The sequence below is a fragment of the Rhinolophus hipposideros genome (genome assembly GCF_964194185.1).
Source record: "Rhinolophus hipposideros genome assembly, chromosome: 11".
Taxonomy (NCBI): Eukaryota; Metazoa; Chordata; class Mammalia; order Chiroptera; family Rhinolophidae; genus Rhinolophus; species Rhinolophus hipposideros.
Genome location: NC_138057.1, coordinates 9154991 through 9268000, shown reverse-complemented (window position 1 = coordinate 9268000; position 113010 = coordinate 9154991). Strand labels below are relative to the sequence as shown.

Here is a 113010-nt window from a genome sequence, read left to right as displayed (position 1 = left end):
AGAGAAGAAAAAGAAGAGAGAAGTAAAAGAAGAGGATTTCCAAACCCTAGAAAGACTGAAACTCAGAATGAAATTTTTTGTGCATAAATGTAAAGCTCTATCTTGAGACTAAATACATGTATTCATGTTAAATGTTATTAAAAAGTACTATGTACATATACAGAGGGTGCCAAAAAAATGTATACACATTTTAAGAAAGGAAAACTATTAAAATTGTAATACCGTGTTTCCCTGAAAATAAAACCTAGCCAGACAGTCAGCTCTAATGTGTCTTTTGAGACAAAAATTAATATAAGACCTGGTATTATATTATATTATACCAGGTATTATATTTATTATACTTTATATTATATTAGATTAGATTAGACCCGGTATTATATTATATTTATTATATTATATTATATTATATTATATTATACCTGGTCTTATATTAAAATAAACCAGGTCTTACATTAATTTTTGCTCCAAAAGACGCATTACAGTTGATGGTCCGGCTAGGTCTTATTTTCGGGGAAACATAGTACTCAATATAACAAAAGATGAATACAAGTCACGTTTGGCTTCTGCAATTACGAGTTGCTCAAAGTGGTTACTATCAGTATCCAGACACTTCTGATTACGGGGAAATACTGCTTGAGCAACATTGATCCAAGTGTTCACTTGTATACATTTTTTTGGCATCTCTGGTATAATGCAAGTACAGAGTAAAAGAGAGATGGTTTTATAGTACCCTTTAAAAATACCTTAGTTTTTGGTTACCAATAATTTTGAAATGATTAACAACATGATTTGGGCACCCCCAAAATTTGCAATGATGGAGTTAAAGGGTTGGATAAAGGAGATAGTTCATTTCTACTTTGCGGCGTCATGCCTGGAATATTGGGTTCAGGCCTGGAGGCACATTTTAAGAAGGATGCTGGTATGAGTGTCCAGAGAAGGATAAGTGTTAACCAGGAATGCTGTGACTTTGGTGAAGGGATGTGCTTATTGCTATGGGGCAGAAAGTGTAATCCAAAAAGACTGTAGGGTGGATTTATACAGAGAATTCCTGCTTTGCTTGAGAAGGTTGTTGTCTTCAAATAGGCCCAGCAGGTAGGCCTAGTGGGCCTCATACAAAGCCCCATGGCCACACTCAGTACACATAGGTCTGGCTGCAAACGTCAGGAGACTTCCTGGATGAGGGCTCTTGAAAAGGGCTCTTAAAGATCAGAAGCTTCTGGAATTTCTTGTACAGCCTGATTTCACAGACAGTGCTAGTCCCAGGCAAGTAATTATGGAGCCTCTACGGCTGCTAGAAAATTGGGAAGCCTGGGGGTCATGGCAGGTGTTTTTGCTGGTCGCTGCAGTGCTCCCACACACTGGCTTCTCTTCTGTTTGGTCTCTGAGAGCAATAGCTGCCTGGGCACCTACAGGATGGTGAGACAGCTGCAGCTGTGGACACAGAGTTTGACTTTAGCTTTGGACCACATCCAAGCGTGTGTTCTATAAGCTTGGGTACTTCACACCTGCTCAGTGGAAGTTTACCAAAGACCGGAGTACACCAACGGTACTTTTTTTTTAAAGATTTTTTTTTTTATTATTGGGGAAGGGGAACAAGACTTTACTGGGGAACAGTGTGTACTTCCAGGCCTTTTTTCCAAGTCAAGTTGTTGTCCTTTCAATCAATCTTAGTTGTGGAGGGTGCCATTCAGCTTCAAGTTGTTGTCCTTTCAGTCTTAGTTGTGGAGGGCACAGCTCAGCTCCAGGTCCAGTTGCCGTTGCTAGTTGCAGGGGGTGCAGCTCACCATCCATTGCGGGACTCGAGGAATCGAACCAGCAACCTTGTGGTTGAGAGCCCACTGGTCCATGTGGGAATCGAACTGGCAGCCTTCAGAGTTAGGAGCACGGAGCTCCAATCGCCTGAGCCACGGGGCCGGCTCCATGAATACAATTTTTAAACCTTGTCTCTACTACTTCTATCAGTTGCTGAGAGTGAGTGTTGAAGTCCCCAACAATAACTGTGGATTTGCTTATCTCTCTTTTCAGCTCTGTGGGTGTCTGTTGTTAGTATGTACAAATTTAATTAGGATCATTATGCCTTCCTGGCAACTTGATCAAATTGACCATTTTATCATTATGTAATACCCCTTTTTGCCTCCAGTAATTATATTTGCTCTGACGTCTACTTTACCTGATATTAATATAGCCCCTCCTGCTTTTATTTAAATTAATGTTTACATAAATTTAGGTCTACCTTTTCCATCTTTTTACTTTCAACTTACCTATGTCCTTGTATTTGAAGTGAGTTTCTTATAAACAGCATATTGTTGGATCACATTTGTTTTTAATTCATTCTACCAATCTCTGCATTTTAATTAGTGTATTAAGACTATTTACATTTAAGGTAATTCTATTTACATATAAGGTAATATGTTAGGGCTGAAGTCTGTCATTTTTTTATTTGCTTTCTGTTTGTTTCCTATGTTTCTTGCTTCTATCTCTTTTCTAACCTCCCTGTGGGTTATTTGAACATTTATTAGGATTCTACCTTGATTTTATTTAGGGTATTTTGAGTATGCAGCTTTGTATGATTTTCTTAGTGATTGCTCTACATATTCCAATTCATATATATATGTATATATATATGTAACTTGTCACAATCTATAAATATTAATGTTTAACCATTTCTAGTGAAGTAGAAATCTTACTTCCATTTAGGCCCCTTTACCGTCCCTGCTTTTCAAATATAATTGTATTTCCTCCTCATATTTTCAACACTACATGAGGTGGTGTTATAACTTTTGCTTCAACAATCAAATATGATTTAAGAAACTCATGAAAGTTTCGATAGTTTTTTATATTTATCAATTCTGGTGTTCTTTCTTTTTTGAAGTTCTAAGCTTTTTTGTTAGAGAACCTCCTTTCGTCATTTTTTTAAGAATAGGTTTGCTTGCATAAAATTCTTTTAGTTTTTCTTTCTCTGATAGTGTCATGAATTTCCCTTCATTATTGAAGAATGTTTTCACTGGGTATAGAATTCTGGGTTGAGAGATTTTTTCTTTCAGTACTTGAAAAATCATGTTTTCACTTTCTTCTGTCCTCAGGGTTTCAGATAAGAAATATACTGTTATACAAATTGGTATTCCCTTTAATTATTGTGTTGTTTTTCTCTAGATGTTTTCAAGATTTTTTTTCTTGGTATTTAATTTTCAGAAATTTAATTATGATGTGTTTTGGTATGGATTTCTCTGTAATTTCCCTGTTCGTAGATCAGTCAGCTTTTTGAATCAGTAGATTTAGGTTTTTCCCCAAATTTGAGAAGCTGCAGACAATATTTTTTCAAATACAAGTATGGAATCCCAGCCCTCCAACACTGCCCTCTCTCTGTTTTTTGTGTATAGGGTTCAAAAATATGGTGCCTTTGCTTTCTGAAATGTCCTGCCTTTACTCTCCTCCTTCACTTTTGTCTAGACCTTCTCTTTCCATCCTCTCTGTATTCCCTATCCTGCTTGATTTTTATTCCACTACACGCACTTTCTCTTCAGTGTGGGGCCCTATCCTAAAAAAGAACCTCAGCACGTCAATTAAGAGTTCATGGAAGCTAGACTGCTCTATCCCCTTCAGTCCATCATAACACAGGCCTTTTGTCTTTGTGTGGTACTGGAGACAACAAACATCCTTTTATAGCTGCTCTTCTCAAATTGTCCCATATCGTTGCTTTCCTTGCTTCCTCCTGCACAGATGCTACCAGCATGCATGTGGTTTGTCTCCACACCTCATATTTTGAGATTTGTGAGAATATCTTGGGTTTTTTTGTTGTTGTTGTTGTTTTTTGTAAATTTGTCACTGATGTTTGATGTTTAGTTTTGATATCCAGTTGCTTTTTTTTTTAATGTGGCAATTCAGAGAGACCAAACAACTTTGCAGCCTCTGTTGCCATCTTCTCAAAATTCTCTCTCTGTCTCCATTCTTCATCTCCTATTGTCCATTCTTCTCATAACAGCCAGTGTGGTATTCTCTCTGCATTGTTCTTCATGGATGAATTGGCATCACATGTGTTCATAGGTTATCCAAACAGAAGAAAGATTTCTCATTTTGAGTCAATGACTACTTTAAGCTATCTCTCCTACAAGTTCAGTGATGATAATTGCAATAAAGGAAATCTTCAGCTAGTCTTTTGGGACCAACAGTGTGCAAGAATGAGATATTCCTTTAAAATTTAAAATTTCTATAATGGTATTGACATTTCACAATTAGACATAATAAAAAATAAATATTCATGCAGTTAGAACAAACATATAAAACTCTTGCCACATGACTGAGACCAAGAAATTGATTTTTTCCTACTGATGTTTTTGTAACTTTTTTTCAATCAGAGGCTGGTTCCATAGTTTATAAGGAATAGATATTATAATAAGTATTGAAAATCAGTTTTTAAAATGAAATAGAAATGTGTTTCTTAAGAAATTAATATAATCTCTGTGATCAAGAATCAAACATAATTCAAAATCCTTGATTAAAGGAAGCTCAACCTTTTTTTAGAAATACCCCATTTTTTTATTGGTGCTCAAGCTTAAAAGGAATTTATCATGTGAAATTTGCATAAGGAAATAATAAAAAACTTACTGGGCAAAGGCTACTAATATGGCTTTATTATGAATAATAATAGATGATATACCCAAATTTCAAATAACCATGACTGCTTCCCTCCAACAACTCAGCAAATAGTTTTTATTTTTAAAAACTCATATCTAGTCATCATTCTCATAACCTTTAAAATCCCTTTCTTCACAGAAACCTGTAGAATCTTAAAATACAAATGATTTATCTTCATGAATTTAGGCCCTTTTTTGTGAACCTATTTTTCAATCACCTCAATCTATATAGATATCAAATTATTCACTAATGAAATTCTGAACACTTTTAATATGAATATGATTTTTCATATTATATTTTATATCTCTGATGATATGTTGTCAATATAAGTGACAAATGCACACACATATTTTCAAAATAGTTCATTTTATATAACCCAGGCTTTTTTGTTTAAGTTAACAAGAAAGGTTTAAAAACTACGTGGAAATGCAAAAGATCTAAATAACCAAAATAATTCTATATAAAGTAAAATCAAATTTGGAGGACTTACATTATCTGATTTAAAGAATTACTATAAAACTATAGTAATCAAGATAGTGTGATACTGGCATAAGGATGGACATACAGATTGATGTAGCAGAGTAGCAGGTCCAGAAAGAGACCAAAACATTTATGATCTAGGCAATTGATTTTCTATACAGGTGCCAAGGTACTTCAATGGTGAAAGGATAGTCTTTCCCATAAATAGTGATGGAACAACTGGATATTTGTAGGGGCGGGGAAGCTCAACCCGTACTCCATACTTCATATCATGCATAAAATTTAAGACAAAGTGGATCACAGTCCTTAATTTAAAGTTAAAAACATAAAGTTCCAAAAGGTGAAATTTTTGTATGACTGTGAGATAGGCCACAATTTCTTAGATCACAAATAATATTAAGCAAGAAGAAAAACTGATAAATTAAACTTCATCATAATTAAACCTTCTGCTCTTTGAAAGAGACTCAAGAAAATAAAAAACTAATCATGTGATGAAATGTTCTATGTCTTGACTACCAATGTCAATATCCTGGTTATGATAATGTACTATAACTTTACAAGATACTACTATTGAGGGAAATTGGGTACATGGTATCTCTCTGTATATTTATTACAACTGTATGTTAATCTGCAATAGTCTCAAAATAAAAAAGTTTGAAAAGAGCACACCACAGACTGGGAAAAATACATACCGTGTTTCCCCAAGAATAAGACCTAGCTGGACAATCAGCTCTAATGCGTCTTTTGGAGCAAAAATTAATATAAGACCCAGTCTTATTTTACTGTAATATAATACCAGGTATACTATAATATAATATAATACCGGGTCTTACATTAATTTTTGCTCCAAATAACGCATTAGAGCTTATTGTCCAGCTAGGTCTTATTTTTGGGGAAACATGGTATTTGACAAAGAACTTGTATATGAAATATATTTTTAAATTTTAAAACTAAAAAATAAGACAAAAGTTCAATTAAAAAGAGACAGAAATTTGAACAGACCATTCATAAAAGAAATTCTGCATGCAAATAATGACAGAAAAATATGTTCAACATAATTATCCTAGAAATTCAAGGAAAACCACATCCAATAAACGGATATAATTAAATGACTGTCACTTTTCTGGTTCCCAACTAGATGTACTAAGCACATACCATTATGTCTGTCCTATTATTTCAAAAACACAAAACCTAGAAAAAAATGTATTAAGCAACTGACTCTGAAGGTAGAGGGAAGAAGACAGGTATAAGGACCATGAGACTCAAGGAAAACCCAGTGTTGATTTCCTGTAAGGTCTTGTTTATTTGTTTGTATTTGTTTTTGTTTTTTTGCCTCATATCTCACAGTCTGGGCACTGGAGAGACCTATAACCTAGAAACAAAAAGAAAAACTTCCAGAAAAGCTAACAAAAGGACTAGGAAAAATACAGGACAGAAACGTTTTGTATATGTGCTGCCAAAGCGAGCACGAGGACAGAAACATTTTGATCATCCCTGCCCAATCTAGGAAAACATTATTAAAAACACTCCCTCCTTATTTGTTACTAGTCTTGCAGCTGCAGAGATTGTGGACAGTGTCCTGTCTTCTATCCCCACCCTGCAGTAACAGGGAGGTACCCACTCATCAGCCATGGAGACTGTGTATGGAGTCCTGACATTCATTCCTGACAAGTATTAATGAGGTAGCACCATATTTACAGCCTTGGAGACTATGGGCAAAGACTTATTTTCCATCCCCTGCCTTCAATAATTAGGTAGAACCCAACCATCTCCAGCTGACCAGCTGTAGAGACTGGGGAAACAGTATTGTCTTCCATCCTTGACCTACAATAATAAGCTTGAGTCCCTTCCTCTCCACAATGATTTTAAAGTAGCTGTCATTTAAAAAGTGCTACAGGGGCCAGCCAGGTGGCTCAGGCGGTTAGAGCTCCATGCTACTAACTCCGAAGGCTGCCGGCTCGCTTCCCACATGGGCCAGTGGGCTCTCAACCACAAGGTTGAGAGTTCAATTCCTCGAGCTCGCAAGGGATGGTGGGCAGCACCCCCTGCAACTAAAGATTGAACGTGGCACCTTGAGCTGAGCTGTCGCTGAGCTCCCAGATGGCTCGGGTGGTTGGAACGTTGCGCCCCTTGCAACTAGCAATGGCAACTGGACCTGGAGCTGAGCTGCGCCCTCCACAACTAAGATTGAAATGACAGCAACTTGACTTGGAAAAAAGGCCTGGAAGTACACACTGTTCCCCAACAAAGTCCTGTTCCCCTTCCCCAATAAAATCTTTAAAAAATAAAGATGTAGCCTTACATATTGTTTTTTTTAAAAAAAAAGTGCTACAATAAGCAATTGTGAACAATCTTGAAACAAATGAGAAAGCAGAAATTATCAGCAAAGAAATAGAACATACAAGGACGAACAAGTGGAAATTTGTAAAAGTGAAAATAAAATAACGGAAATAAAAATTCACTGGATGGGCTCACTAGCTGAATGGAGAGCAGGGAAAAGAGAATTAGTGAACTCAAGTAAATATCAATAGAAATAATCCAATCTGAATGCCAGAAAGAAAAGAGTCTGAAGGATCTGTGGAAACAAAAACAAAAGGTCTAATATTTATGTCATCAAAGCCCCAGAAGGAGAGGATAAAGACTATGGGACTGAATAAATATTTGAAGAAATAACTGTGAACTTCCAGTTCTTACTTAGCAAAAGGTAAATACCTACAGGTTAAGAAGCTGAGCAAAGCTCTGACAAGATAAACCCAAATAAGTCCATACCAAGATATATCAGAATGAAATTTCAGAAAATTAAACACAAAAAACATCCTTGAAAACAGCAAGAGATTAATGAGACGGAACTTATAGTAGAATAACGATTCAAATGACAGAGCATTTCTCATCAAAAACCATGGAATCCAGAATGAATGGCACATTTTTAGAGTACTGAAAGAAAAGAACTGTCAACCCCAAATTTTATATCCAGAAAAAAATATATATATATATATATACTCTGAGAATGAAGACGAAATAATGATGAAGCAAAACTAAAAGAATTTGTCACCAGCAGACCTTCTCTAAAAGAATGGCTAAAGGAAATTCTTCAGACAGAAAGTAAATAATAACAGAAGAAAACTTGGGACATCATAAATGAAGAAAAACCAACAGATAGAGTAAATATGTAGTTATAATACAATGCGCTATTCTTCTTATCTTTGAGTTTTTAAATTATTTTTAATGTGTCAAAGCAAAAATGATAACATTGTCTAATATGATTTTCAACGTAAGAAGTAATATTTAAGACAACTATATTACAAAGTGGGTAAGTTAAGTGACCAGAAACCTCATAAAGCTTCTACATAATTTTTAAAGTAGTAAAATGTTGATACCAGTAGACAGCAATATGTTACAGAGACACTTAAGATGTAATGATATAGGTATGTTAGAAGTAGAACTACAAAAAAAATATATAATATGCAAATGCTAAGCCAAAAAATGACTATACAAGGTCTGACAATTAAGTCCACGAACACATCCTAGAAAAAGTGCTGCATACCTCATTGCTGAATATCACTACAGTCACCTTCGAAGTACTCCCTTTGGGAAGTTATGCACTGACACCAGCACCTAGTCCACCCTTCAAAACAATTTTGGAACTCTTCCTGGAGTGGCCATCAGAGCTGTCAGTATATTTATTACCCTTGATGTCCTGAATGTCATCAAATGTCTTCCTTTCAATATTTCCTTTATCTTCGAGTAAACAAAGAAGTCATTGGGGGCCAAATCAGGTGAGTAGAAAGGATGTTCCAATACCGTTATTTGTTTACTGGCTAAAAACTCCCTCACAGACAGTGCCATGTGGGCTGGTGCATTGTGGTGATGCAAGAGCCATGAATTGTTGGTGAAAGGTTCAGGTCATCTAACTTTTTCACAAAGCCTTTTCAGCATTTCCAAATAGTAAACTTGGTTAACTGTTTGTCCATATGGTACAAATTCGTAATGAATAATCCCTCTGATATCAAAAAAAGTTAGCAACATTGTTGCAATAAGTTCACAAATTTAATTGTCAGACCTCGTATTAATATCAGACAAATACAATTCAAAGCAAAGAAAATTACCAGGAACAAAAAGCACATTACATCATTATAAAACGGTAAATTCATGAAGACTACATAACAATTCTAAATATATATGCACTACACAGAGATTCAAAGTACATGAAGCAAAATCTCACAGAACTGAGAGGAGAAATAGACAAATTTACAATTATAGGTTGGGATTTTAATTTTCCTCCTCAGTAATTGATGGAAGAAGTAGACAGAAGGTAAGAAAAGATATAAAAGAATTGAACAACACCATCAATCAACAGGATCTAATTGAAATATATTGAACACTCCAACTAACAACAGCAGAATACATCTTTTCAAGTGTACCTGGTACCAAGATAAACTATGTCCTGATATATAAAACAAATGTAAAAAATATTTTAAAAATTAAAGTCATACAAAATATATTATCTAACCGTGGGGAAACTAAACATGAAAGCAATAACAGAGAGATAGCATCGCACTTAATGTTTAAAGTCTTAATGCTTTTCCCCTAAAATTAAAACTGAGGTACGTGTGTCCACTTTCCCTAAAACAATTTAGACAGTACTGGAAGTCCTGGCCATTTCAACAAATGAAAGCAAAGAAAAAAAAGGAAAAGAAATGGCATACAAATTAGAAAGGAAGAAATAAATCTATCCTTGTTTGCAGATTGCGTGATTGTCTACATAGATAATCCCAAAGAATCTACTAAAAAATTACTGAGCTTAGTAAGATCATAGAATACAATGTCAACACTCAAGTATCAATCATATTTTTATAAATTAGCAAAGAACGTTGCAAATTGAAATAAAAAAAAATACTATTCACAATTTCTCCAAAAAAGTTAAAACAAATCTAACTAAACGTATGTAGTACCTCTGTGTTGAAAACTACAAAATGCTAATTAAAAAATTAAAGAAGAACTAAATAAATGGAGAGACATGCCATGTTCATAGACTGGAAGACAATGTGTATAGCTCAGGTTCGTAGGGATTTGGAATAAGGTATGCCTTTACCTCATAACTGTCCTCCATTTAAAAAGCAGCTTCTGATTTGCTATTGGTCTCTATAGTGACTAACCTCCTGAACACATAGCAAGTGACTATGTGACCCAAAATATCTATCATGAACTGGTGTAATCTGTTTCACTGAATCAAAATATTTTGTGTACAGGCTATTCCTTTGTTAAGTGTAATGGTAAATACAAGATCAGACCAGAAGGCACAAGCAAACTGTGTAAGCAAGTGATTCACATTCACATGGTACTTACTCTTACTGCCTCAACAACACATGACCCTCAATGCACCTTAGAGCCCCATGGGGAGTCCACTATAAACATTTAACAAAGGAGGGAAAAGCACCCTCCTTGGGTGCAAGATATGGTGACATGCTTTGGAAGTGAATGGCTGCTGCATTACAACCCTACTCAAGGGTGGCCCTGAAAGGCTGTGGTGAAGAGAAAGCCTCCCGAGTGAGCAAAGTTTGTGGAGGTACATGTAATTGTCCACTTTGTGTGGAAGGATGTACTAAGTGTCATACTGATTCATGACCAGCTGCTCAATGAATTAAATGGAAGGGCTAGAAAAGAATATAACTGGAAAATTAACAAGGAGCTCTGGAGGAGACTGTGGAAACACTTTTAGGAATAATGCAGAGTGGGAGTATGGAAATCCTCACTAGGGGATGAGAGAGTGAGAAACAAGTGAGGTTTGGGTATGTATTTCTTTGGCTCTTTATACTGAGCCAGGAACTGACCATTATGTTTCTCTTCTTAAGGCCACAGCTCCCATTGGGCAATCTTTTCTGCCAGATTGCAGTAATACTCCCTGCCTGCAAGGCAGGTCTAGTGGTGATAATGACTCCCTATTGTCACCAATTACAGTGTCTCACTAACCACGCCCATGTTTTATTAGATCTCCTTAAATGTCCGATTGTTTTGTAACAATTGACCACAGTAACCCTGATCATAAACTACATAGAAGTGGGGATTTTTACCCCTTTTATTACTTGCTATTATTATTTTAGCATCTAGAATGATGACTGTATGACACAGCAAGTTTTCAATAAGTTTATTGAATGAATATATGTAAGGTCCACTTTCTCTCCATTAGAACATGGCTAGCAATTTCTTAAGCATCATTAATAATCAATTATCAAAACTGTTTGCTAACTGTTTGCTACTGTGTTGAATGGACATGAGGAAACAGCATAATCTGGTATAGTCTTTCTGAGGACTACTTGTTAGCATCTATCAACTATTTAACGTATACACATTTTTCCTGGACAAGTCTATCATTTTGGCATTTGTACCAAAGAAATAATAACATATATGCAAAAGATGTATAGACAATTATGTTTGCTATGTATTATTTATAATAGTGAAACTGAACATCAATCGCAAAGAGACTGATTTAATATGCCATACCCCTACAATGCAGCCAAGGAAAAGAATTATTTAGTTGTATATAGCCTGACCAGATAACTGCATCAGGAGATAACTTTAAGTGTAAAAAACAAGTTGTAAATAAGTAGTAACCATGCTTTTTGAAAAATGCACTGTTAGCTCTAGCTTAAAGTCGAGAATTAAATGTCAGGTATCATTTAATATTGGTTTTATTTGGAAGATGGGATGGAGAGTAAGAGACGTGTCCATTGTCCATCAGGCACGGCTATATTTTGATCATATTAAGCATGTATTTAAATTTTTTAAATAAACATTTTTTTTAATTTATTTATTTATTTATTTATTTATTTATTGGGGTGACAATTGTTAGTAAAATTACATAGATTTCAGGTGTACAATTCTGTATTACATCATCTATAAATCCCATTGTTTGTTCACCACCCAGAGTCAGTTCTCCTTCCATCACCATATATTTGATCCCCATTACTAAATAAACATTTAAATATATTTTCATTAAAAAATAAACAGGGGCGGCGGGATGGCTCAGTTAGTTAGACCCTGAACTCTTAACAACAGGTTTGCCGGTGACTAGACTTGGACCTGAGCTGTGTCCTCCACAACTAGATTGAAGGACAATGACTGATGTGTCCTGGAAAAACACACTGCCCCCAACAACAAAAAAATTTTCTTTTTAATAAAAATTTAAAAAAAGTAAACAGGAACAACTCAAGTGTTTAAAAAATGACAAGGCTTATTTAACAGTCTTGTTCAGCACAGAACTTAAAGGCAATAAAATATCAAGTTGCAAAGCTTATCACAAAATTAATATAGGTGGTTTTACCGTTTATTATACAGTCACATTTAGCTTTCGCATTATAAATTCAAGAATTTCTATATAGAAAGCTGCATCCAATGAAAAAGAAAGGTATTTGATTATTAACAAACCAATTACTTTTTTGCTCTTCCGAAGAAGAGCCCACATGCCACAGAATAGAGTCCATTTTTACAAAGATGGAAAATTCAGTCTGATTAAGGAGACATATCCATGATCATCGGGAACTGACCAACACAGAAGACTCCTTTCCCAGCTGGGGTAAACCCCGAGTCCTTTCATATTGGCTGGAAACGTGGCCAGGACGGGAGGTAAGGGGGTCGCCTCAAGACTTTGGACCAGGGGAGACGCGCCCGGAGCCGGTCGAGCGAGGCGGGAGGACGCCCCAGACTCCGCGGAGCGAGGCGGGAGGACGCCCCCAGACGCAGGAGGACGCCTCCAGATCCGGCCGAGCGAGGCGGGAGGACGCCCCCAGACGCAGGACTGCGGGGGATGCCCCCAAAGGCGGCGGACCGAGGGTGGAGGGCGCGCCACGCGAGCCCCAGCAGCGGGGCCGGAGAGCAGCCTGCAGACCTCGTCATCACCGGCTGAGCTCCGCCAGCCGTCCCCTCTGCGGGCCTTGGGCCACCGCGTCCACACCCGCAGCACCTGAGCGCAGCGCGCGCCAACGGCGGGGACCCAAGAGGCGCGGGGCGGGGAGGGGGAGGGGTGGAGATGAGCGTTCTCCAGGAAAACTGCCTCAGAGCAAAGCTTTACGCGTCTTTTCACATAGATTGCGCTAACATCTTGATTACTCTATTCCTTTTTTCCCCGTATCAGTAGGATTCAATTTTAAAATTCATTGTCATAGAAGAAATGATTGCTGCAAAACAATATTGGCATGCCCTCATGCCCTCAATTTAAGAGACCTTAGCCTTTTATCATATTTAAGAGACATGCTTAATATATGTAATTTAGTAAAAAAGATGTTCCCATAATATTATTCCCGTATGTCCCTGATTTGGTTTAAAAGAAAAATCAACAAGGTACTCACGTAAGGTTTAAGTAGTGCCTTCTCTGGGAAATGCGCCATTTGATAATCATTTTTTTATTTTGCATTGTATTTTCATACGTTATCTATTTTTGAAACTTGCTTTTTAAACTCTGTCACAGATATTTCCTTTTATAGTACTGTTGTGCTCCTTGTTCATGTGTCTTATTTATATCCCATGGCCTTATATTCCCAAGATATTTGTACCTTGGTTTTTCTGAGCAGCTTTGAGATTAAAAGGCACTTTGATGGAGAGAGAATTCCTATTTTTTCTTTGTATTACAAAAAACTGACAAACATAGAAAAGTAGAAAATGGTAAAATGAGCATCCATGTGTAGTCATGCCCTCAATTTAAGAGACCTTAGCCTTTTATCATATTTGCTTTGTCAGTTTTTGCCGAAATTGTGTAAAGTTAATTAACAAAGATAATTTCCAACAGAAAGAACCAGGGTAAGAGTCAAGTTTCTCCTTTGACAATGGAGTTGTTTTGAAACTTATGTTAAGTCATCATCTGTCAATCATATAAGCTAGTGCAGGGTACTATGCCCAGAATAAGTGACAAATGTTATTATATTTAGAAGACATTTTGTTCTTTTCATTAGATGGCTATGTAAACCTCACAACCATCCTGTGAGGTCCGTATCACCATCCGCATTAAAAATAACCGAATCTGGGGCTGCCAGATGGCTCCGTTGGTTACAGCGTGAGTTCTCAACAACAAGGTTGTCGATTCAATTCCCACATGAGATGGTGGGCTGTGCCCCCTGCAACTAAAGATTGAAAATGGAGACTGGACTTGGAGCCGAGGTGTGCCTTCCACAGCTAGATTGAAGGACAATGACTTGGAGATGATGGGCCCTGGAGAAACAAACTGTTCCCCAATATTCCCCAATAAAGTTTATAAAATAAATAAAAATAGCCAAAGCTCAGGTTAGTGTAGCTGTGTGGTCAGGTCACAAGCTACCTGTAAGGGAGTTCAGATTCAAGGGCAGGTATGCTTTACTTCCAATTTCAGGCTTTGTCTAAATATCACACCTACCTAGAACCAGCATCACAGCCTTCACAGCACTTAGCAGAGTAACCTGTTCGCAAACCCCCAGGGATACAATAGTAAGAGAATGTAGATGGAATCCTACCAAATGTTACATGTATTCTGGGATTTCTGTTATCTCCAGACACCTTGAGTCAGACAAGATCTAGTCCCCCATGGACTGGCAGGCTGTATTTTCAGTCTGAGATTATAGTTGTCACTTGAACAATGGTGGTTAGTGGTGCCAACCTCACATAGTCAAAAAATCTGTGTATAACTTTTGAGTCCCTCAAACTTAACTATAGTTGTACCTTGATATCCGTGGGGGATTGGTTCCAGGACCCCTGCAGATACCAAAATCTGTGGATAATCAAGACCCCTGTATAAAAATGATGTAGAACAATGCATACAGTCAGCCCTCTGCATCCACAGATTCCTAACCTGGAATTGAAAATACTGTTGTGATTCACAGTTAGGTGAATCTGGTGATGCAAAACGCAGGGATAGAAAGGGCTGACTGCATTTATTGAAAAAAAATCCATGTATAAAGGGACCCATGCAATTCAAACCCATGCTGTTCAAGGATCAACCGTGTAGTGAATTCCAAGAGGGTCAGCTTTGTGGCCTTAAAATTAGTTGCCAAGGCCTGGATCTTAGCTCCTGGGAAATTCATTTGAGAGCAAAGCAGCTCTTGTGACGTAGGAAGCAGGGACTTCCAGTAACGGGAATCTTATCTGGAAGAGAACCTTCCCTCACCCCCCGAACCTAAACCTCTCTTTGGAGCTCCAGAGCAGAGGCAGAAAAGCCCAGAAAGGAGCAAGTGTGCACAGCTAGAAGCAGTCCTTGATCCCCCTGCCCAGAAGGAGCCAAATTTGGTGGTGACACCACCACATTTAGAAGCCACCACACTGTGTGACAGTGGGGAGTTTGAGCCAGCCTTGAGAAGAGTGAGGTGAATTGGGGTGGCCCAAGGTCAGGCTGCCCAAGAAAAGCCACTTCACAGGACAGGTTGTGAGGGCAAGCTCTGTGCATAATGAGGCAGAGGGAGGAAATTCTGTCTCCACTCTCCCTAAACAGCCCCCATTCTTTACAGATGGTGTGCAGATCTTATGTGTCCATCATCACATGTTATCATGATCTCACAGGATCCCACACTGATGGTTCATGAAGGGTTTCCAAGGTCATCTACTTCTGATTCATTTAAAAACTTTAGAGAAATTGGACCTAAGAATGTCAGTGAATTGTCCAGGGCCAATGGTATGTTTAGAAAATATAAAAGTACATTAGAACCAAAAAATAAACCTTCAATAAATTCCATAGTAGAAACGTCACATTTCCATAAAACTAGAAATTGCAAATAATATGAACAAAACTAAAATCAGATCATTGAAAAACCTTTAAAAATCGGTTTAGATATTTGAGTAAAGTGTGGAGTAGAAATTTCTAAGCTCGTGTTTTCCCACAGAAATGTCAAGGAAGAAAAAACACAAAAACACACACACAAGGAGAAACTGTCTGAACTGTCTGAATCAACTTTTTCATAACTGTGGAAAACAATCAAAGGTTTTTAGCAATAAAGCAAACATCTGACCAAGAAAAAACCATCTTTGGACTAATAGGAAAGCCTTGTGACGTTTTTCTTATTTCTTCCCAAACCGCTCTGGGGCATAATGGGGAGGACTGAACCATCCTTGTGGCCCTGGAATAAACCCCACTTGATCATGATGTATAATCTTTTTAATGTAATGTTGTATTATATTTGCTAGTATTTTGTGTTTATTTAGGGTTTTTGCATTTGTATTCAAAAGAGATGTTGGTGTGTAGTACTTTTTTTGTGTTATCCTTACCACGTTTTGGTATCGATAATGTTGGCCTCTTCTTCAGCTTTTTTGAAGACTTTGAGAAGGAAAGATATTAAATCATCTTTGAATGTTTGGTAGAATTCACTAGTGATGCCATCTGGTCTTGGACTTTGCTTTTAGGGAGGTTTTTGATGATTATTTCAATTTTCTTGCTGTTTATTGGTCTGTGTAGATTGTATTCCAGTTCTTCATGATTCAATCTAGGAAGACTGAATCATGTTCCTAAGAACTTATCCATTTCTTCTAGGTTATTGAATTTGGTGGCATATAGTCCTTTATAGTATTCTTCTATGATCCTTTGTATTTTTTGTGGTATCCATCATAACCTCCTCTTTCATTTCTGATTTTATTTGTGTCTTTTCTCTTTCTTCCTTAGTGAGTCTAGCCAGAAGTTTGTCAGTTTTATTAATCTTGTCAAAAAACCAGCTCTTTGTTGAATTAATTTTTTTCTACTGTTTTTTGTTCTCTATTTCATTTAATTCTGTTCTAATTTTTATTATTTCCTTCCTTCTGCAGACTTTGGGTTTCATTTGTTCCTATTTTTCTAGTTTTTAAAAATGTAATATTAAGTTGTTTATTTAGGATTTTTCTTGTTTCTTGAGATAGGCCTGTAATAATGTAAACTTTCCTCTTATTACCGCTTTCACAGCATCCTAAAAGTTTTGATATATTGTATATTCATTCTCACTTGTTTCCATGTATTTTTTGATTTCTCCTTTTAGTTCTTCTTTGACCCACTCGTCTTTTAGTAATATGTTGCTCAATCTCCACATATTTGTAGTTTTTCCCTCTTTCATTTTGCAGTTGATCTCTAATTTCAAAGCATTGTGGTTAGAGAATACGATTGGTATGACTTCAATCTTCTCAAATTTGTTGAGGCTAGTTTTGTGCCCCAACATATGGTCTGTCCTGGAGAATGTTCCATGTGCATTAGAAAAGAATGTATAGTCTGGTGTTCTGTGATGAAAGGCTCTGTAAATGTCAATTATGTCCATTTGTTCTAATGTGTCATCTAGGACCAATATTTCCTTATTGGTTTTCTGTTTGGATGATCTACCCATAGCTGTCAATGGGACATTTAGGTTCCCTACTATAATTGTGTTTTGTGAGGTTCTCTCTTTAGTTCTGATAGTACCATGTTTCCCCGAAAATAAAACCTAGCCGGACAATCAGCTCTAATGCGTCTTTGGAGCAAAAATTAATATAAGACCTGGTCTTATTTTATTATAATACAAGACCTGGTCTTTAATATAATATAATATAATACCCAGTATGATATGATATAATATAATATAATATAATATAATATGATATGATATGATATGATATAATATAATATAATATAATACCAGGTCTTATATAATATCAGACCGGGTCTTATATTAATTTTTGCTCCAAAAGACACATTAGAGCTGATTGTCCAGTTAGGTCATATTTTCAGGGATACACGGTAGTTGCTTTATGTATTTTAGTGCTACCTGATTGGGAGCATATATATTGATAAGTGCTAGGTCTTCTTGATGTATTGTTGCCTTTATCATTATGAAATGTCCATCTTTGTCTCTTGTTACCTTTTTTATCTTGAAGTCTATTTTGTCAGATGTGAGTATGGCTACACCCCTTTTCCTCTGGATGCCATTTGTTTGGAGTATCGTTTTCCACCCTTTCACTTTGAGTCTATATTTCTCCTTGCAGCTGAGATGTGTCTCTTGTAGACAGCATATGGTTGGGTTTTTGTTGTTGTTGTTTTTCAATCTGCTACTCTGTGCCTTTTTATTGATGAGTTCAGTCCATTTACATTTAGAGTGATTATTGATATATGATGATTTCCTAGAGTCATTTTATCTTTTGTTTTTCTGGTAGCTCAGTATCTCCATTGTTTCTTTGCTCTTGTGTTTCTGTCTGTTATTTTAATTTGGTGGTATTCTATGATTTTTTTTCCCCTCTGTTTCCTCTTTGTTGTGTTATGTGTCTCAGTTGTGGATTTTTTTGAGTGGTTACCATTAACTTTGTGTAAAAGAAAGTTTCATGTATACAGTAGTCCTTTTTCTCTTGCATGTATCTTATCTCCATTCCCCTTTGCAAATTCAGACCTTTACCTCCTCCTCTTTTATGTTTTTTGTTGTCACAAATTATTTCTACTTATGCTGTGAGTTCATTTCTGAGTTGCAGTAGCTGTTGTCTTCTTCTCTTTTTCATGTTTCTACCTCCTTAACCTTTATGTTATATTTAAGTATATAGTACACTATTCTAAAGAAGTGTTGCAATTCCTTGCTGTTGTCTTTCTGTTAGTCGTCTTACTCATAATTTTTTGTATCCTTTTGACTTTTTGTTTCAGGTAGAAATACCCCCTTCAGTATTTCCTCTAATATAGGCCTTATGGCGAAAAATTCCCTCAGTTTCTGTATGTCTGGAAAGGTCTTTATTACTCCTTCATACCTTAATTGTCACTTTACCGGATATATTGCTCTTGGCTGGCAATTTGTTTCTTTCAGTAGTTTGAATATTCAATTCCACTCCGTCCTCGCTTGTAAAATTTCTGCTGAAAAATCGCATGATAATCTAATGGCTATCCTTTGTAGGTTACAATCTTGTTTTCCTTGGCTGCCTTGAGAAGGTTTTTTTTTTGTCATTAATTTTTGACAGTTTTAGTGTGCCTTGGAGAAGACCTTTTTGGGTTGAGATACTTGGGTGTTCTGTTTGCTTCTTGGATTCAAGGATCCAGTTCTTTCCATAGGTTTGGGAAGTTCTCATTGACTATTTGTTTGAATAGACTCTCTGTTCCATTTTCTCTCTCTTCTCCTTCTGGTTTACCTGTTATTTTTATATTGCTCTTTCTGATGGAGTCAAATAGTTCTTGTAGAGTTCTTTCATTTCTTTTAACACTCAAGTCTCCCTCTTATTCCATTGTGTCATTTCCAGACTTTAATCTTTGATATAACTAACTCCTCCATCTGGTCAGCTCTATTTCCTAAGCTTGCTAGTTCATTCTTCGTCTCTTTTATTGAGTTCGTCAGCTCCAGAATTTCTATCTGGTTCTTTTTAAAAATTTCAGTCTCTTTGGTAAAGTATTCATTTTGTTTGTGATTTTATTTGATTTAATTAACCTGCCTATATGAGTTTTCTTGCCTCTCATTGAGTTTTTCCAGAACTGCAATCTTGAATTCTCTATCATTTAAGTCACACATCTCTATGCCTTTAAATTTATTTTCTGGAGATTTTTCATTTTCTTTTTGAGCTGTCTTGTTTTATTCATGGTATTTGATGGAATCTCTCTGCCTAGTGGGAGTGAACTCTGCAGCAGGTTGATAAAAAGAGGTCTTTCTTTTGTTTTCCAGTAGGTGGTGCTGGTGTGTTTTATTTTCTCTTACAGCGCTGAGGCTTCTGGTATCTCTTCTGGGCGGTGAAAAATGCCTTGTATTCCTGGGGGAAGTGGGTGTCTCCTAGGTGACCAGGTCCCCTTGGTCTCAGGGCACCACCCCTGTGGGAGAATGTGGTGGGTGATGGGATTCTGAGCCCCTGAAATCCCAGTGATGCTCCTGCAGCCAGACTCAGTGCTGTGTTGCATGAGGTGTCTCAGGTTCCCCTGCTGGGATCAGCCGCAAAGGATGGGGGCCGGGTAGACAGCGAGAGGCCCCTGGTGTGTTTGTCGCTTTGTTCTCCTCCCAGTAAATGTGACTGCCAGACCTCAGCTGCCTTGCCTCTGTATCTCCACCCTTGTCACTGAGATTAACCACAGTGTGTTTGCTGCTCAGGAACTGTCCTCTCCAGTTCTCAGAGATGTAGGTATTCTGCCTTGTGAGCCAACACTCACTGCTACAGTTTTTTCTGGGGTCTTCTGCTGGCTTTGGGTAGATGCTTGGTGAGGTCTCCGGGTGGGGGTGGCCAGACTCCAAGGCTTTGTTTTCTGCCTGGCAATGATGGCTGCTGGGACACAGCTGTCACACTTCTCTATTTGGTCTCTACCTCGAGGTCTTTGTCCAGATTCTATTGATTGGTTCAGCCATATTATATGCTGATCACTCAGGCAGGAGTGCTGGGGGTCCACAGAGAGTGTACCTGCAGATTCAATCCTTCCCTCTCCCGGAATCAGCAGTGAACTCTGGGCTTTGTCCGTGCCACCTGTCTCTGCTCTTCTCCCTTCCTCTTCCCCTGTTTGCCCCAATTCTCCCACCTTCAGATGATTCCATGCACAGATCTCTCAGATGGTTTTGTGTGTTGCACAGGGAATCCTTTGCTGAAGTATAGCTATTCAAATTCTTGTAACTTCAAGCGGAGAAGTCAAGGGGACCCCTCACGCAGTCATGCTTCTGATGTTCATCCCTCATATTTTGAAATATTGTATTTTCCTTTTCACTTTAATTCAAAGTATTTTTTAATGTCCCTTGAAACATCCTCTTTATCCCATAGGTTATTTGAATTTTCAAATATTTACTAATTTCCTGATATCTTTCTGTTATTGACTTCTAGTTTAATTCCATTATAGCTGAATAATACATATATTGCATGATTTCTATTCTTTTAAATTATTAAGGTTTATTTTATGCCCCAAAATATGGTCTGTCTTCATTAATGTTCTATATGCACTTGAGAAGACTGTTCTGTATGCACTGTTGTTGATGGAGTGTTCTATGAATATCAATAAGCTTACATTAGTCGATAGTGCTGCTCAGATCATTTATATCCTGACTTATTTTCTACTTATTCTATCAATTATTGAGAGAGGAGAGCCAAATTCTGCAACTCTAATTGTGAATTTATCTATTTCCTCTTCAGATCTACTGGTTTGTGCCTCATGTATTTTGCGACTCTGCTATGTGCATACATGTTTGCGATATTTATGTTTTCTTGTAGATGTGACATTTTACCATTACATAATGTCCCTCTTTATTCCTGAATAATCTTTATTTTCCTCAAGTCTACTTTGTCTGAAATTAATATAATTAGTCCAATTCTCTTTTGGTTAGTGTTTACATGGCATACCTTCCTCCATCTCTTTCATCTATCTGAGTTTCTTACTTATGTCATATTTCTTCTGCCTGAGATCTCCCTTTAAGTATTAGTGTATGCACGTACCAGGCAGTTTTTCCTCATTTTCATCTTTTTGGAGGGTGAAGGGATTAAAGTTTTTTATTTCTTCTTTAGTTTTGAAGGATGTTTTTAATGAGCATAGATTTCAAGTTTGACGGATTTTTCTTTCAATACTTTAAAGATGTCACTCCACTGTCTTCTTGCTTAGTTTCTGATGAAAAGTCTATGATAATTCTAATATTTGTTAAGTGATGTGCTTTTTCTTCTGGCTGCCTTTAAGATATTTTCATTGTCTGGTTTTTCCCAGTTTGGATATGATATGCATAAGGGTATTGCTTGGGTTGGGGATTTTGTTGTTGTTGTTTTTTATTCTTTATGTTCTCTGAACTTCTTGGATCTGTGGTTTGGTGTAATAAATAATTTTGAAAAATTTTTAGCCATTTTTTTTCAAATATATCTTTTGCCCTCTTCTCTCATTCTTCTCCTTCTGGGATTTTAATTATATGTATATATTAGACCATTTGATCTTGCCTTCCAGTTCTTGAATGATCTGTTCTGCTTCCCCCGCCCCCAGCTGTTTCTACTTTTTGTGTTTTAGTTTCTATACTTTTTAATTCCCAATCTTCAAATTGACAGAAGTTTTAGCTTAGCTGTATGATGAGAATATTATAGTTATTTTTCATCTTTGTTACTGTGTTTTAAAAAACATTTCCAAATATTTTTATTTAATTTTTTTTGTAGCTTCATCACTCTGTTGAAATTACCCATTGCAGAGTTGCATGCTGTCTACATTTTCCATTAGAGTTTTAACATGTTAATCATAGTGATTTTAAATTAAATGTCCAATAGTTCCAACTTCTGTGTAATATCTGAGTCTACTTCTGATTATTTTGTCATTGGACTATGTTTTTTCTTTTTCTTTTTGTTTTCTTTGGCTTAAGCAACAAACATTTATTTCTCACAGTCTGGTGTTGGGAATTCTGAGATTAGGCGGCCAGCATGGTCAGATTCTGGTGATGACCCTCTTCCTGCTTTCCAGATAGCTACCTTCTTGCTGTGTCCTCATATGGTGGAGAGCAGAGATGAAGCAAGCTCTCTCATGTCGCTTTTTTTTTTTATTAAAGTTTATTGGGGTGACAATTGTTAGTAAAGTTACATAAATTTCAGGAGTACAATTCTGTATCGCATCCTCTATAAATCACATTGTATGTTCACCACCTAGAGTCAGTTCTCCTTCCATCACCATATATCTGATCCCTTTTACCCTCGTCTACCACCCCCCTTTCCCCTTACCCTCTGCTAACCACTAAACTATTGTCTGTGTCTATGAGTTTTTGTTTCTCTCTTGCTTGTCTTGTTCTTTTGTTGTTTCTTGTTTATATACCACATATTAGTGAAATCATATGGTTCTCTGCTTTTTCTGTCTGACTTATTTCGCTTAGCATCATACTCTCAAGATCCATCCATGTTGTCACAAATGTTCCTATATCATTTTTTTTTACCGCCGAATAGTATTCCATTGTGTATATATACCACAACTTCTTTATCCATTCATCTATCGAAGGACATTTCGGTTGTTTCCATGTCTTGGCCACCGTAAACAAAGCTGCAGTGAACATTGGAGCACACGTGTCTTTATGGATAAATGTTTTCAGATTTTTTTGGTAAATACCCAGGAGAGGGATTGCTGGGTCTTACGGTAATTCTAGTCATAATTTTTTGAGGAACCTCCACGCTGCCTTCCATAGTGGCTGCACCAGTCTGCATTCCCACCAACAGAGTATGAGGGTTCCTTTTTCTCCACAGCCTCTCCAACATGTTACTATGTGTCTTGTTGATGACAGCCATTCTAACTGGAATGAGGTAATATCTCATTGTGGTTTTCGTTTGTATTTTTCTGATGATTAGTAATGTTGAGCATTTTTTCATATGTCTATTGGCCATTTGTATGTCCTCTTTGAAGAAATGTCTCTTCAGGTCCTCTGCCAATTTTTCAATTGGGTTGCTTGTTTTTTTGTTGTTGAGCTTCATGAGTCCCTTGTATATTTTGGATATTAGCCCTTTATCAGAGGCACTGTTTACAAAAATCTTCTCCCATTCAGTTGGTTGTCTCTTTATTTTGTCGATGGTTTCTTTTGCTGTGCAGAGCTTTTAAGTTTGATATAGTCTCATTCATTTATTTTTAGCTTTTACTTCCATTGCCTTTGGAGTCAAATTCATAAAATGCTCTTTGAACCTAAGGTCCATAAGTTTAGTATTTATGTTTCCTTCTATGCAGTTTATTGTTTTAGGTCTTATGCTTAGGTCTTTGATCCATTTTGAATTAATTTTGGTACATGATAACAGATAGCAGTCCAGTTTCATTCTTTTGCACATGGCTTTCCAATTCTCCCAGCAACATTTATTGAAGAAGCTGTCTTTCATCCATTGTATGTTTTTAGCTTCTTTGTCAAAAATTATCTGTCCATATTTATGTGGTTTTATTTCTGGGTTCTCAATTCTATTCCATTGGTCTATGTGTCTGTTTTTCTGCCAATACCATGCTGTTTTTATTATTGTAGCCCTGTAGTACAAGCTAAAGTCAGGGAGTGCGATACTTCTAGTATTGTTCTTTTTTCTTAAGATTGCTTTGGCTATTCAGGGTCTTTTGTGGTTCCATACAAATCTGATTTTTTGTTTTATTTCTTTAAAAAATGCCATTGGGATTTTGATGAGGACTGCATTAAATTTGTATATTGCTTTGGGTAATATGGCCATTTTAACTATGTTGATTCTTCCAATCCATGAACATGGAATGTCTTTTCATTTCTTTGTGTTTTCTTCAACTTCTTTTAAAAATGTCTTATAGTTTCAGCATCTAAATCTTTCACATCCTTGGTTAAGTTTATTCCGGTATTTTACTCTTTTTTGTTGCAGTTGCAAAATGAATTGTTTTTATTTTATTTCTTTTTCTGAGATTTCATTGTTAGTGTATAGGAATGCAATGGACTTTTGTACGTTGATTTTGTAGCCGGCAACTTTACTGTGTTTGTTGATTGTTCCTAATAGCTTTTTGTTGGAGTCTTTAGGGTTTTCTACATATAGCATCATGTCATTTACAAAGAGTGACAATTTAACTTCTTCATTCCCAATTTGGATGCCTTTTATTTATTTCTCTTGCCTGATTGCTTTGGCAAGGACTTCCAACACTACACTGAAAAGCAGAGGTGATAGAGGACAGCCCTGTTGTGTTCCTGAACGTAGAGCAAAGGGTTTCAGTTTGTTGTTTTTTTGCCCTTGCCAAAATAAGATTTTATTTTGAAAGTCATCTAAAAGACACTGAGTAAGAAAGGAGACCTAAGATGCAATGGATGTAATCTTATTCATATTCTGTTCGACTCCCACCAATAGTCTCTGTCTTGCCAAAAATTTGCTTTCTTTGGTAATTCCTATTTTTAGCTTTCTTGGGAAGAGATCTTTTCCCATAAGCCATCTTCACTTTTTTTGTAGAGTAGAGCTTTATTTCCAGGAAACAGCGTGTTTGTTGGAGATGGGTATTTTTTAAAAAACATCAAGGTAGATCTAATATGTTCAACAAAGTGAGGGGGCTCCACCAGAGGTGAAGTGGAAATGTTCTCTAGTATTTCCTTATCATCTTGCTGCAACCAGAAATCCACATGTGGAAATGGCATCCAGGAATAAGGTCCTATACGAGTTGTCTGGCTTTGCATCGTAAATACTAATCATTGGTCCTCCTGTTAAAGCCCGTGCCGCACGCAGCTCCTCTTCTGGACCTCGATCTTGGAAGGAGGCTCTGTAAATCTATGCAGTTTTAATGTTGACAGCAATGCCATAAATTATTGGAAAGTGGTTTTCATTTTCTTCCCAGTCATTTAGTTCTGTCACACATAAGTCACTAAGTGAATGTCATCTTCTTGTCTGTCAAATTCACTAAGAAGTTGATGAGTAAGTTTCTGTGATAACTGCCTTTCGTCATTGAAGCCGCCCACAAGGTGCACTTCCAGCCTTCCACACTGAGCGTGGTCAGAAAAGGATTTTATGGCGCTAATGATCAAGGGGACTTCAGCTTTGCTGTCGGTGCCATCACAATGTGTCAAGCAGGTAGCCCCATTACCTGTGTGCCTCAGGACCACAATGTGACAAGTGGTGGCATCATCAGAACCCAGAATGGAGATGGAGCCATCCTTTGGGGAGGTCACTGCAAGCTCTTTTTGCTGAACATACAGAAGGCCCTGGGGTCCCACTTGTTGAACAGACTGACCTCTGAGAAGTCTGGCTCTTTCCTCCAGAAACGGGTGGGCTCCGACGAGGTCCCCAGCGGACTGTGGCAGCTGCACTCACAGCCCATCAATCAGCAGCCGCTGGGACAGGCCCGGGAAGGCTGCGGCCTCCCCAGCCCAGGGCGGCTCTCTGCCTCCGCCCTCGGGCTGCCCCGCCTCTTCCCGCCAGGGTTTCAGTTTTTCACCGTTAACTGTGAGATTAGCTGGGGATTTGTCATATATGGCCTTTATTATGTTAAGGTATTTTCCTTCTATACCTATTTTATGAAGTGTTTTAATCATAAATGGATGTTGTATCTTGTCAAATGCTTTTTCTGCATGGATTGATATAATCATATGATTTTTGTCCTTTATTTTGTTTATGTGATGTATCACATTGATCAATTTGCGTAAGTTGAACCATCCTTGTGCCCCTGGGATGAACCCCAGTCGGTCGTGATGAATAATCTTTTTAATGTATTGTTGCATTCAATTTGTTAAAATTTTGTTTAGGATTTTTGCATCTGTATTCATCAGAAATATTGGTCTGTAGTTTTCTTTTTTTGTGTTGTCCTTACCGGGTTTTGGTATCAGGGCAATGTTGGCCTCATAAAATGAGTTAGGGAGTACTGTCTCTTCTTCAATTTTTTGGAAGAGTTTAAGCAGGATTGGTATTAGATCCTGTTTGAAAGTTTGGTAGAATTCAGTAGTGAAGCCATCTGGTCCTGGACTTTTTCTTTTAGGAAGGTTTTGAATGACTGAGATTCAATTTACACAGAACATTCTCAAGGATAGATCATGTATTGGGACATAAAACTAGCCTCAGCAAATTTAAGAAGATTGAAATCATACCAAGCATATTCTCTTATCACAAGGCTTTGAAATTGGATATCAACTGCAAAAAGAAAGCAGGGATAACCACAAATATATGGAGATTAAACAACATACTTTTAAAGAACGACTGGGTCAAAGAAGAAATAAGAGGAGAGCTCAAAAGATACATAGAAACAAATGAGAATGAAAATACATCCTACCAAAATTTTTTGGATACAGCGAAAGCAGTTTTAAGAGGGAAATTTATATCGTTACAAGCCTATCCCAAGAAACAAGAACAATCCCAGATAAATAACCTCACATTATCCCTTAAAGAACTAGAAAAAGAAGGACAAATGAAACCCAAGCTCAGCAGAAGAAAGGAAATAATAAAAATCAGAGCAGAACTAAATGAAATAGAGAACAAAAAGACAATAGAAAAAATTAATGTGACAAAGAGCTGATTCTTTGAAAAGATTAACAAATTTGACAAGCCCTTGGCTAGACTCACTAAGATAAAAAGAGAAAAGACATTAATAAACAAAATCAGAAATGAAAGAGGGAAAGTTATCACAGATGCCACAGAGATACAAAGGATCATGCAAGAATACTATGAAGGACTATATGCCACCAAATTCAATAACCTAGAAGAAATGGACAAATTCTTAGAAACATAGAGCCTTCCAAGGCTGAACCATGAAGAATTGGAAAATCTAAATAAACCGATCACTAGTAAGGAAACGGACTGTTTTTTCTTGCCTTTTGTTATACCTTTTAATTTTTTGTTGAAAGCCAGACATGTTCTATAGGACAATGGATACTGAGGAAAATGTCCTTTAGTGTTAAACTAGTCAGGACTTGGGCCATGTTTGAAATAAGTTGTTACTATTGTAATCTGCATTGTGCTTTGTGGTTGCTATGGATCCACCCTCCCGTTGCCTGCTCAGAGACTTCAGATTCCCTATAGTGACTTTGTTTTTCTTTCCTCCCTTGGCTTTTGGTCTTCCTTTTTGTGATACTCTCCCGGAAAAAGTCTGTCAATTGCAGTGATCCATTGTTGTTATTACTGGTGTTCTTATGAGAATGGTGGTGGGGTGACAAAGGGGGCATTTTCTAATGTTCTGATTGGCTTTCGGCTTTTGGAATGGACAGTGAGCTTGTGTCTTGGAGGTATGGCCTTCACAAGTGTTCCTGTCCCTCCTCTAGTGGTAGAGTGTACAGTGCATTTCTTTTCCCAGCTGCAGGGAATATCAAATATCAATTAGTCTCATTTGTTAAAGATAAACTGAAGCATATTAAAATTTTTAAGTTTATTTAAGCAAAACGTGATTCAAATCAGGCAGCATCTAATCTAGCAGACAAAAAGGAGTTCTGAGGAGCTACACAAAATGACAGGCAGGAGGGAACCAGAACAAGGAAGTTATACAAGGTGAAAAACTTAGTTGATTATTACAAGGTTACTTTCCTTAGGGGATGGCAGGGGCCTATCAGGCAGATTACCTAACTAGTGCTAATCAGGCAATTTCTGATCCACTGGCTTATAAGACTTTATTTCTGTGAGAGCCAAAATTAAGTTATATCTATAATTAAGTTAAATCTCAGTTTGGTTACCTGGCGCTTAGAATAAGCAATTCCATTTTGGGCCTCTTACCTTATTTTTTAACACTTTGCTTAGTAGATTTGAACCCCGTGATCCAATAGATTAAGGCTTTTTTATTTTTTCTTAGGAGAGGTAGAGGGACTAAGTCTGGGCAATTCCCTTCCCCCAGCTGCTATTGTAATACATCTGTTTTCTTAGGCTGTAGGTCAGATGTGCTTCCTCTTGCTATTTAATTATTTTGTTCGATAAGGGGAATGATCTGGGTGGAGTTCACAGAGATTCTGTTCTCCTTCCCTAGATAGTGCATTGAGGATGCTTTCTCCTGATTCTTTTTTATCTTTCCTGTGAAATCCTGATGCAGTTCCTGGAGAGAAAGCCTGTAATGGAAACTTGAATGGTTGCAACCCCCGGAGCTTCAGACTCTCACACCAGCTCACACTCATCCACTAGCAATTTGTTGAATTTTCTTGTATAATCAGTCTACCAACTCCGATTTCTCAGTGGCTTTTGTTTCAGTTAAGCAAATATTTGTATGTGTAAGAACTTCCAAATCTCTAGAGAAATGTTTGTAAAAATTTATTTGAGCCAAACAGAGGATATTCCTGCAAGCAAGATCTCAACAGACTGAGAAAAATGCTTTTAGAATGACAGTTTGAAGTTTCTTTTATGCATTTGGATTATTGAGGGGAGGAAGGAAAATTGAATGAAGGTGGGGATTGGATTATAGGATAGTTAACAAGATTATATGCTCCCTTGGAGGTGGTTTTGCCTCTGAGAGAACTGAATAGAGGCATTTCAAAGATGTATGGCCAAGGCTTGCTTAAGGCAAATATAAACCTTTTACTAGTGACATTATATGCGAGGTCATGACTGCCCACCATGACCTGCCCAGTTAGGAATTTATGATTAGATCACCCTGTGAGGTTACTTTCCATAGATCCCCTTTTCATCCACATGTTTGAGTCCAATGTCTCCCTGAAGGTGCCTATCTCCAGATTTTAAAAGGGTGATTGTCCTTTGTTCTCAGTTCTATCACTTATTCATAAAAGGTTGTTAATTTACTGTCTGTCCAGCTTTATCTTGTAAGGGTAGAAAGGAAGTCTTTCCAGCTCTCTATATCCCTGACCTGGAATTAGAAGTATTTATCACTTTTTAATGTGTATCAATCCAGTGGGTGTGATGGCTTATTACTTTAATTAATATCGTTGATTAATAGTGATTAATATCCTTGATTAATAGTGATGATGATTGTGTTTTAATGAGCTTTATTGATAATTTGAATTAGCTCTTTTATGAATTTCCTAGTTACATAATTGCCAATTTTTTAACGGATCTTTTTTTTTACCTTTTATTTTCAATTTGGAGGAGCTCTTTTAATCTGTCATACATGTGAACTGTGAATTGAATACATTTTTTCAGTCTATCTGAGTTGTTTTAGTCCCTCAAAGGTATATCATTATTGTACAGCTAAATCTTTTTCCTTTTATATTTTTTGTCTTCATATGAAAGTTTCCATGATCTCAACATTGTATATAGGTTTTTATTTTTTATTTTCTTTCTCACTCACTAAAATGTAATCTTCATGTGGAAAGGGACTCCACCTATCTTGTTTATCATTGTATCACTAGTATCTACAAGGTGTCTAGTATACGGCAACAGCTTAATAAGTATTTTCAAATAAATAAAATTTTTATTTCTGTAAAGTCTATATATATGTACCATGATGGAATCAACTAAAATGATCTGAAGTAGAGAAAGGACATTTCACTTCACAATATGGCATATGACCTTTAACCTAACAGTGTAACAACCACCAGCCATTTAAGTATCTCAAAACATGAACCTCATGAATAGATCCAATAAGGTCCAGATTTTTTTTTTAATTGGGGAATATTGGGGAACAGTGTGTTTTTCCAGGACCTATCAGCTCCAACTCAAGTCGTTGTCCTTCAATCTAGTTGTGGAAGGCACAGCTCAGCTCAAAGTCCAGTCGCCATGTTTAATCTTTAGTTGCAGGGGGGCCCAGCCCACCATCCCATGCTGGAATTGAACCGGCAACCTTGTTGAGAGCTCACGCTCTAACCAACTCAGCCATCTGGCCGCCCCAAGGCCCAGATTTTTTTAATGATTTACTTACTGATAATTGGTCTACTAAAATTTTACATTAGACATCTATATATCACCTGAATATCACCCTAAAACTCTTGCTGTGCAAGTGGATGCCTCATCTGGTAATTCTTCACCTGACTAAATTGGTTCCCATTGGTCTAATAGATTCTTCCATGGATTTATTCCCTGTCTACACTAGATGGACCAATCATGAATACTTCTCCATAGGGGACGAATCAGAACTTTTTTCCTGGGATTTTTAAACATTGTATCATTGGAAAAAATGAGTGCCAGAAACAAAAATGACAGGAGTAAAGCTAGGGGATAACAATTGATATCTAGTTCTCCTTTTAGCCGAGCCAAATCTCTTATTTCTACAATATGAATTTTCTGTCCTTTTCCTGATTTTGTTAGTGAACAAATTCATCTTTTCCTCAAGCTAATTCAAGTTGAGTTTCTGACAGTAGAATTAAGATCCTGAAATATCACAGAAATAGACTAAAAATTTCATTCTCTCTCTCTCTCTCTCTCTCTCTCTCTCTCTCTCTCTCTCTCTCTCTTCTTCCCCCACCCCCACCCCAGGAGTCCTAGTTCTCAAATTCTGAGATTCAATTCTCTAACTCTCAGGTAGCTACCACATCATCTTTTATCCTCTGACTTGGTATGCATGCAAGTATTTGTACAAGATGGAGTGATTGTTTACATAGCAGTTTGGAAACCAAAATTATACAGTTATTTTGATGAACCAACAGCATTTCTTAGTATGACACCAGGACACACTGCTAAATTAAGTTACATGTTCATCACAAATTTTAGCTCAAACTCAATCTCTTCTGTCCCTAGTTGCTGAAATATGACTTCATTTGTGACACTTCCAACTCCTCAGCCATGTCAGTTTTGGAAAGAGTTCAAAGAATTTTTTTTAAAAAACTGGCCTTTGGACAAATGTTTTTGAGTCTGGGAAATTAATTCTTAGAAAGTTTTAGCATATTAAGTAAAAGCCTATATTATTTTTTTCTACATGTTTGAGAGTTTGAATATTTATCCAGAATTTAATTTTGTGTTTATTATTATGTGAAGTGTGTATCACCTCATTTAGTGCTCAGCAAAGAAGGACCTATACATAGATATTTTTTACCAAGCCAGGTATTTTTCTGATCTGAATCTTATTGAAGGGCCAAATTAAAAAAAAAAATTATAGATTGCTGTTTGTAACACACAAATACATACTTACATTTAAATTAGTGCCATAAGATTATAAATATCAAACCTGAGGTCTATTCACAGTAGGATCTCAGGTAAATCTTAAAATGTGGAACTCATACTTTAGGCAAGGAAAATTTTTCTTTCTTCAAATTTAAGTGAGTATGTTTCCTAACTTCCTTATTTTTAAGTAAACTATTTATTTTAGAACAAGCTTAGATTTACAGAAAAGTTGCAAAGATAATGCAGAGAATTTCCATATATCCTACACACAGTTTTTCCCATTTTTCATCTTATATTACTATGGTATAGTTGTCACAATAAATGAGTCAATATTGATACATTATTATTAAACTTATACTTTATTTGGATTTCCCTAGTTTTTACTTAATGTCCTTTTTCTGTTCCAGGATCTCACCAAGATACCACATACTCAATCATCATGCCTCCTTAGGTTCCTCCTGTCTGTGATAGTTTCATAGTTTCTCAGACTTTCATTGTTTATAATGACCTTGACAGTTTTGAGGAGTGCTAGTCAGGTGTTTTGGAAAAATGTCCTTTGACAGCAGTTTGACTGATATTTTTCTGATGATTAGGCTGGAGTTATAAGTTTGGGGGAGGAAGGCTACAGAAGTAAATTACCATTCCATCACATAGTATCAAGGATATGTGCTATCAACTTGACTTAATCATTATTGATGTTGACCTTGATCACCTGGCTGAGATAGTGTTTTTCAGGTTCCTCCATTGTAAAGTTATTTTTACCCCCTCTTTACATACTGGGCTCTTTAATAGGAAGTCATTGTGCCCACATTTAAGGAATGGAGAGTTATGCTCTGCCTGATTGAGTACCTAATTTGTTTCTGAAATGTGTTTTCATATTGAATACATAGAAATAAGGTGAGGAAAATAAAGATATTGAGTGATTTGTTGCAAAGCCCATCATGACATCTGACATTTAAAAATTATTTATCTATATACATACATGTATATTAAATGATTATGTATATAAATAAAAGCTGTATTAAAATAAAGTATACAATATGATTGTCTTTATTGAGGGTGAAGATTTTTAGATTATATGTCATGCTGTGGACTAAGAAATATCTTATTTTTGAAAATTAAATTCTATTATTTCTTCTTTTATTTTTCTTTTTTTTAAGATTTTTGTTGGGGAAGGGGAACAGGACTTTATTGGGGAACGGTGTGTACTTCCAAGACTTTTTTCCAAGTCAAGTTGTTGTCCTTTCGATCTTAGTTGTGGAGGGTGCCGTTCAGTTTCAAGTTGTTGTCCTTTCAGTCTTAGTTGTGGAGGGCGCAGCTCAGCTCCAGGTCCAGTTGCCAGTTGCTAGTTGCAGGGGGTGCAGCCCACCATCCCTTGCGGGACACGAGGAATCGAACTGGCAACCTTGTGGTTGAAAGCCCACTGGCCCATGTGGGAATCAAACCGCAGCCTTCAGAGATAGGAGCACGGAGCTCCAACCACCTGAGCCACCGAGCCGGCCCCCCTATGATTTCTTCTGAATACCAACTCTTCCCAGAAAATTGGGTTTGGAAGAAGAATCTAGGTGAAAGTTTGCTTTGACATGTCTTTGGGATGAGATGACTTTCTGTAAGATAGTTTGGACTCTGAATATGATTTTCTCTACCAATAAGCAAAAATAGACACAAAACAGGGTAACATGAAGAAAACATATTCAAAATATTCTCCAACAACTCATGCTTTTTTTTCACTGTACTTAAGGAAAGGCTATAGCATGAGTTCCTTAAGTAAAAGACCATGAAAAAGATCATAAGGAGTGAAATGGTTCTAATAGCTTTGATCTCATGAGAGGCTCTAGATGAAAAGTTATTGCTGTGAATATGTTTAGTATTTTTCCTGTGTCTGTAAAGGAAAATCACAATGTAACCTCTGGACCAACTCATGAGAATGAGAAAAATTAAGTCCTGAATTGTGATAACACTCATATTAATGAATGTCATTGTATTTTCTATGTGTAATATAGTTAAACACATTTTTACTGAAACATTTTTGGTGGTAACAACATATTTGCTAGTGTCAATGAATGGTACAAGCCTGACATAGATGAGATTATTGATGACCCAGAATGAAAGGAGAAATGCTATAGTATTCATGTACATTCTGTCTTTCAGACAAGTCCACCTGGATTTGCTGGGGCTGATGGTGAGGGCCTGGACCGTGCTTGGGAGACATGTTGTACAAAGTGAAAGTCTCTGAGATACTCTATAAAAATTCAAATACTTTACAACCAGTATAATTTAAAAGACTTTTAATACCAAAAGACTTTACTATCAAGAGAAAGACATTGCTGAAAATTGTCGTTATATTATTAGTAACAGACAAGTGAAAGAAAATCATTCCCTTGGGCTTCTTTTGTTGGGGACATACCAAAAAGATGCAAATAGGCACCAGAAGTAGCAAGTTGCCCCAAATCCCAATGCCACTATGAGAGAGGAAAAAAATTCCCATAGTCATATCAACGGAAAGCGTGGTGTTACAGGTTCTGAAAAAGGTACGAATATTGTACAGGTCAGCCTAAAAAGACTTCAAAATTAAAATATAAATTGAAAGCCTTTTTAGAAAGAACGTAAGGATGCAGCCTTTTGGTTTTACTATTTTTTCATTTCGCTATATATTTATAATCATTTCGCTATATATTTATAATCAACTGTAAGAGTTGTAACGTTTTGTGCAAAAATATGTAAATATCACAGAACAATTACAATTTTTCTTATTGATTATTAAGAATGTTTTGCAGTTTCAGCTTGCACAATAATTTTTACAATCCTGTACTTCCTTATAAAGCAAAAATTGCCTGTAATTATAGACTCACAAGAAGTTGCGAAAATAGTACAGAAGGTCCTAGTGAACACATCACCCAGCTTCCCTCAATGGTAACATCTTTCATAACATTATATCATCAAACCTTGAAATTGACACTGGTTAATACAGTTAACTAGACTACAGACTGTTAAGGAGCGAGTCCCCAAGAAATGACCACAGAGCCGAATTGGACAAATTAACAAGGCCTTTATTACAGATTCGAATCTGGGCTCAAGCCTCCACTGACATAGTAGTGAGCGAGAGCCCTGAGCACTGTTTTCCATCCCTATTTATTCTTTTCTGTTACTTGTCCTTTTTCTGATTTATGTGCCTTGGAGAAAAAAGGGGTGCTGGTTATTATTATTTTTTAAGGGGATGTTTTCAGGGGTAGGTTTCCTTAAGGGAATGTTCCCAGGGGTAAGGGGATGTTCTGCTTATCTTTGCTGCGGCAACAGGATCTGCTTATCTTTGCTGCAGCAACAGGATATCTAGTTTTGGGGTAAGCTTAACTGAGTACATGGTTTTAACGGAAGATATGTTCGGGTGGCCGAAAATTTCCCACGGCACTTTTGCTCTGACCTGCTTATCTTCCATTGTTAGGTAGCTTGCCTAAGCTGAATTGAGGCACGGGGTTGTGTTTTTTCTTTTCTTGACCTCCTTGTCACATTCCCTACTGGTCTTACCCGGGAATCAAATCATTGATTCTCGATCTTCTTCTGGGAAGTTAGCGTCATCTAGGGCTAAGTTTTGATAGTGAGTACCAACCATGAGGACCTTGACAGCTTGGACCCTAGAGTGAACTAGGTTGGCTAGAGATCGAAATATGTAGGGTCCGATAGTGACGATTAAGATGAGGAGAACTAGGGGCCCAGCGGCCGCACTAAGGAGAGTAGTGAGCCATGGGGACCGGGAAAATAGGTTCGCATACCAGTTTCCTTGTCTCGCTCGCTCTTCCTCTCTCTCCTTGAGTCTCCGTCTAAGCTGGCTAAGACTTTTTTTATGACCCCAGAATGGTTAGTATAGAAACAACAGGCTTCCCCCAGGGTGAGGCATAGTCCTTCTTGTTTAAGGAAAAGGAGGTCGAGGCCTCTTTTCTTCTGGAGAACAACCTCTGCAAGGGAGCTCAGAGAGCTTTCAAGTTTTGTAACCGTTCCCTCAAGGGTACTGAGGTCTAAGTCCACTTGTCTAGTTAACTCTCAGTAATCTTGGTCTTGTTTAACGAGGGAGGCAATACCGACCGCAGTGGAACCGGCGACGCCCAATCCGATCAAGAGTGGGATTAGGACTGGGGCCCTCTTGGCCCTATGGGGCTCTAACCCTAGATGTTCTCTACCCCCTTTACCAGAATAATAATAGATCTGAGGAAGAATACGGGTAAGGATACAGAGCTCTGGAGAGTTGTTGTTCATGATAGCAGGGAGGTAAGCACAAGGGGTGATACCCTCCGTGCAGGCTCACCAAGTCCCTTCGGGGGCGACGAGAAGGACGTTTTCCCCGTCGGTCTCTGTCTCTGGAAGGATGATGGTCTGAACACAGGAGGATGAATAAGGAGAATCCTCTATGCGAAAGTTGGCTGGGAAAAGGCATGTGCCTTTTCCTTGCAGGTCGTCAAGAGTTAGTTTTGGGTAGGCTCCCCACGGGCAGAAGTGTTCTAGGAGGGTCCCTGGAGAGGGGGTCTGACAGGTCCCCGGTGCGTCTGGAGCCCCCGTGGTGAGCGACCCTCCGGAATCTTAGGTGCTGGTCGGTCGTGGTCCAAGGGGCTAGGGTGACACAGCCCCAGGCAGCACAGTAGAAGTCGTTTTCTCCCCCACATTCGCTAGGCCCTATAGGCGGCTGGTCGATGTTGTAAGCCGGTTGTCGGGACGGTCCCTTAACCGCAGTCGGGGTGTTCAGGATCACCGTGAATGGGCCAGTCCATCTGGGTTTAAGCTGGCCTGGGTTGAGCTTTTTGACCCAGACTAATTTACCAGGTTTAATAACAGGAGTCCTCACTGGGCTGGAAGTCTCCGGGTGTTTCTCTCCACACACCACATTTTGAGCTGTGTTCCGTGCTACCTGGAGAGCCTGTAAAGACTTAAGAAGATTATGGTTTTTGATGGCCCCCAGCTGTTCTTCCCCAACCGGGGTAGGAGTGGAGGAGGATGCCCAAACATTATTTTATAAGGAGTAAAACCCTGGGTATACGGAGTACACCGGGCCCTCAGGAGGGCGAAAGGGAGAAGACTTACCCAATCACCGCCAGTTTCCAGCTTTAATTTTGTTAGGGTTTCCTTAAGAGTCCGATTTATCCTTTCTACCTGGCCAGAACTCTGTGGTCTATATATGCAGTGGAGTTTCCACTTAATTTTTAAGGTGGAAGCCAATAACTGGGTGACCTGGGCGGTGAACGCCGGGCCATTGTCAGATCCCAAGTATAGCGGTAGGCCAAACCGAGGGAGAATTTCAGAAACCAATTGTTTAACTACTACCTGGGCTGTCTCTTGTCTGGTTGCATAAGCCTCTGGCCATCCTGAGAAAGTATCTACCATGACGAGGAGGTACTTGTACCCTCCTTTGGCTGGTGGCAACTCAGTGAAGTCTAACTCCCAATGTTCACCTGGGGACCCTCCCCTAAACCGGAGCCCAGGTTCCTTGACGGGAGTAGGGTTGGAGTTCACTTGAACACAAGTCTGACATCTCCTTGCGATGTCCTGGGTCATCTTATAGAGTCCCTTTATGAAAAAATTTTTTCTCAAGAGTTCTGCGAGCTTGGTACCACCTAGATGCATACTTTTGTGGATCTGTTTGGCGATTTGTCTGCCCAAGCTTTGAGGAAGTAAGGTCCTTTTATCTGGGAGCTGGATCCATCCTTTTTCTGTTTCGGTTCCTCCCAGTTTATATCCTAATTTCCTTTCTTCTGGTGTGTAATACGGGCCCGGAGGGAGGGTGACCTCATGGAGGCTCAGGACTTGTAGGGGCCCTACTGGTCTTTTGGCGACTTCTCGGGCTGTCCGGTAGGCAAACCTGTTTTCCTGTGACACTATTGATTTGTCCTTTTGGTGCTGCCGGCAATGGATGACTGCTACTGCAGTAGGACCCCAGATGGAGGCCAGTAGGGTCAGGATTTCCTGGGAGTTTTTAATGTCCTTTCCTCCTGCCGTGAGGTGGGTCTAACAGGAGGACCTGGTATTGGGTCACTCTGGCATTTGACAGCCACCTCTCTGGTGGAGACCGCAGTAAGCCCTCAATACCATGAGGGGCAGTGACCTGGAGGTTCTGCTCAAACGTTAGTTTCAGAGGCTTTTTTTTACCAAGAAGGCAGTGGCAGCGATGGCCCGGAGGCACCCAGGCTAGCCAGCAGCTACGGGATCCAGTCACTTAGATAAGTAAGCCACGGGGCGTTTCCAGGGCCCCAAGGTCTGGGTCAAAACTCCTTTTGCGATCCCCTTAGACTCAGCCACAAATAGTTGGAAGGGCTTCTCCAGGTCAGGGAGAGCTAGGACGGGGGCACTCACCAGGGCTGTCTTGAGTGCGGTGAAGGCTTTTTCTTTGTTTTCTGTCCACTTGAGTTCTGTTTCCTTTCCCCCGGTTGCTGCGTACAGAGGCTTGGCGAACTCAGCAAACCCGGGGATCCAGAGTCTGTAATAGCCCACGGCCCCAAGGAATTCCCGTACTTGCCTCTTAGTCCGTGGCGTGGGGATTTGGAGAATCGCCTGGATCCGGCTCCGGGATAAAGTGCGCTTCCCCTCTTGGATAAGATAACCCAGATAGGTGAACTTCGTCCTGCAGAGCTGGGCCTTTTTGGCAGAGACACGATACCCCAACGAACCCAGGTTTTGGGGAAGGCCCCCCTGAGTAAGGGCTCGGGGCACTCGGAGATAATTAAAAAGGAGTGGGTATCCGTCTTTTCCCCGAGATTGGAGACCCAGGCTCGGGATCACGGATATGATTTGGACTTCCCAGTGGCCCCTCCGATGAGCACCCTTTCTTTCGAGAGGAGTCCTTCAGGTTTCAGCAAAACAGAGTGGGTTGTCCCAGTATCTACCAGAAAGTCAATGGGCTTTTACCCCCACATTCAGCATTACCCGGGGCTCCTGGGGGGTAGGGGAGCCCTGACCCTCCCAGTCTGTCTTTTTTACTAGGATGGGGGCGGCTGTGTCCCTCCCACTCTGGGGTCTCTTAGGGCACTCTCTCTTCCAATGGCCGATCTTTTTGCAGTATGTACACTGGTTCTTCCCCAATTGTTTCCGCTCTTTCCTTTGTTCCTGGCCAGACGTCTTGTCTCTCCCTTGTCCCTTTTTTCTATCTTTTTGTATTGCAAGTAGGACTTTAGCCATTTTTTTGGTTTAAGACCTGAGATGGGTCTTCTCTATTTTCAAAAACTTTCTGGGCCTCGGCCAGCAACTCAGACAGAGACTTCCCTTCGAAGCCCTCTAACTTCTGTAGTTTGCGTCTAATATCTGGGGCTGACTGGGCTACTAACTGGACTGCAAGGGCCGCCCGATTGGCTGGGGCGTCAGGGTCCATAGGCGTGTAAGTCCGGTAAGCTTCACATAGCCTCTCGAGGTATGCCGACGGGCTTTCAGTCGGCCCCTGCCTTACCCCGGTCACCCCAGATAGACTGGTGGGTCTCCGAGCCGCAGCTCGGACACCCCTGAAAAGGACACCCCTGAAAAGAACCTGGCGGCAATGGCTCAAAGCCCCTCCTCTAACCAATGAACTACAGCTTCAGTTACAACGGGTGCGGGAAAGACAGCCTCCACAGGATCAGGGTGAGCGGAAGGCTCCCGCGGGCACCAAGAACCCGCCTTTTCCCCTCGGTCCCAACTCCCTCCCCCTCCTCTTCGGCGAACAGAGCGCTCAGCAGCAGCCACAATCATCTCACGCGGGCTGGCGGGCGAAAAATACCGATTTAAGGAGAACAATAAGACCCTGGGGGTTCTGGGGAAAAAAAGGATTCTGATTTTTCCAATTGTATAAGTCAGAAGTGGTGAAGGGAACATAAGTCCGTAGCGGGACCCCTCCCGGACCAGTTTTTCCCACCTCCCGGAGGGGTAAAATAGGAACTGCCTGAGCCTCTCCAAAAAGTGCCCCCAAACGGGTGTGCGAGGAACTTAAAGAATTACGGGGGCTTAGAGGGCTCCCTTCCCCAGTGGAAGAACCAGGCGAACTCGATTCCCCAGCCGGGCCAGTCGAAATCTGGCTCCCTCGACCTGCGCCCCGGGGTTCCCGCTCCCCACTGAGGCCAGCCAGAGACGGGTAGAGCGGGCCGGGAGGAACCTGGACGGATCCCCCCCCTCCTAGCTCCCCCACAACTCCCCGGACAGGCGCCGCCGCTGCACGGGGGTGGCCGCCGATGGGGGACGGGATCCTCCCCTGGGGCTGAGAGAACCGGCGGGGCAGGAAGAGGCTGTTCAGTCCTGGGTCTCTCTGTCTGGCCCGGGGACTTAGCCAACAGAACTAATCGTTTTCGCTTTTTTTTTCCCGATTTCTGGGGAGGGCAATCACAGGCCTTCAGGTAACCTGGACTGTCAGTTACAATATCAATCCAGATATCTATGTAGGGAATTTGTTCGGGGTGGCCGGTCTTCCCATAAGTGATTCGCCGAATTTCGTAACAGAAATCTAGATCGAAGGTCCCCGTAGAAGGCCACCCGACCCCAAAAGTGGGCCACTCTAGTTCACAGAATTTCCGGAGAGAGAAGGCGTCCACGGGCACCCCGTAGCCGTCTGCCCTCCTCCTGAAATCCTGAAAGTTCTTAATAACACAGTCGAGGGGACTCAATCCCCCGGCTTGCGAATTTCCCTGACCCATGTTCGCTTGCGCGCCAAGACAATAGACACTCAGACAACACAGAACACAAAAACAGATCCAGAATCCCAAAGCTGTCCACAAACACGACAGTTGACAGGATTGAGATTGGAGACTGGGGTGGCTGGAGCCCCAATCTGCCCAAACCAGGACCTCGACGGTCGTCACCGTCTAGGCCGTGGACTGGAAGTTCCGCGGCGTCCCGCCTTCCAAACGTCCACCACTCAGGGTACGTACCAAACCAGAAACAAAACAAAACAGGAATGACAGAGGCCTGACTTACCCGGCGCCGCTAGCTAGTTGGTCCGGAGGGAGTCTCCGCTGGTCGTTGATTCAGGAATTTAGGTGGTTACAGGGGAGCCTCTGGGCTCCCTCCAACCTTGAGGAGGGGGCTCCAGGGCGTCCCGGTGGCGATCTCGCTGGGGCCTCCAAATGTTACGGAGCGAGTCCCCAAGAAATGACCACGGAGCCGAATTGGACAAATTAACAAGGCCTTTATTACAGATTCGAATCTGGGCTCAAGCCTCCACTGACATAGTAGTGAGCGAGAGCCCTGAGCACTGTTTTCCATCCCTATTTATTCTTTTCTGTTACTTGTCCTTTTTCTGATTTATGTGCCTTGGAGAAAAAAGGGGTGCTGGTTATTATTATTTTTTAAGGGGATGTTTTCAGGGGTAGGTTTCCTTAAGGGAATGTTCCCAGGGGTAAGGGGATGTTCTGCTTATCTTTGCTGCGGCAACAGGATCTGCTTATCTTTGCTGCAGCAACAGGATATCTAGTTTTGGGGTAAGCTTAACTGGGTACATGGTTTTAACGGAAGATATGTTCGGGTGGCCGAAAATTTCCCACGGCACTTTTGCTCTGACCTGCTTATCTTCCATTGTTAGGTAGCTTGCCTAAGCTGAATTGAGGCACGGGGTTGTGTTTTTTCTTTTCTTGACCTCCTTGTCACACAGACCTTACTAGTTTTTTCATGCATTCATTTTTGAAAAATGTTTTTGTGTATAGACTGTGACATTTTTATGACAACTATAATATGACCACCACCAAAATCAAGATGCAGAGTTGTTAATCATCACTAAAGAACTCTTGCTTGCTACTCCTTTTATAGTCACACTCTTCGCCATCCCTTCCCCCAACCTCTCGCAAACCACTGATCTCTTTTCCATCTTCATAATTTTGTCATTTGAGAAATCTTATAGTGTGTGACTCTTTGAGACCAGCTCTTTAAAAATCAGCATATGCTTTTAAGATACTTCCAAATTATGTGTATCAACAGTTTATTTTTTATAGCCTAGTATTATTCCATTGTATGAATGTGCTAGTTTGTTTAACCATTTGCGCGTTGAAGGATGGATTTCTAGAATTTTGCTGTAAATATTTTTATGGGAGTGTGTGTGTGTGTGTGTGTGTGTGTGAACATAAATTTTTATTTCTCTAGGATAAATACCCAGGGTTACTGAGTTGTATGGTGTATGTTTAATTTTTTAAGAAACTACCAGAGTAACTTTCCAGAGTAGCTGTGTCATTGTACATTCCCGCCAGCAATATAGGAGATCCATTTTCTCCACTAAAGTACCATCAGTACTGTTTTTTATTTTGTCCATTTTAATATATGTGTAATGATATATCTTTTTGAAATTTAAATCTATACTCAAGACAGTACATGTCAGACTGTTCTTTCCAGAATTTGCTTGTTTGTTTGAACAAATTTTACGTTGTATAGTAGTTTTACAAAAATGCTGATGTCATAAAGCACCATGGAAACATCATGTATGTCGTGTGAGTGCCTGACATTAAGCTTTAGACTGCTGAAGCATCCATTTCAAAAACTTCCATCTCAAATAAGCATATTGCCACCTGCATGACAGCTACTAGCAAAACAATTACATAAGAAACCAGGTCGCCCCTACCCATGAAGTTCCCTTTTTAGAAGGCCCTAGATAACTGACTGCCTGAGTGACTCCACTTTTGCTTTCCTGAACCATAATTCCCACTTTTGTGCTTTAAATTAGCAAACAAAATGTGAACCCGCAATACTTTAGGTACCCACCTGTGGTCCCCAATAAAGGCAAAGCCCAGAGTCTGCCCTCCCTCCTTCTTTATCTCTCTACCCAAGACCTAGCTGTGTGGTCCTGAGCATCCTGTGTACCCTGCAGGACATGTGAATAATAAATCTTGCTCTTCAAAGTTCCCTGATGGTTTTCTGTGAAGTGCATCTTAAAATCATAATAAGAACTATAAGGGCCAGTCCAGCCATAACATTGGCTCCAGTTGGGGAAATATCTGTGGGTGCTTGCCACAGTAGTATAAGCTCAGGTGAGTGCCTCAGGCATTTTTAATCTATAGCATCACTATCAGGAGGCTGCAAGCCACAGAACAGGGTATTACTTGAAGTACTTGATTTAGATTTCGGATTTATCACATAACCTAATTCTCTACTCCAGGATATTTGGATGTCATTAATAGTTGCTTTTTAAAATGTGATAAAATATCCATAACATAAAATTTACCATTTTAACCATTTTTTGTGTGTATGTACAGTTCACTGGTGTTAAGTACATGCATATTGTTGTGCAAACATCACCACCATCCATCTCCAGTATTTTTTCATCTTCCCAAACTGAAACTCCACATTTGTTCAACAATAATTCACCTCCTCTTCCCACACAAGCCCCTAGCAACCACTATTGTACTTTTCCATCTCTATGATTTGACTGATATTCTAGGTGCCTCATATAAGTAAGATCATACAAGTACAATATTTGTCCTTTTGTTTCTGGCTTATTTCACTTGGCATATGTCTTCAATGTACATCAATGTTGTAGCATGTATTAGAATCTCATGCTTTCTAAAGAGCTGAATAATATTCCACTGTATGTATATATCATATTTTGTTTACCAATTCATCCACTGATGAACATTTGGGTTGTTTCCACCTTTTGTCTATCGTGAATAATGCTGCTATTAACATTGATGTACAAATATCTATTCAACTCCCTGATTTCAATTATTTTGGGTATATACCTAGGAGTAGAATGGCTGGATTATATTCTAATATTTAATTTTTTTAAATTAGTTTCAGGTGCATACGACAAAGTAATACTTAGACATTTATCATTTATATCCGTCACACTATGTGGACCTCCCTCCCCCCACCCACTATCCCTCTGACATCGCACCGAGCCATTACATTTCCACTTTCTCTATTCCTAATGCTGTACTCTGCTTCTTGTAAGTATATACATACATATATATATATATATATGTATATATATGTATATATATATATAGAATTATAGTTGGCATTCATTATTGTTCAGCTTCAGGTGTACAGTGCAGTGATCAGGCATCTACATCATTCCTGAGGTGGTCTCCCAAATGGGACACGTGTCCATCGGATACCCTACAAAATCTTTACAACATTATTGATTATGTTCCCCAAATTAATTTTTAAAATCCCGTGGCCATCTTGTGGTTACCTACTGTTTTCTAATCCCCTCACTTCCTCCTTATCACTCCCCCCCACAGCCCATCTAGCAACCCTCAGTTTTTCCTCTTTGTCTCCAAAACTGTTTCTGATTAGTTCATTCACTTGTTCTTTTCTTTTTTTTTTTTTAAAAAAAGATTTTATTGGGGAAGGGGAACAGGACTTTATTGGGGAACAGTGTGTCCTTCCAGGATTTTTTTCCAAGTCAAGTTGTTGTCCTTTCAGTCTTAGTTGTGGAGGGCGCAGCTCAGCTCCAGGTCCAGTTGCCAGTTGCTAGTTGCAGGGGGCGCAGCCCACCATCCCTTACAGGGCTTGATGAGTTGAACCGGCAACCTTGTGGTTGAGAGCCCACTGGCCCATGTGGGAATCAAACCGGCAGCCTTCGGAGTTAGGAGCATGGAGCTCCAACCACCTGAGCCACTGGGCCGGCCCCACTTGTTCTTTTCTTTAGATTCCGTGTATAAGTGCAGTGGTAAGATTTCTTTCTTCTTTTTAATATTTAATTTTTGAGAAACTGCCATATTGTGTTTCATATGGCTTCACAATTTCATATTCCCACCAACAGTGCACAAGTTTTCCAATTTCTCCACATCTTCACCACCACTTTTCTGTTTTGTTTGTTTGTTTTTAATAATAGTCATCCTAATGGATGTGAAGTAGTATTTCCTTGTGCTTTTTATTTGTATTTCCTTAATGATTTGTGGTGTTAGGCATCTTTGCATGTATAATTGTACATTTGTATATCTTCTTTGGTGAAATGTCTATTTAAGCCTTTTGTTCATTTTTTAAATTTGGTTGTGTTGTTGTTGAGTTGTAGGAGATCTTTATATATTCTGGACATTAATCCCTTGTCAGAAATAAAATTTATAAATATTTTCTTCCATTCTGTGGGTTGCCTCTTCTGTGGATAGTGACTTTTGATGCACAATAGTTTTTGATTTTGATAAAGTCCAATTTACCTACTTTTTCTTTTGTTACCTATGCTTTTTGTGTCATGTGCATGAAATAATTGTGAAATCCAATATCATGAAGATATACCCCTATGCTTTCTTCTAAGAGTTTTATGGTTTTAGATCTTGTGTTTAGGGTAATTCTAGTATATTGTATGGTCAGTGACTAACTTTTTTTTTTTAACGTGGATATTATTGTGGTTTGAATTCATGTTTCCCTAATGGCTAGTTATGTTGAATATCTTTTCATGTTCTTATTGCCATCTGTATATCTTCTTTAATGAAGTGTCTGTTGAAATCTTCTGTCCATTTTTTAATTGGATTTTTTTGTTTTCTTACTGTTTAGTTTAGAGGGTTCTATTCAATTCTGAATATCAGTCCTTTGTTGATTATATGAATTGCTGATTATTTGAATAGGGCCAAATTTATCAATATGAATATATACACCATGAACTCAGGAGCAGCCATGCTTCATTTCATGCCAATGAAATATATTTTTCTCCAATGGGATCCTGACAAATATTTTTTAACTCTTTGGGTGTTTCTGATATGCAGTCATCTTTTGTAGTGTCATGAAGGGATCCGTGGTGGTGGCTCTTTGATCATGAAATCCATTGAAATGAAATAGATAGACACCTTAGTAAGATACTTCTTGATACATATGTGAAATTCTAGGTCTATCGGTAGAAAACTAATACAATCATCAAAACAAATCATCCTCTTTCCCAGTCCTTTATATATCCTATCCTTCGACAAAATTTCTTGTAACTTAATCACAAGATTATACCACAAGTCCTGCCCATATTCTGGTTGAAACTCCAAACTGAGTCTACAATGTATGGTGGCATCATTAGAAGTTATGAGTACTGCAATTACAGTCTCACTTAGATTGGTTCTGAAATGTATGGTAAAAAGAAATCTTCCCAGTGGGCAGAGTTTAAGAAGGTATATTTACTTGTTTACTTTGTGAATAGACATGAGTTTAGATCTATACTGATTTGTGTCCAATCGTTTAATGAATTAACCAGTAGTACCAGTAGTAACCATGAGAATAAGACTGGAAAACTGATGACAAACAGGTCTCTGGAGGAGACACATATGAATTGTATTCTAGGAATAAGTACTGAATGGGGTTTACAAATACTTAACAGAGGATGGAACATTAGAAGGAAGAAAGGGAGGCTTGGCTCTCTGTGCTAAGCCATGTAATGGCCATTACAATGTTTCTCTTCCTAAATTCTTCTAAGGGTGGTCTTTTCTGACAAGTTCTGGTAATACTCCCTATCCTTACTATAAACCTAGAGGTGATAATGTCTCCTTACCATTGTCAAGGGTGTAGGCTGTGAAAAAGAATAAAAAGTATTTATTTGAGCAAAGGATTGCAATCTGAGAGATGCGAATTCAGTTAGCAACTCATACTGCTGCTCTGGAGAAAACAAAGAAAAACAGGGTTTATAAAGGAAAAGACACAAAGTGTAACTCTTTCATGCAAATGAAGGATTGCTGGCTAGGGTAACAGGGATTGGTTAGTTCCAATATGAAAACACAGGAGACAAAAGCTACAAGGAAGTAAGTCAAGTCCATATACGTCCATGTAGCAGTTGTTCCAGGGTGCTTATGGCCCCAGGATGTCTATAACTGCAGGGTGTTTTGAGGTGAGTTTAGAAATAAGTATAGCAACTTAATAGCAGCTCTGAGAAGTGAGGGATAGGCCCCACTTCCTTAATAGCCTACTGACTGTTTTAAGTGACTCTCTTAGCAATGCTTATTTCATTTTATTGCCTCCATTATCACATTCCTAGTTACAGGATGCTTCACCAATCCTACCCATGTTTTAAAAGACCCATTTATTAGACTTCCTTCAAGTGTCCCATTTTTTCTTTTTTAACAATTGACACCTCTTTCCTTGAAGGGACCCTAATAAGTATCCACTACAACCTGGATGAAAAACTCCATGGGGGTTTAGGGACTTTAATCTTATTTGATGTCGCTTTCCCACCATCTAGAATGGTGTTTATTACACAGCAAGTTTTCAATAAATGTTTGTTGAATATGTTGCAGAATCCAAGACCGGAAAGAACCCAAGCAGAGAGTTAGGAGAGTTGGCTTTATTGCCGGTAGGCTTAGCAGGATGTTTCCCAAAAGACTGAGCCCCTAGCAAGGTTTTAAGCAGGGTTTTATGGGTTGGGGACTTCCTTGAGTTGGGGAAAAGGTAGGTTTCATCTGGTGATTGGCTCAAGGTGTGACTTGGAGGGGTGTGGGGACAGAGCCCCAGAGAGCAGTTTCCAGGCTCTCAGCCTCTCCATGCGGAAAGGTGCTGGCTCGGGTAGTAAATGGCCATCAACTGTGACTGAATGGCCATCAGCTGTGGCTAGATGGCCGTCAGCTATAACCAGTGAGCCATTGGCCACTAATATAACTGCCGTGGCTACGTTAGCAGAAAATAGGGGCTAGCAAGAAGATGGTGGCTGGCAAGCGCAGATTGAAGTTAGCACGGCTGATTGCAGCTAGTGAGGGGAGTCGAGGAGAGTCGGTCGGTTGGCAGAAAAGCGGACAGCAGGTCGCATGTCGTGTGACTCCAGCCTCCAGTGACACTATAGTGGTATGACTCCCCTACCTATGGCTCCATGGGTGTTCCTTTTTGGCCTCACCACATCCTGTGTTCTTGTGTGGGGAGCGGGAGCTGAGATCCCGCAGCCACCCTGCATGACAAATGGTGCAGCGAGCAGAGGCTCCTTCCTGCATGACAAGGGGGTTATGTGCAAGTCGGCTAGGGCTTAGGCTGGGGACTTCTCTCTTCGCTTGAGTCACCATTTTAGCTCAGTTCCATGTGGCAGGGAACCATTTTAAGGTCAGTTTCCCCATCAAATATACATGCAGTGACCACTTTCTCTCCATTTGTGATCTCTATGTTAAAGTTGTCAACGAAAAAAACATCCAGACTAAGAGAAAGCTTATAAGAGTTTGAGCCAAACTGATAATTGCTGGGAAGCAAAATCTCAACGGACTGAGAAAATGCTCCATAAAATGGCGGTTTGCAGCTTATTTTATACATAGAATCAAAGGAGGAGGGTTACATAAAATCCATTAATGGTAGATTAAGGGGGTAGAAGAAAGCTGTTGTCTGCCAAAATAATTCTCCAGATGATCCACCAAAAGAAAAAGCTTATTCAGAGAAAAAAAAGAAAGAAAACTGAACTGCCAAGAGAAGGCACACGCGCCTGCACACACACAGGGCAGTCCTCGGTGTCCAGGAAAAAGGAGGGTCGAGCCCAACACTGCTCCCTCCTATAGTGACCTCCCCCCCACCCCCCACTCCCAGGTTACCACAGAGTTCAACAGGAAGTCAAGACTAAAGAGTCAGCAAGGGGCCCAACTCCACCTGCTGTCCTCCCATCTCCATGGTTAAGCATCCCAAGGTGTCAACTTGCTTTCAACAAAGCAAAGTGGGGAAATCTCTGTGATTGGATAGAAGTGGATTGGAGAGACACGTACTTCTTTCACAAAGGTGGGAACAGGATAGTTAACAGTTCCTGTTAATATAGAGATGCTTAGTTAATAATATAGAGGTGATAATATATTATATATGTAATATAGAGATGATAGTTAATATAGAGATGCTAATCAAGGGACAAGAATAATAATGAAGAATTCTGTACTTTCCTGCTCTGGTCTGGAAAAAGGGATTACTGACATTCCAAGGATGTCATCTTAGGTGCAAAAAGACAATAGACAGGCTCACTTAAAGTGAAGATTGACTTTATGAAGGAAGCTTCAGGCTAAAGATGTGACGTCCTGCTATGGCCCACCTTAGCTATGGATTTTTTAATGCTCATGCCATCTTATGTGGTTATTTTCAGTCTCTTGTCAGGTACAACCTGTGGCTCCTTTTCAGTCCTCAAAGTGTACTATGATTGACTTAATATAGTTTGACCAGCCTCCACGCTGGGCGCCCGGGTCACCAGGATGGTGCTAAGGGATTGGTGGGTCCATTGGTTGTAAAGGAACAGAGTGGCGGTCCCAGGTTGAAATATTATAGAATTACAATTTTACAGCTATAACATTTAAATCCTAAATATTTCAGTCGTTATGCCTGTTTTTACAAAGTCAATTTTTCTAAAACACTCCAGCAGAATTTTTTCATACTTCACTTAAATAACGGTAATTTTCCTTAATATTGTCAACATCCAGTCCTCATTCAAATTTCCCCAATTTTCTTCAAATTACTTGCGGGGCGAAAAATGCTGTTGTTTCAGTCGGGAGCCACTAGAGGACCACCTTTGCATTTACCAGAAGAGTTCGAGTTTAAAGCTTAACCTCCTCTGGCTCTGAAAGAACCTGGGCAGGAGACTTTTTTTAAAAAACATTCTCGGGCTCTCAAAATGCAGGAAGGCCTTAAGTAACTTCAGAAGTGGACGCGGAGGTTTATGGGAACTGTAGTCTTCAGTCATTCTGGCTTACCGCCTGGCACTCTGGGAAGGGAATTCTGGGCTTTTTCTGCGCAAGTGCAGCTGGAGCTCTACCTCTTTATTCTACTCTAGACTCCTGGGAAGCTGTTTGGTAACCTTTATGTCTCCTTGGAAAGCAAAGGGCCCGCATTTGGGGTGAGAGCGCGGGGACCAGCTGAGAGGGGTGCGCTTGTGCCTAGGGTTGGAAGAGGGAAGGACCCCACGCCCCCAAGCGCCAGGTGTATGCCCATGGGCGGGCCCTCGGCCTCGGGGAGGCCGGGTGGGGTGTGGGGGTTACCCCGGCTCTTGAGCTCCCTGGTCGCAGGGCGGGCTGAACCCGGTCTGGAGCAGGTGTTCCGTGCGGGCCGGGGTGCAGGGACCTTGTGCCCGGCCCCGCCTGCCGCCGGACCGAAGCAAAGCCCGGGCGGAGGGGAAAGCGCGTTTTTAATATTGGCGGTGAGTCTGCGGTAAGAGCCCGAACTCGAGCCAAAACAACTTGGTATTTGTAAAGCCCAGTTCTGTCACCTGTAGGCAGGGGCGACAGAAGGAACCTGGGTAAGAGTCAGTTTTCTCACCTGAAAATTAGGATATTAATGACTGTTTTGTGGTTGTTTTGAAACATAGATCTAAGGCATCACTGGTTAAATATTCAGGCAATTGTCAGGTAGGGAAGCAGTGAATAAGTGACAACTGCTATTATATTTAGAAGACACTATGCTCTGTTCTTTCATTGGATGGCTGAATGTAGTAACCTCACAAACACTTTAACAAAAACCGAGGCTCAGGTTGGTGGAGTGATGTGCTCAAGTCATGAGCCCTGATTGAAGGGATGCTGTGCTTTACAGACATACCTTGGAGATACTGTGGGTTGCTTCCAGATCACAGCAATAAAGCAAGTGGTAATCTGTTCGCTGGTGGAGGCTCTTGCCTTCATTTTATAAAAAACAACACCTGTGGAGCACAATAAAACAAGGTACTTACAATCTCAGTCTTTGTTTATTTGTTTTTTTAATAATTGTCTTATTTTTCAATTAGTTGACATACAATGCAAAGGGTACCAAAAAAATGTATACATATTTTAAGAAAGGAAAACTTAAAATTATAATATCCAATATATACCAATAACAAAAGATGAATACAACTCACGTGACTTCTGCAATTACAAGAGGTACTCAAAGTGGTTACCATCAGCATCCAGACACTTCTGATTATACAAACTACTGCTTGAGCAACGTTGACCAAAGTGTCCACTTGTATACATGTTTTTTGGTGCTCCTGTATTATATATTAATTTCAGGTGTCTAACATAGAGATTATACATTTATATAACTTAGGAAGTGATCACCCTGACAAATCTAGTACCCATCTGACACTCTACATAGTAATTACAATTGATTATATTCCTTAATGCTGTACTTACATCCCCATGACTATTTTGTAACTACCAATTTGTACTTAATCCCTTCCCCTTTTTCACCCACTTCCCAACCCCCATTCCATTTTGGCAATCATCAAAATGTTCTCTGTATCTATAAGCCTGTTTCTGTTTTGTTTGTTTATTTTGTTCTTTAGATTCCAAATATAAGTGAAATCATATGGTTATTTGTCTTTGTCTGTCTTACTCCACAGAGCACAGTACCCTCTAGGTCCATCAATGTTGTTGCAGATGGCAAGATTTCATTCTTTTTTGTGGCTGAGTAATATTCCATTGTATGTATGTTCCACCTTTTTTTAATCCATTCATCCATTGATGGACACCCAGGATACTTTTGTATCTTGGCCACTGTAAATAATGCTGCAATGAATGTATGGATGCACACGTCCCTTTGAGGTAGTGTTTTGGGTTTCTTTAGATACCCAGAAAAGGGATTACTGTGCCCTTTTTTGTTTCTTGTTATAGCCTTTGTTTTAAAATCTAGTTTGTCTGATAAAAGTATTGTTACCCAGCTTTTTTTTTTATCTCCATTTTCATGAACTGTATTTTTTCATCCCTTTATTTTCAGTCTGTGTGTGTCTTTTTGATATGAAGTGAGTCTCTTGTAGGCAGCATATGTAAGTGTCTTGTTTTCTTACCAATTCAGCCACCGTATCTTTTGATTGGAGCATTTAATCCACTTACATTTAAAGTAATTGTTGATAGGTATGTAGTTACTGCCATTTTATTATTCATAATTTTGATCTTTTTTTCCTTCTCCTTAAGTCCATCTAACATTTCTTGAAATACTGGTTTGGTGTTGATGAACTCTTTTAGCTCTTTCTTGTCTGGGAGGCTCTTTATCTCTTTTTCGATTCTAAATGATAGCTTTGCTGGGTAGAGTAATCTTGGTTGTAGGTCCTTGCTTTTCATCACTGAAAATTTCCTGCCATTCCTTTCTTGCCTGTAAAATTTCTGTTGAGAAATCAGCTGACAGTCTTCTGAGAGCTGTCTTGTAGGTAACTAATTGCTTTTCTCTTGCTTCTTTTAAGATTCTTTGTCTTTAACCTTTGGCATTTTAATTATGACGTGTCTTGGTGTGGGCCTCTTTGGGTTCATCTTGCTTGGGACTCTACACTTCCTGAACTTGTATATATTTATTTCCTTTGCCAGCTAGGGAAGTTTTCAATCATTATTTCTTCAAAAAGGTTTTCAATTCCTTGCTGTCTCTCCTTTCCTTCTACTACCCCTATGATGCGAATGTTGGTATGCTTGATGTTGTCCCAGAGGCCCCTTAAACTATTCTCATTTTTTTGGATTCTTTTTTCTTTTTGCTGTTTTGATTGAGTGTTTTCTGCTACTTTATTTTCTGAATCGCTAATTTGATTCTCTGCTTTATGTAATTTGTTGTTCCCTTGTAATGTAGTCCTTATTGTATTTTTAATTTCTGAATGGCTCTTTTTTATGTTTTTTCTCTCCATTTTTATGTTTCCTATCTCTTTGTTAAAGTTCGCACTGAGTTCACCTACTCTTCTCCTAAGTTCATTGAGCACCCTTATAACCAGTGTTTGGAACTCTGTCTGGTAGATTGCTTGTCTCCATTTTGTTTAGTTCTTTTCCTGGACCTTTGTTCTGTTCTTTCATTTGGGGCATGTTTCTTTGTTTTCCCATTTTGGCTGCCTCCCTGTGTTTGTTTCTGTATTAGGTAGGCCTGCTATGTCTCCCAGTCTGACTAGTGTGGCTCTATGTAGTAGGTATCCTATGGGGCCCAGTGGTACAGTTTCCCTGATCACCTGAGCTGGGTGCTCCAGGTATGTTCCTTGTGTGGGTTATGTGTGCTCTCCTGTTGTAGTTGAGCCTTGTTTTCTGTTTTCTCATCAGTGGGAGGGATTGACCCGTAGGCTGATTAGTTGTGAGGACTGGCTGTGACTACAGTGGAGTTGTGGTGCAGGGGCTGACCCTACAGAGCAGGCTTCTCTTTAGCAGGGCTCTGCTGCCTGCCCACTCTGCCCTTTGGGTGTGTTGCCTGCAGAGGCTGGTGGATTCCAGCTTGGTCTGAAGCAAGTGCAGCCGGGAGTGCTGGCCATGGAGCCCCCTGTGAGGGCCCTCACTGCAGGCCAAGTTCAGCTGCAGCCTGTGCCCTTCCTGGGGCCACCTGGCATGAACCGCAAAGCAATCCACAGATGGTAGCCACCCATGCTGGGTTTGGAGTTGACTGAGAGAGACTAAGCCATGAACCAAGACTGACTGCTGCTAGTGCTGGGCTGGGACTGATCAGCAAGAAGTGTGGAGTATGCTGAGGCCAAATGCTGCTTGTTTGGGTTTTGTGAACCTCTGAGAGATTTCAGGACACTCTGCAGCATGTGCCAAGATGGGCCATTTGTATGGAAAAGCCACTGGAAGCCAATCGAGTGGATACGCAAGTTGGGTTGGGTGGGGGGGTCTCGGAATTACTAGGGCAGAATGAACAGTGTTAGCCATGTTGATGGAGACTCAGATATGATGGTTGTCTGCCCTGCAAGCAGGAAAGGGGAAGGACGCAATAGAGCAATAATGGACTCTGCCAGCACATCTGTTTGAGAGGAAGCTATCCCTCCATGCCTTGCCCTGAACCCAAACAATTCAGTTCCTCACCTTTCTAGTTGCTGCCTCAGCACTGGAGCTCAGAGTGAGTGAGTTCATCAGTGAGTAAGTATGTGTGCAGGCCCTTTAAGAGGAGCACTGGGGACTGCAGCTGCCCTTGTCTCACTGAGCCACAATCTGCTCTGGTTTTCACAGCCGGAGGTTGTGGGGACTTCCCTTCCACAGATGCTGCACTGGAACCCTGGATGTGGGGTTGGGACCCCTCACTCCTCTGGGGGGACTTCTGCAGCCAAGATATTCCTCTCAAGTTTTAACTGCCATGTGTGGGTGTGGGACCAGCTCGTTCTGCATCTGTCCTTCCTACAAGTCTCAAGGTGGCTTTTTCTCTATGTCCTTAGTTGTAGGACTTCTGTTCAGCTAGACTTCAGGCGATTCTCAGTGATGGTTATTCTGTAGTTTAATTGTAATCGATGTGGTCGTGAGAAGAGGCAAGCACAGTGTTTACCTACTCCACCATCTTGACCAGAAATTCTCAGGCTTTGTTTAGACATTACACTTGCCTAAAACCAACACTGCAGTCTTCATAGGCTCCTAGCAAGTGACCTGTCCTGAAAACCCAAAGATATAAGGGAAAACGAATATGGATGGAATCGTACCATGTGTCAAATGTATTTTGGGGTTTCTAGTGTCTCCAGATCCCGTGGGTCAGACAGAGGTTCCTGGCCCCTTCTGCACTGTCAGGCTGTCTTAAATCTGATAATGTATTTTAAGAGTCAGGGTTTTGCCTCTAAAATGAGTTTGTTTCTCAGGTCTGTGTCCCAGCTCCCTTGTAGAAAGCAGGACCTCTGTGAACAGGAGTCTAACCTGGAAGAGAGCAACTCTCTGATCTTAGACCTCTTTGCAGAGCTTCAGAGCAGAGACAGAAGAGCTCAGAAAGGAGCAGACCCCAGATTTGCAAGGTCAGAAGCAGCTCTCGATCCCCCTGCCCAGAATGAGTTAGTCCTGGTGATGATGCCACCTCCAGAAGCCACCACACTGTGTGACTGGTGGGGGCAGGGGTTGGGGACAGCCTTGAGTGAGGTGAGCTGAGGTAACCCAGGTGGGGGTCACTTAGGACAAGCCACTTCATTGGAGAGCTTGTGAGAGTAGGTCTGGGAGTAAAAGGGTAACCAGACAGAGGGAGAAAATTCTGTCTTCTCCCTAAACAGCCCCCGTTCTTTACAGATGCTGTACTACTGTTACATGTGTTCATCACATGTGACACTGCTGACATTATCTGGACTTCACAGGATCCCAGAATGATGCTACGTAAAGGGTTTTCCAAGATCATCAATTTCTGACTCTCTTGAAGACTTTAAAGACATTGAGCCTGAAAGGTTCATGACTTGTGCAGGGAAATCAAGTTTGTTTGTGACAGAGTCAAGAGGAAAACATTTTTCTTTCCCACAGGTAAGTCACCAAACGCATCTTATCAAAAGGGCCTTTTGAGAAATACATCAAAGCTGAAATAAACAATGAAAAATTCCTGTCCTAATGCATTCCATCTCTTTGACTAGGCTTTCTATGGATTGTTTATGCCAGGAGTAAATAATGTTACTGAGAAAAATAGATAAAATATGCATACTGAGTATTTTCCTGCTGAGTTAATCTTAATGAAAGAATACTGTCTTATCCTTTGGTGTAATTTAATTCAATTAATCCTCTATATTTATTTATTTTGTTAGTCAGAAGGACACATGCATTATTGTTACTCACTCAAGAAAAGTTTATGTTCACTCAATAAAAAGCTGCCAGTTTAAGCCCCATGGTCATTTTAGAGTCACACAAAAACAGATGGTGCTGCCTGGTGGTTATCCTTCTTATTCCTCACAGGGAGGCTGGTCCCCAACTAGAGTGTGACATTTGCAGAGGTGACTCTAGGAGTCAAAAGGCAGCCCAAATCTTGTGACCCCTGTCTTCTTTCTGTCCCCTCAGCTGAACCCCAGTTCTCTACACTCTCCCAAGAGCCACAGAAAATGAACATACCTCAGGTGAGCTGTTCATTCCCTCCCCACATTATGTTGTAATGGATTCATGAGGTGTCCAAGGGTCCATGCTTTACCTGGGAGAAGAGAAATAGAAATAGATCAAATCAGTCTTCAGGGAAAATATACACCATTTTACCACTAACTGATGTTTGCTGTCAGCTCTTGGTAGCTTTTGTCAGAGTAGCTAGGCTCCCTTCAGGTACCATTTTGCTAAAATTTCACATCGGTCATGAATGTGCATTGAATTATATTGAATACCTTTTGTGCATCTATTGAAATAAACCTATAGTTTATTTCCTTTGTAAATACTGTAAACAGTATGATGGGTTTTCTAATATTAACTTGAATTCCTCTATAGACCCTAGTTCTAATAGATGGTGAAGTTGCTTCTTACAGATTTTCCTAGGGCTTTTTGCTGATACTATATTTGGGATTTTTTTTTTCTGTATCCATAAGTTGCGTTGGACTACTTTTTTATTAAAATACAATTGACATATGACATCGTGTAAGTTTAAGGGGTATGATGTGTTGGGTTGATACAGATGTCTATTGCAGTATGATTATTACAGTAGCATTTGCTAACATCTTTATCGTGTCATATAATTATATTTTTGCCATGCTCAGGATATGTTTTTTCCTTTTTCTTTTTCTTTTTTTTTTTTGCCATAAAGACATTTGATTTTTATGTTGTCAAATTTAGCGGTTTTTTTTTTTTTTTTCTTTCATGATTCCTGGATTTTGTCATAGCTGGGCATTTTCCCACTCTAACATTGTAAAAAAAGTGTTCTGTATAGTCTTCTGGGATGTGATTGACTTTTTTTTTTTACATTTAGATCTTGAATATATATATATATATATATATATATATATATATATATATATATATATATATTTACACTTACTATTACAGTTTATTATAAAGAACACAAGTCCAACAACCAGATGAAGAGGGAACATAGGGTAAGCTCCGGAAGAACCCCAAGCACAAGAGCCTCTAGCCCAGTGGAGTCAAGGTGTACCCCCCTTCTAATTGGATGTGTTTAGCAACCCAGCTGCTCTCCAAACCCAACCCTAGTGTTTTTAATCAAGATATCACTAAAAAGGCATGGTTGACTACAACATTGCTCATTGGTGACTGAACTCAATCTCTAGCTACTTTCCATCCTCAGATGTCAGGGGTGGGGCTTAAAGTTCTAACTTTCTAACCTGGCCACCGACCCCCTTCCTGAGGCTCTTCATTGGCCTTCACCTTGAGTCATTTCATTATCATACAAAGATGCTCTTGTACTCATGAAATTCCAAGGATTTTAGAAGCTGTGTGCCAGGAACTGAGGACAAACACCAAATGTTTTTTATTTTAGCATAACAGGAATGAAGATTAGTCAAAAACTGTAGTGAGAGGTATTCTCTAACATCATACTGTCCCTTCGGAGGCCCTCACGAAGCCATCCACCCCTTTCACACTGGCAGAGCCCAATTCTATTTTCAACCCACCCACACAGTGAATATAACTCTTAAGATTAAAGGTGACTTAAAAAATTAAGATTTACTATTGCACAATCCAGGACAATGTGAAGCCGATAGTTTCCAAGTTGGTCTCAAAGGCTAGAAAATCCATCAAAAACATAACATAAGACCAATAATGCCATAAAAAAGGTAAAACTTTACAAGCTATCAACAGTTCTCAGACTGGGCCCTTTCTTTGGGCCAAAAGTGGGTCAGATCCATGCCATAACTAGTCAGAGAGAAGGGAATGGGAACCGCCACAAGCTCAGACTGATTTCCTTTAGAGAATAGGAGAGAACACAAACATCTGTCTTCTTTGAGCATCTTGTTGTCACTGATACATGCCATGAGGACTGCTAGGTGGTAGAGGGTAGATGACTTCTGCCACAGAACCTAGCACAATTTTGGCAAGGGTCCTGAGCCGACTGGAATATGAAGTGCAGCTCCTGCAAATTTCTCACATATCTGGAACTCTTGGCAGATGGCCCCTTGCAGAGGCTCTCTAGTCCTGTCACAATGAACAGAGACAGCACATTCCCTGAAGGTTTAAAGCCATTCTTTACCTTATCTGGAATTCTCATATTGAATGAGCTTAGATCTTTGGCTAAAGGCTTTTCCATATTTGCTGACTTTATAAAACTTATCTGGATTGTGAAAAATTTGGTGTTGATTCAGAGCAGACTGTTAACTGAAGCCTTTATTGAGTGTGGAGTTTAAGATGTTGAATGAGACTGTAGTTTTGGCTAAAGGATTTTCCACATTCACCACACTCAAAAGGCCTTTCCCCAGTGTGAACTCTCTCATGTAGAATGAGGCTGAAGCTTTGGCTAAAAGATTTCCCACATTTGCTGCACTCATAAGGCATTGCTCCTGTGTGAACTCTCCGGTGTTGAATGAGGCTGGAGATTTGTCTAAAAGATTTCCGACACTCACTGCACTCATAAGGCCTTTCTCCAGTGTGAACTCTTCAGTGCTGAATGAGTATGGAGCTTTGGCTAAAAGATTTCCCACATTCTCCACACTCATAAGGCCTTGCTCAACACCTTGAATTCTCTGGTGTTGAATGAGGCTGGAGCTTTGTCTAAAGAATTTCCCACATTTAGCACATTCATAGGCCTTGCCCTGGTGTGGATTCTCTGGTGACGAACAACTTTGGATTTGCATCTGAAAGCTTTCCCACATTCACTGCACTCAAAAGGTCTTTCTCTAGTGTGGATTGTCTTATGCTGAATAAATGTATGTAGCTGAAGGTTTTCCCACATTCATTGCACTCATACAGTCCTTCTCCAGTGTGGATTCTTTGGTGCTGAACAAGTGTACGTTTGCGGCAGTAAGCTTTCCCACATTCATGACACATGTAAGGACTTTTTCCACTGTGAATGGCCTCCTCACACTCAGTATACTGCTGTGTACATTCAGTGCAGTTTTGGGAGTGGCCTTGTGCTGGAGGAGACCCACACTGGCCAAGAAGGCCTTTCCAACCTCCCCACAGGTGAAAGGCTTCCCTGATGAATGGCTTCTGTAGCTCTTCACAAAGGAGGCCCTGTCCATGTCCTTGCTGTAGGGTTTCCTTCCACTGTGCTGGTTCTGATGTTGGTGAAGATTTGCACTGAAACATAATTGTTTCCCACATGCCACACAGGTGTTCAATTTCTGCCCAGTATGTGTTCCTTGATACTCAGTGAGATACAAAATATCTTCCATGATGGGAACACACACCTCACAGTGATGAGACTTCTGGACTGATGGATCTGGCTTTGGAGTCCTGATCTGTGGCACTCTTTCCAGAGAAACACGCTGTCCAGAAGGTGCCTTCTCATTTTCTATGCTACACAAATAACCCAGCGAGGATATAAGTGCAAAGTTCTCCAGCATCACATCACAGGTGCCTCTGAGTCTCATCAAGGAGCCCCCATTCCTCCTGAGAGAAGTACACAGCAACATCCTCAAAAGTCACACTGCCCTGAGCCGGTCCCCTCTGCGCGGCTGCCGCCGTCAGACTCTGTGGGGATAGCCAGGATGGAGCGGCGGCAGAGGAAGGGGCCCCGGTCCCTGTCCCCGCCCTTGCATGAATCATCCGGGGGGAGTCTCCGAGCCTCAGACCCATCTGCGGTGGGGGCGACAACTCCTTCGCTCTTTCCGGGTCCAGCACCTCCATCCCACCCAGCTCTCAGGAGCTGCAACACACTATACAGCCACCAAAGTAGCCGCCCCCCCTTGAATATATTTTAATTCTATCCTGCTCTGTGCTGTGAGGTTTAGATTTAACTCTCTTTTCCCAGATGGCAATCTAATTATCTCTGTGATATTTATGCCCAGCCTTTCTTCATTCATTTGAGATATCACCTGTATTGAGATAGGAAATGTACTCTGCTAATCACTCTTCCCACTACACACTTTGTTGTAGGGCTTGTTCATTTAAGCTTGAATGTCTTTCTGGGCTTTCATCAGTGTCCTGCTCCGTATGCCCACTTCTATGTTTGTATTTGTTTGTGGGCAACATTGCCCAGCTTTTGTTATCTAATAATGTCTTATCCTCTATCTTTCAGAATTTGTTCAAATTTGGGGGACTTCTGCTGGGAAACTTCTCTGTATTCCTCTTTCATCATACATTTATAGTAGGTTCTCTATTTTACCTGTGTTTTAGGAGGCAGAGCATGTGAATGTGCGTGCTCAGTCAGTTCCCTTGAACTAGAGGAATCGTGTATGCTTGTAATTTTCTTTTCTCTTAATTTCTAATACTCTAATCTTTCTGATTTCTCTTTCCACTCTTCAGAAATTCTTTCTCAGCCTTTATGGCCTATTCTTTTTCTACCTACCTCTTTAATTTTGCGATTCCCTTGAATTTTATACTTGGTTCTTTTCTCTTCTTGGTTTCTATATCCTTTCTGAGTCAGCTTTTTTTCTCTGATGACTTCGGTTGCCATCTTAATAACTAATTTCTCCTAAATCCTTATTTTCATTTTAGACCTCCCAATTTTCCTACACGACCTCTTGCAGTCTATGCTTCACAAAGTTTCCACACTAATTTCTCTCCATTCTATTTTCAATAGTAGTCATTGATTTCCATGTGCAAATGGTCCTTTATTGCAATATCAAGTGTCTGTCGAGATAGACAGTCATTCCTGCAGGAATCATTATTTGATCTATTCTTCTCTCTGCAAGGAAGTTCTTCATGTCTTCAGCGCAGTGAGTGCTGGCTGAATGCCACACCAGCAGACCTCTTTGGCCACCTCACAAAACAAGTGGCAGCATTAAGTCGACCCACTTCCTTATAACTGTTTGTGTGCACCAGGCTTTTTCGGTTTCAAGAACATAAACGCCTGAAACACGTTCAACCTTATCTTTCTTGCCCTTAATGATGATTAGAGGTGGGGCTTTCTTTCCATCCAGACGAATTGCCAAAATACAGGCACTTTTGTAACCAGTGGAGGGAATGTAGTAGATTGACAAGGCACCCCTCTGATAAATTGTCGTTTGAGATCCTTGGCCCATAAACACTGCAGTTTCATCTATAGCAATCATGTTGGAGAGTTGGTATTTAGAAAAGTCGATGCCATCAAGAAAGGACTTGAATGCAAGTGCACGTTTAATAACTTCAATATCTTCCAGATTGGACAGTGCTGTCGATCTTCTTAGAGACAGTTCATATCGCTGAAGGAAGCCATCCAGCCAGTGTTGTGATGCTTTGAATTCTTCTGGGGATATTTCTAAACTGGTGCCATTGCAAGGGCAAATGCTTGAATATCAGCCCTGTGTACAACCAAAGCCTTTGCTCTCCTGTCAGCAATCCATTCACAGATGATGTCTTCCAGCTCAGGAAATAATGGTTGCCAACCTGATCCACACTTGGGCTTCTTAGCATTTCCCTCGTCCACCTGTTGACTGAGGTTATTGTGCTCTGCTCGCCATTTTCTGACCATTCGGAGATGCTACTTCTCTTTGTAGAAAATCGTAAGATTCTTGCCCCGGGAGTCCTCCACGATTATTTTCTTGTACTCGATGGACTAGCTTTTTGCAATCATCTTGTCTGGGGGTCAAAATATTATTCCCTTTAAATCTACCATTAAATCAAGTGTTAATTGAAGACTTACAGATGGGAGTGGCAACAAAAATGATGACAGTTAAGAATGATGGTCCACACAAAAGCGACGAAAAATTGCTGGCACCAAAATTCAGAAAACATTTCTTTATTTCACATTAGTGCATTAAGTATGTCCGTTACACATGACGTATTGAATTATGAAGATTCATATTAGACACAACCACGTCCGTTCATTATCAAGTATGCACGTTATTCCTGCGTTGTGTCTGTACTCTAATTAGTCATTCGGCAATAAGTCTTGAGTTCATCTGTTTACATGGGCGTTTACCTCTTGTCCAAAGGTGCCCACTTGGGTATTTACAAATAATTATAATTTATCATTTATTTTAAGTATTAATGTCAATAATATTTGTATTTATATATTAATAGTATTATTTTAGAATTCAATACGTCTGCCGTGTGTTGCAACGGACGTACTAAATGCATCCGTCTGGCTGACAGTCTTAATTGGGGCTTATTTTGGGGGTAGGGCTTATATGATGAGCATCCTGAAAAATCATGCTGTGGCTTATTTTCTGGTTAGATCTCATTTTCGGGGAAATACGGTACAGAGCAATTGTTCCTAAGTAGGGTCAGTTTTGCTTCCCAGGAGACATTTGGCAGTGTTTGGAGATTTATTTGTTATTGAGCTATAATTTACATACAATATTATATTAGTTTGAGGTGTACAACATAGTGATTCAGTATTTTTGTACATTATAAAATGATAATCATGATACATCTAATTACCATCTGTCACTATAAAAGTTATCACGATGTTATTCCCTATGCAGTACCTTATTTCCATGACTTATTTATTTTATAACTGCAAGTTGGTATTTCTTAATTGCCTTCACCTATTTCACCCACTGCTCCCTCCCCTCTGGCAGCCAGCAGTTTGTTCTCTTTATCTATGAGTCTTTCTGTATTGTTCTGTTTGTTCATTTGTTTTGTTTTTTAGATTCTACATATAAGTGAAATCATACAGTATTTGTCTTTCTCTGTCTCACTTATTTCACTTAGTATATTATCCGCTAGGTCCATCCATGTTGCCACAGATGGCAAAATTCTTTTCTATGACTGAGTAATATTCCTGTGTGTGTGTGTGTGTGTGTGTGTTTATCCCACCTCTTTTTTATCCATTCATCTATCAGTGGACACCAAGGTTGCTTCCATATCTTGGCTATTGTAAACAATGCTGCAAGGAACGTAGAAGTACATATATCTTTTCAAATTAGTATTTTTTTTAATTCAGATAAATACCCAGCAGTGGTATTGCTGGGTCATGTGGTAGCTTTATTGTTAATTTTTTGAGGAAACTGGGGTGAAGATATTTTTGATTGTCACAACTGGGGATGCTACTGGCATCTAATCAGTAGAAGACAGGGATACTGATAAACATCCTAAAGTACACAGGACAGTGTTACTCCGAAATAGAGTTATCTGGTCTACAGTGTTAGTATTACCAAAATGAAGAAAATCTGTTCTAGAGCATTGCTCCTGAACCATGAATCTGGTGAGGTTTATGAGGTGTATCCCCTGGCTTATGAGGTGTGATAAAAAGATATGGTGAATATTTAAATAAAAATGTTTATTATAGTAAAAGACACATTGCCATTAATCCCCCTCAAAATACTCCCCTTCGCTTCAAACACGTTCATTCTTGCCACTTTCTGAAGCAGTTCTGGAAGTTCTCTTTTGTGAGTATCTTTAGTTGCTATCATGGCTGCCTCGATGTCCTGAATCGATTCAAAACGCTTACCTTTCATGGTCATTTTGACTTTGGGGAAGAGCCAGAAGTCCCATCGTGCCAGATCCCGTGAATCAGGTGGATGAGGACACACCGTAATGTTTTCATTTGACAGAAATTGCCATACCAGAAAGGATGTGTGACACTGAGTGTTATCATGATGGAAGATGAAACCCATTGCATGTTAATGAGTTGTTCGTGATCCATGATTTATAGCACACTTTAAAACACACCTTTTCTCAACCATAGCTCACTTCACCAAACTAGTTGAAACTTGTCACACACTGTTACTAAGGTTCGATGCTCTGCTTCCCTATTGAAGATCCCTGCCTTTCCATTGGATGGCACTCGGTAGCAGCATTAACCGTATTTTGTGATCAGAACGGAAAGGCTCTGTGTCACACATCATTTCCGGTACTGCAATTTTTGTCAAATAAAAACTTTATAGTACGTCCTCATCCACCTTATTCACCAGATCTGGCACCGTGCGACTTCTGGCTCTTCCCCAAAGTCAAAATGACTATGAAAGGTAAACATTTTGAATCGATTCAGGACATCGTGGCAGCCATGACAGCAACTAAAGATACAAAAGAACTTCCAGAAAGTGGCAAGAATGATGGGATAAGTGTGCTCAAAGCGAGGGGGAGTATTTTGAGGAGGATTAATGGCAATGTGTTTTTTACTGTAATACATTCTGTTTTCATTTAAAAATTCACCATATTGTTTGATCACACCTCATACATGTCTCTCTTCATTGGTTCCCCATTACCCCAGCAGAGAACTCCAGGCTGGGGTGTGTTTACTCTCCAGAGTGCTCAGCATAATCCAATGGTGTATGGGAAATATATACAGGAATTCTGTTGTATTAACTTTACCTAAGAATATAAGATACTAAGCTTTCTCATTATATTAAGTGACAATATTGTGTATAATTTAAAAATAAATATAGATAAATCACAGCATGGGAATAACTTTTTACTAATTGTGCACATATCCCCCAAATATAAGAAAGAGTTAGGGCCATAATAGTCATTTCCTATAGCAGTTTTTAAGAAACTCTGTCAACAGTAAATATATTCAGAGTTAGTTTCCAAAACTGTTTTCCATGTTCCTGATCCTGGGCCCTGAGATTGATTAGAAATATGCTGTTACAGGCCTCAGTGTCCTTCAAGGACGTGACTGTGGAGTTCACCCAGGAGGAGTGGCAGCACCTGGGCCCTGCTCAGCGGGCCCTCTACAGAGATGTGATGCTGGAGATCTACAGCCACCTCGTCTCCGTGGGTGAGCAGACCTGACCACCTCACTCCCTCTAGAATGCAATTCTGGTTTTCGTTTTTAAATATTAATCATTTTTGTTGAGGTGTGTTTAACAGAAGATAAAATTCAGCACTTTTCAGTGTATAAGTCAGTGAGTTTTACCATCATCAAAATCATGATTTGGAATATTTCCATCATTCCAGAAAGATACCTTATAGCCCTTTGCAGTGAGTCTCCTCCCTCCATCCCCACCTTTCAGGCTTCTTAGCAATCACTGATCTGCTTTCTACTGAAATGGTTCTGCCTTTTCTCGAATTTTATATTAAAGGGATCATAAAGTATATACTGTTTTCTGTCTGGCTTCTTTCATTTAGCATAATGCATTTTTGATACTTGTGCATGTGTGTGTGTATCACTAGTTTATTCTTTTTACCACAATTTGTTATCCTTTCACTTGATAGACACATGGTTTTTTTGTTTGTTTTTGTTTTTCCAGTTTGGGGCTATTATGAATAAAGCTGCTATGAATATTGCATATACAAGTCTTTGTGTTGTTATGTTTTCATTTCTCTTGTGTAAATACCTAAGAGTGGACTTGCTGGGTCTTCTGGTAACTTTATATGTAATTTTATAAGGAGCTGCCAAATGTTTAAAGTTGGCTGCACTGTTTCTCATGCCTATATGCAATGTCAGAGAGTTCTCATTGCTCTTTGATTACCAACATTTGTTTTGGTAAGTCTTGTTCTTTTTAACCATTGTAGTTGGTGTCTAGTTATATCTTATTGGGTTTTAATTTGCATTTCCCTGGTGACTAACAATGTTGAACCACTTTTCATGTGCTTTTTAACCATTCATAATCTCCATTGCTGAAGTGTCTGATGAAATCTTTAGCTCATTTTGTGTTCAGTTTAGTTTTTTTCCCCTTCTTCCGCCTCCCCCCACACTCTGGTTCAAGCCATTGTTTCTCAGTCTAGTTGTGTAGGACACAGCTCCCTGGCCCATGCTGGTATTATGAGCCTTGCACTCCCTCCCCGGCTGAGGCAGTCAGTTGCCAGTCAGCTCACAGCAGCTTACGGCTGCTCTTGCCGGATTCTGGCCACTCATGCTGGACACTGGCTGCTCATGGCAGCACATTACATCCCACGGCCCCTCACGCTGGCTGCTGGCCACTCATGCTGGCCACTGGCGGCTCGTGGCAGCATACGCCGAGCTCTGGCTGTTCATGGCAGGCCAGTCCAGGGAGAGCCGTTGTTCACAATCTTAGCTGTAGAAGGCGCAGCTCACTGGCCCATGTGGGAATCAAACGGGCTGCCTCAGTAGTAGGAGCACGGCGCTCCAACCACGTGAGCCACAGGGCTGGCCTAGTTTAGTTTTTGTTGTTTTGTTTGTTTGTTTTTGGTATTGTTGTGGAGTTGAAGGCATCCAGACCTTTAGCAAATAATGTTTTGGTGTTTTTCTTTTGTTTTTTTTGTTTTTGTTTTTTTAAAAATATTTTTTTGGGGAAGGGGAATATGACTTTATTGGGGAACAGTGTGTACTTCCAGGCCTTTTTTTTTTTTCCCCCAAGTCAAGTTGTTGTCCTTTCAATCTTAGTTGTGGAGGGTGCCGTTCAGCTTCAAGTTGTTGTCCTTTCAGTCTTAGTTGTGGAGGGCACAGCTCAGCTCCAGGTCCAGTTGCCATTGCTAGTTGCAGGGGGCGCAGCCCACCATCCCTTGTGGGAGTTGAACCGGCAACCTAGTGGTTGAGAGGATGTGCTCCAACTAACTGAGCCATCCGGGAGATCAGCGGCAGCTCAGCTCAAGGTGCCGTGCTCAATCTTAGTTGCAGGAGTCAGAGCCCACCATCCTTTGCGTGACTCGAGGAATTGAACTGGCAACCTTGTGGTTGAGAGCCCACTGGCCCATGTGGGAATCAAACCGGCAGCCTTCGGAGTTAGGAGCATGGAGCTCTAGCATGGAGCTCTAACCGCCTGAGCCACCAGGCTGGTGCCAAATAATGTTTTGCAAACCCTTTTTTCTCCATCTTTGGCTTGCCTTTTTAAGAAGAAAATGTTTTCACATTGTTTCTGGTTTTTACATGTACTTACGAAAAAACTTTTTATATGACATAATTATAGATTCACAGGAATTAGCACAATTATATTCTTCACAAGTTTCCCCCAATGGTTATATCGTACATGGGTATGATATAGTCTCAACACCATTTGTAAATAGATATTGGTATAATGTGTGTGAATAGCTCTATGCCATTTTATCAATGTGGAAATTCATGTAACCACCCCACAATAAAGGTACAGAACTATTGTATCACCACAAAGGTTTCTCTTGTACTACCGCTTTACAATCATACCCATACCCTCTCCCACACTATCCCTAATCTCTGCCAACTACTGATATGCCCTTCATCTGATAATTTTTCCATTTCAAGAACATTATGTAAATGGGATCATACAGTATTTAATGTGCTGAGTTTGACATCCATCCAAGTTATAGTGTATATCAATAGTTTATTTATTTTATTACTACATGGTATTTTATTTTGGGAGTGTGTCATAATTTGTTTAGTCATTCACCTATTGAAGGATATTTTGGTTGTTTCTAATTTTTGGCTACTTTAAGCTGCTATGAAATTCGTGTTCAGGTTTTTACTGTGAGCATAAATTAGTATTTCTGAGGTAAATGCCCAGGAGTGTGCTTGTGGTTGTTTGGTAAGTATATGTTTTTCATTTTTTTATTAAACTTTATTGGGGTGACAATGATCAACAAAATTACATAGGTTTCAAGTATACAATTCTATAATACATCTTCTACGTATTGCATTATGTGTTCACCACCCAGACTCAGTTCTCCTTCCATCACCATATGTTTGACCCTGTTTACCCTCTTCTAAAACTCCCCTCCCCCCTTACCTTCTGGTAACCACTGAACAGTTGTCTGTGTATGAGTTTTTGTTTCTTTATTTGCTTGTCTTGCTCCTTTGTTGCCTTCAGTTTTATATCCCACATATAAATGAAGTCATATGGTTCTCCACTTTTTCTGACTTATTTCATTTAGCATAATGATCTCAACATCCATACATGTTGTCACAAACGGCAGTATTTCATTTTTTCTTATTGCAGAGTAGTATCCTAGTGTGTATATATACCACATCATCTTTATCCAGTCATCTCTTGAAGGACACTTTGGTTGTTTCCATATCTTGGCCACCATAAATAATGCTGCAGTGAACATCGGAGCACATATATCTTTATGGATAAATGTTTTCATTTTACTTCCCTTGCCTTTGAGGTCAAATTCATAAAGTCCTCTATGAACCCAACATCATAAGTTTAGTACCTATGTTTTCTTGGGTAAATACCCAGGAGATGGATTGCTGGGTCATATGGTAATTCTATTCTTAATTTTTTGAGGAACCTCCATGCTGCCTAGCATAGCAGCTGCACCAATCTGTATTCCCACCAACAGTGTATGAGGGTTCCTTTTTCTCCACAGACTCTCCAACACTTGTTATTATTTGTCTTGTTGATGATAGCCATTCTGACTGGGGTGAGGTGATATCTTATTGTGGTTTTTATTTGTATTTTTCTGATGCTTAGTGATGTTGAGCATCTTTTCATGTATGTGTCTTATTGGGAGAAGTTTCTGTTCATGTCCTCTGCCCATTTTTTAATTGGATTGTTTGTCTTTTCGTTGAGTTGTATGAGTTCTTGATATATTTTAGATATTAGCCCCTTATCGGAGGCATTCTTTGCAAATATCTTCTCCCATTTGGTTGGTTGCCTCTTTGTTTTGTTGATGGTTTCTCTTGCTGTGCAGAAACTTTTTAGTTTGATATAGTCCCATTCATTTACTTTAGCTTTTACTTCCCTTGCCTCTGACGTCAAATTCATAAAATGCTCTTTGAACCCAAGGTCCGTAAGTATAGTACCTATGTTTTCTTCTATGCAGCTTATTGTTTCATGTTTTATGTTTAGGTATTTGATCCATTTTGAATTAATTTTGGTATGTGGTGACAGATAGCAGTCTAGTTTCATTGTTCTGCATGTGGCTTTCCAATTTTCCCAGCACCATTACACATATGTTTTTGGCTCCTTTGTCGAAAATTATCTGTCCCTATTTATGTGGGTTTATTTCTGGGTTTTCAGTTCTTTTCCATTGGTCTGTGTGTCTGTTTTTCTGCCAGTACCATGTTGTTTTGATTATTGTAGCCCTGTAGTACAAGCTAAAGTCAGGGCATGTGATACCTCCAGCATTATTCTTTTTTCTTAGGATTGCTTTGGCTATTCAGGATGTTTTGTGGTTCCATACAAATCTGATGATTCTTTTGTTCTATTTCTTTTAAAAATGCCATTGGGATTTTGATGGGGATTGCATTAAATCTGTATATTGCTTTGGGTTATATGGCCATTTTAACTATGTTGATTCTTCCAATCCATGAACACAGAACGTCTTTCCATTTCTTTGTGTCTTCTTCAATTTCTTTTAAAAATGTCTTATAGTTTTCAGTGTATAGTTCCTTCATACACTTTGTTAAATTTATTCCTAGGTATTTTCTTCTTTTTGTTGCAATTGCAAAAGGAATTGTTGTTTTTTTTCATTTCTTTTTCTGAAATTTCATTGTTTATATAGGAATGCAGTAGATTTTTTGTATGTTGATTTTGTAGCCAGCAACTTTATTGTATTTATTGTTTCTAACAGCTTTTTGGTAGAGTCTTGAGTGTTTTCTAAATAAAGAATCATGTCTGCCAAAAGTGATAATTTAACTTCTTCATTTCCAATTCGGATGCCTTTTAGTTCTTTCTCTTGCCCAATTGCTCTGGCTAGGATTTCCATTACTATGTTGAAAAGCAGTGGTGATAGGGGACAGTCTGGTGTTATTCCTGAACATAGAGTGAAGGACTTCAGTTTTTCACTGTTAATTATAACATTAGCTGAAGGTTTGTTATATATGGCCTTTATTATGTTAAGGTATTTTTCTTCTACACCCATTTTATTGAGTGTTTTAATCATAAATGGATGTTGTATCTGGTCAAATGCTTTTTCTGCATCTATTGATATAATCATATGATTTTGGTCCTTCATTTTTTTTCTTTTTATTTATTTATTTATTTATTTATTTATTTATTTATTTATTTAATATCTGTTAGGTTCCAGTTTATTTATTTATTTATTTATTTATTTATTAGTTTCAGGTGTACAAGACAAGGTAATACTTAGACGTTCATCATTTATATCCCTCACACTGTGAACCCCCCTCCCCCCGGTCCTTCATTTTTTTTTATGTGATGTATCACATTGATCAATTTGCGTTTGTTGAACCATCCTTCTGCCCCGGGGATGAACCCCACTTGATTGTGTTGTATAATCTTTTTAATGTATTGTTGTATTCGATTTGCTGGAATTTTATTTAGGGTTTTTTCATCTGTATTCATCAGAGATATTGGTCTATAATTTTCTTTTTTTGTGTTATCCTTACTGGGTTTTGGTATCAGGGTAGTATTGGCCTCATAAAATGAGTTAGGTAATATTGCTTCTTCTTCAATTTTTTGGAAAAGTTTGAGGAGGACAGCTGTTAGATCCTATTTGAATGTTTGGTAGAATTCACTATTGAAGCCATCTGGTCCTGGGCTTTTGCTTTTGGGAAGGTTTTGGATGACTCATTCAATTCATTACTGGTGATCGGTCTGTTTAGATTTTCCAGTTCTTCATGGTTCGGCCTTGGAAGGCTATATGTTTCTTAGAACTTGTCCACTTCTTCTAGGTTATTGAATTTAGAACATGTAGTCCTTCATAGTAGTCTTGCATGATCCTTTGTATTTCTGTGGTATCCATGGTAACCTCCTCTTTAATTTCTGATTTTATTTGTGCCTTTTTATCTTAGTGAATGTAGCCAAGGGATTGTCAGTATTATTAATCTTTTCGAAGAACCAGCTCTTGCATTAATTTTTTCCTACTGCCTTTTTATTCTTGATTTCTTTTAGCTCTTCTCTGATTTTTATTATTTCCTTCCTCCTGCTGACTTTGGGTTTCATTTTTTATTTTTTTCTAGTTCTTTAAGGTGTAATGTGAGGTTGTTTATCTGGGTTTTTTGTTTGTTTGTTTCTTGAGATAGGCCTGTAATGATTAAATTTCCCTCTTATTACTGCTTTCCTTGTAGCCCAATAATTTTGATAAGATGTATTCATTCTCATTCGTTTCTGTGTCTTTTGTTCTCTCCTCATTTCTTCTTTGACCCAGTACTTTAAAAACATGTTGTTTAATCTCCACGTATTTGTGGTTTTTCCTGCTTTCGTTTTGCACTTGATATCCAGTTTCAAAGCCTTGTGATCCGAGAATGTGCTTGGTATGATTTCAATCTTCTCAAATTTGCTAAGGCTAATTTTGTGTCCCAATATATGATCTATCCTTGAGAATATTCCATGTACACTAGAAAAGAATGTATAGTCTGATGTTCTAGTATGAAGGATTCTGTAAATGTCGATTATGACCATTTGGTCTAAAGTGTCATTTAAGGCTGATACTTCCTTATTTGTTTTCTGTTTGGATGATCTATCCATAACAGTCAATAATGTATTTAGGTCCCCTACTGTAATTGTCATTTCGTCAATTTCTCCCTTTAGTTCTATTAGTAGTTGCTTTGTATATTTTGGTGCTCCCTGAATGGGGGCATATATATTGATAAGCTTTATGTTTTCTTATTGTATGAAGTGTCTGTCTTTGTCTTGTTACTTTTTTTCTATCCTGAAGTCTCTTTCATCTGATATAAGTATAACTACACCTGCTTTTGTCTGTACACCATTTGCTTGGCGTATTGATTTCCAGTCTTTCAGTTTGAATCTATAGTTGTCCTTGTAGTTGAGATGCATCTCTTGGAGGCATCATATGGTTGGGTTTTGTTTTTTGATCCAGTCTGCTACTCTGTGCTTTTTTTATTGGTGAGTTCAGTCCATTTACATTTAGGGTGACTATTCATATATGAGGATTTCCTATATCCGTTTTGTCTTTTGTTTTCTGGTACCTCGGTGTCTCCACTGTTTCTTTTCCTTTTTGTTGTTCTCATTTTAGTGTGGTGATATTCTATGATTTTCCCCCCATTTCTACTTTTATTTTTTTGTATATCTCAATTCTGGATTTGTTTTTTTGAGTGTTTACATTAAGGTTATGTAAAACAAAGTTTCATATATACAGTAGTTCTTTTTCTTCGGCATGCTTCTTATCTCCATTCACCTTTGTAGGTTCAGATCTTTACTCTCTCTCCTTTTGTGTTTTTGTTGTCACAAGTTATCCCTACTTATGCTGTGAGTTGATTTCTGCATTGCAGTAGCGAGTTGTCTTTTTTCTTTTTTTGAAATATATTTTTTTTCTTCTTTACCCTTTATGTTATGTTTAAGTTTGTAATGCCCAATTTGGGTAGAGATTGCCATTTCCTGCTTCTCTCTGTTTGTAATGTTGTTTATGGTTTTATGTTCTTTTGGTTTTTGTGTCAGGTCGAATAACCTCTTTCAGTATTTCCTATAATGCAGGTCATGCATCAGAAAATTCCCTCAGCTTCTGTATGTCTGGAAAGGTCTTTATTCCTCCTTCATATCTATCTTTGCTGGATATATTATTGTTGGCTCATAATTTTTCTCTTTCAATAGTTTGAACATTTGATTCTACTCCCTCCTGGCTTGTAGTTTCTGCAGAAAAGTCTGATGATAGTGTAATTGGCTTTCCCTTCTAGGTTACTGTTTTTTTTTTTCCCCTTGCTGACTTGAGAATTCTTTCTTTCTCATTGATTTTTTGATAACTTCAATGCAATATGCCTTGAAGACCTGTTGGGCTTGAGGTAATTAGGTGTTCCTATTTGCGTCTTGGATTCAAGGATCCAGTTCTTTCCACAAGTTTGGGAAGTTCTCGTCAACTATTTGTTTGCATATACGTGCTATTCCCTTCTCCTTCTCTTCTCCTTCTGACATGCCTATTATTCTCATGTTGCTCTTTCTAATGGAATCTTGGAGAGTTCTTTGGTTTCTTTTAACACTCAAGTCTCCCTCTTCTTCCATCTGTGTCATTTCCAGATTTCTGTCTTTGATATCACTAATTCTTTCTTCTGTCTGGTCAGCTCTACTATCTAAGCTAGCCATTCATTTCTTTTATTGAGTTCTTCATCTCCAAAATTTTCATTTGGCTCTTCTTAAAAATTTCAGTCTCTTTGGTAAAATGTTCATTTTTGTTCTCTGATTGTGTTTCTGAGTTCATTAAACTGCTTATCTGTGTGTGTTTTTTGCATTTTGTTGATTTTTTTCTGAACTGCAATCTTGAATTTTCTGTTATTTAAGTTACATATTTCCATGTCTTTACATTCATTTTCTGGAGAGTTTTCATTTTCTTTCTGAGCCTTGGTTATTCTTGGCATGAAGAAATGAATTATTATTTCTCTTTCCTGGGCATCTACAGGAGTGGATTCTGCAGCAGGTTAATATGAAGAGGTCTTTCTTTTGCTTTCCAGTATGTGTTGCTGGAATGTTTTATTTCCTCTCCCACTGCAGCCTTTTATTTTCTCTCATACTGTAGCATTTTCTTTTGCACTCTTCTTGCTTCTCGGGATGGGGTTTCCGAAGGTGGGCTTTTTTTCTGTTGGCAGGTTGCCTGGGTCTCAGGGCACCACCTCCATGGGAAGATGTGGAGGGTGATAGAATTCTGAGCTTCTGAAAACCCAATGCTACCTTTGCAGCCCAATGCAGAGCCTTTGTGTCTCAGCAGCTCTTGTTGCCCCAAAGGGATCTGCCCAGAGAGGTGCGGGTGGGGTGGGCTGTGAGAGGATGCTGGTGTGTTTGTGGCTCTGAGCAGTGGTGACTACCAGCCTGCAGCTGTCTGGCCCCTACAGCTCTTTCCCTATGACCGGAATTAGTCACACGCTGTGCATCTGAACCTGTGGGAATGTCACTCCAGTTCTTAGGGCTGTAGATATTCTGTTCTTTAATCTGACACTGCCACCATTTTTTCTGGAGCCCACTTCTAACACTGGGAGGGTTGCGGTGGGAACGAGCTCTGGGATGGTTGGGGGAGTCATCCAGGCTCTGTGTCTGTTTTCTGTTTTCTGTCTAGCAGTGAGGGCTTAAACCACAGTTCTCACCTGAAGTCTTTGCCTCAAATGCTGGATGCAGCTATATTATAAGCTGATCTCTCAGGTAGGATTGTGGGCTACAGGGAGGGAGTCCGCAGCCTGGATTCTTCCCTCACCCAAGGCTGCAGCAAACTCCAGTCTGTGTCCCGTGGCCCTGTGTCCTGTATCTCTGCACTTACCTCTTCCCTCCTGTCCCCAGTCGCCTTATTTGCCCACCTTCTGGTGATGCGGTGCTTGGGTTTCAGGCATGCTTGTGTTTCTTAAGTCATCCTTTGTTGAATTATAGTTGTTCAGCTTGTTGTAACTTCCAGGGGAGATTTCAAGAGAAACTCCTCGCACCACAATTTCTGTGCTGTAATCTTGAGATGAATTTTTTTTAAATGCTGTGGTAGCAATACTTATATTAGACCAAACTAAAACAAAGGGTATTAAAAGGGACCAAGAAAGACTCAGCAATTCCACTCCTGGGTATTTATCTAAAGAAACCCTAAACACTAATTTGAAAAGACATATGCATTCCTGTGTTCATTGCAGGGTTGTTTACAAGCATATAGAAGCAACCTAAGTGTCCAGTGAGGGACAAATGGATAAAAAGGAGGTGATACACACACACACACACACACACACACACACACACACAGAAGAATATTATTCAGCCATAAAAAAGAGAATGAAATCTTGCCACCTGCAACAACATAGATGGACCTAAAGGGTATTATGCTAACTGAAATGTTAGATAGAGAAAGACAAATGCCATGTGATTTCACTCTTACATGGAATCTAAAAAACAAAATAAATGAACCAACAAAACAGAAAAGTCATAGATAACAGAGAACACAATTAGATGGGAGGGGGGGTTAGGGGAATGGGTTAAAAAGGGGAAGGAATTAAGATGTGTAAATTGCCAGTTATAAAAGCAGTCATGGGATGTAAGGTACAGTATGGGGAATATAGTCAATAATACTGTAATAAGTATGGTATCAAATGGTGTACTATACTTATCGGGGTGTTCACTTCATAAGTTATATAAATGTTATCACTATGTTGTACACCAGAAACTAATAAAATATTGTATGTCAACTATAATTATAAAAAAATAAACAAATAAATAAAGTAAAAGATCCAGAGTTTCATAATATAATCCTAGAATGTCCAGGATACAATTGAAAATAATAACAAAGTATTAGGTGATTATAGCATATGGCTAAGTTAATCACAGCAGGACAACAAGGACCACAGGGAGCACTCTAGTATAAGGTGCCTACACTACATGCAAGTTGGTATTATTATAATGTCATTGTAAGATGGACATAGATTACTTTAAAATGTATAGTATAAACACTAGGGAACCACTTGAAAATTTTTAAAAGAAGTATGAGTGATAAACCAAGAGAAGAAATAAAATGGATTTATATAAAATGCTCCTCAAAAGCAGAGAAGGCAAAAAAAAAATAATAATTGGTGGGGAAAAACAAAGAACAAGCCCAATGAACAGAAAAGTTACCAAATTCAATCCAGCTCTGTCAGTAAATCATTATAAGTATAAATGGTCTAAAAACATCATGTAAAAGACAGAGATTGTAGGGTTGGATGAAAAAGTAAGGCCCAACTCTATGATGTCTATAAGAAGTACACTATAGATAAAAAGACCCAGGTTAAAAGTAAAGAGGTAGAGAAAAATATGCCATTCTCATACTAATCAAAAGAAAACTGAAGTAATACTAATTTCAAAGTATACCTGAAAACATGGATGATTACCAAGGATAAAGGAAAATTACGTACTGACAAAGGGGTCAGTTCTCTAAGAAGACATAACAATTCTAAACATTTATGCATCTAACAACAGAGCATCAAAACACACGAGGCAAAAAACTGATAATACTGAACAGAGAAATATACCAATCCACTATTAGAGTTGGAGCTTTAAACTCTGGTCTGTCAATGTTGATAGATTAAGAAAATTAGTAAGGATGAAGGCATGAACAGTATTATCAGCCAACTTGTATCTACTGACATATATAGACTATTCCAACAGCAGGAGAGTACACATTCTTCTCGAGTATACATAAAACATTCATCAAAATAGAACATATCTTAGGCCATAAAGCTCACTTTAACAGATTCACAAGTGTAGAAATTAAAAATACATCCTCAGATAACAGCAGAAGTAGACAAGAAATCAAGTACAAACAGATACCTGGAGTACTCCCAAATAGTTGGAAATTAACCGACACACTCTACATAACGCATGGTTCAGATAAGTCAGAAGAGAAAAACTTTTGAAATGAAAATGTATTTGTGAGATACAGCTAAAGCAGTACTCAGGTTAGTTTATAGCATTAAGTACACATAATAGAAAAGAAGAACTAAAGTCAAAAACCTAAGTTTCCACCTTAGGAAAGTAGAAAAAGTGAAAACAAAACAAAACAACCTAAAGCAAGCAGCAAAATGAAATAAAAATTAGAGCAGAAATTACTGAAATTGAAAATAGAAAAACAATAGATAAAAATCAAAACAAGATAGATTCTTTGAAAAGATCAGTAAGTTGATTAACCTCTAGCCACGCTAACAGAGAAAAGAGGAAAGACACAAGTTACCAATATCAAATATGAAAGAGGGGTTTGTTTGTTTTAGTTCCTAACAATCAAGGAAATCTGTGTCAAAACATTAGCTGAATGTGAACTAAAGGAGCAGAGACTTCAGAAATCATACATCACAAGCAATTGACTTTGTAAAAATGTTTGGAAAAGTCTCAAAACAAAAAGACTACCATAGCCTTCAACAGTTTTTGAAAAACCATCAAACCCTGGTAAAGAGGAGAATCTGATTTATAGAATTACCACATTATAATAATCAAATGCCCAATTTTCAAAAAAAAGTCACAAGGCATACAAAGAAACAAGAAAACATGGCTCATTAAAGGAATAGAATACATTGACAGAAACTGTCTCGAAGGAAGCTCAGACATCAGACTTACTAGACAACACTTTAAAATAACTCTTATATATGATTGAAAAGCTAAGAAAAAACATTGAAGAAGTAAAAGATATCAGGAATATTATATATGAATAAAATTAGAATACTAACAAAGGGAAAGTAATAATAAAAAGAAACCAAACAAATCCTGCAGTTTAAAAATACAATTTCTGGAGTGAAAAGTCTACTGCAGGGCTTCAACAGCAGATATCAGCAGGCAGAAAAAAGAATCAGTGAACTTGGAGATAGGACAATTGAAATTACTGAATCTGAGGGAGCACAAAGAAAAATGGTTCAAGAAGACTTAGGAATTTGTAGAATACCATCAAAGGAACTATGAAAGCTTTATAGGAGTCCCAAAAGGAGAAGAGAAGAAAGAAGCAGAAAATTATTTCAAGAAATAATGGGTAAAAACTTTCCAAATTTGATGTAATACATGAATCTACAAATCCAACAAGCTCAACGAACTCCAAGTAGGATAAACCCCAAAAAGACCCAAACTGAAACAGATAATCTTTCATAAGACAGAGAACCATGAAAGCAATAAGACAAGTGACTCATCACATACAAAGAATCCTTGATACAGTTTTCACCTGATTTCTTCCCCAGACACTTTGGAGACGGGTAGGCAGTAGGATGATGCACATAAAGTGCATCAGAAACTGTAAAATGAAACTGTAAAGTAAGAATTCTATATCTATAAAACTGTCCTTTGAAGTGGAGGGAGAAATTCAGACATTCCCAGATAACCAAAATTGAGAGTTTATTACCACTGGAGCTGCCCTACAAAAAAATGTTAAAGGTTGAACATACAGATGGCAAACAGACATATGAAAAGATGTTCAACCTCACTAATCATTAGAGAAATGCAAATAAAACCACAATGAGATACCACCTCACCCCAGTCAAAATGGCTGTCATCAATAAATCAACAAACAACAAGTGCTGGCAAAGATGTGGAGCAAAAGAAACCCTTGTTCACTGTTGGTGGGATTGCAGATTGGTGCAGCCACTATGAAAACAGTATGGAGATATCTCAAAAATATTAAAATGGAACTACCTTATGACCCAGCAATTCCACTCCTAGTTGTTTGGAGAAATCCAAAACTCTTAATTCGAAAAAAATTGTGCACCCCTATGTTTATTGCAGCACTATACACAATAGCGAAGACATGGAAACAACTGAAATGCTCATCAGTAGACGACTGGATTAAGAAACTGTGGTACATTTATACAATGGAGTATTACACAGCCATAAAGAAGAATGAAATCTTACCATTTGCAACAATATGGATGGACTTAGAGAACATTATGCTAAGTGAAATAAGTCAGACAGAGAAAGACAAATACAATATGATCTCACTTATATGTGGTATCTAAAGAAAAGAATAAATGAATGAACTAATCAGAAACAGTCTCAGAGACAAGGAAGAAAAACAGAGGGTTGCTAAATGGGGGAGGTAAGGATAAGGGGGAAGGTGAGGGGATTAGAAAGCACAATCAGTAACCACAAGATTGCATGGGGATACAAAAGTCAATTTGGGGAATGTAATCAATAACGTTGTAAAGATTTTGTAGGGTATCCAATGGACACTTGTCTCATTAGGGAGACCAGCTCAGGGATGATGTAGATGCCTGATCACTACACTGTACACCTGAAGCTGAAGCTGAACAATAATGAATGTCAACTACAATTTTATATATACTTACAAGAAGTGGAGTACAGCATTAGGAATAGAGACAGCAGAAATGTAATGGCTGTATGCGATGTCAGAGGGGTAGTAAATAGGGGGAGGGGGTTATCACTGTGTGAGGGATGTAAATGATAAATGTCTAACTATTACATTGTTTTGTACACCTGAAACTAATTAAAAAAATAAAAAATATTTTAAAATGTTAAAGGTTGTAATGAAAGGATGCTGGATAGTAACTTGAAGCCATATGAAGATATAAAAATTTCCAGTAAAGGTAAATACATGGATAAGTATATAAGACAAGTATTATTTAATTTTGGTTTATAGCTCCACTTTTTATTCTACAAAATTTAATAGACAAATGCGTAAAAATAATTATAAATATATGTTATTGGGCTCGCAGTGTATTCAGATGTAATTTGTGACATCGATAGCAAAGATAGGGGATGGAGCTGTAGAGTTTACATGATTGAAGTTGTAAGTAAAATTTAGATTGTTATAATTTTATGATGTTATATGTAATTTCCATAAATACAAAGAAAATATCTATAGAATATACACAAAAAGAAATGAGAAGGGAATCAAAATGTATCAGTACAATATCATCACAAATGGTGCCAGTAATGGAGGAAATGAGGGCAAAGAAGCCGTAAAAATTAACAGCAGAAAATCAATAGCAAAATTGCCAAAATACATTATTCCTTGCTAGTAACTACTTTAAATGGATTAAATTCTGGCAAAAGGCAGAGATTAGCAGAATGCATTTTAAAAATACGATCTAACTCTGCTATACATGAGAGATTTATTTTAGATCTAAAGACACAAATATGTTGAAAATGAAAGCTGGGGAAAAGATATTCTGTGCAAACAGTAACCAAAAGACACTTGGGGTAGCTATACTAATATCAGACAAAATAGACTTTAGTCAGAAACTGTTACAAGAAGCCCCCAAAAAAGGACACTACATATTGATAAAAGGGTCAGTTCACCATGAAGACATAATTATAAACATATATGCACCAAACATCAGAGCCCCAAAACACATGAAGCAAACATTGACAGAGTTGAAGGGCGAAATAAGACAGTTCTACAATAATACATAGTTAGTCACCTCAGCACTTTCTTTTAATAATGGATTGAACAACCAGACAAAAGTAAAGGAAATAAAAGACTTGAGCAACACCATAAACCAACTGAACCTAACAGATAATTAGAAGACTCTGCCAAACGACAGCAGAATGCACAATTTTTCTCATGTGGCCATGGATCATTTTCCAGGATAGACCACAAAACAAGTCTTAAATAACATTTTAAAAGATGAAAGGAATATGTACTATGTTTTCCAGTCACAATTAATGAAACTAAGAAATCAATAACAGGGAAAATGAAATGTCACAAATATGTGGAAAACAAGCACCACACTCTTAACCAATGAGTCAAGAAATAGCAAGCAAAATTAGAAAATACCTTGAGAATGAAAATGGAAACACAACATACCAAAACTCATAGGGTGTGATGAAAGTAACAATAAGATAGAAATTTGTAGCTGTAAACACACACATTAAACAAGAAGAAAGATCTCAAATCAATAACCTAACTTTACACTTTAAGGAGCTAGGGAAAGAAGAACAAACTAAACTTAAACGTAGATGAAAGGAAATAACAGGGGTTAGAAAAGAGATAAATGAAATCAAGACTGGAAAAAAAAATCAATGAAACCTAAAGTTGCTTCTTTGAAAACAAAATTCAGAAACGTTAACTAGATTGAGTAAGAAAAAAAGAATACTCAAATCAATAAAATCAGAAATGAATGTGGGAACAGTACTACCAAATCTAGAGAAATAAAAATAATTATGACAATACTATGAGCAATAGTATACCAACAAATTGGACAACCTAGTGAAATGGACAAATTCCTAGAAACACATAATTATCCAAAACTAAATTATAAAGAAATGGGAAGTCTATGAATATTAATAAATCTATAAGTAGTTTCTAGTACCATTCTCCAATAAAAGGAATCACAGTTCCTTGGAGAAATGACTGATTCTAGGGCTAGAGCATGGAACATGCAAGATGAGTATGGAGGAACCTAAGGAAATCTTAAAAAAACGATGGAGGTATGTCAAACTTAAAGAGCTCACAATAGCCAAAGCTGCAACAATTTGAGCAGTAAAATAACATAGTATTGGTTTATAACTCAAAGTATAAAGTAGCCATGAGTCCAAATTGATATAAGTGATTGGATAAGTAAATAAATAAATGGGAGAAAACAAAAATCTTCAATACAGACGATTTCGTAATGATTTATGTAGTTACTCTACTTTCCAAGAGGTTGAGCATAATTCTCTGCCTCTCTAGTGGGATATGCCTAGTGACTTCCTTCTAAAAAATGCAATATTCCTGGGGGGTGGGTAGTAATTTTATAGTGGAGAACGCTGGCATACACCACCTCAGCCAGGTAATCCAGGTTGCGATCAGTGATAAGTCATGTTGAGGGCATTTTCCATTGATGAGATGGGATAAGAATGGCAGCCACTTTACCTCTGGTCTTTATTTCAATAAAAACCCAATTTTTATGAGAAAAGCATCAGACAAACCCAAACTGAAGGACCTTCTACAATGTCGTCTAAACTGTCAATGTTATAAACAAGGCAAGTCATTTACAGTCTAGCGGAGCGAAAGGAGACAAATAAATGTAATGTGGTATCCTGGATGGAATTTTGAACAGAAAAAAATAGATATAAAAAATTAAAACAGAAGAACAAAAAAAAAACAACAAAAACAAGCACATCTGAATAAAGTGTAGGTTTTATTTAAAAATAATGTATCAGTATTATTACTACAAATCTGCTAGTAATATAAGATGTTAAGTGTAGGGTTAATTGGGTGCAGGGTATACAGTAATTCTTTCTATCCATGCAACTTTTCTGTGAATTTAAAGCTATTCTAAAATAAAACATTTATTAAAAAAAAAATCCTCAGTGCAGGATCACAGCAGCATAATGGAGGGGACAGAGGGAAAAAACATTGAACTGTATGATAGAACAATCGAAATGCCTCAATCATTACAGACAAGAAAATATACTGAAAAAAATGAACAGAGTCTCAGGGGACTATGGATTTCCAACAAAATCTCTAACATTTGTGTCTTTGGAATCATAGAAGGAAAGGCTAAAAAAAATTAAAAGAAATGTCTGAAAATTTCCCACATTTGGCAAAAGACATAAACCTACAGATTTAAGAAGCTGGACAAACACCATGCAGAATAAACCTAAAGGAATTCAGGCGAAGAACTCCTTGACTTTCAAACTTCTGAAGACAAAGAAAAAAATCTTAAAGAGAAAAACGATACCTTAATTATAAAGGAAAAACAATTTGACTATATTTATGAAGTGAGTTTATTATGGACAGCATATAGTTGGGTCATTTTTAAAAACCATGTACCACTGTTTTATAGATGGGAAATGAGTCATGTTGGTTAACAATATTGGTCAAGTCTTCTATATTTCATTTTTCATCTACTTCTATCAAATTGAGAAAGTGCTGTTACTGTCCAGCTATAATTATAGATGTGGTTATTCTTTCAGTTTTATTAGGATTTGCTTTGCATATTTTGAAGTTGTTAAAAAATGGAAAAACATGTAGGATTGTTTTGTCATCTTGATGAATTATTCCCTTTATTATTGTGCAGTATTTCTTCTTTATCCCAGATAATATTCCTTTCTTTTAAATTTTACTTTGATATTAATGTAGCCACTCAGACTTTCTTTTTATTATGTTTACATGGTATCTTTTCTGTGTCTATATTATTTTTTGATTGGATTTCTTGTAGACATCATCATATACTTGAGTCTTGATTTTATATCCAATCTATTCACCTCTGCCTTTTTATTGCAGTGATTAGACCATTTTTGTTTAATGTTATTAATATAGTTGGGTTTAAATGTACTGGGTGGCTATTTGTCAACTATTTTCCCAATCTGTTTTTTCCTTTTTTTTCACTTTTGCTGCTTCCTTTAGATTAATTATTTTCAGTGAGTCCATTGCATCTACTTTTCTGTCTGTGGGTATGTGGTTGCTTTAGCATTTACAAGATACACCTTTAACTCATCACAGTCTACTTTAAAACAATAATTTTTACTACACATATATTATAAGAATCTTATAATAATTTTCCATTTTTACCTTCCATCTTTTGTGGTGTTGTCATCATATATTATAAATCTCACAATATACTGTTGTTGTTTTAAAAGATAATTTGGCCCTTTTTGTTTTTTAAGACTTCTGAAAATAAGAAAAGTGTTTTATTTTTATTCTCATGTTTCAAGGTTGTGGTACTCTTTATTTCTGCGTATAAATCCATTAATCCATTCCCACCTGATAGCATTTTTCTTCTGTCTAAAGAATTTCTTTTAACTTTGCCTGTAACACAAGTCAGTTGGTGATTAATTCTTTCAGCTTTGTCAGAAATGTCTTTTTTTTTTTTTTTGCTAAGTATGGACTTCTAGGTTGACTTTTTTCTTTCAGTACTTTAAAGTTGTCACTTCATTGTCTTCTGGCTCATATAATTTCTGACTAGAAGTAGCCATTCATTCTTATTCCTCTGTACATAATATATTTTTTTCTGTCTACTTAAGAGGTTCTCTTTATCAGTGGTTTTCAGCAATTTGATTAAAATGTACCCTGATGTGGTTTTCTTCATGCTTCTCCTTGGCATTCATTTAGTTTCTTGGATATGAGGGTTTATAAAATTCATCAAAATTTGAACATTTTGCTCATTATTTCTTTAAATGTTTTTTTTCTTCCTCCTTTTTTTCTTCTGAAATGCTAATTACACATGTATTAGATAACTTGATGTTATGCCACAGGTCACAGATAACTCTCCTTATTATTTTCCAGTCTTCATTCACTGTGGGTTTTTTCTATTATAGTTTTAACTTATCATAGTTTATGCCTTAAAGTCTCAATCTGTCTTATGCCATTTATCCCTTCTTATGTGGTATCTGTACTTATATTAATCCTATCCATTGTTTTCTTTTTTGTTTTTTGGTTGATTTGTTTTCTTATTTCAGGTGTTTTTCATATTTAGATTTTCAGTTTAGAACTTTTTTGTAAATTCCCTTTTTTTTCTTCATCATGTTCATGCTTCTCTTTCTCTTCTTGAACATATGGAGTATATGTGTTGTTTTAATGGCTTTGATTATTAATTTTATATGTGTCATTTCTTACTCTGTTGCTATTGATTGATTTTTTTCCTTGATAAGAGTCATGTATCCCTGCTTGTATTCATTCTCAGTAATTTTTTTAATTGGGCTCTAGATGTCATGAATTTTATATTAGTATGTGATAGTCTTGTCATACTATTTTAAATCTTTTGGGGCCTTTTCTGGAATGTAGTTAAGTTGTTTGGAATTAATCTGATCTTTTCAAGGTTTACTTTAAGCTTTGTTATGTTAGATTCAGACTTCCCTTGACTCTCAGATTAACTTGGCTCCTTTTCTAAGGCAATAAATACCCTCTGGTTATTCTCCCCAGTTGGTCATAAATTAGGAGGTTTTTCTATCCTGGCTGCTGGGAATAGAAACTTCCTATTTCTGTGCATGCTTTGGTGATTTTTCAGCCTCCGCTTTTTCAGGTCTTTTCCCAACCTGCAGTGTTTTTCTTACATGTTTGTACAAGTTAGTACTGAGAAGATCTTTCTTCAGGTCTCCAAGACTCTGTATCAGTACATCTCTTATCCTACAAATACTAGTTGCCAAGGCTTCCTTAAAATCCAATTCTGGGGAGCATTTTCTCAATCATTGAGATTTTGCTTCCCTGCAATTGTTGTCAGTTTGACTCAAATAAACTCTTATAAGCTTTCCAAAAAAAAAAAAAAGAAAAAAATCCAATTCTGTCACCTCATCTTACTGTGTCAGTCAGGCTCTGGTTTGGTCTCTTTTTATGCTGTAAATTGGAAACTCTTTCAGCAGTAAGCTGTGAGAATCATACAGCTCACCTCATTTATTTTCCTAATCTCAAGTGTCCCTTTCTGCACTTCCTGTTGTCTGAAGTATACAAACCATTTCATATAGTTTGTATGGTTTTTTAGATGTGTGATATGAAGGGGTAAATCAGTTTCTTTTTCTCTATTATAGCCAGATTTGGAAGTCCTTATGAAATCTCTTGTTCAAAATATAGAAATTGACCGTTTTAGAATTTAGTGTTATGTAGTCTTGTGATTAAAAGAGAGTGATCTATTATGAGTGTAATAAAATGTTTTTTTGTTGTGTCACTTTCCCCCAAAAAAATTCTAGTGAGTAACCTCAGTGTGTTACTTCTGAAGCTATACCTTTCTTCACGTTCAGGAAGAGTGAAATGAAACCTATGCAGCTAACTCAAGTTCTAAATTATTTCCCATTTACAGGGTACTGCTTTACAAAACCAGAACTAATCTTCAGGTTGGAACAAGATGAAGATCCATGGTTACTAGAGAAAGAATTTCTAAGTAGAAACTCCCCAGGTAAGTTACTGAATACGGGTAGAAGGCCTCTAAGAAAATTAGATCCAAATGACCAGCTATAAATGAGCAGTTTGAAATGTTTTTTAGCACTCTCCTTTTAGAGGCCTTTACATTTGAAATTTTAGAATTAATAGGTCTAAAGTGGAAGGTAGACTGATAACAAAGGGAATGGATTGTAAGCATATTAATATTCTTATCTTTAAAAGATAGGAGCTTTTGAAGTGAAAAACTGCATAATGGATGTATATTTAACAATAAAAAGATAAAGACTAAGAAAGGTCAATAAAGCTAAAATTGGGAGTTAACAGATCAGAAGGGAGGAACCATTGATTTTATCATATAATAATGAATTGCTTGATGCCATCTAAATAAATAGATGATTAAGGAATTACATAATACAATTAGGGAGGACAACTATTAGAGCAAACTGCAACCTTTCTAATTATTAGAAGTTAAATACATTTAACTGCAAAGAAAACAGACCTGTTACTAGAAAAGTTTCCTATAAAGCTATATCAAGGTTACCCAGGACCACCACCAGTTTCATGGATTCTCTAGGACACCTCAGCATATAGTCATACTTATAGCTAAGATTTATACAGTGAAATGATACAAAGCAAAATTAGTAAAGAGACAAGCTACATGGGTTGAAGTCAAGAAGAAACCAGGTGTAAGCTTCCATTACCCCAGCAATGAATTGTGACAATAACACGTGAAGTGTCTATCAGGATAGTTCATTAGGTACTAGGTTCTTAGGAATTGGTTCAAAACCTAAGTTCCCACATGCCAGCCACTCTTGCAAGCAGGGCTTTCTAACGGTAGCAGTCTCAGGCCTGCTGTGTTAACTCTTTTCTGCACAAAAGCTGTATAAACACGCTACATAACAGAGTAAAACGAACATATCTACCATGTCAACTAATGTAAATGGATTACATTCACCTATTAAGAGAAAATGCTATCAAATTGTATCAAAAAGAAACACCTAAAAAAATTTAGAAAGTTCAAACTATAGTCATGAACTGTTAAGGCAATAAACATAAAAATAACTCAATGTTTATGTAACTAGTATTCAATTCAAGTCAAAAAGGACAGTCTAATAATGTGAAAAGATAATTTTTATAGGATATATAAAAGTTTTGAATATTAGTGTACCAAATAAATTATCATCAAGAGACATAAAACAAAAAGCTGCAAGAGATGTAAGGAGAAATAGGAACACATTTGCTATTATAGACCATGCTACATCTCTCTGGCTTTATACAGACCCAGTGAGCTCTACAATATAGTTCAGCAAACTGTGGCCTTTTGGTCAAATGCTGCCTGCTGCTTGTTTGGGTAAAGAAATATTTACTGGAACATAGCCATATCCATTTGTTCATGTATTTATACTACAAAGCAGAGTTGAGTGGTTGCAATAGAGACTGCATGGCCAGCAAAGCCTAAAACATTTACTCTCGTCTTTTTTCATAAAAAGTCTACCGACTTCTGGTCTAGAAATTATAAATAGCAGGTTTTATAAAATGAAACTATTATGTGTCTTTCAAAACTCTATCCTGAAAACAAAGAATAAACCTTTTAAATGACCTTGGAACATTGAAAATGTAAAAGTATTTTCGGCAACGTCAGTAAGTTCCACAAAGTAGAGATATTATTGTTCAGTAACACTATAAATTGCAAACAATATGAGAAAAATTTAAATCCCTTTATCTTAAAATCAGTAATGAGTATGTATCTTTTAAGAACCTATTTTATCAAATATTGTACAATATCCAGAAATTTTTTTAAATGGAAAATATATTTTAGAACATCGGGGCTATAGATAAAGAGCCAGTGCCTAGAGGGAAATTTTTAGTCTCATGTACTTATTTTAAAAAGCAAGAAATTTTTAAAAGAAAACTAAGTGAAACAAAAGACGTAAGAAAGATAAACTTATAATGGTAAAAATTATAAAACTAAAGAGAAGTTCTCGGAAAAAAAATAATTAATTAAAATAGCTAACCTCAGCTAGAAAAAGGAACAAAAGCACTATTACTCATGTTAAGTTTTGCTTCAGATTCCTACTTCTATCATACCGTGTTTCCCCGAAAATAAGACCTAGCCGGACCATCAGCTAGCTCTACAGCGTCTTTTGGAGCAAAAATTAATGTAAGACCGGGTCTTATATTAATTTTTGCTCCAAAAGACGCTGTAGAGCTGATGGTCCGGCTAGGTCTTATTTTCGGGGAAACATGGTATATCCTTGAATTCTTTAGGCTATGTTTTATCTCTTCCTTTTGTAAAAACTCTTTAAACCACTAGAGTGTGTCGAAAGAAAATAAGACTCTGTGCCAGAGTGCAGATAGTTACTGAATGAATGCCTTTCCTCAACTGGATTATAATCTCCAAAACAAAAGTAGTCTCAGTTTTACTCTTCTTTACTCTGATATGTATTTAATAACATTGTAGGTTGATTCAAAGCCAGATGGAGAGAGGTATTTCATATTGATTCACTCAGAAAACACTACATCCACAAATGCAAATACCCAAGTCAAATTTCTGGGACTTTTGAGTCATCAGCACTGGATCTGAACCCTTGTGCTCAGTGACAGATCTCACTAGGGAATTCTGAAGCACACTGCTTTTTATGGACCACTGACTTCATGTATATTATAGAAGTGAGTGAAGACTATCACAGTGAGTGTTTTATATTGGAAAGGTGAGCAAAGCTGCATAAAGTATAGTTTACATCATATAAACTATATGTTGTTGATTAAAAGGTGAACCATTAGCTAGATACAACCAAGAGTGAGTTGCCCAATTAACTCTGGATTTGCCATCAATTTGAAGATACCTCCTGATTTTAGTGATTGTAATTACTTTAAAAATCATGAGTAATACATGGGTGCTCTCCAGGTATGACTTGTTAAAATGAATGTTTCAGGCAGTAACCCCTTTCAGATTTTAAAAGAAATGTTGCTGAAATTCGTGAGAATATATATTAGAATCCTTTGTTTTTTTAATTAAGATTTGGGAGAATAGTTTTTCCCTGCCTGAAGGGGCATCTAGATTCTAAATAATTCTAAAGCTAGAATGGAGGATAATTTAGGGAAAGAATGTGAGTATAAAGTTATTGCTGGAAATGAATCATGTAATGGGAACTAACATCCTGTCAAGATTAAAGCAGAAGGTACTGTGGACTGATAGAATAGTAGCTAGAACATGTAATGAGCATGTAGTTAGTGTAACACTTTTTTTTCCTGAATCACATCACTTAAATCTTTCATATGCTGGTACCCAGGGCAGTGTATTCAAATCCTTCAAATATTTTTAGCATAGGTAGGCCTGACACTTTTTGCATGGAGTATGGATAGCAGCAGAGCAACAGCAGTCAACTATGCCCAAGAAACTTACAGTAACTGAATATAAAGAATACCTGTAAAAGTTCTAGGGCCCGTTTGAAACCTATGATCCTTAAAATTCTTACAGTCTATAAAAACTAGATAGATATGTTAAAAAGTAGATGGAAAATAGAATTAAGGATTGAACAGGGACTGGTTTGGGAGAAATGAGGGAGCAAGTTGAAAAGAGAAAAGTTAAAATTTGATAGTTAAGAGACATTCCCTATTGAACAGCATTGGTATAATACTAAGGCCAGAACCAGGATATAGTGGTGACTCCAATATAGGTGGAAAAATTACTTTAACTCCCATCAATTTTTTTCACTTCCACTGATACATTTATGTTTCTGTGACTTATACTACAGAGAGAATTAAAGAGTAGACAGTAGAACTATTTCTTTAAACACGAGAAAGTTGATGCCACTATAAATTTATTTTAGTGTTGATGTGTAGAATGGGAAAAACGGAACTCTGTCACGTAAACTAATAATTATCCTACCATTGTAATCTTTATTTTACTAAGATCTAGACTCTTATACTATTCCCTAATGCAAACTCTATCGCAGATAAATCTAATGAAAGCCATTCTCCAATGATTTTTTTTAATCTACTTACTGCCATAATCCTTGTTGAATTCATTCCATTCTCTACTTTTTCTGTTCCCAGGATCCAACTTTCTTAAATATATCCTCTACTCTCAATTGTTCCTTTCCTTTACATCTTCTTCTTTACGCAGTTTTGAAAATTATACCTTAATGTTGTATCTAGCGCAACACGGGCAGTGAGGGTGCGAGAAGGGGCGGCTTTGGGTTAAGTTTTTAAGAAAGAAACAAACAGAGATTTAATGCAGTTTAAATCTCAGAAGGCCAGGGGACCTCCAGTCATGAAAGACTGGAGCCTAGAATGAAGCCAAGTGATGGTTTTTATTGGTAAGGGAATGTTATTGTTTTTAAACACAGTCTGTGAGACTCATTTGTCACGTTATAGAAATAACCCAAACAAATTATGTTGATTTCAAACAGCCAAAGCAGAAGGTCCTTGAGGAGAGATATGTGACTCTTTTAAGGGACAAATATCACATGTTGAAGTTGTTTTACAGAGCTGAGCAGAGAGAGCTTAATCGTATCGCTCTAAAGACTCTTCTCACAATTAAGTGAGGGGGAAAGCCATAACCAGCAGCGGCTTTTCCCAGGCAGGGGGGAGGGAGGGCAAGGCCCCTTTCCAGATCTTTCTAAGGCAGCTCTTTTTGGGGGTCCCTGCTCGGTTCCGCCTGGCTTGAGTTGTTTCCCACGTGGAAATCTTACTCGTCTTTGGCTGCAAACCATCTTTTGGGAACCCGACAGAGAGACATGAGGTGTAAAACATTGAGATAAGCAAAGTCCCAAAGAAGCACAGTCTCACAGACTCTTCTCTCCTCAAGGAAAGACACGGGGGGACAATCGGCTAAGCTGTTGTGTGACAACACCTTAAGATGCCAGATAGATAGGTAGGTAGATAGGTAGATAGATAGACATAGATATAGATACAGATACAGATATAGATATTCATTTCTAGCTTTCTCTCTTTCCACTACAAAAAGTTTGTTTTTAGCAAAACAAAGTGAAAAAAGAGTGACTATACACTTGGAATTATTTTATTGTTGGGAAACTTAGCCAGAAACCAAGGAATCAAATACGTAATAAGGCATATGTATATAAGTCCATGAGAAGTGTGTTAAATATCATAAAGTATTTTTAATTTTCTCATTTTTAGAAGCATCCCAACTTGATGAACTCTCAGAAAAGAGCCCAGAACACCAAGGCCAACATTTGTGGCAAGTTTTGTTCACCAAAAATTCATTGATTACAGAGCAAGAAATTTCAGGAAAACTGTATAATCTGGACATAAACATTTTTCCTGCAAAAACAATACCATATATATTTGATGCTACAGTGCCTACTTACTTGCATTTCAGCTCGTTGAACTCACATTGTCAATATTCAAGAAAGAATGCTCACAAGCTTAATGTATGTGAGAAATGGCTCCTCGGTATTAAGGATGACAGAACTAATACTGGAGAGAAATCTTTCATTTACAGTAAAAATGTAAAAGCCTTTGATCATAAAGAGGAAGTTATTGAGCATCAGACAGTTCAGACTTTACAGCAAGCTTTTAAATATAATGAATGTGGAAAAGCTTTCCTTGAAAAGAGTGCTCTGATTACATCTAATGTCACTGACCTAAAAGTGAAATCTTATCAACTTAATAAATTTGGGGAATACCAATGTGATAAATCAACCTTTGCAGTTTCTCAGAGCAGTCATCCAGAGAAGAATCACTATACATTTAATGGATATGAATGTACTGAAAACAGAAATAATTTCAATACGATCACTCAGAGAACTAACATAGAAGGGAAATCTTTCAGGCCCAAATCACATATTAAAGAACATCAGAAAATTCATATAGGCGTGAGACCCTTTGAATATGGAAAGAATTTCAGCCATAATTCTGCCCTCTCGGTGCTTCAGAGAACTGACACAAAAGACAGACCCTCTGATTATGACACATGGACAGACACATTGAGTTACCAATCAGCTTTCAACATACATCATAGAACTCACAAAACAGTGAAACCCTATGAGTGTAATGAATGTGGAAAATCCTGCTCTGTGAAGTCCCGCCTGATTCAGCCTCAGAAAAGTCACACAGGGGAGAAACGCTATGAATGTCTTGAATGTGGGAAAGCTTTCAGTGAGAAATCACACCTAAGAAAACATCAGAGAACTCACACAGGAGAGAAACCCTATAAATGTGATGGGTGTGAGAAAGCTTTCAGTGCAAAGTCAGGCCTAAGAATACATCAGACAACTCACACAGGGGAGAAACCCTACAAATGTAATGAGTGTGAGAAAGCTTTCAGTGCAAAGTCAGGCCTAAGAATACATCAGAGGACTCACACAGGGGAGAAGCCCTTTGAATGTAATGAATGTGGGAAATCTTTCAACTATAAGTCAATCCTTATAGTACATCAGAGAACTCACACAGGGGAGAAACCCTTTGAATGTAATGAGTGTGGAAAATCTTTCAGCCACATGTCAGGCCTAAGGAATCATCGGAGAACTCACACAGGCGAAAGACCGTATAAATGTGATGAATGTGGGAAAGCTTTCAAACTGAAGTCAGGTCTAAGAAAACATCACAGAACTCACACAGGGGAGAAGCCCTATAAATGTAATCAGTGTGGGAAAGCTTTTGGTCAGAAATCACAACTCAGAGGACATCATAGAATCCATACAGGAGAGAAACCCTATAAATGTAATCATTGTGGGGAAGCTTTCAGCCAGAAGTCAAACCTTAGAGTACATCAGAGAACGCACACTGGGGAGAAACCCTATCAATGTGATGATTGTGGAAAAACATTCAGGAAGAAATCAAATCTCAGAGGACACCAAAGAACTCACACAGGTGAGAAACCCTATGAATGTAATGAATGCGGAAAAGCTTTCGGCGAGAAGTCGGTCCTAAGAAAACATCAGAGAACTCATACAGGAGAGAAACCTTATAGTTGTAACCACTGTGGAGAAGCTTTCAGCCAGAAATCAAACCTCAGAGTACATCAGAGAATTCACACAGGAGAGAAACCTTATAAATGTGATAAGTGTGGGAAAACTTACAGCCAGAAATCAAGCCTTAGAGAACATCAGAAAGCCCATACAGGGAATTAAACATGAATGTAAAGAATATGGAAAAACTCTGGGCCAGAAATCAAATCTAACAATACAAAATGGAACACATAGGGAGAGACCCCCATGAGTATAATGAACACTTAAAAGTACCTCTACAAGATACCAACCTTCACTAAACATCAGAGAACTTACAGAGGAGACAAATTCTTGGAATATATTTTATATGGATAGTCTTTTGTCCAGAGTACAGACTTCACTGTAGATCACAGAACTCACCCAACAAAAAAACTCTATAAGGATAATGAATATAAGAAATACTCAGTACACTCAATTCTCAGAAAACTCGCAATGCAGAAAAAATTCTGGGAATGTAATAAAAATATGAAAACTTTGTGCCAGCAATCAAAACTCATTCATCATTGGAGAAATCACAAGTGAGAAAACTGAGAATGAAATAAATATTTGATAACCTTTAGCCAAAAATCAGCTTTCTTAGGACAGCAAAAATATAAAGAGAGAGTAGAGCCCTCATATTATATTAACACAGACAAGAAATGAGGTAATGGATGTGGAAAATCCTTCTACAGTAAGTCACCCCTCAATTTGACTTACACAGGGGTAATATATGTCATACAATGACTATTAATTGTTCACCAATAACCATTTCCTCTTCTCCCTCATGCCACACCTAGTCGAAATTTCTCTATCATCCTATCATCCAACCGCTCTATCATCCTAATGGGGTCATGTTATTAACCTCTGGCTAGTGGAATGTGGGAGTAAATGACAAATCCCACTAGATACATCCCTCAAATTCACAGTGTTTTCTCCTATCCCTTACCAGAATGGAGTGGCGATTACCCTCAGTGAAACTGTGGGGCTCAGGCACTGAAGATGGAAGAATACATGATTGGAAGGAAACACAGTCAAAGAATGACTGTTGGAATGGTGTTTTCTCCATTTACACTATTAGACTTTTTGCAGTGACCAAATAAACTTGACCTCCTATCGGGTGGGGTATACTTAACACTGACATGTATTTGCCAACCCTCAGTTAACAAAGCCTATGAGTATGATTTTTGTGAACCTCAGAACTCAGTATATATCGGAAACGTCACATAGGAGAAACCCCTGACAATACACCATATGAGCACAGTTTTTATCTACAACGCTTCCTCGTAGGTCAGGTAAATATCAAGAGAATAAATCCAACACTTCAACATATGTAGGAAATCCTTTACCAAAAAATGCTATATCATTAAATATTCGATAATTGAGTTGTGAATGTGAAAGTTTTAAACAAGTCATCAAACTTGAATATCTCTCAGAGTATATTACAAGGGGGGAAATCTATTAATTTGAGAAAGGCGGGTAATAGCCTTTACCTAGAAATTCTTATCTCAAAACTATTGTTTCAGGGGGTGGCCGGATGGCTCAGTTGGTTAGAGCGCAAGCTCTGAACAATAGTGTTGCCGGTTCAATTCCCACATGGGCCAGTGAGCTGCGCTCTCCACAACTAGATTGAAGACAACCAGCTGCCGCTGAGTTGCTGGAGGGGCGGCCGAATGGCTCAGTTGGTTAGAGCACAAGCTCTTAACAACAAGGTTACTGGTTCAATTCTCCCATGGGATGGTGGGCTGTGCCCCCCGCAACTAAGATTGAAAACGGCGACTGAACTTGGAGCTGAGGACAACCACTTGGAGCCGATGGGCCCTGGAGAAACACACTGTTGCCCAATATTCCCCAATACAAAAACAAAAAAAACAAAATGAAACAATTGTTTCGTGTTTAATATTAAAACATTTGATGATATATAACAGTATTGATTCATGGACATTCACTGGAATGAGAAGATTTAAAAGAACAAGAAATAAATTCCATAAATTGAACAGCATTGAAGTATGTGACTATTTTCTGAGTTCTCTATTGTTTGTGAGTTTATATACATGCATGCCACTTAAGACATTTGTTTTATATTTATATTGGAACTCAACATTGTAATGGAATTATGTACCCCTTGTGTAGTAACTATGCTGACATCAACTGCAATTTGCCAATGTATATTAATAATAAATAAACCTTTTATACGAAGTGTGAAAATTCAAAATCAATCATACCACATTCCCTTTCTCATGCTGCCTTCTGTCTTGAGTATATACGAAAGGCTATTGTTAAGTAAATTGTCTGTTTTCCATAAAGCTGAACAATTAAAACATACATTTAAGCATATACAGACTATATATATATATATATTAGACCTCACACTAAATTCGGGAACTCATCCTAGAAAAAGTGCTACATCTCTCATTGCTGAATATCACTACAGTCACTTTTGAAGTACTCCCCTTGGGAAGCTATGCACTAACGCCAGTGCCTAGTCCACCCTTCAAAGCAATTTGGGAACTTTTTTTCTGGAATGGCCATCAGAACTGTCGTCGTATTACCCTTGATGTCCTGAATGTCATCTAAATGACTTCTTCATCAAAATGTCATCAAAATGTCTTCTTTTCAATGTTTCCTTTATCTTTGGGTAAATAAAGAAGTCATTGGAGGCCCGATCAGGTAAGTAGGGAGCATGTTCCAATACAGTTATTTGTCTACTGGCTAAAAACTCCCTTATAGACGGTGCCATGCATTTCGTCCAAATAGTAAACTTGGTTAACTGTTTGTCCAGTTTGGTACAAATTCATAATGAATAATCCCTCTGGTATAAAAAAGAAAAGTTAGCAGCATTGTTGCAACAAGTTTGCAAGCTTAATTTTCAGACCTTTGTGTGTGTGTGTGTATACATTGATTCTTTCTCCAGAGCTATCAAGTATACTGATGAGCACTTTGAAGACATTATTTATGGTACTTTTTTATTTCTTGCTTTTTATACTTTCCATCTCTGCTGAAATAACCTATCTGATCTTATATGTTACCTGTTTTTTCCATTAGTCATTTTTCAAGGCATTAGGCATCCTATGTCTCACTTAACCAACTGCTTATGTCCTTTTTTCTCAGCCACCTAGCTCTCCAAATGTTTGGTTAGTTTTTTTGCCCTGCAATCTCATATATCTGATGCATTCAAGAAAAGTTAATTTACATCTGGCAGCTGTTTTCTTGTCTTATGGAGAGGAGCAATGGTCTGTCCTGCTCTCTACTTATCTGAGCTATAACTGAAACTTGCCAGTTGATTTTTAATAAATGTTCCAAGGTAATTTGATGGGAAAAGGAGGATTGTTTTCAAAAGTGGTGATAAAATAACTGGATATTCATATATTTAAAGTGCACCTTTGTGTTCATACATAATTAAATATTTAAATATTTAATTTATTTAAATATTTGTTGAAAATAAGTCATAGACATAAACAAAATAGCTAACAGTACAAAATTTGTTAGAAAAGAGAAGAAACTAATTGTACTTTGAGGCACACAGAGATTTTTAAGGTGTAACACAAAACATGAAACAAAAGCAAAAAAGATAAGTTGTAATTTATTAAAATTTGAAGTGCTTTTCAAGATTTTATTATCAAACTGAAAAAAATCACAGATTGAGAGAAAATGTCTCTAATAGATATACCTGAGAAAGGACTTGCATCCACATTATGTAAAGACTGTTCATAATGTTATAATAATACAGACAACCCAGTTAAAATGGGCAAAATAGAAGGTAGATTAAAACAGGCATTTCACAAAAGATATATAGATTGCCAATAAGTTGGAAAGGTTGGAAATAAGGTGGCCAATAACTAGAAAAGATTTCAAAGCTTTAGTCATCAAGTAAGTGCAAATTAAAACTGTAATAGTATCACAAATCCATTTGATAGTTACGTACCTATAACCAACAATTTCAATTCTGGTTATTTACCCCCAGAGAAACAGAATTGTACCAAAAAACGAAAAAAAATTTTTTTAAACTTTTATTGGGGAATATTAGGGCACAATGTGTTTTTCCAAGATCCATCATTTCCATGTCAAGTCATTTTTAATCTAGTTGTGGAGGGCTCAGCTCACAGTGGCCCATATGGGAATCGAACTGGCGACCTTGGTGTTATGAGCACTGAACTCTAACCACTGAGAAAACTGGCCGCCCCCCAAAAAAATTTGTAATAAAATAATTTTTAAAGAATTGTACCAAAATGTTCATAAAGTTTTATTCATAGTAGTACCAAGTAGAAAGAACCAAAATGTCCATCAACAGATAAATGTATAAACTGTGATATTACTTAATGGAACCCCACTCAGCAACAAAAAAGGAAGTGCTAATGCATGAAACAACATTGATGAATCTCAATAAGATTATGCTGAGCAAAAGAAAACAGGCACAAAAGGGTAGAGATGATTCCATTTCTATGAAATTCTAGGAAAGACATCTAATCTAGTGTGATAGGAAGCAGACCATTTGTTGCGTAAGGTGAGGATTGCGTAGGGGAATAGAATGGGAATGTGTTATTGTGATGGAATGTTCTATATCTAAAGTGTGGCATTTACAAAGCTATAAATTTTCACATGAAACTATACCAAAAAATGTGTATAATATAAAGTACACCTCAAAACAGTTTATTTTAAAAATCAAATAAAAGTGAATTTTGGAATCCCTATTTTTAAAATTATATAAAAGTGAATTTTGGAACCCCAGTATGATATGAGACCCAGATTCTAAATTTGCCAAGTGGCTTATTGCCTTAATTACTTGGGTATTTATTTTCTTTCCCCTCCTGTATGGCTATGTGACCTTGGGGATATCAGTTCTCATTTATGTTCCATCATTTCCTCATTTGTGAAAGACAGGTAATGATGATAATTACTACAATTTTTTTGGAGGCATTTTCTCAGTTAAGCTATGTCAGTCACTTAAAACAATGCCTGGCACAGAGTAAATGAGCAATAGTAATAACTGTCATACTATTATTAAAGTAAAGGTTTGTTCCTTAAAAGAGCTTGAAGCAAGAGTATAGTTCCTAATTTTTTAAAAAAGAATAAATTAGGCCTAAGATTCAGACTTGATGTGATGGGTAGGTGGGAATTAGCACAATGATGGCATCAATTTTTCTATCTGATGCCATTCCTGAAATTTTTGAAGCCTCAGGGCTATTAATCGGCTAATGTGAATTAGTCTAAAACATTTTCTAAGTGTCCAGTTACCGGAAATTGCTTTAATACAAAGACAAATCCCCTTTCCCATCACTCTACCATCCCCGCACCCCCCAGAACTTCTTTCTGATGGAAGCTTTTAGAAGCCAGAATTAAGCTAGAGCATTGCCACTTGGGTTCTCTGTTACAGTCCAGGGTAGAAGTTACGCACGAGATGTAAATATTCTAGAGAGAAGTCACACTTTAGGATAGTGCTTACAATACACACACACATTAACTGCTTTTGGCATATAATGCCACTGCTGCCCTAAGTTCTGATTCTCCTAGACTGGAAGTGATTTCAGGTGAGACTCATGATGCCTTTCAGCACAGGAACTGCATCCTGTGTGCATTTGAGTAATAGAATCACATCTTGGTGACCTCCATAAGAAAAGAGGACTCAAAACTTAGCTGATTTGCCTAATCATGGGCAAAAGACATGATGTTTCACTTCTTCACCACAAGTGTGTCAGAACCAAAACCAAAAACATTTCAAGTAGTAGATGGTCCCCTGCCAGTGTATAGAGTCCCTGGGGTCATGACTTGGGCCAGAGTTTTAGAACTCATCTTCTGGTTCAGTAAAGAATTTTGACAGGACCTTGAGTGAAGATTGAGATCAATTCTCAGAGGCCCTACCATATTCATAAGGGAAACTTACCTCTCATCAGTGGTTTCAGCATGCCTATGCTTCAGCCATGCCCAAACCACTGATGAGAGGTTCTTTTCTTTCCTTCCTTTACTCTGACATTAGCCTGGAAAGATAGTACCATCACCTGTATCTTTCAGGCCATTGCTAAAGGGATGAGGGTGGAGATGACTCTGGAATTCAGAACAACTTATATTTCAGGATAAGAGGAAACCTAATTGATAGCTGGTTGAACAAGAAAATGCCACAATCACTGCAAATGAATCCATCAACACTGCCACATTAATGGAAGTGTTTTGTGCCCAACAGTATGTTTGTCTGTGGTTGTTGTCATTCTCCTTGGGCCTATGAATGCTTAGATGGCTGATGCATAACCAGGCATTGCCTTTTAGGTTTTCTAACTGTGCCCCTAACTATTCTAGAAAGGACAGACCAGGAAGCGTCCCCTACTTTCCTGGTTAGGAATGCATTTTTGTAGCCACTAATCAAGCAAATGATCTCCCTAAGACTGGAGTATCAAAAAAGGAACAAAAAGAATGACCAACTAAAATATTGTGAGCCTGTAGTCAAGATCTCAGAATACCACAAAAGTTCAGCCCCAAAACAAAAGCTGTGAGAACTACAGAGCAATAGCTGAGAGTGGTGCTAATGCCTCAAATTTTGATTACATCTTTCAGACTAAGAGTTTAATCAAAAAGAGAATTGTTCAAAAGATGGTCGATGACTGGATTAAGAAGCTGTGGTACATTTATACAATGGAGTACTATGCAGCCATAAAGAAAAAAGAAATCTTACCATTTGCAACAACATGGATGGATCTAGAGAACATTATGTTAAGTGAAATAAGTCAGAAAGAGAAAGACAAGTACCATATGATCTCACTTATATGCGGAATCTAAAGAAAAGAATATGTGTTTGAACTAATCAGAAACAGTTTTGGGGACACAAAAAACCGAGAGTTGTTAGATGGGCGCGGGGGAGGGGGTTGGGGATGGGGGGAAGGGTGAAGGGAGTGGGGGGCGGCTGGTGACCACAGGATGGCCTCAGGGTTTTTTGAGAATTACTTTGGGGAACTTATTTAATAGTGTTTGGGGATTTTGTTGGGTGTCCGATGGACATGTATCCTGTTTGGGAGACCACCTCAGGGATGCTGTGGATGCCTGGTCATGGCATTGTACACCAGAGGCTGGACATTAATGAATGCCAAGTATAATTTTATGTGTATAATGTGGTGGCTCGGTGTGAGGTCGGGGTGGTGGTGGATAGAGGGAGGGGGGTTCACGGTGTGAGGGGTGTAAAAATAAAATAAAATAAAATAAAACTATAAAAAAAAAGAAAAAAAAAAGAAAAAATATCTAAGACAAAGTTATTCAGCACACGAAAAACTATAACAATCTCTGCTCACTTTAAAAAGACAATCAAAAGAAATAAAAGGAAATAAAAATAAATAAATAAATCAATGTCAAGTACATATATGTAAAAAAAAAAAAAAAAGAGAGAGAATTGTTCAAAAGAAACAACAAACCCAAAGTGGAGTCAACCAAGACTAAGTACCTAACTTAATTGCAGTGTCAGCTTCTCCCAGAAGTGGAATTTTAAACCAATCAGTCTAGAAGATCCTGGTTAGCACTAGTGAGGTAACTGCCTGATAAAACCCCCCTGGCTTCCCCTAAGGGAAAGTGACCTAACCTTAAATAAGCCATTTTTTAAACTTTCTTGTCCAGCCCAGTTTCTGCCTATAAAAACATTCCATTATGTACAACTCCTGAGAACACTTTTCTATTTACTGGATGGGATGCTGCTTGATTCATGAATCATTTAATAAAGTCAATTAGATCTTTATATTTACTCAGTTGCATTTTTATACTTTAACACCCTATGCTACCATGTTTCCCCGAAAATAAGACCTAGCTGGACAATCAGCTCCAATGCATCTTTTGGAGCAAAACAATATAAGACCCAGTCTTATTTTACTGTAATTAATATAAGACCCGGTCTTAAAATTTTTGCTCCAAAAGATGCATTAAAGCTGATTGTCCAGCTAGGTCGTATTTTCAGGGAAATACAGTAGCAGCCTAGGAAAAGGAAAGGTGTTCTCATCTCATCAATGATTGAAATGACCATCCTTAAATAAAAAAGTATGAAACATGCAAAAGAAAGAAAAACACAGTCTGAAAATATAAAGCAATGATGAGAATAAGATTCAAATGATGTTGGGACTGTCAGAAAATTTTAATTGTGATTAATATTAAAGGCACTATTGGAAAGAGGTATACAGCATATAATATCGAACAATTTCAGGAGAGAAAAAGCTATAAGAACAAACTGAATAGAAATACTAGAAATAAAAAATAACAGAGATAAAGAATACATCAGTAGACTCAACAAAACTGAGGAAAGAGTCAGTGAACTGGAGAAAAGAGTGAAAAAGAGATCTATGGGGCAATGTCAAATGGTCTAATAAACACTTATGTGGAATCCCAGGAGAAGAGAGAGAAAACAAGGTAGAAGAAATATGCAGAGCAAGTGCCTGATAATTAGGTTTTTTTATTATAATGTGGGTGCGAGACATTCAGCTTTTGATTGCTCAGGCATCCATTTCAAAGACATACTCTCAAATAAACACATTGGTAACTACACAACTAGATAACAAGCCAGGCCAGCACACCCATAAAGCCTTTTTAGGAAGTTCTGAGTAACCTAGATAACTGACCACTTTAATTACCCTGCTTTTCCTTTCTTGTGCCCTGACACATGCTACAACATGGATGAACCTTGAGGATGTTATGCTAAGTGAAATCAGACAGACATAGAAAGACAAATATTGTATTATTCCACTTACATGAGGTCCTAGAGTGGTGAAATTTATAGTGACAGAAAGTAGAATAGTGGTTACAAAGGTCTGGGAGAAAGAGGAATGGGGTGTTATTGTTTTATGGGTACAGAGTTTCTGTTTGAGATGATGAGAGGTTCTAGAGATGGACAGTGTTGATGGTTGTACAACAATGTGAATATACTATTGCCACTGAATTTTACACTTAAAAATGGTTAAAATGGTAAATTTTATGTTTTGTACACCTTACCACAACAACAACAAAAATACTTTTAATCATTGAATGAAATTCATAATGTGAACAGACTAGTTAAGAGTAGCCGTATGATCATATCAATAGCTGCAGGACAGGTATTTGAAACGTCAACATCCATTTATGATTAAAAACCCTTAGCAAACTAAGAATACCAGGGAACTTCTAATGTAGGGCATTTACAACAACTTACAGCTCACATCACACTCAATGGTGAAAGGTTGAAGACTAAGGTTGAATACTAACATTAGAGATAAGACAGTGATCTTTCAATACTATTGTTTAACATCATCCTCCAAGTCCTAACCGATAAAGGCAAGAGAAATACATAAAAGCCACACAGTTTGGAGAAGATATAAAATGGTCTTTATTTGCAGATGAAAATGCCAAATCTAAAAAAGAAAAAGAAAAAAGTTGCTTAGCAATTTTGCAGAATAAAAAGTTTGTATATAAAAGTTAATGTTATTCATGTATACCAGCAACGAATAAGAAGAATTTGATTTTTTTACAAGTGTATTTATAGTAACATGAAAAAAGAAAATACTTATATACAAATCTATTCAAATATGTGCAGAATCTGTATGCTGAAAACTACAAAACACAGATGAAAGAAATCAAATATCTAAATGAGCTATACCATTTTCATGAATTAAGAGATTAAGATACCAATTGTTCCCAAATCTCAACAATCTTTTTTGTAGATATTGACATGCTGATACTAAAATTTACTTGGAAAGGCAAAGGAAAGTGAATAACCAAAACAACCTTGCAAAAGAGGAACAAAATTCAAAGATTAACACTAATAGAGTTAAAGACTATATAAAGTCAGAGTAATCCAAAAAGTACATCTAATCACCGGATTTCAGAACACTTCCCCTCCCCCGACATCACACTACAACACAACTAAAGGTCTAAGTACCAGAGCTCTTTATATTCAGTACATCATGTCTGGCTTTCAACAAAAATTTACAAGGCATACTAGAGAAAAAAAATGTTTGAAGAGACAAAGCAAGTATTAGAAGTGGAGTCAGGGTCAGGTATGGGAGGAGTATTGGAATTACCAGGCCAGCAATTTAACTATGATTAATATGATAAGGGCTCTACTGGGGAAAAAAGTGTGCAACATGCAAGACCATATTAGTAATGTAAGCGGAGAGTTGTAAATTCTAAGAAAGAATAAAAGAGAAATGCTAGAGACAAAAAACACTATAACTGGGCCGGCCCGGTGGCTCAGGCAGTTAGAGCTCCATGCTCCTAACTCCGGTTCGATTCCCACATGGGCCAGTGGGCTCTCAGCCACAAGGTTGCCAGTTCAATTCCTCGAATCCCACAAGGGATGGTGGGCTGCGCCCCCTGCAACTAGCAACAGCAACTGCATCTGGAGCTGAGCTGTGCCCTCCACAACTAAGACTGAAAGGACAACAACTTGAAGCTGAATGGCACCCTCCACAACTAAGATTGAAAGGACAACAACTTGACTTGGAATAAAAATCCTGGAAGTACACACTGTTCCCCCAATAAAGTCCTGTTCCCCTTCCTCAATAAAATCTTAAAAAACAAAAACACTATAACAGAAAAAAAGAATACCTCTGATGAACTCAGTAGACTAGACATGGCTCAGGATATAATCTCTGAGTCTGAGGATATATCAATAGAAACCTCCAGGACTAAAAATAATTTTGAAAAAATGGAATGCAATATTTAAGAAGTGTGGGACTATTTCAGTAGTTGTAACATACTGATAATGGAACATCAGAAGAAAGAGAAAAAAGAGCAAACTATTTGAAGTAATAATGACTGATAATTTTCTCAAATTAATGTCAGGTCCAAACTACAGGCGCAGGAAGCTCAGAGAACATAAAGCAAGATACCCAAGGAAACTACACCTAGGCTTATTATATTAAAGCTGCAAAAAATAAAAGATAAAGAAAAAATTTTTTGAAAGAACCCAGAGGATAAAAATACCTTACCTATAGAGGAGCAACGGTAAGAATTACATCTTACTTCTTAGAAACAATGCAAGTAAGAAAAGAGTGGAATGAAATATTTAAAGTATTGAGAGAGGAAAAAAACCTCACAAACCTAGAATTTTGTGTCCTGCAAAATTATTTTTTAAAAGTGGAGAAATGATTTCAAACAAACAAACAATGAGGAAATGTGTTGCCAGGAAACCTGACTTACGAGAAATGCTAAAGCTCTTCAGAGAAAAGGAAATTTATATAGGTCAGAAACTCTTATCTACGTAAAGAAAGGAAGAGTATTAGAAAAGAAATACATGATAGTAAAATAAAAACTTTTATTTTTCTTATTTTTAATTGACCTAACAGATAATAGTTTGTTCAACATAATAATAGCAACAATGTATTAAATAATTATAGCTTGTACATAAGAGAAATAAATGATAGTAATATTACAAGGGCCAGGAGGGAGGAATAAGGAATATTTTGTTATTATAGGTACTTGAACTATATGTGAAGTGATGTAGTGTTATTTGACAGTGGACTTGGGTTAGTTGTAAATGTATATTGCAAACTCCAGGGCAACCACTAAGGAAACTACAAAAGGAAGTGTAATTGATATGCTATAAAGGAGAGAAAAAAGAATGGTATAAAAATTCTCAATTAAAATCTCAAAAGGCATTATTGGGGTGATAGATGGGAGGGAGTTGGGGGGTAGGGTGAAAAAAGTGAAGGCATTAAGAAGCACAAATTGGTAATGACAAAATAGTCATGGGGGTGTAAAGTAAAGCATAAGGATTGTAGTCAATATGGTAATAACTATGGATAGTGCCAGGTGGGTACTATGCATAGACTAGTCAGGGGGGGGTCACTTCTTAAATTATATAAGTGCCTAACCACTATGCTGTACACCTGAAATTAATATAAAATAATATTGAATGTCAACTATAATTGAAACATTTAAAAAGGAGGGAAGGTAACGGGGGATATGAGGTTCCAATTTCCAGGTAAAAAACAAATAAGTCATGGGGATGTAATGTACAGCATGGGAGATACAGTTAATAATATTGTGATAGCGTGGTGTGGTGTCAGATGGCTGCTGGACTTATGGTGACCACTTCTTTATATATATTGATGTTGAACAACTATGGTGTACACCTGAAACTGATATAATGTTGTATGTTAGCTATATTTTTTAATAAAAATATTTCTTTAAAAAAGATGGGGTGGCTAAGTGGATAAGAAAATAAGACCCTTATATATGCTGCCTACAAGAGACTCACTTCAGATCAAAAGGCACATGCAGGCTGAAAGTAAAGGGATGGAAAAGATATTTCATAAAAATGGAAATAAACAAACCAAAAAACCTGTGGTAGCAACACTTATACCAGACAAAATAGACTTTAAAACAAAGGCGGTAATAAGAGATAAACAAGGAAACTGTAATCCCACTTCTGGGTATTTATCTGAAAAAACCTAAAGTGCTATTTTGCAGGGACTTGTGCATCATATGTTTTTTGCAGCATTCTTTACAGTAGTCAGTTATTTACAGGAGGGAACCTGCGTGTCCATCATGGATGAATGGATAAAAAAGAGGTGGTACATATATACAATGGAATATTACTCAGCCATAAAAAGGAATGAAATCTTGCCAGCACAACATGGGTGGATCTAGGTGTATTGTGCTGAATTAAGTCAGACAGAGAAAGACAAATGCCATCTGATCTGACTTATATGTAGACTCTAAAGGACAAAATAAATGAACAGGTAAAACAGAAACAGACTAATAGATACAGAGAACATTTTGATAGTTTCCAGACGTGAGGGGCATTGGGGGGATGGGTGAAAATGGGGAAGAGATTAAGAATTGCAAATTGGTAGTTACAGAATAGTCATGGGGATGTAAACTACAGCATAGGGAATATAGTCAATAGTATTGTAGTAACTACGTATGTTGTCCGATGAGTACTAGATTTATCAGGATGATCACTTCATAAGTTATGTAAATGTCAAATCATGATGCTGTACACCCGAAACTAATATAATATTGTGAAAATAAAAAATATTGTAAAAATAAAAAAATATTTAAAAAAAAACACTGTCAAAGGATGAGGAGACAAGCTGCAGAGTAGGAGAAAATATTGCGTGATATATCTGATAAAAAACTGTTCAAAAGTATACAAAGAACTCTTAAAACTTAATGAAAAGAAAACAAATAACCCGATTAAACAATGGGCAAAAGATCTGAGTAGACACCTCACCAAAAAAGACATACAGATGGCAAATAATCATAGGAAAAGGTGCTCCACATCGTACGTATGCATGTCACTAGGGAATTGAGTATAACATAACAATGAGATACCACAGCACTCTTATTAGAAAGGCCAAAATCCAAAACACTGAGAACACCCAATGGTGACAAGGGTATGGAGCAATAGAAACTCTCATTCATTGCTGAAGAGGATGCAAAATGGTTCTGCCACTTTGGAAGACAGTATGGCAATTTCTTACAGAATTATACGTACTCATACCATAAGATCCAGCAATCATGCTTGGTATTTACCCAAATTAGTCAAACACTCATGCCCACAGAAAAACCTGCACATGGATGTTTCTAGCGGCCTTATTCATAATTTCCAAAACTTGGAAATAACCAAGAGGTCCTTTAGTAGGTGAATGGATAGATAAATTGGGGTACATCCACACAACAGAATATTATTCAGCAGCAAAAAGAAACGAGCTATCAAGCCAAGAAGGAACCTTAAATGCATATTACTTAGTCAAAGAAGCCAATCTGAAAAGGCTATATATTGTATGATTTGAACTATAATGACCTTCTAAGAACAGCAAACTCTGGAGACAGTAAAATATCAGTGGTTACCCGGGGTTAAAGGGGAGGGAGGGATGAACAGGCAGAGCACAGAGGATTTTTAGGGCAGTGAAACTGTTCCGTATGATACTGTAATGGTGCATACATTTGTCCAAACCCATAGAATGTATAACACCAAGAGTGACTCTAATAGAAAGTGTAGATTTGGGGTGATGATGATGGATCACTGAATGTGACACATGCACCGCTCTGGTGCAGAATGTTCTGGGGGGAGGCTGTACAAGTGAGGGCACAAAAAAATGTATAGGAACACTGCACTTTCTGCTCAATTTTGCTGTGAATGTAAAACTGCTCTAAAAATAAAGTCTATTAAAAGAAAACTAAGGACAGCGAGCCATCATGAAAGAGCTCCCAAAGACCAAAGCTGGAACATATTTAGCACAGTAATAAATACAGTAATTGATTATAGCCCAAAGAATGAAATAAATCTCCATGTGTCTATATAGATCAAAACAAATGATAAATAAAAGGGAAGATGGGACAAATGTTCCTTACAGAACTGCCAATAAATAACTGTAGAAGATGTCAGTGTACTTCAGCCAAATACCACCAGCAACAAACACACATGTAGTTGAGCAATTTAGATTTTAACAGTAGTTGCAATGAGGTAGCATGCACACTCATACAGGAACCATGAAGTGTTTTAGTAAGAGGGTGTTGGAAAGGAATTACAGGATTTGATCTTTGGTTCGTTCATTTTGCAGAGGTTCCAAGGCAACTGAGTTTGGTCAGGAGTGGGTGTTGCCAAAAATACACAAATAAAAAATAAAATGCAGCAGTCACTCATATCAGCTGAGAGAGGGATATTTGGTATTTTGAGAGTGACAGCGCAAGCTTGCTTTTTTGTCTTTACTGACACCAATTTATAAAGTGGTCTTTTTTGTCTTACATCTCATGGTCACAGAATGGGCTTGTTTGATTGGCGTTCAGTGAGATTGTTTACATCCAAAAGGAAAACACCACTGTTTTAGCTATGAGCACCAGGACAGCTTTCATCAGCAGCCAGGCTCCAAGTGTCAGGTCAGTTCCCAGATGTCAGAGGCTGCTTTATAGTCAGACGAAGGAGGAGGATTGAAAATCTCCATCAGAACACCAGAGTAATAACTGATGCAGGTAACTGATCCACTGATGAATGCTAAATTGGTGAGTGATACTTTAAGGAAAAAAGGTTACTTTATAGCCTCAAAGTATCTCTCTGGAAGCCTATTAGTTACTTGTTAGTTACAGTAGTGGAGCCACATCTATACTAGCAGCACTGGACTCGGAAAAGGTGGGGTGCAGTGAGGGTCTGAAGCCCCTCTCAGCACACCGAGGCCAGGCTCCTCAGGTGTAGGGCAGGGTCCCGGGCATGGGAGAGAAGTGAAGGGCGAGAGTTTCCTAGGCCTTATATTTTTAAAAACATTTGTACTCTTTAAGAACTTAAGAAATTTAGAAATTGAAATTTAAAAATTTAGAAATTGTCTTTTAATTGCTTTAGCTTATGGAAGTTATTTATTGTAATATGAATGCCATGGACCATGGACATGGCCCTTGTCCCAGCACCTGCCTTGTTGTTCTAATAAGGTTATTGAATGTTCTCTTTCCACTTCTTTATTTATTTTTTATTTTTTATTTTTTTTATTAGTTTCAGGTGCACAAGACAAGGTAATACTTAGACGTTCATCATTTATATCCCTCACACTGTGGACCCCCTCCCCCCAACCCCCTTCCACTATCCCTCCGACATCGCACTGAGCCATCACATTATATATATAAAATTATAATTGGCATTCATTATTATTCAGCTTCAGGTGTACAGTACACTGATCAAGCATCTACATCTTCCCTGAGGTGGTCTCCCAAATGGGACACGTGTCCATCAGATACCCTACAAAATCTTTACAACATTGTTGATTACGTTCCCCAAATTATTTTTCAAAAACCCTGAGGCCATTTTGTGGTTACCGACTGTTTTCTAATCCCCTCACCTTTCCCCTTATCCCCACCCCCCGCCCATCTAACAACCTTCAGTTTTTCCTCTTTGTCCCCAGAACTGTTTCTGATTAGTTCATTCACTTATTCTTTTCTTTAGATTCCGCATATAAGTGAGATCATATGGTACTTGTCTTTCTCTTTCTAACTTATTTCGCTTAACATAATGTTCTCTAGATCCATCCATGTTGTTGCAAATGGTTAAGATTTGTTTTTTCTTTATGGCTGCGTAATACTCCATTGTATAAATGTACCACAGTTTCTTAATCCAGTCATCTACCGATGGGCATTTAGGTTGTTTCCATGTCTTGGCTATTGTGTAGAGTGCTGCAATAAACATAGGAGTGCATACTGATTTTTGAATTGGAGTTTTGGATTTCTCCGGATAGATGCCTAGGAGTGGAATTACTGGATCATAGGGAAGTTCCATTTTCAGATTTCTGAGATACCTCCATACTGTTTTCCATAGAGGCTGCACCAATCTGCAATCCCACCAACAGTGCACAGGGGTTCCCTTTTCTCCACATCCCCGGATAGCCTCAGCAATCTTGAGAAATAAGAACAAAGTGGGAGGTATAACGATACCTGACTTCAAATTATACTACAAGGATACAGTAATCAAAACAGCATGGTACTGGCATAAAAATAGACACATAGATCAATGGAACAGAATAGAGTGTCCAGAAATAAATCCATGCCTATATGCCCATTTAATCTACGACAATGGAAGCAAGAATGTACGATGGAGTAAAGACAGTCTGTTCAATAAATGGTGCTGGGAAACCTGGACAGACACATGCAAGAAAATGAAGCTGGACCACCTCTTTACACCATATACAAAAATAAATTCAAAATGGCTTAAAGACTTAAATGTAAGATCTGAAACCATAAAATATCTAGAAGAAAATATAGGAAGAAACTTCACAGACATTACCCGGAGTAAGATTTTTACTGATATATCCCCTCGCGTGAGGGAAGAGAAAAAAATAAACATGTGGGATTACATCAAACTAAAAATTTTTTTCACAGCAAAGGAAACCATCAATAAAACAAAAAGGGATCCTGCTGAATGGGAAAAGATATTTGCCAATGATATATCCGATAAAAGATTAATATCACAAATCTATAAAAAAACTCACTCAACTCAACTCCAAAAAAACAAACAACCCAATTAAAAAATGGACAGAGGACATGAAGAGACATTTTTCTAAAAAGGACATACAGATGGCAAACAGACATATGAAGAAATGCTCAACCTCACTAACCATCAGAGAAATGCAAATAAAAACCACAATGAGATACCACCTCACCCCAGTCAAAATGGCTATCATCAATAAATCTTTCCACTTCTTTAGATGCCAGCCCTTGTGCTCTCTTGGGCAGCACATATACTACATGCCAGCTCTGATACACACTCCGTTCTCACTTTCTTTTTTTCCTGGATTTCACTTTTATTGCATCAGGATCAGTTTTTAACTATTTTAGCAATAGCATACATATTAATATAGACACATTGCTATGCATTTGCAATTCTTTTCTAATTATTACTAAAAGTTTTTATTGGAATGAAAGTTGGAATTGTTCCTTTAGGCTTAACAAACGAATATATAAATGTCAAAGAGAAAAAACACAGAGCAAACTTTTTTAGAATGCTGACTGGAACTTTAATTTAGTCTTTGCTTCTAGGAAACTGATATTTATTAAAGTTTTTAAGTGTCAACAAAATAAAGTTTTATACCTCTATTCACATAAATTGCATTAATTTACTGTAACGTTAATCCCTTTTTTCTTGCTAATGAAAACTTACTCTGTCTTTATCATTGCCATATAAATAATCTGTTACAAAATATCAACCAAGAAAAGTGCGTGTGTTTATATAAGTGTCTATGTACACATCTACAGAAGATGCCAAAAAATGTATATGCATTTTAAGAAAGGAGAAAACTATATTAAAATTGTAATACTCAATATATACTGATAACAAAAGATGAACGCAAGTCACATTTGTCTTCTGCGATTACAGGAGGTGCTCAAAGTGGTTACTATCAGTGCAATTTTAATACAGTTTTTTTTCTTAAAATGTGTATACCTTTTTTTGGCACCCGCTGTATATGTAAAAAGATAGTCACAAAATATGTTGAGAGTTTCCTAATTTGGTCCCTGATTTCAGAAGTGTGCACACAAATTTTAAGCAAGTTCATCCTTAGGAAATGCATAATTTGCTTGATAATTGTTTTCTTATTGAATTGCGTGTACTTTCAGGTATTTTTTTATTATTTATGTAAGACTGAACAATTTACTCGCTTCTCCCTCCCCCCGAGTTAAATTCCAAGGATTACAGATATTATTCTTTTATGTTAATGATAATAATATTCGTTACATTTTACAGTTTTATTCACAAAAGCTTCTTACATATGATAAAGTTAACGGTTATGTCAGGACCCACAAAATGGGGACCCATTGTCACAAATCTACCTAAATCATGCGGAACATCTCACTATCAAGGACACCTAGCATACACCAATCATGATCCTTCAATTCAGCTTTAGCTAGCTTACTTTATTTACCCTAGAAAATAGGACCTGCCTTATGAGGAAATCTCTGACCTCCTAGCCCATCAGGTCCTGTTTCCATGTTGCCTTCTCCAATCTCTATAAATTTGCTCTTTGCACAAAATCCCTCGGAAGAGCGCTCCACAGCTTGTTAGGCACTGTAAGGCCCCATTCCATGGATTGTTTCCCCTTGAACAAAGGACATCAAACTCGTTAACTAAATTGTTTTAATTTTGACATATGACTGTTATATCTTTACTTCTCTCGGCAGTTCTGAGTTAAAAGGCACGCTTTTGAACAGTTCAAAAATTTCCCTTTATAAACTTTATACTACAAAATTTCCAAACACATAGAAAAGTAGAAAATAGTAAAATGAGCATGGCAAATATTCCAGAGATACAAATTCTTAATATTTTGCTATATTTGCCTTTCCTAGTTATTTTTAAAATTACAAATACATAATACAACGCTAAATACTTTAATATGCATCTCTTAAAAAAGCAAATTTGCCTGCATAATCTCAATGTTGTTATCACAATTAACAAAAGCAACGATAACGTCCCTTAATACCAGTCCATATACAAATTTCCCAAATTGTTCCCAAATGTCTTCTTTTCTCCAACCGGGATCCGATCGAGGACCACACATTGTATTTGCTGGTATGTCCAAGTTTAACCTATAACCTCTCGGGCTGTGGTAGGACCTGCGCTCCAGTTGATAGTACAGATTGTTAATAATATTTTATAACCCCCTAATTTTCCCCAGCCCCTACCACTTCCGACAAACACAATTTGCAAGCGGTCGCGGTGTTTTATGGGAACTGTAGTCTTGCATGTTACGGGTTATCGCGCAGCATTCTGGGAATGGATTTCCTGGGCTTTTCTCTGCGCGTGTGCAGCGAGTTTCACTTTCCTGATGCGGCACTGTCCAGCCTCGCGGTTGCCGAGGATTCGCAGGTCAGGTCAGCTCGTTGCCGATGCCCGACTCCGCGCGCGGCTGTGGGGCCAACGCGGAGGTCTGGGGTTGTGTCCAGGGGAAGCGAACAGGAAGTCCCGGCCTATCCCAGAGCCAGGCTTGGACGTAGAGCTGGGCAAAGCGGGTGGGGGCGGGCGCTAGCCCCGCGGTCCGCAGGGGCGCTGAGTCCTGGTCGGGAGCTGCTCGGTGCGGGCGGGTGTGGGAGCTGACGGCAGCCGGCCGGGGCACGGGGAGCGGGTGCGGGAACCCTTGCTGGCGGTGGAGGGCAATGCGCGTTTACAAGACTGACCACGAACCTGACACAAAGCGCCCCCGGGCCCTTGGTCTGCGGTAAGAGGCCGAACTTAGGAGCCGGAAGGACCGAATACATTCCGCCTTTGTCACTTGGTCGTGTGTCAGGTTTCCCATTTGAAAATAAGGCTATTAGACAAAACTGCTTGGTGGCGTTGTTCAGAGAGAGAGAAGTCATAAACTGCAAAGCATTTATTGAATCAAGTGCTAGTTAATGAGTACTAATAAGTACTAGTTAACAAGCCAACGTTGGCTCTCATCATTTGTGGAAGACAACTTTGTTCATTTCGTTTAATCCTCACAACCAACCTAAATATAGGTATAATCGTATAAAAATAAGAAAATGGGCTCAGAGAAGTGAAATTACACACCCAAAGTCACAAAGGTGAGGAAGCTAGGATGCAAATACAGATATGCTTTATTCCCAAATTCAGACTATTCCTAAATCCTACCTACCTAAAACCCAGTGTTGCAGCTTTCACAGCAATAGCGGAGTGATTTGCACCAAATTCCCAGGATTATGATTGTCAAGCGAGTGTGAACTAAATCTCAGAAGAAAATGTATTTATTCTGAGATTTCTGACACGTCTGCAAAGCCTCTGGGTAAGACTAAGGCTCCTGGCACCACCTGCACTGTCCAGGTTCTGTGCCTTCAAGGGGTTCAGTATGATATTCTAGTGCAGTGCTGTCCAAAAGAAAGGTAAGGTGAGCCACATATGTAATTTTAAATGTTCTAGTAGCCACATTAAAACTAAAAAGAAACATGTGAAATTAATTTTAAGAACATACAGTAGGTCCTTGAATAGCAGTGTTTCATTCAACGCTGTTTCTTTTTAATGTTGATGAGGACCAAAATACGTGAAATTAATTTTAAGAACATACAGTAGGTCCTTGAATAGCAGTGTTTCATTCAACGCTGTTTCTTTTTAATGTTGATGAGGACCAAAATACCAGTTCGTGGCAGGGCTACTGTGTGGAGTTTGCACGATGGGGTTCTCCCCATCTCTTGCTTGGGTTTTCTCTGGGGACTCCGGTTTTCCCCTGCATCCCAAAGATGTGCACATTAGGTTGATGTATCTATATTGTCCCTGTTTGAGTGACTGTGGGTGTGTGTGAGTGCGACCTGCGATGAAAGGGTGTCCTGTTCAGGGTGGGTGCCTGTCTTGCACCCTGAGCTACCAGGAGAGGCTCTGGACAGTTGATACCCTAAAACGAAATAAGCGGGTTTGAAAATAATTGTGTTGTTTTTATTAATCTTTCTTAAATATATCTATAGCTCACAGTTATTTCAGTGTTTAGTATTAGAAGTGTTTTGGGTCCTTAGGTTGAAGTTTGGTGATGTTTTTATGACCAGAAATATGCTGTAGGAACTTAACTCTTGTGTCTATCAATTAGCCTGTGATAAAATTGGTTTTGTTATATGTCATTTCACTTAAAGCTGAAGTTTCCAAGAACTTATGGATTACATTAAGTGAGGACTTCCTCATTGTGTTTATCTTAGTATATCCAAAATGTTATTTCAACATGTGGCACAAGTCACATTTCAAGTGCTTAATAGTGGGATGTGGCTCATGGTTACAATAATTAATAGAACAGTTCTAATAAATTCCAAGAGAATCAGGTTTAACACCCTACACCAGTGGTTTTCAACTAGGGAGATTTTGCTCCCTAGAGGACTTTTAGAAATGTCTAGAGATGTTTTAGGTTGTCACAACTGGAAGGAGGATTGCTACTAACACCTGGTGGTAGGGGCCAGAAATGCTGCTAGATATCCTGCAATGCTCAGGACAACCCCCCACGATAAAGAATTGTCCAGCCCAAAATGTCATATACCTATATATAGGTATAATCTATATTATAGTACCTATAGTATCTATACCTATAAGTATATATGTATAGGTACTGTTGAAATTGAGAAGCACTGCTCTCAATGAAAGTTTCAACTAAAATAAATTTATTTCCTAGGCCTAAATCTCAGCATCTCTGGAACAAAGCAGCTCTTGTGTGGCAGGAAGGAAAGAGCCCTACAGACAGGGCTCCCACCTGGAAGAACAGCCCATCTGACAGGGACCACCCTCACCAGAGCTTCTGAACAGATGCAGGAGAACCCAGAAAGGAGCAGGTCCTGATTTGCTCCGACAGAAGCAGTTCTGAATCACCTTGTCCAGAGAGAGCCAGACTTGGGGATGTCACCACATCCAGAAGCCATCACAGGCTGTGTGACAGTGGAAACTGTGGACCAGCTTGCTGAAGGAGGTGAGCTGGGGTTGAAAGGCCTGGGTGGCTGTCAGGCTGCACAGATAAAGCCAGAGCCAGAGCCAAGGAAATCCTATCTTCAGTTCTTCTTAAATAGCCCCTCATTTTCTTCATTCTTCCCTCTTTCCAGATTCTGAGCCATTCTCATACCATGTCCATCACAAGTGGCATTTAGAGATATGTTAAAGCTTCCTTTGTCTTGAATATATAACATCAGTAGCATGATAGTATGTATAGGAAAGGACTTCTATTTCCAACTCTTGAAACCCTGGAAAAAAAAAATTGAATCTTAGATGTATGTCCCCTGGTCACCCAGGATAAAGCTAGGAGCAAAGCATAGGGCTATTCATTCTGTCACAGGTTAAGTCACTAGAAGTATCTTATTAAAAGTCTTTTCGAGAAATTGCAACAAATTAGAACAAAAAAATTTGA

At 38.3% G+C, this 113010-nt stretch overlaps 2 protein-coding genes and 1 pseudogene across 12 annotated transcripts in view; 2 read left to right on the top strand and 1 right to left on the bottom strand.

Annotated features, from left to right (window-relative positions):
- Positions 1-24815: 24815 nt before the first annotated feature.
- On the bottom strand, positions 24816-35619 carry LOC308504726 (protein N-terminal asparagine amidohydrolase-like; annotated as a pseudogene). The gene is made up of 2 exons: positions 35445-35619; positions 24816-25864 (listed from the first exon to the last, which is right to left on the bottom strand). The product of its transcript is annotated as a protein N-terminal asparagine amidohydrolase-like (transcript).
- Positions 35620-48929: 13310 nt separating this feature from the next.
- On the top strand, positions 48930-92935 carry LOC308504979 (uncharacterized protein). 6 transcript variants are annotated; one of them, XM_081066648.1, is made up of 8 exons: positions 48941-49045; positions 49735-49862; positions 53791-53845; positions 54111-54335; positions 54861-54916; positions 63408-63534; positions 83698-83793; positions 88923-92935. In XM_081066648.1, the coding sequence occupies exons 5-8, from the start codon at positions 54902-54904 to the stop codon at positions 90875-90877; spliced, it is 2193 nt and encodes a 730-aa protein (XP_080922774.1). In that variant the 5' UTR covers positions 48941-49045; positions 49735-49862; positions 53791-53845; positions 54111-54335; positions 54861-54901; the 3' UTR covers positions 90878-92935. The 6 variants fall into 6 exon arrangements, with proteins under 6 accessions (XP_080922775.1, XP_080922774.1, XP_080922770.1 ...); XM_081066644.1 differs by lacking the exon at positions 54861-54916 and adding an exon at positions 77497-77562 and having other exon boundaries at positions 53696-53845; XM_081066647.1 differs by having other exon boundaries at positions 53696-53845.
- A 16979-nt stretch (positions 92936-109914) lies between these two features.
- The window catches only part of LOC308505453 (zinc finger protein 510-like), a 21002-nt gene continuing 17906 nt past the window's right edge, over positions 109915-113010 (top strand). For 2 of the 5 annotated variants that reach the window (XM_081067688.1, XM_081067691.1), the window contains exons 1-2: positions 109915-110012; positions 112288-112578. In XM_081067688.1, the coding sequence (XP_080923814.1) occupies positions 112509-112578 (70 nt within the window). In that variant the 5' untranslated portion in view covers positions 109915-110012; positions 112288-112508. Of the gene's footprint in view, positions 111117-111209; positions 112579-113010 lie in introns of all 5 variants that reach the window. The other 3 variants (XM_081067689.1, XM_081067692.1, XM_081067690.1) reach the window with 3 other exon arrangements.

Excerpts from the sequence above, each read along its gene's own strand:
- LOC308504979 (XM_081066644.1), top strand. The coding sequence starts at position 54,267 with ATGACTTGTGCAGGGAAATCAAGTTTGTTTGTGACAGAGTCAAGAGGA. Across the intron at positions 77,563-83,697 it reads TATAAAAATTTCCAGTAAAG|GGTACTGCTTTACAAAACCA; the intron begins GTAAATACATGG and ends TCCCATTTACAG. Across the intron at positions 83,794-88,922 it reads TCTAAGTAGAAACTCCCCAG|AAGCATCCCAACTTGATGAA; the intron begins GTAAGTTACTGA and ends TCTCATTTTTAG.